Below are 142,984 nucleotides of genomic sequence, written 5' to 3' on the forward strand. Positions count from 1 at the left end.
GAGCAATAAAATATATGAGTAGAAAACAGCTGATGTTGCCTCTCAGCTGATAGGGATTCATTCAATCACATTTGTTTGCATATCTCTTTCAATAGTCGTGGAAAAGTTAAAAAGGAGGCACATAGGCACCAACATGACAGAAACTCGTCCTACTGCTAATAAAACAACTGCAAACACAGATATGCAGTCAGAGATGTGTCCTCACCTTAGCTGAGACTGTGGATAAAAAAAGACATTTGAGATATTATGAAAGGCTAGATTAAACAGAAACATGGAGAGGTGTGGCTTTTCACCACAGCGGGGAATTTCTCACATCATGGTCAGGTGGAGGATTGGAGGAAAAAACAGTGAGCCAAAGGGAGGAGCCAATTGTAGCAGCTACAGTAAGGTTCCCTCCATGATGATGATTTACCTTTGTTTTTGTAAGAGCACTATATCTTAAAAGCAGATGTGTAATTGGAAAACAACGTGCATTTATGAAATGTCCAGCTCATGCTGGAGGAAATGGGAGTGTCATGCTGTTCTTCAGCTGCATGATGGGAAACAAACATGAGTTTAACAGGGGGGATAAGAATGCTCATAAATAATTACATCTTCTAAAGATTAAATTAACTTTCAAGGTCAAAAGTCCAGTCTTTTAGGATCTGCAGAAGTGCATCAACCATTATATATCTATAATGTACTGTATATCTACAAATATAAATATCTGTTAATATGTCCAAAGCTTTAAGAAGAGCTCTGCCTTCTCTGTCCTCCTTCTCACATTTCTCTGCTGACTCTTCTCTTTGTGTTTCTCTTTTCTCTTGTGTAATGAGAAACACCAGGAAGTTCTGTTTTTTTTTCTTCTTTTAAAGTAAGGTAGCAATAACTGTGGGTGGGTATGGTGGGCTGTGAGAGCTAGCATGGAGGAGGTTGGATTTGGGACAGTGGAACTAACTATCCCACCTTCCTGGGGTGTTGTGGGCCTAAATAGACATAACACTGCTCTGTGTGAAGACCGCTGTGGCTCTGTTGGTAGAGTCGGCCATCTCTCTACTGGAAGGTTGGGAGTTCGACCCCCAGCTCCACATGTCCAAGGTGTCCTTAGGCAAGACACTTAACCCTAAGTTGCTACTGTCACTTTGTTGCCGGTGTATGAATGTGTAAGAATAGGATTAGTTAATTGTGATGGTCACTTTACAAAGCAACCACCTGTGGAATCACCTGTGGAGTCAAACGCTGCTTTGAGCAGTCTGATGATAGAAAAGTGCTTCACATGCTTAAGTCCATTTACCATTTCTAGTATGGATAAATATGGAGGGTTAGACAGTATCTGTGTTGCCACTACCTGGACATGACTGAAACCTGGGTCTGTTAAAGGGGCTGTTTTAGTTTTGGTGGATACTGAGGGTTATGTGGTGGATAATGTACCTTATCAGCAGGATAAGTTGCATCATAAAGAGGTTTTTTTTTATTGTTATTGATTGGTTGGTTCTGTGTTTTCTGTTTTAATTTATACATGTATGTTATAACTTGTTTGTGAGTTTGGGATCCAGACCTGGTACAAATGTTCTTATAGGTACAGTACATGGATCAAATTCAGGTCTGGTCTGGTCCGGATTGTTTAAGGTACCTTTTGAAAGGTTTCTTTAGAAAATGTTCAGTAGATTTTCAGTAATCATGCAAAAAGGCACATATAACATGTTCTCCTCAGTGGAGGTAATAACCTACCAGATTTAGTATTTGAATTCTTATTAGTGTTAAGACAGATTGTCTTTGAGGAAAACAAACTTGAAAGCCAGGATACAATCTCTGCAAGCTTGGCTCTAACAGCTCTCAGCTTGGTATCTGTAGACAAAATAAACTCACAAAGACATATTCATGACATTTTTAGATATTTTCAATACAGTACCTCTGACAGAAAGCAGAATATCACTAACCCTGTCGGATAAAGTTACTCATTTTCATTTTGGAGAGGAGAGAAAACCTTTCTGAGCAGCGACTTTAAAATTCTTCCACTTTCATTAAAGACCCGTCCCTCCCTGGGTCCAGTGGAGGTCTCCCTGTCAAAATCACCTGTCAGCCCTTGGTGTGCTCAGAACTTGACAGCATCCATTAGCAGCCAACAAACATGGTGATCAGAGTAAAAGCTCTACTGGAAACAAGTAGGGGGTGGTATGGCATGAAATATGTGCTGACGGTGATTCAGGCTTTTTAAAAGGATATTTGTAAAGCTGCAGCCAACAAAAACTGGCCGTTTGTCCTGTTTTCCTTCTTTTATTCTGATACTATTTATTGTTTATTTAATCCCAGTCTGTATCACTTTGGAATACAAACAATGCCTTTTATTTATAGAGCACTTAAATCGAAGTTTAAAAAGTGCTTCATGAAGACAGCAAAATAAAAAACAGACATTCATAAAATCATCAGACTTTAAAGGAAAACAGATGTCTACTGTACTCAGTTAAGTCCAACAATCCTAAATATTTAAAAAAAATAAAAATAAAATGCACTGAAAAGAAAATAATTGAATGACTTAAGCAAAAACAGGAAAGGAAATACAATAAAAGTGAGCGCTGAGGGTTCCCCTTACACCTGCTTCTGGTGTTTCCTGGAAGAGCTTATTTCAATGCAGCTAATGCTGCTGATACTGCTTCAACACTAAATAAGTCGACATCAATAACAAGCTGAAGTGCCGTGCCGAAAAGTACATGCAAATATGTTCCTGCACATGAAAATAGGATCTGTTAGGACTGGACTTACAGTAAATCTCTGCACAGATCTGACCTCCAGCTCATCTAAAAATGCGAAACATCTCATTAGAAGCTGCTGTATTGTAATTATTGAGCATGGTGAGAGGGAGAGGAGGAGAAGAGGGGAGGAGAGACAGCAATTCTGCATGTATAGATCCAGTAGATTTATGTTTCCCTGTCTGTCCTTTGCTTTTCAGTGGGTGACATGTGCATGAGTGCAAACATCGGCCTCTCAGTGTCTGTCTGATCTAAAAAACCCTAAGACCGACTTTCAAGGTGCTCTGACATGCACTTTATTATAAGGAGTGAGGTGACAGGAGGGCTGCGGGAGCTTATGGCTCTGTGTTTTTGGTCTTGGAGTTGTGTTAATGAGAGGAAAATATTTACTGGAAAGGCTATGCATCTTTGAGCAGCAGCACAGTGAACACAAAGCATGTTTGGTAAAGTTTTATGAAAGAAAAGTGGGTGATGCTGGACAATGCAAACTTTATCAGGTCCTGCAGATCCTTACTGTTTAATAGAGAACTTATTATCGTCCAATCTGTGTGACTGTACTGCACTCTAGTGGTCAAGAACTGTTAATGATTTTTCAGATGAAGGAGCAGAAGTGGTTAGGTTTGTGAAACATTGTTATCCCTCTTGCAACTTGAAAAACTTTAAAAGGCAGTTGAGGCAACACTCCTCTCAGAAGTATTGCAAACTCATATGGATTATTAAATTAGAGACACAGTTGTTACACGATGTACTGTCTAGTCTTCCTCTATACTACTTTATTTGCACTCATATAGATGCTCTTCTTCTTGTCTTTTTACAGCTGCAACATTGAATCCCCCCACTGGACATCATAAAGGATTATGTTATCTCATCTTTGTCATAAATATCCTTTATATTATCTTCTATCAACACTGACCATGAAGCATTTATCTATAACATTTGGTTTCCCAAATGTTTAAAAACACTGTCAAAGTGGATATTTTTTTCAGAATGTGTCCAGTTGAAAAATATTACTTGAAAAAAAACAAAACAAGTCAATGATTATATTCTCAAATAATTTAAATGAAGGTATGAGGCTATTTGTTCGTATTGTTTCATTCCTTTTGCAGAGAAAAAAATATTATTATCATTTAGCCAAAGCAATTATTAATTAGACATTTTACGACACTATTACAGCAGAAATAAAATAATAATCCAAGCAGTTTGTCTCACACACACACACACACACACACACACACACACACACACACACACACACACACACACACACACACACACACACACACACACACACACACACATCCGTATATGTTACCGCTGGTTGTTGAAGGGTTAATGAAACATCTTTACGACAGTCGTCACTACAGTTTTCACGTCATACGACTTTTTTGGAGGCTTATTCAAAATGGAGTAGAGCTTAGAGTTAGCTGTATGTTAGGTGTCTCAGCTTTAACCAAAACCTTTTATCCTTTGAAAATAAATCCAAGTAAAAGAAGTGAGCTCAGAATGACGGACGAGAAGAAGAGCGGCTCTCTGGGTTTCTTTTCGAGCTACGACGATTTAAGCGACAGCAGCGACTCCGAAGAGGAGGAGGAGAGTCGACAGAAGAAAGCGGGGACAGACGCTTCAGGAAGCGGAGCTCAGGCATCCAAACACGGGACCAAACGAACAGCCGGCGGGGCTCCTTTACCCAGACCGGAGGAGCTGTTCGGCTCCGTGTCAAAACCCGCTTTCCTCTACAACCCCCTGAACAAGGAGCTGGACTGGGACCACCTGACAGTCAAACCTCCGGAGGAGGTAAATCAGCCTGTGCTCTCATGTCATGTGGACTGTGGTGTCATTTCAGCAACAAATAATCACGATGAGTTGAGTCGTCGTCCCTCAATCGGAAGGTTGAGGGTTCGATCCCCAGCTCCTGCGAGCAACATGTCCGATGTGTCCTTGGGCAAGACACTTAACCCCAAATTGCTCCCCCTGCTGCGTCTGGGGTGTATGAATGGATAGTTACTGGATGGGCCCATCAGTGTGAATGGGTAGGTGTGATCTGCGGTGTAAGAAGCGACTAGAAACGCGATATACAAGCTCAAGTCCATTTACCATTTGATTAGGGGTGGAAAGATTAAGCGGAAAATCGTGATAAATCGAGTCAAAGGTGTCACGGTTCATATCAGTAATCTCAATAATGCAGAGAAAGCTTTAGAAGTGAAGGAAAAAACTGTGTGTAGATATGTAGATGCATTATTACATTGTGTACAATTCCCTTTTACAGGAAAAGGAGCAGATTTTGCCTTTGCAGCAAATGTACAGCTCTAGTCCCCGTCCACTCGTGAATCTGCAACCTAAAGTGCATAATCAAAAGATTAAAATAAAATAAATGACATTTGTGATAACAGAGGGCTGAACACAGTTGAAGCAAGCACAGTTTGAACAAAGTTATCAAAGCAGTGCCAAGACAGCACAGAGGAGACGTTTAAGATACTTACAAGACAGATCATGGAGGCAGGCAGCAGAGATGACCATGTCACATCGAACATACGTATCACATCTGACTGAGATTAATGTGTGCAGTTAAAGTTTTCAGGTGCGCCTGATGCAGCAGCACGATGAGAAGCTTCAGTCACCTCCCCACGTTGAGAGAAAAAAAAACACACTGACTAGCAGGTTTGCAGCCGCTAAAGGAAATCTGCTGTCTATATGTGCTGTTTGTTCTTTCAGTGCTACTGGAAGCAGACAGCTTTCCAAGGGATGAATGAACGATCCATCCATCCAAATGTGAATATGACTACAGTGACGAGCACAAACCAAACCACAAGCCTGACTAGCAAAGTCACAGTGTTGTTACTATTTTTCGGTGACAGACTTGAAGCGTGTTTTTAAAAAGAGGCTCTCATCTCATGTTAGATGTCTACTCAAACTTTCTTTTCAAGCCTTAACTTTGGGACTTTGTCTTAAGTCTGTTTTCCTCTTTCTGTTTTGTTTTTTTCCTTGAAGCCTGCCAGAGAGTTCAAGCCCTGGAAGACAAACGCCGTACCTCCACCTGCGAGCTACGCTGCAGAGCCAGAGAAGAAGAAGGGACCGCCGCCGGGCATGGACATGGCCATAAAGTGGTCCAATGTGTACGAGGACAACGGGGAAGATGCACCGCAGGCTTTCACAGGCAACGCCCGATTCTTACCCACAGAGGAGCAGCTCTCTGACTCGGGTTAGTTCTGCTACACAATGACAAACAAGACCTTACTTACGTATGTTTGCAAAACCGAAGAAAAACCTAGATAAGTGTGTTTTTTAGTTTTGGTCATACCTGAAGAGTTTTAGAGTTTCTGCCCTTTGCTGCATGAAGCCCATTTTTATTAATAGGCTGATGTGTTCCTACCGTCATCAAAGGAAATCTAACACAACATGCTACATACTGAACAAAACGCTAACTTTAATAAACACAAACAAATGCAGTTTTGACATCCTGAAAATATCGCAGACAAAGCAAAAGAGTTGGACGCTATAATGAGAATATTTGCCTTTATATCAATGCTGCGTGTTATCCAACGGAAAGACACCGTCCACAATAGAGTGGAGAACAACAGAAGCCGTTTAATTACGTGCACAAAGATCGTAGTGTGCAGACACACTATGCACCGTGCAGCAGTAAGTAACAGTATAGGAAGTTATAGAGACTCAGCCCTCCCATTGGCTGCGGCGTTCTCCCTTCAGCTCCCTCTCTTCCAGGGGTCTGCCAGGAGAAACTCAGGGTGAGAAATGTTGAGAGTCTCGGGAGATTTTTGCAAGCGTGAAAACAAACTGGCTTTCTTGTTTTAAAATCCCCTGATCTTCCCCTGGAAATCTCTCCAACACAACACGCCACATTACGTTACACGATGCCTTCCCCTTCACCCTCACATGCATCAGTGGCATGTCCATCGTTCCCAAAGTACAGCTACAATCCTGTCATCCTGCAGGAGTCCAAAATGGTTTAAAGTAAACCGTTGAGATAAATCTGTCAACCAATCACAGTGCTCGGGGTTTGTGTGTGTCTTTGGTTTTTTTAACGTGCTTAAGATTAGATGATTTTGGGGGTTTTTAAGCATTTAAAAGATAAAGCCCCACACCCTACTCTAGCTCAGCCACAATGTGTCAGTCGCTCTGAATCTTTGTTTGAAGCGCACTCTTTTTTAAGAATGCGTTACACATTAGTCTCCTCAGATCATCCTTGTACGAGCAAAAAACCCTCCAGCCTGTCGCTGAGAAATTAAAAGTTATTATTTTCCTCTTCCCCACCAAATCCTAATATCCACCTCCGTGCCTCTGCACAGACGAGGACACAGAGAAGGGAGACCTGTCTGCGAAGAAACGTCACGTGGAGACTTTCCAGCAGAAGGAGAAGAGGAAGAGAGACCTGGGACAAGCTACCTCTGACAAGAACTTCGTCGAGGAGGAGAAGAGGATCCTCAGGCAGAACCCCGAGTGAGACCTGCATCAATAGAGCCGTTTCTAATTTCAATATTTCATTTCAGACGAGAGCATTCACGGGTACGAGCACAACGATCAAGTAGCTGTGAGCTGCAATCACAAGCAGGCATTGTACCTGTGCGTTGACATTATTTGTTGTAGTGTAATATTTTAGCTGTCAGTCACAAGTCTGAAGACAATTCAACTTTCTGTCAGCCCAGAGGAAACACGTTTGAGCCAAGACGTTGGATTCTTGTAAATCCCTGCAGATTATTCTTCAAAGTTAGAGGAGCGTTCAGGGATTTTTAATCTCACAGTCGTAGCCATCTTTTCCCACCAGCTCTCTTCCGAGGGCAAATCGGTCGTGGACATCATTAAAGAAAAATATTTCTAACATTTTCTGGGCGTTAAAAACAGTTTAGCTGACACAACCTTCAGTCATCTTATACACAATAGTACTGAAGTCATTACAAGCAAAGCTTCTCCAATCAAAAGCTGTGACACAAGTGAGATAGAGCTGGGGCCGTGCCAAGTGAGAGAGCGAATAAAGACAAATAAACGGTTAAGAACAAATCCAAGAAAAAGCACGTTCTTTTGTGGTTGAGAGCTGCGATGTTGCAGCGAGGTGCTAGGCTCAGTCCAAGCCGCCACCCTTCTACCTGCTGTCCTTTAGGCTCTACTCCTTATTACACCTCCAGCTCGTCACATCCAGAGAGAAACCAGGCCGTTCTCAAACTCAGGATGTCAAAATACAGGCAGCTGATCTCCACACACAAGGTACCATTTAGTGTCTGTCGCAGGCAAACGAAGAGCAGATGACAGATACAGAGATACCGAGGCTTGAAGTTACACACTTTGACGTTGAGCCTGGAGACTTAATGAAAATACCAACATAAAAAGAAACCAACCATACTGTCTCTACTTCTAGTTATCATGCTGTTCTTTGCTGTTAGAATCTTTGTGTCCTTGTGTTCTGTCTCTTTTATTTTGATGTGTGGAAAAAAGTGTCGGGCGTCTTTTTGTGTCCCAGTAAGAACATCAGAGTTCATAATGTCTGGGATCACCTTGGTTTGACTTTGATGTTAAAGACAGCGAGGTGAAATAAGACTTTTCATTCATTCATTTTATCTTGAGAAATAGATGAATAGTTTAATCCTCCTTGATTGCTTTAGTCCTCTGGACTTTAAAAAAAAGACGATAGTTTATCAAATGTTGTCAGAATGTTTCCCAGACTGCTCAACAAACATCGACAGACGCTAAACACACTGTCAGTCACGCTCTATGCTAATGAAGTCCTGTATTTTTAGAATCAGAAAAAAAAGTGCACAGTAGCAACAACATGAACAAACTAAGAAGAGGCTTTCAAAGAGGAAGCAATAAGGAGTGATGTGAATTTATGACGTCTGGAAATTCCAGCTTTACGTTTACCTTAAACTTCCACACATTGCTAGAAGGGAAAAATGAATGAATCCATACCAGGTCCTTCCTGTCATATCTCCTGGCCCCCCCCCCCCCCCCCCCCCCCCACACTTTTGGGATCCCCGTCATAACTAACTAACTAGATGAAGACTAAAACTACAAGACGTCATACGAACGCACATCTAACTTAAAATCTCGTTTTTTTTTTTTTTTATGAACTGAGCAAAAATAACGTTGACGTTGTAATGTTGTTGTTAAACCAAATATCTAATCACCACAGAGGGAATGATGTTTGTTTGTGTGCTCATGATGCTGTGGCGTTTTTTAAAAAAAAATCTCTGAATCTGTCCAAAGTACATTTGTAGAAGTTGCCTGTGTTTCCACCTTTTGGGCACCAGATGGCGCCCTCTACCCACACAGCACTTTGACTTTGTGAATCTTCCAATCAGGGTCTGTATGTGTGTAAAGTTTTTTTGTTTTTGTTTAATGAGTGTGTTTTGAGCTTCAGTGAAAGTGTGTCTCTTCTCAGTCCTCTTGAGATACTTGATGCATGAAGACTGTCTCTTCAGCCGCGTGCACCTCGTATCACAACGGACTTTATACTCGTGTTAAATGAAACTTGTCACGTTTGGTATCTTCATGATGTTTGAAACATTGTTAGGTTGTTTGGACCTTTTTGTTTCTGTTCATTCGGTGTAAAGATTGACGGTTTTATAGTTTGTTTTTTATTGTTATATTATTCATCATAAACTAATTAGGCAATAAAAGGCATTTTTCTCCTGTCAGTATCTCAACTGTTGCATATTTAATACTCTTTAAAGTTGTCTTTCTGTCTGTTTTCTGGGGATTAAATCATTCAATAACACGATGGACTCTCTTCAGAAGATGACTTGTATGTGTTGCATGTTATCACTCGGAGCATTTAAACGTGTTGATAGCTGTTTCCAGAGTTTATGCTCTTGTAGATCAAGTGATTTAGTTTCAGAATGAGTCGTGCACCACGAATTTCTCTTAAACCTTTAATCTGACGTAGGTCAATGCTTACAATGCTTGTAGTTCTTCTGGCTGTCAGCAGCAGAGTTGTCTATATGGGTCTCAACAAGCTTTGTCACTCTCTACAGTGTCAAGTGTTGACCAGCGCACCACACCCACACAGTTTCTTCAGATTCAGATTCTTTATTGTCCCAAAAGGGGAAATGTGTTTTGTAGCAGAAACACAAGGACACAATCCCAGCAAAATCTTATTTAAGACAAAGTTAGAATTCAGACAATGCACGAAAAATATAAAACAGTAAAAACATTGCAATTAAATTAGCCAAGAGCTCAAACCAAAATGGGATTTCTTACTAAGTCATCAAAGTGCAAGAAGAGCAACGTCAGGGCTAATCTTTTCCACCAGTGGAAAACTGCATATGAGTGATCAACACCATCAATGTGTCTGTCTCTATAGTTTAAAACATACATGAGAAAGATATCGGCCAATTTATCAGTATTAGATTTTTTTTTTTTCTCTCCTAAATATCAATTCCACATTAGTTCCCACTTTTTTACCCCCAGACTTTGTTGTTCTGACTGGAGGGGACGTCCAGGTGACTATTCAAGGTCCTTACTTGACTTTTCTAACATCACATGGATGTAGTGTTCCTGTAAAGTGGAAAACATCACATTAACCAAAAAGCACACTAATAATAAAAGTAAGTATTTCCAAATCTATTATTTACATTTCCAAGGCCGCTGGAGCACATAATGGTTTTCCAAGCACTGGAAATTAAGTAAGTTTTCCGCTTTGAAACAGCTTGGTGATCAGAGGAATTCCTGGCCTATCTGTCATTGTGGCTTGACATGAAATAGTGGTAAATATGCCTCTGATAAAATTCCAGCCTCCAGGTATGTGCCTGGCCTTGTCTGAAATGTGTACCTGTTCCCGCACAGCGGCAGGAGACTGATTTTATCAGCCATATTTATGAACAAATGACTCTCTCTCTCTCTCTCTCCCTGCCTCCACGCGGACTGTTTGAGCTACGATCAGCGAGGTCGTATCCATCACTGTTCCGAGATGATTCATCCTGCCGTCAAATTTCCCAGAAAATAGATGTTTTGCAATTATTATTTCTTAGAAAAGTAAAATTCCAGCAAAGTTTTCTTTTGTGTGGTTTGGGTTGTTTATCTCTTAGATGAATCGACATCAGCCTCTTTGCTCCATTGAGCTTATGTTACCAGAGGGGAAAACATCTGCCACCCTTATCTTTATTCATTTAAAGAGAATATACTGTATCATGTTACACCTCAACGAAAACATGTGAAGGTCTTAAGTATTTTGACTTACTAACCGAATTGCAGGGTTTCAATTACTTAGTACCGTTTCTCGCCATGAAAAGTGTCAGTCACAGCAAACCGTTTACCGCTGTGACACATTAACTGGAAGGTCAAGACCTCCTCATGAACATTGAGTATTCAGAGAGCTTTACTGAGCGGGCTGCCTACTCTGACATACTGTATATGACATGTTCACAGTCAGCACAATGTGGCAGCCTGCATACATTTAGTTGTGGCTGTTGTTTGATGCTGCAGGGGATAAACAGCCAATACAATGAGTATGCTTATCTATATGTCATTAAAAGGCAACAAAAGTCGACTGGTTTGCTTGGTACAAACATACCAACATGCATCATCATTATGAGACCCATGCTAACCTGCTGCTGTTTAGCAAGTCTGGGTTTAAAGGGGACATATTGTGAAACATTTTCACAGTGTTTTTGAACATATATTTGGGAAACCTGAGTGTCTACCGTTCGACAAAATGTGAAATAAACCCATCCAGTGCTTTGTTTGTGAACTACATGAGTCTTACAACACAAAGAAAAAAACTCAGTTTCCAATGTGCTCTTCTTGTGATGTCACAGCGGGATTCTGGTGAAAAAAAACAAAACAAAAATAACCCTCCCAGCCTCGAGCAAAATGTTTGAGCTGTCAACAAACTGTCATCAAATCGATTTAACCGTTGTTTGTTTTTTAACACACCTTAAAAAAAGAAGAAACCAGCATCCTACACTTTAACAGTGTAGGATGCTGGTATCTTGCTGATTTGTTGCCTTCTCTAAACTCTGCTGTCATCCTGATTTTTATTTTATTTTTAAAGCAAACAGTTTCTTTTCACACCAGCAGCTGTGCTGAAGGCGTTAAACAGATATTAGAAAAGAAAAACGATACCATATACGGTCAATCTTAAACTTTACATAAGAAGATAATAAGCATGTTTCTACCTTCTCACGTCTCGTGTTTGAATTGGTGTAATAAAATAAGTAGGGATGAAAATGACTTTGTGAGTCAGAGGACACCAGGGTCAATAAACCACAGATTCTTCTCTCTTGGTCTCATATTGAGCGTGGAGTCAAATTTTCCAAATGATGTCGAGACTGTAACTTAATATTGTAATTTACTGTAACACTGTGGGACTGGTGGCCACTGAATGCATCAGGATATTTCCAAACTCTCCTCCTCACTTTTGTGTCAAAAAAATCCCTCTGTCCTGTTCTCACCAGAAAAATCCATACACACTTTTATCAAGACCAGAGGCTAGACCAATTAGAGTCAGATAGAAAGACAGGTTGGTGATTATAGCTAATGAAGACGATTCAAACTGAACATAGAAGAGTAAATTTCTTAAATACATCTGAAAGAAATCAGTCACTTATATAATTTAAAAACAGAAAATAGCCGACCAAAAGACATGGTACAAAAGAACAGTACAGTATTATAACATTTCCCCTTGGTAGAGCTATAACTCTGTATAACTAACATTAATAAATCAATTTTGAAAAGTAGATTTTTGTCCTCAGGTATTTTTTTGTTGGATGTGTCCTTTCTTACTTCCTGGATGATGAATAACTTGCCATATGTTAGCCTGCCTGCTGCAATGGAAACTTTAGGGAGCTGTTATATAATTTACTTTCACTCAGGAGCTCCTACCACAAAAATGCCATCAAGACAAAAAAAAAAAAAACACCTCATTTTAAACATGGACCTTGAAGTGTGGCTCAGTTTTCAGTGCAGACGTCTTGTTGTTGGAGACATGTTTAATCCAGTTTAGTAACACTCTTCCAGTTCAGATATTGAGCCTCATGTTAAACTGCATTGGTAGTGAAGTTTTCGTGTGAATATAACAGTGTTTTTATAAATCTGAGCATTGCCAGCCTGATGGCATTATTGATGCAGCAGAGAGACGTTGCGTTCTTTAGAGATGATAGAAAACAGTAGCAGGAGACAAGAAGGGCCTAGTCTGACCTCCTGTCATAATAAACATGTCAGGGTTCGTCTGTCAAATAATGATATGCAACAGACTCTGAGGCTGCGTGTGTCTGAAAAGGAGAAGTCAGCCGGTGCGGTCAGCTAACCTGACTCCATGGTCACTAATGGGGGAAGATGTTATCTTTGTGTACTCTGTTATCTCCACCCTTGTCCTGTGGTTTTAGTGATCAGACTTAAGTGGGTGCAGTGAGCTGTGTGCTGCGTGCTCAAATGGAACAGATCCTCAAGATTTTGTTGTGTCGGGCTTACAAGACTTACTGTGTTTGAACACTTTCAGATAATTCCGATTTGTCTGAGCTGAGGCAGTGAGTCCAGTGATCGTTGAATCAAACCACCGATCTTGGAAATAGTTAAATGGTAAGGCAAGGCAAGTTTATTTATATAGCACATCTCAATAACAAGGCAATTCAAAGTGCTTTACACAAGACATCAAAAGCATCATGACAGAAGAAAGAAAAGATACATTTTTAAAAAATCCAGTATTGCTTATTCAGAACGATGTATAAGTTCTTAAAATCGTCTTGGTCTGTTGAACGAATGACTACCATAGGTAATCAGCTCAGTGTGCTCAGATTAAGTGGCTTGCCCAAGGACACATCGGTCATGTGGCTGCAGGAGCTGGGCATCAAATCCACGACCTTCTGGTTGAGAGACGGCTGACTCTACCACTGAGCCTTCAGCATCTGGAAAACATGCAATGTGTGAGGAGTCGTTATCATTTCTCCTCTCCTTGATTGATCCCATCAAAAGCAATATAAGTAAGCCTTTAACCAAAGTATATGACAGATTAATCAGTAATTATAGTCAATAACTATTGGCCCAATCCCATTATATTTGTATTATCCCCATAAAGCCATTCTTAACCCTTAGCTCAGTGAGATTTTCCTCTATCTATTTACGGCTTGATTCAAAGAGCATTTGAGTCTGCTGCGTTAGTAAGTTATTCAGAGAGTGACTTCAGAATGGAGTTTAGAAATCCCACGGAAACCAAGAATGAATAAAATATCATTTTCCTGACTTAGACCGCTCAATTGAACTTCCATGAGTCACTGTTTCTGCTTTAAAGGACCACATTATTCCAGATGTTAAAGCCAAGACTGCCTTATTTGGCGTTTATTTTGCTATGTATCCTTTCATAGATGTTTAGCCAGCACACAGAATATTTAGCGTAAACCTGTCACAGTCAGGTCACATGAGATAAGAGCTTATCTGCATTCTGAACATGAGGAAATGATGTTTGTTCACTTTCCTTTTATTGTACTTTGATATCATGTGCAGATTTTCTGTTGGTTTCCTATTAATGATTTTATGCTAATGCAACCTGGACAAGCTTTTTTATGTTTCTTATTCATGACTGAATGCCTTCTGCCACCGGAAAAAAACTTCTCTGTGTTTATCATTGAATACTTTTTAAATGTAGAAAATCTGTATGACAGCTACATTTTTACTCATCAGACTCTCACACCTGGAGGTCTAAACCAATTAAATATTTCCTCCTAATTAATCGAAATACATTTTAATGGAATCCTAAGAGGAGCAATTTTTCAACATTTCGAACCCATAGCTTAATGAAAATATGAAAAAGTATGTCAGAGAGAACATGCCTAATTTTGAAAACCAGCAAATGCATTTCTCCACACGACGTGTTTAACTCAAACTGTGTGCAGGCAAACTCTTTACATAAACACATTGTCCAAAGGATTGTTGGTCAAAGTATGTAAAAAGCCTGTTTTCTTTTATTACAAACTAGAATTAGGTATAGGCAGACATATTTCTCTTTTTTCAAAGTTGATTTAGAGCTAGGTCAGTAAACAGAGTCAGAAATAAGGGAGTGTGGAGAATGACATGTTGGAAAAGATTCAAACCCAGGTCTCATCCATACATGGTGCACATGCACTAACCACTACACTACCAGTGTCCGGGACATACCTCTCTTGGCATATTGCATTTAAGACACATTTATTTGGATTTTTTCCAGAACACTTAAAAGTATGTAAGTATATCCAAAGAAGTTCTTGACCTATGGAAATGTTAAAATTTCCAAAGACCTCTAGTTCGAAGCTTCAAGGATAAATTGTTCCATCTTAACATCTTAACAAAACTCTGACAAATCACTGCCTTTAGTAGAAATGTAAAAGTTCATTTTTAGTTTTTTTGTCTGCAGTAGTAAAATAAAAAAAGTGAATGGCTATGACAATAATGTGATTCTCTGGTACGTGAAGTTGCAGGCACTTGCGAACACGGCTCTGACAGGGATCACCCAGCCTAATTTATACCCTGAGAAAGGCTTGTGTCCCAGGACATAAATTTAGTTGCGGTGTGCAACGAGAAAAGGGGAAGGCCCATAAACCAGCCGGGACACTGAGAGAGGGAGCCGGAGACACAGAGGGAAAGAACAATGGGCAGCCATCAGGAGGAGAGCCCCAACAGCTGCGAAGCCCTGCATCCCAACACACACTCACATGCACACACAAACGTGCACCTCACACACAGACATGCGCTCCCTTTACTTTTCATTCTCTGTCACACATGCACACACACAATTTTCCTCCTCAAACACTCTCCGGTCGAGCCATCTGAAAGGGGGCCAGTTAAGCAGATGTTCTGCCACTATACTTTCACAAAAGGCACAAGTGACTGGGGGGGGGAGAGAGAAAGAAAAGAGAATAATACTTCCTGGGTTTTTTTTTTCTGCTGTTGAGTCAGCATGCAGAGCAGCACTGGACAAATGCTTACTTTGCATTCATTTAAAGCTTAGTTTAGTCATTACATGTATGTTTTGCTCCCTTGCTCCAATTTGGCTTTGTAGAGTGCAGACACTGACGCTGCATGTGTAACCATGTGTCTGGTGAGGAAGACCTCATCAAGGTGAGAGAAAGCAACCTGAGGTCAAAGTGAACAAACGAGTGACCCTGATGTAAAGTATGTTGTACGACACAGATCCCCTATCAGCACAATCTGAAACAATCCCACATATTTGTATTGATTGACTAGTGACGTTAATTAGCATGCCTGTTAACTTGTTGCTAGCTGGCTTACATCCATTACGTCCATGTGGACAAAAACAAAGAGATAAAATAAACATTTAATAAACTCAGAAAGCATTGCATCCTTATTTACAAAGTAACAACAGCTGATACAATATCAATAGATACATCAATTTTCAATCATTTAGTAATAATGTTAATTGTCAATTTAAAGTTAAAGTGTATATGAGCCAACATGTAAAAAAATACACCAATCATGACTTCAGTCATGTGATTACCTTTTTGTTCACTTTTATTTATATTTTTTAAACCAGGAGTGCTTAACCAAAAAAGTGAGCAGATTTCCTTATGTTTCTACGAAATGTCATGTTTTCATTTTTCAAGTCAAGGAAAATGATTTTCTTTTTTAAGACTCAACATTTCCATCTGATTCTTTTCAAAGCACCCAGTTACACAGATAAAGCACAAGTAGCTCAACATTTAGTGTATCATCTGGATAAATGTGCTCATGATCACCTCCTGTTATACAACCTATACTTCTCTACTGCCATACGTACATATACATCATCACCACTTGTAGTGCTCAGCTGCTATCACAAGAAACGATCACATTTTCAGGAATGCCAGACATTTCCAGCATGAAAACTGTCTTAATAGTTGTTATTTTTCAAAAAAGACAGAAGCTCATTGCCTGCAGTGAACGTGTTGAGCAGCTGGAACACTTTGGTCTGGTCCAAATGTTTGTGTCCTTTCCAGACGCACGTGACACCCTCTCCTCTTTGTTTTTTTTCTTCTTCTCTTTGGGCACACAAAAACACACACTATGCAGCTTGCAGGTTTTGACCTGTAAATAACTGCCCAGACAGGGTCTAGTCAGTCAGATGTGTAGGCAGAGCGAGGCGTCAGTGCCTACACGGCTCCTGCAGAGCAATAACAGATGCTTATCATGTTTTACTGAGGGTGGTGGAAGCGAAGAGGGAGGGTAAATGCGGGGCCCTGTGTATGAATGGCTCTGACAATAAATGCCCTCAATCATGTGTTGTACCTCAGAAAAGAGAGGCACATGCCAGGAGAGTTACAATGAAGTCAAAGAGTGTGTATGTGTGTGTTTTAAAGACAGGCAGAGAGCGCATGTGCACTCTCACACCCACTGCAGCTTTTCAGCAGCTCATCCTCTTGCACATTCCTTCCAAGCAGAGGCAACAGCAAACAAATAGCTGAAGGTTCAAGGTTGAAGTATGTTTCATTCCTTTCTCCGCTGCTCTTAAAGTCTCGGGCAACTCTGCAAGAGGGTCAAAGAGGAGAGGATTACACAAGATACACTTCAGATAAAAGTGTCAGTCCGATAATCTGCTCTGATCCATCATGTGGCCTGGGCCGCACTTTTAGGCTGATGCTGCCTTTAGAGGTTAAAAAAAATTGCCTTTGTGTGTGTAATAATGAAGATGAAAGTGTAAAAAGACAAATTCCCCGTGACACACACAATCTTGCTCATTTGTAAAGGCTAAGAGATGATTCAGGGCTGCAAAGTTGTCACCATCCTTCTTGCGGTTTCTTGCTGAGACTAACTTTTCTCTTCTTTTTTCTCTCTGCAGAGGAGTAAAAGCTCATTTTCCCCCCCTGAGATGTGACGTTGTTTTTCCTGTTGTTTGCTGAAATGCTCCCACAGCTAGTGAAGGTGGCAATTTTACATCCTGCCTCTCTTACAGAGATTAATTCACATTTCAGGGACAAGTATGGAATTTCAATCGAGAAGTTTTTCATCATCACCATCATGAGGCCGAGCCGACCAGGTTGAAAATTGCTCAGCAATTCCCCAATGTAAGAAAGGGGAATTGATTTATTGTATTGTTTCATTGAAAATGAAAAACTCAGCAACCTGAACAGACTGATCAATCAACACATTTGATAACCAATTCAGTAAGCCCTGTGTCAGACAAGAGCTCTAGGCCTTATTAGTCTGGTGGACTACTTCAGCTTCATATTTTATGAAGACACTGAAAGAGTATAAGCTATAAGAACATAATAAATCATGAAGCTAATTGAGTAAAAAAAAAAAAATTGTTTAGGTCATTGTTTATTATCCACAGTCTAGAAGTGCTGTGGCCTAGAGGCCTAGGTAAATGTGAATTTGTTGTAGTTTTTTCTGAATAATTGATACACATGGTCGGTGAACTTTGAGTCAAGAAAAAATTCTAGATATCTGCGCTGCAAACGCGAGGAGAAGGTGAGGTGAGGCGCTAGAGAGAGAGAGAGAGAGAGAGAGAGAGAGAGAGAGAGAGAGAGAGAGAGAGAGAGAGAGCGAGAGAGAGAGAGAGAGAGAGAGAGCGAGCGAGAGAGAGAGAGCGAGAGCGAGAGCGAGAGCGAGAGCGAGAGAGAGAGGCAAAGTGTGTGTGCGTGTTTGTGTGTATGCAGGGAGCGGAGAGAGAGAGAGAGAGAGAGAGAGAGAGAGAGAGAGAGAGACACACACACACAGACAGACGTGGTGCAGTTACGCAGAGTGATCCAGGAGTGAGGCGACAGAGCGGAGGTGACAGCGGAGAATGGAGAGGAGCCCGTCCGCCCGGCGAGCTTTGACCGCGGCGAACGAGGAGAACCTACTCGGCCCCTTCCTTCTGGAGCCAGCGTGCTGAAAGAAACCAGGGGGAATTACTAGGGGGGCAAAGGAAAGGAATGGCTGATCCTCTGCGGAGGACTTTACTAGCGAAACTCCGGGGGAAGAAATCCAAGAAAGGAGCGACTGTCGGCGGTGGATACGGCTCTGCGGCGAATGGGGGCCGAGAAGGTAAAGAAAAAGTTTTGCAAGCGCAGCGAGACTCCGACGAGGCTCGCCCGGTAGTTTTGCTCACCAGGCTGGATTGCACGACAGAGAGAATGAGTACGTACGAGAATTATGTTGACGGGGCGATTGTGCAGACAGGGGGGGTTGTGATAGTCCGGGAGAGCCGGCCAGAGTCGGAGTTGGCCAGCGCGCGTCCCCAGGAGCGAAGCAGCGGGGGCAGGGTTCGGGTTAATGAGGAGCTCCTGGGGGTCTCACTTCAAAGAGACGTGCAGTTTGGGGGACATGAGCCGAGGCAGGGACATAGGAGTCACAAGAGGCCAAGAGCCGGTGGCAAAATCACGTTATCGACCGAGGTCCCGCTTGGAGGACCACATGTCCAGAGAAAACACTTCATCACGGTGCAGCGGCAGTGCAGCGTCGGGGACTCCATCGGGTTCGGGGACAATTCAAATCACGTTTCGCATCGAGCGAGGGTAGAAACGCAAAGCTCGGTGAGCAAACCAACAGAGGGACGGGTTACTACTGCAGAGACAGAGCCAGGAGACAGAAAGGGACTCACTCGGCAAATGGCAGGGACTGTACTGGCTGTTGCTGAATGCAACGCAAACTGGACTTGTGACAACAGCCACACTTTGGAGACAAACTCGCCGGTTTGCGCGGCACTCATTCAGCCGCAGTGCGCGTCCAGGAGCGCGGAAGAAAGAATGTTGATCAGAGATGTTGAGAGTTATGGGCCTGAGTATTCCCGGGGCATGAGAGGGCCTGCAGGCAGTGTACAGAGCCCGACCTTCTTCCCTACAGAGTTAGAAATCTGCGACATTAACGTGGCATCACTGTGCGCCACAGAGGCGTCCCTCAGATACACTTTGGATAGTGAAGATGATGATTACTACGATAATGAAATTCTGCCCTTCTATGAAACGATCAGAGCGAAAAGTGGTCGAGCAGAGGCCACAGAGCCGCCAGGTCAGGATAAGGATGACAGTAACAGCGCCCAGGAAACAGACAGGCTGAGAAACCAGCTGAAAGAAGCATATTACCTTCTCATCAATGCTATGAATGATATCAACCTGGATGTCCAGCAGATGAGCGGTGCTTTAACCGAGCAGCAGGCGACCTCCTCATGTAGTAGCCACTCCAGGGATAGTTTGTGCTCCAGATTGTCTGCCAAAAACATGGACAGCGACTCCTGGTCCTCGGGAGGAGACCACAGCCCTCAGCAAGTGTCTGACACTGACTCACTGCTGCTCTGCCTGAGCAGGAACCTGGAGTCAGGCCTCAAAGGCAGGCTGAATTGTAAAAGTATGTTGAACCTTTCCTTGACTAAGGAAAGACCGATGTTAGCTCGCTCTGCTAGTGACAGAGCTATCAGGTATTCAGGTGGGCCCTCGCTCTGTAATCAGACCCCAGATGAAACAGGGGCCGCAGAGAAAAAGGAAAAAGTTGCAGGAGTAAGCGAGCTGTCAGAACCTCAGGGGCTTTACTGCGCCATCAGCAGCGATGAGCTGCTGCAAGATCCGGGAGGTGATGAAGACCGCGGGGGGCAGCTCAACGAGAGCAGCGGCTCGGTCAACAGCCTCACTGGATCTTCAGACAGCAATCAGGGTCTCGACAACAAGCAGGAAGTCCGAGCACAGGGCGCCAACTCTGCCAACAAGGGGCCGGGGGTCACTGTCAACAAGATGCAAGAATGGATGCACAAGGGGCGGTTGTTGTCCTCGGAGATGAAGCAGCGAATCGAGGGCTCGTCTTCGCCCCGCGGAGGGAGCCACAATCAGGATCCCGGGGTTAAATCTGTCAAGGCAAAGTCACCTACGACCAAGAGGCCAAGGCAACAGCAGCAGCACCCAGGTAGGAAGGCTAAACGGTGGAGGTCTCAACTCCCGTGGATCCTCTAAAAATCAAAGACCTGTCACCCTTCTTCCTCCCGTCTGATTGTTGTCATCCTCCTCCGATCATAGTAAACTCCGTCTGGTGGCGGTCCACCCTGCACTCCTCCTCTTCTGGATGCAAAGCAAAGGGACGAGACTCCTCAGACCTCTTTGCTTTCCTTTTTCAGCCGGTGGTGGGCTCTGTTCCTTCACACTAATTTAGGTGCATTTTAACACTTGATTACTAGCACATCAGACCGTAGGTCGGATCACTCACAGTTCAGTACCAACTAACTCACTCTCTCTGACAGCTGCGGTGGTGGTTTTCATGGTGTTGTTGTTGTTGGTGGTGGGTTCGTGTGTTTGTGTGTGAATGAGCTTTAATCAAGCTGAAATGTTTAAAGGACTTTTTTTTGTGATTGTGCTTTTAAGATCTGTTCGTATTGAGGTGCAAAACAGGAAAACATCTGTATCATGAAACCCCTGTAAGACACAGTTACACAGTTGAGGGGTAAGCCTGAGACTGCTGCTGCAGGGTAGGTGTCAGACACAGTGATATTATACAGCAAAGAATCTCAATGAGTGATACATGTGACTGAAAAGAAAGCAAAATGTAAATTTTTGAATCGTTAAACACAACTTACACGTGTGAAACAAAGAGATACCGCTTTGTCCACAGGGGTCGCCAAAAACAACACAATCCAGAAGTTACTCAGGAGCTTTAAGACGTAGATGTTTCATTTGTTTTATGTATAGTTCATGTTGTGGGACATTAATGACACCACCTGCTCCTGCTTTGCCTTTTTTTGTCACGTTTAGATTTCAATATTTCTTCAAACGTTTCCTTCTCATTCATAACAACGTGAAGGTACTTGATTCTTAAGTAGACCTTGGACAATAAGTCGAATTATTTATCTACAAGTCAATTGGAAGAAAAGATCAAAAATCAACTACTTGCTCTGGACCTTTTTAAAGCAAAAAATGTCAAAAATGTTCTGGTTCCGGCTTCTTTAAGGGAAGAATGTTAAAATGTTTCGATCCAGTAGATTTTGCATTTGAGCACCAGCATTAAAAGAAAAAGCTTTTAGGTGACGGCTCCAACCCCGCTCCACTCACACAGAGGAAGTTATGAAGAAGAACGCACCATAACCAAGCACCTTATAAACACAAGCGGCAGACAAAATTGTCCTTTGCTTGAGCTGCGATTGCTTGAGCGTGATCTAAAGAGTAGACCGTGTCATTGTTCTTTTACCTCGTCTTTGACTAAAACAGCTTTTATACGTTAGGCCGTCCCGTCCATGTTAACAGGATGTGAACACGGCTCCGAGAACAGTACATCGAGCGCGACTCAATGTTGTCTTCTAGCAATGTTTGATCTTGTTTTGATTTTCCAGGGAGCCTATATTATATAATCTTGCTGGGGACAACATATTAAATTGATGTTTTTGGCTGACGCTGGTATATTTACAGATTTTTTTTTTAAAAATATGCATTGTCCCTGTAAAATAAAAACATTAAACAAACTTAAGACTGATTATCAAATTAAAGGTTTCAGTCCTTTTGCTGAGCTCAAAATAATCTCAGCCACAGGATCTATATCCTCACTTATTGTTCACACTTTCAATTCCATTTACATTAATTGATTATTTGCAAACCACTGCCATGATGTTTATCACAGTATATAACATTTTTAGTCCATTAGGTTCAAAGTTGAATGTGCGTTTTTTGTCAATTTGCTGCTAACTTGTACAACAGCTGGAAACTGTCAATAAGGAGAACTTTATATTGACATTTGTTGCAGAGGCTTTTAACTCTACCGGTAAAAGCTTTGTTTGTGTTCCGGTTTATGTATGTGTTAGTGATTGCTAGCGTGCGTGAATGTCAGCGTGTGTGTCGTTCTGACAGTGTTTCCCAGAGTAAATAGATGACACTCCACGTGCACAGGCTGCTGTTGACGGTCAGTGTTGCTGCGCTGCTAGAAATAGAGTGTGATCTCCTGAGCTGAAGGTCCTCTCTGTGTTTAACTTCTAGCCTCTGTTGGCTCGTAGTGCTCCAACTTTTTACATCTCTTCCTCTTTCCTCTTGTTAAAATGAAGACAGGACTCTTCTTGGTTTCCAAAGGTTTTTTTTTTTTCCCCTCCCCGATTCTTCAATTTTTCCCCATTTTGCCCAGCTTTCCCTTCTCTGTCCCCACTGAACTTTTCCACAGCTGTGGCCAGAGGAATCCAAAGCAGGAGAGAAGCCACTGCACCCTCTCTCTCTCTCTCTCTCTCTCTCTCTCTTTTCTCTGTGTGTTTGCGTGTGTGTGTGTGTGTGTGTGTGTGTGTGTGTGTGTGTGTGTTTCTGAATGTGTGTATAAGGGGGGGTTGGGCTGTCATGTTGCCTTCCTCCCCAGTCGTTTGCCCTGGACAGCTCCATGGCAACTTGCATTTTAAAGAGATTTGGGATCGAATATTTAGGATGCCATTCCTGTTGTTTAACTTGTTTGCGTTGTGTCTCTTAATTCCTCGCCATGAATGAACAAAATGAAGGGCGATTAAGTATTTATTAAGGTCAGCCCTGGGCTTATCTTGCCCCTGTGGGCCTCTCAGCGCCCCACAAAGAGCTGTTAAAAAAAAAAGAAAAGACAAGCTCTCAAAAGCCGCAGTGAATTGCTTGTCTTGGCTTGAAACTCTTCATTGAGTTTCTTAATTCATGCAAATATTTTTACACGTTGGTCTTTCTAAAAATAATACTTCCTGTTCCTCCCCTGAGTGTTAGTCAGAAATTAAACCCCAGTATGAGGTCACAGGACAATAAAGTTGGCCTGATTGGACTAGAGCTAATTTATTCCTGTCCTGACTTGTACTTTAATTACTGTGTAAAAAACATGTCCATTATCTCCCAGCTGAGTGTCACTCCCTACATTACATGAAGCTGTGGACACGCATGTTTGTATTTGCTGCTGGAGGATTTATAGTTGTGTTGTGTTGTGTTGTTGCAGCAGCAGAGGTTTGGGTTGCCGGCAGGCAGCACACAGGCATCATGTTTTGGCCAGAGCTGAACTCTGGAGTGGTGTGTCAGTCAAAGCTGAAACTGAGAGCAAGCCAGAGACACCTGAAACTGATAGTCTGAAAGCCACACCTGGAAGGCAGATGCTTTTATTTATTTAAATCTTTTGTGTGGTTCAATCTATAAAATCCCTTGTTGGATTTTAATATTGACAATAATAATAATGGTAATATTGTAATATTGACACTTTGAGTCAGATAAGCTTTTGCCAAAAAAAGGAGGATTTAGCTTTTCCTGTCTCCCCACTAACAGTCATTAAAAGAGTTTAAAAGTTTGAAAATGTGTTAATTTAGTCAAATTGAAGATGATTAGAAGATTAATACCACCCTCGTATCTGTCATGGTACTTTCACACATGCAAAGCACTCCTGAAACGTCCTGAAACTTTCGTGGTGAAAATTGCTGCATTTGTGAACACACAGCCGAATATTTGACTCTGACTTTAGCCAGCCTCTTTCCTGGCTGTCTCTCATGAATTCAGAGTGAGCCAATGAGAGAACGCTGTAGGAAATATTCAGGACACTTCACCATGCACAAGTAAAAGGGATGGTGACATTTATATTCTTGCGATTGACACACAAGGGCTGTACGTGGTGATCGGTGCGTTCTCTGTGCATGTAACAGAACTGCTTCAGTGTGTTTTCTGAAGTTTGCTGCTCTTTTTTTATTCGTATTCTTTGTGGGCTTTTTGTTCCTTTTTATTGTAGAGATAGGACAGTGGATAGCGTCTGAAATCAGGGAGAGAGAGTGGAGTATGGCAAGTGGGAAAAGGATTCAAACCTCGGTCACCCGCTTGGAGTACATGAGATACACACACTTACCACTGCGCTACCGGCACCCTGTTCTCCACTCTTTTGGTAATACAGTGAATATAATGGACTACAAGTAGCATTGATTTAAAAGCAAAAAAAGACTCTCCCATGAAGCTCTTTTTATATATCGTCTAAACTCTCCGTTAGAGTTTCTGATCCACTAGCTTCCTTTTAACTCGACTTCTTTGGACATATTGAAAATACAATATGGGAAACCACCAGTTAAACTTATGTTAGAAAGCAGACGCGGTACCCTCTTGAGAGACCTTTGCTGGCTCTTTAACCCTCATGTTTTCAGATTTTGGGCTAAGCTGAGCAAAGCTGCTTCACATTTATTGTGCAGATGTAAAACGACAGATTGGTCCTCTCATCTTAAATTGAATATCACATCCAACATGAAACACATTAGCCTACAGGAAGTATTGCTTAACTCCGAACTCATTAATTTCTGCTTGCTTAGCACTCGGGGTGCAGGTGTAACATAATTCTCCTCGAGCGCTGTCAAGTCATGTCAGGACGATGCAGTGTGTGGTGGGTGCCAGAATCCCTTGTTACTGGGCTGCAGAGATGTTTTGTTTCACATAAACACACTGCTGATGGTGGAGGTCCAATCACTTGTCTCGTCTGCTGCGTCTGTATGCTGGGACAGATTTATTGAGGATGTTCACTGTAAAGACAGATCAGGTTCATTCATACCAGGAGGGTTTATGGGATATGAGTCACATGCAGGTGTCTGCAGCTTGATTGGCAATTCTGCATGATGGATTATCAGTGAAACAAAGTGGACTGTGTTTATTAGGTGGAAGCGTTTTATCAGGAGCTGCTGGACACTGTCGTTGAAGGACTTCTCATGACTTGTCGTCTTTTAACAGATTTTTTCGATCAAATTGGGTGAAGCTATGAGTCCATGTGTCTTTCCTTTATTGAGCTTGCATAGTCCTCCTTCAGCATTCTGATCAGTTTTGCACGGTCTCAATTGTACCGACACATTGAGACAAGACTGAAGTTCCGCTGAAAGAGCTGCAACACTGAAAAGACTTTGGGTTTGAAGCCAACAAACTGAGGAGGAAGTTATCTTAGCGGTAGCAGACTTCGCTGCCAGGACGCCTCAGCGGGTTGCAAGTGTTGACATGTGATGCAACGCCGGACGATCTCAGCTCTGCTCTGAGGCGGAAAAAAAAAGAAGAAGAAAAAAAAAAATCTACATTGAGGATCCTTATTAGCATTTGAATGGGTGTCAACAGGAATGTATGGCACACAGCAAACGATTCCCCGTGAAGGCGGGGGAGTCTTGAAACTCTGTATACACAACAAAAGTGTTGTCTGCATGAAGGAGAAAACTGGCTGGTGTGTGTTTAGCTCCTGTGAAAAGAGGAGAAAAAGGAAACTCAAGAAATAAAAGAAGAGTGTATGGGAAAGTGGATCAAGTTTTGTCTTAGAGGAGAAAAAAGATTCAGTCATTCAGAAGATTAAGACATGAATATAATTGGGTTTACTGTCAGGATAACGAGGCCCAGGTTCACACCAGCTCATCAAGGAAATACTTTTTCTTTTTTTTTTTTTAAGTTTGCATTCCTTTCAGCAGCTCAGAAAAACCAACATCGCTCCTCCTCCCCGTCCTTCTCTGTCTTTTACTTTATTTTCTCACACCGACGTGCACCCTTGTATTATGAGCCATCTGTTGCCTTCAGGTCAGGAGTCTGACTTTTAACGGGGCCTGAACACATCATCTTCATACCATCGCTGCACACGGGGAGACGGGGCAGTGTTAGCTTCTTCATGAAACTATGAACTCCTAATTCTGAAGAGTTTAGAACTGCAGAAGCTTGATGGAGGAGAGGGGAACATGTCTTCAAGACTTTCAACCAGTCTTTGGATCAAGCCTCAAATTTAGAAAATCTAGTTAAGAGGTTTTATCGAATTTGCCCGTGAAGCTACCCATGGCAAAGATCATTGCTCAAACAGATAAAACAAAGAATTTGATTTTTTTTAAAACTCTTTTAGTTGCTGATGGTTTCACCTTCAGATAAGCTGCAGTTTTCATTTTCAAACAATGAGAGCAGAGTGGTTTGATCTGTTTGATTTCAAAATGTCAAATTCCTGGAAACATACAAATCACTGTTTTTTTTTAAAATTTCTTTGTGGGCTTTTTGTGCCTCTTATTGTCGAGACAGCACAGTGGATAGAGTCACAGCCACAGGTCGCAGTTGAACCTGGGGCAACCCAGGAGGACTTCAGCCTCTAGCACACTAAAATAGCACCTTAAATCACAATTTTTTAACACCCAGTCCAAAAGGCTAGCTTCTTGATTTTCAGTAAAGCTGGATCCTTCATGTATTTCTCATCGAAAGCAGTTAAAGAGAGAAACTGTGATGTGAGACGTTGAGAGGACTGGACAGAGTGGTAACAGTCATTTGACACCAGTGGCTCAAATCTCATTCTGTACATTAAGTGAAACTGGTGTCCTGCTGTAGCTTTGTGTGTGTGTGTGTGTGTGTGTGTGTGTGTGTGTGTGTGTGTGTGTGTGTGTGTGTGTGTGTGTTGCTTCTCCTGTGCGACAGTAGAAGGAGTCACGGCGAGGCTGTAAATCTGAAGCTGTGGTCTGGAATGCGGCTCGTGTCAGAACACGCTTCCTCTTCCAGTTATGAAAGACCCCTTAAAGAAGATGTGGCATGCTGACAACAACGCCATGCTCACAAACGTCTCACCTTGCTTTTGTCTCGCTTTACCTGACCGACCATTGGCAGCAGAGGGTTCAGGTTTTGTCCTGATCTTTAATGAATTCCTTCTTTGGACGATTTATTTCTCTTCTCCCCACTGGAACTGTGTGGCAGCATGAGATTGCTGTATGGACAAACAAAGGTTCTAAACCACTCAGATATGAATCTGTAGTTTTGCCTCTGTTGCTCTGTGACTTTAATTTCTCCTTTTAATTTCAGTGAACGCTCATTTGATGCATCATGTGTAAAATAGAGTTCCCTGAGCTGGGTTACCTAAAAGATCTCAGTTTTACCCAACACACCAAGGTCAAAGCTGGCAGTAGGGTGCAATATTATACATGTTCAACAATAAGTAACAACAACATCATCTATTTGAATCTTTTCTTGAAAAATTAGAGGCAGAGTTTAAAGAGTCAAAAAGACTTCCAGGCTAAAACAGGCCTGGCCTCTTACAGCAGCTTATAACAACATGGCAGCTAGTACCAGACTCCATACGTTTCAGCTTCAGTTAGAATATGACACATGTTTAACTACTTCAGCTATACACGCTTGCTAGCTCAAGACAAACAAATTATATTCTTGCAAAAAAACCCAAAAAACCCAAAGTGACTTAAATTGAATACAGCTAAAACTAACTTTTCAAGGATTTACTTGATATTAATATTAAGAACACCTCAAAAGTGTTCTCTTCTCTTGCCACTGAAAGGTGTTTTATATCCTCTGCAGTTTCTTATATAACCAGCTGGAACACAGAGGACCGGCATCTCCAACAGAAGCAATTTCATCCCACTTTAAATCGTTCCTGTCATATTTCCCATGTGGGGAGAAAGTTAAGAAAGTGAGCGCAGACATAAAGTTTGGGGCTTGTTTTGTTGTGTTGAGGGAGAACAAGTTGTATATAGGCCTATTGGATTTTTACAGAAGGAAGCAATTATTGAGAGTCAGCAGTTGCTGGATAAAGTCGCCTTGTAGATCTCAGGACTTAAGATAGAGGCTGTTTGGAGAGGCTGGTATGACTTCCAGGGAAAGTAAATCCCAGCGAAGCCCCGCGCTCGCTCTGCGCCGCTTTCAGGGCTTTGTCAATAAAATCAACCAAGCAAAGAAAATACCTTTGTCCAGATCTACTGAGTACAAGTTATGTAATTCAAACCATGTGATTTCTTTTCTATACCTCACTTCACTTCTCTTTGACCGGTCTGGATTAATAGAAAGAGAGAAAAAAAACAGTTTTATTCCAAGTCATTCACATGTTTGTGATAGTCACACTGGATGTTTGATTTGGATTTAGTCAAGTGAAAATATTCCACTGGTCTGTAATTTTGTGGATGCAGCCTGGCGTGCATGAAAATGCATTTCCTTTCGGAGAGCAGAAGTTGTCATTATAGCATGTGGAGGGGCTCGTCTGAGAGCTGCACAGGATCAAAACAGTCGTTTTGCACCAGCCTGCTGTACAAGTTAGAGCAAGACCCTGCCTTCAGCGCCTCATACGTACACCAACACACACTCACATACTCACGCTCACAGGCTGCTTTTCTCTCTGTGCATCTGCTCAGCAACTAAAATGATTTAGTGCCTTTTATTTTCTCATTCCACAGTCAAAAGCTGAGCAGAGACTTTTGAACGCTTTCATTCGGACATTAAAGCACCACGTAACCATTTCTTAGACTTCTATTCACTGCACATGTATTTCGCCACTGGCTGCACTTATTGTCGCCCTCTCTCTCTCTCTCACACACACACACACACACACACACACACACACACACATTCTCTGCTCTATTTTCACAGCTGTAACGCCAGCGGTTTCTCGCTGTTTTTCAACGCGATGGAAGATATGTGCGCTCTATCCCTCCATCTCCCTGTGATCTCTTTTGAATTCAAAGCCCACAGAGTCCCAAGGCGTCACTGAGGAGAGAAGGGGGGGGGGGGGGGGGGGGGGGGGGGGGGGGGATTTGTGGTGGCGTGATTAAAAGTTTGACTCTGGTCATAAAAAACACAATTACAATAGTTTATCCAAAAGTCAAGAATCAAACCACGATACTTTGAGACAAAGCTAAGAGGTGGATTTCTTTGGGGGGTTTTTTTGCTGACATTAAAAGGCAGAGAAGAAGAAGAAGAAAAGGTCGAGAGAGGAGCGGAAAATGCTATAAAACCTTGAGGCATCTTTCAGTGTTTCACACCTGCTCTTTTCTTGATACAGATGTTTTCTCCAACTTGGCAGGACATGAATAGTTTGACATGAAACTTGATTCAATAATTGTGGAAATTAACATCAAAGTGATCATTTGCGGCTTTTTAATTCCAACCAAATGATTTTCTCTTTTTATGTCTACTGGCATGAAATAGTAACTCTCACCCTCTCTCTTCTCCCATCGCTCACCCAGCTTTCATTGAGACTCTTCAGATCCCCTGTACCAATGGCAGGGAGGTGGGCCGGGCCTGTGAGTCTCCATCATGGCGACAACCGCTCACCACCATCACCGTCTCCAAAAAACGCAACTGGCTGCAGCAGAGCTCCCTGGGGAGGACTCACTGCTCCAAGGATGAGCAGCAGGGCATGCTGGGAGCTGAGGAGGAGGGTGTCCAGGGCTTCTATCAGCCACCACCTCCCCCCAGTCCTTCTCCAGACCATCTGAGACCCTCAGGGGGAAACACAGCACGGGCGGTCCGCCTGCACCTGCCTCAGGTTGGCCGTGATGCCTCTGTTTTAAATATGTCTGTTTTATCCTTCTTAAATACAAGTTAAAGATCTACAAGATGCAGGAAGTTAGTGATGTCAAATGTTTCCCTGTAACATCACAGTTTGTCTTGTTAAACAAAATGTAATGTGTACATATGTTTGTTCATGTTAGTGATCGTAGCAGGTAGAGCTTTGGAAGTTGCCAGGTTGGCTTCTTCCCCCATTTCCCCATGTTTTTTTTTGTTTTTTTTTGTCAACTTTGTTTATTGAATTTTAACATAAAAAAACAGCAGTTTCAGTCATACATTCAATAACGTATTGCTATTGTGTTTAAGAGCAAACAACAAACAAACACCCCACCCCCCACCCCGGCACATACCCCCTCCAAAATAAAAAGTTGGTCCAGAAGGCAAAATGAATAATCAGACCACAGGAATATGACACGTCCCCCATTTCCTGTTTTAACGCTAAGCTAGTTTGCTTTGCTGGGAGAAACTAGCATTGACTAAAACTGGAAGAAGTTAAACGACAGTAAAACTTTCCCCAGGGACACAATTAGTTGGGTTCTGCAAATCTACTATTTAAAGAATTATCACATTTAAAGATGTACAAAAGATGCCGCTCATCTGGAGTTAAGACTGAAGTCAGATCTGCAAAAACAGGACAAAAACCTGCGACACATGTGAACACACCAAACCTGTTTTTAACCACAATTTAAGTCAAGATAAGTGTTTAAAGTCCTTCATTTAGGTTGATAAATGATGAACTGGCATCTTTTGTAGTTTCAGAAGTTAACTCTAAAATGTGTACTTTTTCCTTTTCCCTCAAAGTTTCACCCTGAACGTTGCCTCTTGTCTCGACTTAGGTCAGCGTCAGTCAGGCCAAGGTGTCCCCTCACTCTCGCAGCGTGGATCCAGCTGAGGAGAACGACGCTGACGACGAAGGAGAGATCTGGTACAACCCGATCCCCGAAGATGAAGAGCAAGATACGTCTCATCGATCCACCGTTCAGCTGCTGGTTCCCCCTCGAGTAGATCCCCAGAGGAGACCCAGCAGAGGGGCAGATGTGGGTCACTGCGGCAGGAACCTGGGGGTCGGCGCAGGCAGCGCGGGGCTGGAGCCGCTCGGGGAGAGCCTCTGTGGAGGTGGAGGAGGAACGGGAGATGGGAGTCAGGGGAATGCTGCACATTCCACAGAGGCACCACATCTGCACAGACAGATGCTCGCGTGCAAACCTCAGGAGGAGGGGGGGCCTTCCACCAGCAGAGCCACAGGTAAGTCGTAAAAAAAAAAAAAAAACACCTACGCGCCTCCTCACATTCTCCTTTTCCTCATTTCTGCCTTTTTTCCCCCCAACTTCCTCATGCACTCTCCCTCAGGTATCTTTAAGGCCAATGCTCAAGGCCATTGTGTGTCTGTCGTTTGTCTTTCAGTCAGTCACTCTGAACAGAGTTTTGTGGTTGTCGACACCTTGGGCGCTAATTACAGCTGTTGTTATAATTGTTCCCAATTAAAAGGATCAAGAGGCTTATTTAGCTGCAAGTAATTCCTGGCTGCCTGAAGCTCGACTCTCTCGTGTGAATTAAGAAAATGCTTTCACAATGTTTTAGTGGCTTTTCCTCATACCCTACATTTACACAATAACGAATCAAGGAAATTATACGGGAGGTAAATTCAGAGCAGGATCCGAAGGCAACCAGCAGAGACCTCTTTAAGATCTCCAACCATGTCCAGTTACCTCTGGATCAAGAAAGGTTTAGAAATCTGCAACAGCCGAACACACAGGACAAGGTGTCATGAAAAGGTGAAAAGCTAAATGATATAATAAAAAAAAAAACAATAATACAAACGATGTGACAAGTCCAGTAAGGGTTAGAAAAGGTCCAAACAAATAAACAAGCAATCCAAACATAATGCAGTGACGAGTTCAACTCTGTGTTTAATTTACAGATCAGGTAGTACAATCCGTCAACATCTTTCCACCTATACACATACCAGACCTCTTGTGTTTCAGTATGTCTGTCTATGCCTCTTGGAGGATTTAACCAGCTCGAGTGTTAAGTTTCGCTTTAGTTTCTGCTCAGCTGAAAAACAAGATCCTGCCGGGCTTCAAACGTTGTAGCACTCGGAGCTCAGTTTTTAGTTGTTTTGTTCTGCTTGATTGGAGCGGGCAGAAGCTGTAGCCGCCCAATCATATCACTCCATATCAGTGTCCCTCATTAGGTCAACTCAAACAGACACTAACCAGGAGGAATTTAGACCCGGCAATCATCCCTCACAGGGAAGAATATCCATTTAGTTTTGACTGCAGCTCGCGGAGACGGCCGGCTTGTGACCTTCTGCTGCTTCTTTCAGTTGAATAAACGTCTTCTTGTCTTAAAAACTCTCATTAAATCTGCACCTCTGATGTGTGTGGACACAAAAACACATAATTGCCTGTAAAAGGACTTTTAAGCACCCTGTCTTGTACCCTATAAAGTCTCCTTTTTATTCACTTTTGTGCTCGGAAACTGTTGACAAGTTGAGTCTATAGCGACGGCGTAATGATGACAGCCAGCACACGGCTCCCTGTCTGTTAATAAGCCCGGTCTGCTTCTTCCTAACTTCCGACTTTTTGTTCCCTCTGATGTGGCAACATGGTAGTTTCAACCAATTGGCACATCTCGAGCTGAGCCTATAATTACAACTTTTGACAACACTTTTCTGTGGCACGCAACAGCCATTTCACGTCGGAGGAGCACAAAGCGAGGCTGTGCTGTTTGTGTGCGCAGGCTGAAATCTAATACTGGAGCTTTAGTGTTCACAAACATGGCTTTACTGCAGGAATGAAGTCTGGAAAAATGTTTCTTTCACCCTGAAATACTACAGTTGAAAAGTTTAAATCACAGAGCATTGAGAGAGGAGGACGACATCTGACTTTGAAAACCATGTAAAGTCAAGAAACTATCTTTGAAAACTAATGTACAGACTGGCGGCTGGATAACTCCTTCATCCTCATTTACTGGACACAAACTCGCCTCTCTGTAAAAACACTCAGCAAAACTCTCCGACCTGAGAGACTTTCTCCTGTGAGATTAGGATTAAACCAGTCCTGAATGAGTCCACCAGCCCAGAATAGGATCTAATCATAGCGCACAAAGCTAATTAAATGGAGTCTATCCCAGCCTACACCTTCTGATAGATCTACTTGCAGTGCTGATGACATTTGCTGGTGTCGTGAGGGCCCTCCTCGCTGAGTTAGCAGATGAGAGAACATAATTGGAGGCTGAAGTTGCTTGTTCAGCTCTTGTGAACAAAAAGGCCTTTTTAATTTTCCCTGCACTCTCTCTCTCTCTCTCTCTCTCTCTCTCTCTCTCTCTCTCTCTCTCTCTCTCGCCCTTTCCAGGAGTTATTCATTTTTCCATCAGCTTGTCTCTGCTCAAAGAGCTCATTTACATCCTGTAATAAGTTTCTGTAATGGGAGCAGGTCTGTGGTGGTGTGGGCTCACTGGTGCTCTGACTGGGTGCTGTGAAAGTGAGAAGCAGTACTAGAGGTGTCCCCCCCCCCTCTCTGTTCCCCTCCCTCCCTCCCTCCGGATGTGCCCTCCTCCCTGCTGCCTGTTGACTTTGCAGCTGATTCCTGCGGGTTTGGCGACGCCATCCCACACTTCACTGCAACAAAAAGAGAGTTATGAGCCCGGCTATGTGTCATCAAAGAGCAAACACTGAGCATTACTGGTTGTTTGCGTGGGTGTTGTGGTGCAGTAGAGACATTTGTTTAGAGTACAAGAAAAGGTGGGATGTGTATGGTTTGTTTTTTACACCTTACTTGTGGTGGTTGCTGTTAACTCCGCTTGTATTGGCTGCAGAGTGAAACCGCAATCCTTCTTTACTATCATTGGCCGGGAGCGTCAGAGCATGGTGGGCTGGAGTGGAAACAACAACAAAAAGGAAACAACCTGCTGTGCATTTCCTCCCCCCTGAATTGGGAATCACAAGAGGCCTCACGCAAATGTTTTATTATAAAAGTGTTTTGTGATTTTCTTAAACTGCAAACAGTCCAAAAAAAGTTGAAAAAAAAAAAATCTGCTGATCCCACTGTAATCCTGTTCTGCTTGAAGTTTGGATTGTCGAGTGAACAGGACAAAAAAAAAAATGGACTGAGCCTGTAAAGTGATTTTTTTCGTCTTCTGATTACTCAAAACGTTTTTACATCTATGCATTCACATCCATTGACACACTGAAGGCAGAGGCGTTTTTGTAAAGTGTCCATCAGTATTAACCAATCCCATTCATACACATTCATACACTGCTGATTAAGCAGTGGGAGCAACTTGGGGCCAAGTGTCTTAGCCCAAGGAAACATCTGACATGAGGCTGTAGGAGCTGGAGATCAAACCCTCCAGTTGAGTCAGAAGACCGACTCTACCAACTGAGCCACACGCCTCATGTTCTTCTCTGATACCATGAGTACATCGAATTTAAAACCTGTCAACTATAACGTCAGATTCTGTTGCTCATCCACCATCTTGGTGTGTCCTTTTTATGTCATGTCCCGCCCCCTGTGACAGCCCCGAGAGGGAACAACTTCCCACTGTGAGGGATGTTTGTGAGCAATTAACTCAGGAAGATTTCCACGGGCAGGCTGTCAGAGTCGTCTAAAGACTTGGCAGAATTGGATGTGTGAAAACGTCTGATCACGCTTGTGTTTAATTGTCCACATTTCCAGGAGACACAGCACCTGATAGGAAATGTAGACTTTTGATGTGAACTCTTGTCTTCTTCAGCAGATTTTGGACGATTTTGAGCCCATACAGATTGCACTTTATCTGAAGGGCCAACCATTCAACAGGCCTTTCTTTGATTAAGTCCCAATAAGAGTGTCTGCTGACTTAATGAAGCAGTGCAGATGTTGACGACTCTCTGTGACTATAGCTCTCCTCTGTCCGGCTGGCTGGTTCTTTTTCCCTCACCGGATACACTCCAGACTCCTCGTGTGCTGCCTATTGACTGACTTTTTGTCCATCTGAATGCCCTATTTGTATGGAGAATAATGATTGATGGACTTTGGGGTGGTGAGCACGCTGTGTTCCCAATCTCTTGTTCCCTTTTAGCGCCTGTTTGGGGAATCTGACTTGGCCGGCGCTCAGGACGGGATCAGAGCTATTTCTGGGGGTTGTTTTGGTCACGCTGGCTGCTGTGTTTGAGCATTGGCTCTGGCTGCTAAAGTTACATGAGTGCTCAGGCCTCCACGTTGAGACCTGGAATCTAATCTTGGCTGGTGATTGCACGGTTGGTTCTGGAGGAAGTCAACAACTCAGAGGAGCTATGTTGTCGGAGCAGCACTTCAAAAACCAGAGCAGATTCCTTAGCTTAGTGCAAGATGTGAAGTTCAGGTCACGTAGTTTCTCATGGCTCCTTCTTTCTGCTCTGTTTTCCCATTTCATCACAAGAGATGCTGAGGAAAAGGGTTCTGCTCTCTGTTTTGACGAGTGAAGACTTTTATCTGTGTACACATATATATAATCCGTCCTAAACTGGTCATGCATGCTTAGGTGGTCTCATATCTGACTTGATCCTGACCAGGCGTTTGGTGACAGATTTTCTTGGTTTATTCACCACCCTTTAAGCATTATTACTCGAACTGCTACTAACTCAGGCTTTCATTTAAAATGTACCAAAACATAACAATTTCCTCGAGTCGACGTAAAGTCTTTGTGGAAACTGTTTTTTTTTTTTTTTTTTTTAATAAACAGTCAGGACAGGACAAGGACATAAAAAGGCAGATAATGGTTGTGATTTCTCAACAGCGTTCTGGTAAAGATTTGCTAACATGTACTTTCATATTGACTCCACAACAGGATAAGATTGGTGTGCCAGTCTGTGATTTCACATTGCATCACGGCGTAGCAGCTGCATGACATGTAAACAAACAGCAGGAGCTCCACATACACAAACACACACACACACACACACACACACACACACACACACACACACTGCACTGCTCTCCCCTGCTGGCTCTGCTGATCCTGCCTCGCCCCTGTAACGGCTCTGAGATTTCTTATCTGGCCTTAAGCTTCTTACTATTTTTGCCTAATTTGTTAAGTGACTCTTGTTGCACCGAAACACCAATTTAAAACTGATTCTGAGACGTCACTGGCGAAAATGTCCCGCCGTGAAATGGAGGTCTGAATATGGCCAATGATGCCACGTGAAAGTTAGACAGTCAGGCGCCATCACATCATTGTTTCCTCTGGTGATGTAATAAAGTCAATGCAGACCCACATCATCTCTAATGGTTAGCAAGAGGCAGCTGCACTTGTCCAAATGTATGAAACGAGGTATGAAAATGAGCCTCTGTGTACATTTTAATTATACGTTTATGTTCTCAGTAACTACTTTCAACTGCTCTTCAATGCAGCATCCTGTTCACTTTGTCAATGATGGCCCCATTGGGAAGTAAAAGCATGATAACGCTGGGTATGCTGTCGGACATGGCTGCTCGTGTTTAATGAGGATTGCCAATCACAAGTTGACACATATTTTAGAAAAGAAGGATGATTGATTATGCTTTTATCTGCTTCTTAACGGCCTTTGCAAACAATTCCTAACAGTGTCGTTTGGTAAGCAGTCGTGGTATTATCTTAAAAAAGGCTATTCTGTTGTACAATCCGTACTTGCTATTTCTTCACTGTATCGGGCAGCACAAATGCCATGGTTGGTTTTGTAATAAAAACGATTACTTCACCAGCGCTCCTCACATACAGTAGCTGTTTGTTCCTTGTCATTTGGATTGGTGCAGCAGGGTTGCAGGCTGTCTAGAATTAGCGCCCACTCTGCCGTTTGAGTTACAGCAGAGCAGGAATGCCTGCAGTGGTAGGAGAGCTCAGCCACATGAGGGCTGCTCTGGCAGGGGGCCATGTTGTGCTAGTGAGAAGGCCCTGTATGCTTGGATATATTAGCAGGGGTTTTGTAACCATTGTAATGAAACGGCCGGGGCTCCCGCGGCCCCTGAAAGGCCTTCCAGCTCCGAATGATTTGGAGCCAAATAGGAAAGGAAGCAGTGCAGGGTTTGGCCCCGGTCGCTGAGTAGAAGAACTACAGGACAAGTATTCCATTCACTGGTTTTATTTACACTGCTCTTGTTTTTCTTGCACACCCTCGTTCTGTCTGTCTTTTACATTTAACACATGCGTTTGGCAGGTATGCTTCTTCAGACACACACACACACACACACACACACACACACACACACACACACACACACACACAGTGAAATGAATGCAAGTGCTTTTACAGGGACAGCAGATTGTTATCTCGCTCCAAGGCCTATCAGAGTATCCTCAGTGTCTGTCTGTCTCTCTCTCTCTCTCCCTGTCAGATATACACACACACACACACACACACACACACACATTGTTGCAGCCCCGGCGCCTATTGTTGTGTCACTGAGGACGTTTCACATTATCCCACTATTTGCCTCAATGACATTTTGGCTCAGGGTAGGCAGAGGATCTTAGAAAGAAATATCAGGCATGTTTGATAATGATCAGACCGTCCGTCCCCTTCCTCCTCCTCCTCCTCTTGCACCTGTCTGGTGCCGGCATTGTGAAAAGCCCTCGTCATAAATTCCTGGGCTTTGTGGAGAGGTGTCAGCGATCGGGTGCCTGAGGAGGGCTGTGGGGTCACAAAGGGTGTGTGTGTGTGTTTGTCTTTATGGATGCGTTTTTACATGCACTCTCTCTTTGTGTCACAGTAATATGGTGAGTGCATGTGCGTGTTTAAAACGTGTTGGGGGGTTTGGACATAGTTTCTCAGCTCAGGTGTCACCCGGAGAAATACAGACCTTTTTGCTCTTTGACCCCGGAACACGGCCCTGGAGGGTTGAGTGTCAAACCATCGCCCCTGAACCTCAGCGAGTGAGGTGTCACGTTTCTCTGTTGGCTGCTGCCACAAGGCCAAAGACCACAGAGGACACAGCTGCATGCATGTGTGTGTGTGTGTGTGTGTGTGTGTGTGTGTGTGTGTGTGTGTGGGCGTGTGAAGCAACAGTCATTAACGTTGGCAGTTCTGCCTTTCAGGGCTGCTGGACGTTGCCCCAGTTCATGTTGATTAACAAATAAATGGATCAATAGCTCTCACTCTTCGAGGCCCCGCACGTGAGAGGAGAATATTTGAGAGTATGAGACGAGTCATGTGAACAACTATTGACACAAGAACTTACCTTTCACTCAATCTTTTGATACTTTAGTTTATATATTTAACTCATGCGTGATGGTTTCGGTATGTTTGGTAAGACCTGGAAAAAAAACACAATACACAGAAAAATGTTGCAAAACCCCTGAAACTCTTCATTTGTGTTCACCAGATCCCAATGTTATGGCATCATATTGAACCCTGGCATTCTCTATAATACTTACTTAGTCTTTCATGAATCCATGCAGCACAATATTCCCTGAGACGTTCAGAAAAATATATTAGCAACACTGGAAATCAAATCAAAAAAGAACTGAATGTGAAAAGAAGAACTTGTTTCTTGTCTGTTTTTCGATACAGCTTGTTCAGTACAGCTTCTTACTATGTAGCCGAGTCCACACAGCCGTGACAAATGGATCTCAATATGATGTTCTACTTGAGGTTCCTATCTGTTAAAATGAACTTTTTGCTTGCAACATGTGGTCGACTGTTGCCAAGTGTTTGCTTATGATGGATGTTTGTTTGGTCTCTGCTGGTCCAGTGGCTCAGCTCCTGCAGCATCACGTCCGATGTGTCCTCGTGTGTGCTCCCAGTGTGTGCGGGAATGAGTGTGAATTGATTGAGCTAATATTATTGTAGTTCCGCCTGCACTTCCTTTTTGTTGCAAAATTTAGCAATGAAAAAAATAACCGAGATTAGACACGAAAAGGGAGTTCAAATATATTTCTTGTTCAAATAGGTTTTTGGTGAAAACCTAGTTTCAGATCTAAACAGGCCTCTCTGTGTACCTGACCCCTCCCCCAGATGTTGTTTGGGGGAGTTTGCACCTCTGATGCCCTCCACCCATGTTCTCCCTCTCAGAGCGCCTCTGTGTCTATTACTGGGAGGAAGCTGTGACAGGGAAAGCTACTCAGCCGGCGGGAAAAGGGGGCTAAACATGGTTTGGTCAGGAATGTGAGAGAACAGCCGTGTTCATTTGTACATTCACCAGCCGGCTTGCCAGCCTTCCACTCGACCATCCAGACCTCTGAGTGCCTGGACAAGGGCCGCCTTTGTCCCCAATCTGCCGGCTACACCCTGCCCTGCTCCTGCCCCCCATCTTACCCTTCTCTCCATCCTGTTGCGCCTCCTCTGCCTCCCTCTTTTCACCGGCGAGCTCTCGCCCCAGAATAGCACAGCAGGTCCCCTCTGAAAATAGAGCTGGTAATGTTGGCAGGGTCAGGGTCTCTCTCTCTCCTCCTTCCTCTGTATCTCTTTCTCTCTTTCGCTCCGTTTCTCTCTCTCTCTCTCTCTCTCTCTCTCTCTCTCTCTCTCTCTCTCTCTTACAAAATTGGTCTTTTGTTCAAGACATTTATTCAGAGAAAGTAATTAGCTCCTGAATAAGAAGCATCTCTCAAAATACGTCATGGCGTGAATATGTTACGAGTTCCGACTTCGTGTGTTGTTTACGGTCTGGACCAGGTCTAAATGTGTCCTGAGAGGACAAACACAAAGGAAGTTCATAAACTGTGTTTTTTTTTTTTCAAGCATCCATGGAGTGCAATCGTCTCACTGAAGTGTTGTAAAAGCAGGTTAGCAGTGAAGGAAATCTTGTTAAAAGAGCGTTCTTGTTCCATCAACTCTGAAGTGTAACGTCTATGTCTGCAGCTGCTGAAGTGTCCATTGACTGTTTTTGGCGCAACCTCAGATTCAGTGCCCTCACTCACTGGCACTTATTTCTGCCAAGATTTGATAGTTAACCTCCCCTTCTCTACTGTATGTATGAATATTATTAATATAATTAATATTTGTATATTTATTTAAGGAAATATCACCAGACAAAAAAAAAAGAATGTCAAGGACTCCTGGACAGATTAGTTTATCCTCCACCATTGTTGTTGACAAAGCCGCTATCAGAAGCCCCGCCCCTTCTTGATATTGATTGGTTTGGTGAGGGAGAAGTGACATTGAAGAGCGCCGAAGTGTTCCAAAAGTTGATCTGTTATCAACTGAGAGCGCCATGAACGTAGTGAAAGAATAAGATCTGACACTGAGCTTGTGATTGCCCTCGCAGGCGGCAGGCGCCGAAGATAAAATAATATTGTATGGAAAAAAAGGCAGCCTGTTCAAAAAGAAGACATACCTAAAGCCACACCTACATCCTGCAGTCTAAACAGGGGTGGGTGGTGGCCTCTTCTTTAGACCTCTGGACCCTAACATTTCACCTCGCAGACGTCTAGTTAGGCGAGAACTTCCTCCACGGTCCAATCCAAATGGATATCTTTCACCTTAAATAATGACAGAGTTACTCTCCCTCTGCCCTGTCGAGTTTTTAGACGAATCCTTCCCTTCTTATAGACAAATGTTATTCCTGGAGCTGAAGCAAAGATCAGTCCACTTCCAAATCTCTGCTGTTTTATCGAATGAAACGTACACACCTCATGGGTTCTCTTTGGAAACATTAAACGTGAGATATCTTCGCCACATCAGCAACTTTTATTCCTTGTAAATGTTAATTATCCAAATCCCTGTCTAGGTTTACTTATATACTGTGTAAGTATATTTTATAGCACCCAGGTGTTTATGAAGCAGTGGCTCCTAAATGAATCTGGATTGCTGGGTTGCTCGTAAACCTAATGACTTGATGATGTGCCATGAAAGTGTAAATTATGGCTCATGCACACTTTGCCTTTGGTTTTAGTCTTCTCTTTCCTGTTTGCTTTCTCTGGACTTCTAAAAAGATACGTGTTATATTGGGAGCAAGGTGGCTTGTTCTGTGGAACCAACATTTATAATGATTTGAAGAACTTGTGACTGTTGCTATCCATTTGTTTTTCATTTAAAAAGCCCAAACTGCAATGTGTCAAAGTAAAATAGTGAGAATTCAAATTACACCAGGCCTCTGATCTTTTTGTCTTTTGTCCTTGTCATTTCCTCTGCAGACGTTCCTGACTTGCCCAATGCCGTCAGCTCTCCTCCATCGAGTCCAAACCCGGCGAAGAAAAGCAGCTCTATCAACTGGTCCTTCCCAGACAAGATTAAGTCCCCACGCACTGTGAGGAAGATCTCCATGAAGATGAAGAAGCTTCCGGAGCTTAGCCGGAAACTCAGCGTTAAGGGGACTCCGAGTAGTACTAACAGCAACAATGGAGGAAGCAGCCATTTGGAGCCCAGGGCCCATTCGCCAAAAAACAACGGGTGTGGCTTGGAGTCTTCGGGCCCTTTGAGATTAGCCGCCCCTGGGGCTGGGCAGGCCAGCCGTAATGTGATCTCCCGCTACCATTTGGACAGCAGCGTATCCACACAGCACAGCTTCAACAAGAAGAAAAATAATGGCAGCTCAAAGTCGGCCAGCAAAGGCGGCTACCTCAGCGATGGGGACTCACCAGAGCTGGTGGCCAAATCTGGGAAGCACGGCTCTTCAGAGGGGAAGGGGGGAAAGGGAAAGGAGATGGAGGGAGGAGGTGCAGGCTCCAAACTCAACGGCACAGAGTTGGACATTGATGCTTTTCGCCATTACAGTTTCACAGAACAGCCAAAGTGCAGCCAGTTCATCTCCGGACTAATGAGCTTGCACTTTTACGGTGCAGAGGACCTCAAACCTCCACGAATTGACTCTCGTGACGTCTACTGCGCCATCCAAGTGGACTCTGTTAATAAAGCGCGGACCGCACTCCTAACGTGTCGGACTTCCTTCTTAGATATGGACCACACCTTTAACATTGAGCTGGAGAACGCCCAACACCTGAAGCTTGTGGTGTTCAGCTGGGAGCCCACACCGAGGAGAAATCGTGTCTGCTGCCACGGCACGGTGGTTCTCCCTGCACTCTTCCGGGTGACACGTTGCCACCAGCTAGCGGTGAAGCTGGAGCCACGCGGGTTGATCTACGTCAAGCTGAGCCTGATGGAGCAGTGGCAGAACTCACTTGACGGTGGGCTGGGCGGAGACAGGGAGCCGCAGGTGTTTGGCGTGGAGGCGTGGCGGGTGGTGGAGAGAGAGAACACGGGACAGATGGTGCCGCTGCTTATAAGCAAGTGCATTAATGAGATCGAGAAGAGAGGCTGCCAGGTGAGTCCATGTTCGGTCAAGTCTTTCTCTAACTGACCTGTGTTCATAGACTGTAACGTCAAAGTAACGTCTTTGTTTGAAAACAAATGAAACAATTCAAAAGTGCTTTCCACCTAATACTTTATTGGTTGATAAAGGAAGCCTGATGTATGCAAATAGATTAACATAGCCTCTTGTCTTGCCAATTTATATCTTAGTAAATTTTACCTTGTGAGTTATTTTCTCAATTATTAATAGTTGAAAGTTTGTCTTAATAAAAATGTTGGTAGTCTTTTGATACCATTTACTGTCAAAGATAATCAGAGTTCTGCCTCAGGGCTTGGCTGTCTGTGATTGACAAACTGCTCCCATCTAGACTCTCCTTTCCCAGGGATTAGTTGCCATTTTTATACATTTTTGAATCAATATTTTAGACTGAAAAAGTTTGAGGTAATGACTTGCTGTCTCAAACTCAACCATTTTCACTTCCCAATTAAATAAAACTAAAGAGCAAAAAACCATGACATTTTACATTGTTTCAGGTCTATGAACTATACATATTAAGACTTATATTAACTGTACATATTGATGAAAGCCATTCAACAATATGACATGCATTGGAAACAGATTAGTCATTTTAGAAGATGCCCGTTGGACACAATTATATCATGCATTTTTGTATGAGAGCAAAAGAATAGAGAGAGAAAATAATCCCACATTCACAGCCTCCATTGAGCTCAATATGCCGTGAGACGAGTGCTCGCCCTGCAGCCAGTCAGAGTGCTGGATGAGTGGCGTGAGCTGAATGGACAGAAGAGATGCCCCTGCCTTCCTCAGGCAACAGGCTCTTTTATTCCCCAGACGAGAAAGATTAAGAGCCTGGCGTGGCGGTGACGAAGGTGGAGTGGAGTGTTCCCCTAGATCATGTTTTCAGCTCTCGTTTTCCCCCTCCTCCCCCCATTCTCCACATTTCATGTGCTCTTTGAAGCCCAAACAGAGGAGAGAGAGAGGCGGCCGAGTTTCTCCTAATTAGAGCAGAGACAGAGGCCGTAAAAGTGTCTGGACACTGTTCCTGACTGATCACTGTAGGGGGGCATGCCAGGGGCAGCGGGTGCCTGGGGGCCAACATGCAAACATTAGGGCCTCTCCAAGGAGCCTGTCTGTCAAATCAGACCCCGGCCTGGATCACTGTGTCACTAACGGGAGTCACAACAGAAACCTGAAAGTAGTTTATATGATTTCTAAGATAGCTAATGAAATCATTTGCTTGAAAGTTTTGCTCTTGTTGCTTTTTAAAGTAGACAGTGATCTGTGTATCACAGCTGGTGCACAAGATAAGGGAACCAAGCTATGATTTATTTATATTGATTATTACTTTGCTTAATCAATCCATTTAAATCCATTAGATTGCTTGGTCATGTCAGTTTTCCACCGACCCATCAATGGCTAAGATAAGCCAAGAAATGAAATGTTTAATAAATTATTTATGATTAAAAAAAGTCCTCTATTTGTCCCAGAGCCCCGATATGACCTATGTGACGTGTTTATTTTCTCCTGAGCGCGGGTCTTCAACCAGAAAAATCACATTTACTATGATATGAACCAGAGAAATGCAGCAAGTTTGCACATACGACAGCTTGATTCAGAGCATATTAGGAACATTCAGGCCACTCGCAAAAAAAATGACATCTGAGTACATGAGGTCGTCAGTTGAATATTTAATGTTTAGCCCCATCTTCCCTTTTGGAGGAGCTGTATCAAATCTACATCACATTAATTTGACAAAGGACCGTTCTTATTTGAAATTTAAAAGAAGGAAATAGCAGAGGAGGAAGACGAGACTTTCATAAATACACTTACCAGATGTTAAACTGATGCCGTCTAGACTGAACCGTGGACAAACTCACTTTACACAGACCAGCTATAACTCTCACTTTACCAATAACCTCCAATCTGTGGGCTCCGACTTCATGTGTTTATGTAATTTAGCGCCCTTTTTTCTTGCCATATTGTGATTCCTATCTGTTTCTTTCTGTCCATGTCTGCCTCAGTCTCTCCTTCTATCTTTGTTTTTTTACTCTTTCCTTGTCTCCTGTCCCTTGTTCACTTGCCTCGTTTTCCCCTCCAGTCATTCATGGCAGAGCTGCAGAGCGTGGACTTTGCACAGGGTATCAGTCCGAGATCAAGTGTAAGGGCACCTCCAGGTAGAAAGCCCACTAGAGTAAGGACCCGCTTGATACCAAATCCCAGAAGAATTTGAAGGTTGTGTCACCAAAGAACGCAGGGCCAGACGTGCAGCGGTGTTCCTTACAAATGATTATGTGCATGTTTGATGGAGTCTCTCTTTCAGAGACTCTTAGAAACGAGTGTCCTGAGGGCTTCTCTTTTAGCTTTTAAGACTGGATGATTGTGGGTGTTTTGAAAAGACTGCACACAATGTCTATGTTGTGAGCACTCTGTACCCATTAAGAGAGATGTCTCTCAAAGGATTCCATCCCAGTAACCTACATAATGATAAAACATCACCGTAAAGGATGCACACAGATTCTGTGGCATGTGTCGACAAAGTTGACGTTTTGGAAGATGTCCGCCTTTTTCAGCCTTTAAATCTGTCACATTTCTGGCCTCATGTGTGATTTTCGGGGCTTTCAAACAAAGGTCTCTGTTATGTTAATAATTCTAAATGGCTCCTTTCAAACATTAGAAATATATTGCTGCAGTAATGCGTGCGACTAAGAGCTATTCAAAACAAATTCCTTCTTTCAGTCAGGCTGAAAACATGTTTATTTGTCCTCTAAAAGCAGGCCTCATAGAATGAGTGTATGTGTGACTTCAGGGCCTTTTGATGCCAGCCTCAGTTGGACACTAGAGGAACTACAGGTTTATACACTTGAGCAATAGTTCCGGACGATGCCGCTTGATCTTACCTGTAATAACAAACACACCAAAAGGGCATGAATGGCGTGTTTTAGTAGGAGGCGTTGACTTCCATCTTTGTTATGTTTTCTTGTACTTTTTGTGCGCAGAGTTCGAGGATTGCAATTATTTATTTAGTTTCATTATATATAGCATAGAATTTGTTTACTTTTTCCCCTCTCTGTTTGTTCCTTGGGTTTTGAACATTGATGCTTAAGGGAACTTTGATGGACATCTTTCAGACTTTTGAGTGCCGACATCCTTTTTCCCTTTGTTACAATCGTTGTCTTTGTTTCAGTGAATTCTCCTACCGTATATTTATACTGTTATTTGGGAAATCATTACTGTGTGCCAGGAAAGCATTGTGTCATCAAGGTGAAAACAGATCATTTCCACACTAGTGATTATAGGAAAGGTGAGTCACGTTCAGAGGAAGTTAACAACCTGTTGGACTGACTTTGGCCGAACACTCAAGGGCATTAGCGCGGTCAAATGCACTTCTTTTTCTTGCCTTTCTTCTCTTGTGATGTTTCTTTAAGCTAATCCCTGACTCTAAAAAAACTGATCCCATCACTGGTCCTACAGTCAACGAGCATCCACATTCCTGATGAGGGAACTCTTTTGGTTTTTCCCGGTCATTGTGTCAGCCTCTTTCTGCATATAGATCTTGGCTGCTGCTGCCTGTTGTGTTGCCCAGCAGCCAGAGAGCACAAGTGCAAGCCCTCTTTTTGCTAACAGCTGTTCCCCGCCTGCATTCGGCTCTCCCCCCAAAAGAGACTCTCTTTTTTTTTCTCAATGGACTTGTTGTTCATTGTGCCTAGTGACTTGTGTTTACTCTTACACAAAGCCAAATCCCTGCCTAATCTGTGCTCCTCTCTCCCTCTCGCGTGAGGTTTAGAAAACTACTCGAAGAAGGAGGAGAGCTCACATGTACTTGGTCTGGTGGGGAGACATAAAAGAGCTCCTACACTGGAGCCCAAAAGGCCAGAAGTGTGTGTAGGCTATGCATGTGTGAGTGCACTACTGTGTTTGTGTAGAACCGGACCCAGCCCACTATTCACAGCCCACTGACTTAACACGTTACCAGGGCAACGACACCAGTTGGTCTGCTATGCCACATACCAGACAGACACATGTAGGAGAAATTATGGTATGTCTGAAGCCAGGACTAATCCCAACATAACAAGGAGAAAACTGGTGCCAAGTTTCAGCTATCATATGTCTCAAGGGAACTGTTCAGAGCTCCTGTCGGTCACACTAAGGAGGCTTACATAAAGACATTCAAGCTTTTTTTCTTTTTGCTTTGATTTTTAATGCTGAGCTGTCAGCTGGGTTTTACAGCTCATTGTTTTATCCATCCGGTCATGTATGTGTTAAAGTTTTTAGTTTGTCAAAACACACATTTTACTGGCAATACCTGTCTATAGGACTACAGATGAAAAGTAGCTACTGCGCTACTTGTGTCATATTTATATAAACACATATTTCTGATGTGTTGATTATTATCTAAATTCAATAACTTCACCAAATTAAATTTCAAAGAAAGACTGTGCTTAATATATATATAAATATATATAGCATCGCTAGGACCTTGTCACTACAGAGGGTTTGTTTTTATGGTTATCCTACCGAGCCTCACTTGTGCCACTTAACCACGATTTTTAACCACAAAAAATATATATATTTCAAATCGTTTTATCCCTAGATAATGAAATGATTGCTAAAACAAGAAAGTGCTATTTCTTTATATTTATTGGCTTTTAAAAGTTCCTGTGACCTCAGATTATGTTTTGATTTGATTCAGTTGCTTTACAACTACTACTACTATCTGCTTGAATCCTCTTTGCGTTGCTCCATGTTGGGCCTCTTTTTGACCTGGTTACATTAAAATACACAATATATAAAATGTGCCAGTCATTTTGAGTTGTTATTTTGTTGAGATGGGTAGGTTTAAGATATGATAAGAGTTGTTTTTGGCTTCTGTCCAGCTCATTGTTTGAGTGCAGACGTTGAGCTTGATCGATAGGGTTGTAAAAATGTCTGCCTATCTGTCAAATCTTATGTTTACTTGACCTACTTGTGTTTCTTTGTCTGTGTGTGTGTGTGTGTGTATCCAGGTGGTGGGTCTGTACCGACTGTGTGGATCCGCAGCTGTAAAGAAGGAGCTGCGTGAGGCGTTTGAGAGGGACAGCGAAGCCGTGGAGCTGTGTGAAAACACCTACCCTGACGTTAATGTCATCACAGGTAAAGTGATCGCCGGTAACAAAAGATCCCCACAAAGCTCAGGGTCAGCACACACACTTAGTGTAATGAAGAATCAGTTAATTATCTCGATGGATTTTCCAAAGAGCCTCGGTGTTCCTCTCGTCTCAGGATACTCTGCATGCGAAATACTACTCTCAGCTGCACTGCATCAGGCAATGACATCAAACAAGCATGTGCAATATACAAAACTACAGAAACACTGAGATTTCCCATGAAACAGGAAGAACAGTTTAAAATACAACCAGAGTCTTGATCAGGTCTTAAAATATATCTTGTATCCAACATCAATCACGCCATTTTTTAATTTCAAGATTATACAAATTAGTCTATAAAAAGTCAGAAACTTGCGAAAGGCTTTTATTCCATTATCGTTATGAAACTTCATTGAGACAGATTTGTTTTTCCTGATGAAGGTCTAGCACCGAAACATCGCCTTAAATGTTTCTTTGCAGGTAAGACAATGAGTCTGAGTTTACCTTCAAACTTACTAGAGACTAACATTACTTAGAGACAAGGACTTAGTTCATGTTTGTATAAAGAAGGAGGGGACTGTTTTATCTTAAATCAGGGTAAGCTGGAGGACTTGAGTGGTTGTTTTGGGATGAAGAGAAGAAGACAAAGCCTTCTTGATTAAGAGGATGAAGCCTTGCAGCGCAATAACATTAATAATAAAACAAACCGGTTATTACTCAAGTCTGACTTTATTATTGATCCAGTGTTTGGCTCTTTATACGTGTCTGAACTGGTGTGTCCGCTGCAGATAGGTCAGCACATGTGTGTGTCTACGCCGTGTGTGTGTGTGTGTGTGTGTGTGTGAGTGTGTGAGTCTGCTGTTTGTAGTAAACGCATTCCAGCAGTCAACCAGCGGTACGGGCCAGGGCCTGAGGGGAGGGCCCACACATACACACATAACAGCACACACACCACGCAGTACATTCAGGTCATTCTTCCTGCCTCAGGTTTGTGGTTGAGACATGCTCTGTACTGTCCCTTCCAGGTCACATTTCAAGCCCCCCTGGGGCCTCTTTACAGAAAAAAAACCCCTCCAGACTGTACGTCCTATCTTCAGTTTTAAAGATAGGAGCCACCTTGTATCCCTTAAAGAAGCATTTTTCACCTCATGGCTGTGTCATAGCCAATCATATACCTTGAACGCTGCTTCTGGGGTTCTGGAGATGTAGCGTATTTCTTTTTTGATCCTGTCAAGTACTTGCATTACATGTGTGTTGCTCCCTTAGGGTTACTTTGAACTGGCTATACGGCACGACTAAATGTGAAACTCTTTACAAGATGTAGTTTTCCGGCCTCTTGGCACCTCACTTATCTAATTGTGTCCCTTTGCAAAAGTACAGGATGCCTGTTTAGACTTATTTAGACTTTAGTGTAGGACAGTTCTCGTGCCTTACATTCCTATGGGCAGGATTTGTTCCTCAATGTAGCAGGGAAACATGTTCCTTTGGAGCCAATATTTCATCTCATACTGAGATAAGTTTGGTATGTGTGTGTAAAAAGGTCTGGTCTGGTTATTTATAGCCTGTGAAGTGTGAAACTTGTTTGATTGTCCCACAGGCCGTTTCTGCAAAGTCGATGTCTCATACTTGAAGCCAGTAATTTAAGTGCCACTCACATTCCTGTGAGATGTCGCCCCTTTCCGCTCTGCAAAATTAAAAATGGAAACGGTGACTTACAGCACATCTCCCAAGCGTCTCCATCTCACAGAAACAGCCGTGTCATTGGACTGAGTAATGACACCAGCAGAGCCACATATGAGGGGGGGAGGAGGAGGAGGTGGAGGGGGAAAAGCTGGAGAAAATCACTTGGTCATGATTTTTTTTTTTCTCCCACAAAAAGAGGAAGACCACGGAAACCACTGGGCATTGTAGGAGCTGCTGTTGGTTTTGGGAAGAGGCCCGTATAGGCGTCATCCTATCATGCCTGCTTTGATCCGCATGCATTTGCATGGCAGGGCAAAGAACACAGTTAACAGTTGAGCGGGTCAGAAAAAAAGAGCCAGCACCAGCATGGCTTGTTGGTTTTTCTCTCGCTGCCTAAATTTGCTCCACCAAGCGAGTTGCAGATGGGCCAGCGTGAGCGGGGGGGGGGGGGGGCTAAGGGAGGACGATGTGGGGTTTTTGGCGAGTGGTGAAAATGTCCTTCTGGGATATAATCATAGGTTTACTTTACTAGGTTACTTTTTTGTGTACATGTTGATGTTTAACTTCTTCATATTTCAATGTGCTTCAGTTTAATAGATACATGTATTAAAATGCCCCCTATGTTTTGCTTTAAAATATAAAGTGTTGGGTTACAATCTCTGCAGCGTGGACTCAGACTAGAGGCTAATAAGCAAACAGCTAATGGATGAGCTCTGAGGGCTGGCGTGTCACACGGCTAATTTAAAAGAGGACTTAGTGAAAGGGATTATCCAGGGATCAGAGTTCAATCCAAAGCTTGCAAAACAAGCTCAGCCCTCCGTTGTTTCAAATCGCAAACCATTTCTCAAGCCACATTTTAATCAAGAGGTGCCGTGAATCTTCAGCAGCTTTTCCTTCACTTGTTACTCCGTTAGATGAGCTGTTCATCTGATGCTGACGCGTCAGGGGAGAAAAAAAAGAGTGTTTTAGGTTCCCCCTTTGTTCTGTCTCAGCATTGAATGTGTTTATTTTTTAGTTTACATTGATTGTATCAAAAATTGAAAAAGCCTAAAGTTTGCCTCGTCCATTCTGTCACTGAGGCTGAGGACTGAGATGGATTACAAAAGAGACAATCGAGCACCCAAGTGCATTTTGTAATGTGTTCAGATGGGGGGGGGGTTCTTTCACATTTTGAAACAGACATGGCGAGCAGATTGAGCCTGTTTCCAGTCTTTATGTTTTGCTAAGCTAACCAGCTGTGCAGACATGAGGGTGCTGATTTTCTCACCTAACTTTAAATATAAAGCTAACATGCAAATGAAACAACATTTTCAAAGTGCTATTTCTTTTTCTCTACGACGTCGTTAAATCATGTCCTCTGAATATTAAGATTATCGACAACATCCACTGTAAACAGAGACACTCGTCAGCTTTTTCTGTTTTGTAATTTTTTTTTATCTGAAATGTCTCCCAAAGAATTCAAGCTTTTTTTTAACACATGTCCCATCCACTCTACAGTATGAAGGAATAAAGCAAGACGTTCATTCAGCTGCACTTTACTACACTACGTCTATGTGAGCACCTGCTGTTTGTCATTGCTTTTAGAAAAGTCATCCACTTAGGTGGTGATATTTCTATATTGAGGCTTATAATCATTGTGATGATGTTTCTCAGTAGTCATCGATGTCAACATCCAGTCTTTGTGACGAGGAAGGCTCCAGCCAGTAGTTTGGAAGTGAAGGTCACTCGGTAAAAGCCTGTTGGGCTGTTTGGCAGCCTTGTAGGTGCCTTTAATCACATCAGCACAAATAGGCTTTAAGTATAAACTGAGAGCAACCTGAAAATGTTTACCACCTGAGCTTAAGATCACAAATTATTTACAGATCCTCCTGGCTGGATGAACAGAAACAATCAACAGTCTGGCGTTAAAGCACATTGTTGCGACCTTGGCTATTAATTAAGCCGTCAGCTGTTTTCTCCTTTGAGTGGGCACAAAGGTCCTAAAGTGATCCAGTGATGCTAGACTGGTTCAGATACCCGTCCTCTGTCCTCACAGTGTGTCCGAGGCCCACAGCGGTTATTGATCCTAGTTTGTGGTCTTTAATTTGCCTCTACTGACTCGTCTTTTCCATCGCCTGCCTCTCTCCGCCTTGCCCCCCCTCCCCCCCCCCACCCACACACCCCGAGCAGTACTCCAGTGAAGACATGGAAAGTCATTAACAAGTGCCCCCTTTGTTGCCGAACAAACACAGATGGTATTTGGCTCACGCATGGGGGATTAGCTGAACCCTGGGCCGGCCGGGGAAGCAGGCAACCACTTTACAAAGAGCAGCGTGAGTGACGGAATATTTCTTAAACTGTCATCAGGAATATAATGTTGAAGTCTCTGTGATGTTAGCACATATTACAAAAGAGCACCAATGTTTCCACAGAGAGGAATGGGGTTTTCTCATTTGGGTTTTTTTTTTTTAAGGGGGGGTTGATGTGGAAAAGTTGACCTAAAGAAACCAAAACACACTGTGTGTAAAAGCCACACAGTGCCACCAGACAAGGCAGCAACACACACATCTCCTCTGGCCCCCCCTAGTGCTGTGGGGGAGTGCATGACAGCAGTAGGGGAGAACAAACCCCCGTTTGTTCTCCGGGGCGAGGCGTTGACTGCAGCACTGACAAGAGGAGTGACCTTCCGCTTTGTTTGAACAAGAGGTCAAAGGTAGAGCCGTGCCCCAGTGCATTGTGTGCCTTGTAGTGTTTGGTGGCTCATTTGGAGCTGTGAGTTTGAATTGATTAGATGGAGAAAAAAAGAAAACATTTACATCAAAATACTTGTAGCTGCTGTTGTCTGTGGCTTCAATTGTCTCGTGTTTTGAAGCTTTGTTTTCAGGGAGCAGAGGTGGCAGAAGTAAACATTCGACACAGTCTGGAACAGTAAAAAGTACTGATTCAAGCTTCCAGATGAAGTAGTGAAAAGGTAGAGGAATGGAAATACACTCACAGTGTTACAGTCCAAATGTTCCCCTGTGAAGGACTATCCCACTGACTGCTTCTGTTCGAATCTCACTGACCCTTATTCAAAATGAAACTTTCAACTAAAAATCATTCGGACTTTAAGTAGAAAAAACAAAAATAGATTGAAATGAATGAACACGTTGCATCTTTGATAACTGTCTCATTACTCCGGGATGGTTTCCAGTGTCGGCTGGTTTACTTTGATCCATCTCTCCCTGAACGACAGACATCAGATATTCTTCATGTCTTGTGTCATTGTTTGTTCCTGCGACTGTTAAAGTACTCGTACATGGTCTCGGTGTCAAGATCACTATTTGAAGGTCTCCGACTTGTCTTGGAATCAAAAACAATTTAACTAGGTCTCGATGTCAGACTGGGTGGTCTTAAATCAAGACCATCACTTATCGACTAGTTTTCCAACTCATTACTGTCGTTTATTCATAATTAGATTTTTTTCCCCCTGGTTACAGCCACAACCGTCTCAGTGTGACACGCCCACAGCACTAAAGATAACAATTTTTCGGTGATATTCATGGTCTTGGTCTTGACTCGCTCTCTCCCTGCCTTAATCTGGGTCTTGACTCAGTCTAGATCTCTAAATGTCTTGGTCTCGTCTCTGTATTGGAGTACATCCTGGTCTCTGTGATCTTGAATACAACACAGTTTCCTGCAACCGACCGGCATCTGAGAATATATGTTGCCTGTGCACGGGGTTCCCCTGTTGGTCATTAAGATTGTTCTTATCATTTTTAGCATAGTCCTTCTGTTACATAAACAAACACTCATGAATATATGAAATAGTCTTTTTTATGTCCCGCCCATGATGTATTAAAGTTGCTCTTGATGTCTGGAAGAAGACGATGCAACTGTAACAAAAAAAATGTGAAAAGGTTTTAATGTAATGATCATTAAAGAATACAAGTTTGTGTAGATACTGGATATGTGACGTTGTTCTCTGCTGGTGTGAAGCCAGATAGTTTAAAAGTGAGAGAGCAGACACTCGGCGTGTGCTCGTTGTCAACTTGGCTGTGAAGGAAAGTGAAGCACCTGCAGGGGAAGCACACCTGTTCACCCCTGAGCCCATGACCTTGTCTATGTATGTGTGTGTTTCACTGAGCATGTGTCGTGTGTGTATATTTATGTGGGTGGGTGTGTACATGTGTGTGAGCAAGCACCAACCGGGGCAAAGACACCTAAGTAAACACGAGCACTGACTCATAGCAGGCTAATGATTTACCTGAATGGCTGCGTTCTCCTCGCTTCAGACAAACACAAGCACAAATACGACAGACTGACATCTTGTTTTTAATTACTGAGATGGAGAAAGAAAATTCAGATGGATCTGAAGTCGTCATACATCGCACACGAGGGCATAGAGAGGATGTTTTGTCCCGCGGTGCGACGCTAACGTTTAACAGTCCCGCTCTTATTGTGTCTGGATGATCTGCCTCGCAGCACAGGGAAGGTCAGAGGGTCCACCATGCTTCAGTTTCCACTTTAAGAGACAAAGAAACAAGTGGGAGCGCTCGGCTTCATGTCTGCATGCTCGTTTTACAGACAGAAAAAAAAAAACACTGATTTGCAGAGATAAGGATGAAGATACTTTTTTTTTGCTTTCAGGCACTCTGTTTTTCCTGTGATGAAACAAGCAGATTATTATTATCACTGTAAAGATTGACAACAGGAAGCCGGAGGACGTCCCCAGAGCGTTTCCGTGTAATCTGTTTTGGAAATCAGGACGTCTAGAGGAGCGTTAAAGGAGAGTGAATGCATCTTGTGTTTGAGTGTCTTTATCGCATTCTGCTCATACCAGATTTAATACTTAACTCGATGAGATCAGAGAAACAAAATGCAAACGTGCCGCTACAGATCCGCCACGCAGGCCAGCAGGCCACATCAATTTGCAGGAACGTTTGATGAAGTTTCCTTTTCATGTTGGCTTGACGTTCTGTTGAAGTTGTCAGCCTGCTGACTTTCAGCTGTCATTGTGTTGCTCTACCTGAGAGGGCGAGGCCTGCAAAGTTCACCCGAGAGCGTGCTGCGTTACTGATGTTGTTTTTCTTCAGAAAGTCACTGACTGCCAAAAGGGAATGCACAACATCTCTGTGCATCATTGTGTGTGTTTCTGTGTGTGTGTGTGTCAGAACAAGTCAAACTGTTGGGGTTGGGATCTTAAAGCAAGAGGAGAAAGATTCAGTGTTTTTTTTAGACGTTGGCTCTGATTCAAATAGTACTGTATGTTATCATTTTTGTGGGAACACATTCACAGTAAACAAACATTAGACTTCCCCGACAAACCCCTTTTTGAGTCTCCTGTGACCTCACATTTAAAGAACTGTATGCAGCGTATCTTTAGTACAAAAGCAGAGTTTTTTGATATTGTAATCCTCAAACCCAAAACAATTTCCTCTACTTACTAATGAAGTAGTTTTGTGCCAACAGATGTTACAACAGGTGTTACTTACTGGACCTATTTTCTGTCTTCTATATTTGACCTTTTTTTTAAAATTGTGTTTCATATATTGGTTATTGCTTCTCATATTTTATTTTATTTCAATACTTGTTTTTTTAGCCTTGTTTTTTCTTTCGCACCAGTACACCACTACAAATTCCTCATATGTGTAAATGTGCTTGGCAAGAGAAAATGATTGTGATTGTGATAAGATGTATTGTGATTGATGAGCCTTTTGATCAGGACATGCAGTCCCTGCAGTTTACAGTAGATCCTTCTGTTGGAGCTTTTGTTTGTGCAGACTCTTAATGCTAATCTGAAGCTTTGTCGTGTAACACTGAACTGACACAGATCCTTCTTTTGCTCTTTAATCCTGTATCCAAAGCTCTTTTGCCCATGTAGCCGTTACAAAAGAAAAAAGCAGAAAATGTAAGTGTCATCCCCTCAAAAACACATTTTTGTTCTTTCAATTTACTCTCCAGAGATTATCGGGGCGGTGGACCCACAATGAAGGTCAGAAATAGACTATCCATAGAGGATCTTCAAGCCTCAGGGTCCTTTAGAGAGCGACACGGATACTTACTGGGATTTAGAAGTCAGCGTGTTAAATTGTGCCCTCTGTTCTCCTCACTTGGGCTAACGGGATGACGGAGGATTTACAGTGAATCGTATTGTCGTTTGCTGTAAATAGAAAGCAACAGGAAAGACACCTCATCGGAGATACTCCAGTCATGCAGCGCTGATATAGTCGGAGCTCCTATTTAAAGCATCCTAATGAGTGTCACAAACGAAAGCTCAAGGGATTGTTTCCCCTATTTTGGGAACATCTATTAACGGGAAGATGGTTGACATGGATCTAAATCTGCTTACATAAACATACTGACAGTGAGCTCTCTGTTAGTAATATATGTGGCGATGTTCATTTATCTTACATGTTCTGACACTTGACACCATGATTCTTTGAGAGAGCCTCTCCAAACAGAATATATTCACCTCATTCAAACAGCTTACACACGCTGTTGTGATGGTGTCACGCTGCGTTCAAGGTGTCAAGTCGTTGCAAACAAAATGAATCTTAATTTCCCCTTTGAACACTTTGAGGTCAAGCCGTAATTCTGGATGTAAAAACATATTTAGTTAGCCTTTAGCGATAGTTGACACTGGAACAACAACTTCCTACATTACATGATTTCATGATTCATAAGTTAAGGTCCAGAGTTTTTTTTAATGTTCAAAACACCTGTCCAAGCTACAAGCTACATTAACATTTCAGAATGAATTTGTACTTCTCGTTTTATGACAAATTAAGGAAATACCATTTTAGTGACGTGGTTGAAAGCTCGATGTAAGGCCTTTAATAGCTTCATAGTTTCCTGGTTGTTTATTGGTTATTGGTGATTCGCATATGTCGTAATGTTCCTTCAGATTTGAACTAGACACTGTCTTTTCAGTTACTTCTTAATCAGAAAGCAGTGCTATAGAAGGGATTAATCATGTTCCCATTGAGAGAGGAGAAGCGCTGCCACTTGTATTTGGTCAAATATGTTCATACTCAACATTTCACCTGATAGATGACCACAAAACATGGCAGACAAAAAAAGGATAAGAAAATGTACACATTTCCACGGCTCTGCACTTCAATGTTTCAATACAAGAGTACAATAAAAACACAGATATATAAATGTCCTGTCAAAGATCCACATTTCCAACGAGCCAACAACTCCCCCCAAAAGGAAAAAATGCCTCAATTCTAAATCTAAATATTCACATTTCAATCCTGAATGGATTAGCAGCGTGATACATTATAACGGTTGTGACAAAAACCAATACAGGAAGAATCTCAGAACATCACATCCACAATACTCAGCATGAATATTCATATTCCACTGCGGCGTGGTTGCATCATGGTGTTTGTGCCAAGAAATAAATGAAGAAAGAATAGGCTCAGCCTGCAGAAGATGATCCGCGTGCTAAGCATGTAAATATGAAACATAGTTACCACCCAATCATCCATCCACGCCTTCAGGATCTCTGTCTTCTCACTCTTCCTCTGTGCTGCATCTTTTAAAGAAGGATGCATTTTATAGAAAAGACTGTGACTCTGCTTTAGCACTCTGACTCTTTACTTTCAGCAGCCCAGGTTTTAAAGTATCTGACTGACGGCTTGTTTTGTATCCACTCTATGAAATGTAACAATGCAATTTTTTTTTTTTTTTTACAATTGCACACAAACACACTCGCATTCATCTTGTAAAGATTTGAGATAAATATAAGATACAATCAAATACTCCTCCACAATGTATCTTTTCCTCTCAGGTGTGAACAGTGCATTCGTTTGGAGATTGACCAATAGCTTTAATGACACATCCTCCAGCTGTCTCTGAAAACTGATCCAGGCTCGTGCAGAGGGAACAGAGAGCAGACTCTCACCACAAAGAGCTGTCACCGTGCCAACAGCCTCTCTTATTCCCGTATATATTCATTCTTTTTTCTTCGCCTTTGATGAGGAGACATGCCAGTGATATTTCAGGAGCTTAGTGGGGAAAGACAGCGTGGGTTTCATGTTTTCCCGTCGCTTTTGTCTGAAGCGCAGGAGGCTGAAGTCACAGGTGTGATTGTGCCGTCAGACATCAGACGCCCCCGCCCCCTTTAACACTGTTGGCTACAGGATCACGCCCGTCTCTAATCAGGCATTTTGGTAGACGCCACAGGATCACCCAGGGAAACAATGGGTGCTCAATTTGCAGCCAAGAGACTGGGCCAGCTTCTCTTATTTAAAAGACAGTGAAATAAAGCGTTAGAGAGTTATACATGCCAACCAAGAAACCTGATAGGAACGGCGTGGAGTACTGAGTACAACACTTCTTCTGTTCTGAACACTAGACATGAACAAAGTGCATGGTCATTATTTCAATTGATCCATCACACTAATGTTACTATAGACTCACTGTTGTTTTATCTATCTGTATTATGGTGTGTATTAAACATGAGGTCAGTCCCAGTGATATCACCCCATTGGCTTCTGAACAGGCACTGTGAAGCCCAAAGATGGCGGTTGCCATATTGGAAATGGTGACTCCATTTAAACTTTTACACTGAGTGGAGGAGCAATCAAAGAGTTAGAGCTGAGACAAACATCAACAGCCACCAGGTGCCCACCTGTCAGCCAGCTCAGCCGTCGTCACATCGTCGTCGTATAAACATATTTGACCTTTCTCAGTAAACTAAAGAACTGCTTCTCCATTGTCCTTCTAACTTTCAGGAGTACTAAAGGACTATCTTCGTGAGCTGCCCTACCCGCTGATCACCAAGCCGCTGTACGAAGCCGTGTTGGAGTCCATGGCAACGAGGCCTCTGCGGATCGGAGCTTCAGGCTGCGAGAACGACCTGTCCGACTCTGAACACACGGTCAGCCTGCTGGACAACCTGCCGGACGTGGAGAGGGTGAGACATGCAAACCGTCATCTCACAGTTGAACATATAATCACAGACGCGGTTTTTGAAGGATTATTTGTTCTCTAGATAAATAGGACTGACAGCAGCATTTTGTTACGGGACTCTTGCAGACTCACTGATCCTTATATTAATATTTTATCTGTGTGTGTGTGTGTGTGTTTGTGCCTCAGATGACACTGCGGCGGCTTCTCGACCACCTGAAGTTGGTAGCGTCTTACCAGGAAGCGAACAAGATGACGTGTCAGAACCTGGCGGTGTGTTTTGGTCCAGTGCTGCTAAGCCAGCGCCAGGAGGCGTCGTGCCACACAAACCGAGTATTCATCGACTCGGAGGAGCTGGCCAGCGCGCTGCACTTTAAAAAACACATCGAGGTCCTGCACTACCTGCTGCAGCTCTGGCCAGGTGAGCCACTGTTTGAGTACTAACAGTCAGCAGGTCAGCCTTTAATCAATGTCTTTAATAACAGGAGCCCATCTCAAGCTGAAACAACAGCAAAAACTGCAGTGTTCATTTTTTTAAATTATTTTTCTCTTTTCTGAATGTCATATTGATTTTGTAAATTTTTATTTTTAGGGCTTTTCACACATGCACAAAACTCCAGGGGCCGTATTCACAAAGTACTTAGAGTTGCTCCATTAAAAGTAGTCAAGTTGACGTTCATATCTCATCTCGCTCATAATGATGGTGCTTCAGTCTCTTCTCACACTGTAAACATTTGTCATCATAGCTTCCGAATCTGTTTCTTTGTCCTCGATCTTGGACGTATAAAACAGTAAAGTCAGCCCCTCACGGTTTAAGTGGCGGACTGTACTGAAATATCCTTGAAATCTTTAGAAATGCATGTGTGAAAGGGCTTTCAAAGCTGAGGTTAGAAGTAATCTGTGTTAAATGTGGTGTAAATATATAAAGCCTATAGTCCTTTATGTTGAGTGGCTTGTACAAATCAGTGCCAGCTCTGTGGTTCAGCTCCACAAAGTGCTTCAAGGGCAGGCTCGCTTTGATCCTTGAGGTTATCCGCCACTGGCACGACTTCAGCTCCCATCGCCACGGGCAACCATCTGTTGGCTTCCTCAAAGATAAAACTCTCCACAGACTGCTCCACAGTGAGACGCTGAACCAATCCGAGCTCAGGAAATAAACCCCAATGTAAACCACACTTTTGAAGGTGTGGCCTTCTTTCTTACCATCAAAAACCAAACCAAGGACAGAGAGCAGACAGATACCCAGCACCAGCTCCTCTCACCACAGGTCACCAGTCTGCCTGCACAGCTGCTCTCTGCCAGCTGCAGCTGTCTGCTCAGTGTGAGGGACGAGCGAGCCCGCTGATTAATCAGCACTGAGGAAAAAGAGCTGCAGGGGGTAAAACGTGAATCAGCCACAGACGCTCATTTCATATCTTTAACCTTGAGCGCTTGGTTTTTTAACATTTGGTGTGTAATCTGTCTCTGATCAACCTGTGAGGAAGTGAGTGATGTCTGTGGTGCAGTTACTCTCAGTCAAGATTTGACAAATATAACAAGTAATGATAAATTACATTCTACGATACCTCATTTTTAGGGCACTTTGCACACAAATTTAGATCTATTGCAAGTCTTGGACTCAGCCTCCAATACAGTACGATGCAGTAATTGGTATTGACAATTACGCTGGTGATTCATCACTCAGATACCACACTTACTAACCACTCACAGTGCTAGAGTTTTTCAACCAAAGATGTGTTGATTTTTGGCAGGGTGTTTTATTAGTCAACTCTCCAACTATAATAATCAGTAAGCATGTCGAAACGTCCCAACACAAAACTCACATGCATCGTCCAAGATGAAAATACTTCACCTTCCCTGGATCTGTTACTTTAACTCTTTCAATCTGGAGGACTGACTCTGTGTCTCGTCTTTAAATTGGAATGCGTCGTGAACCAGTTTTTGGGTAAACTAAAGTGAAGCAGCCTCCACCCTTTACATAGACTCTGGGAAGAAAGACACGGAGAGGAAACTGAAACAGCTCTCATTGGTTAAAAGCTAGTTCAATATTTGCAGGTATCCAAGAGTTTAAGAGTGGAATTTCAAAGATAAACCAAAAAGTTCAAAGTTAATATTCTTTCAGGAGACAGAACACACATGCAGAGAGTACAGAAAGGCGGAGGGGTCAAGTGGTCGGAAGAAAATGGTTTTAATTATCATCAGTTGTTGCCGGCACTTGTCCTGCACTCCTGCCTGCAGCTGATGTCACAGGGCTAGTGCCTATAATGACCTGTAATAGCCTTGACAGAGCCTCCTGTCCACGTTCAAGCCTTTGTTTACACCCTCAACGACGTCTCCATTCGTCCTGCTTCCCCGCCTCAGAGCCCAGGACCAGTGGATTGTAATTAAAGACATTCCAGGTTTAACCTTAGCCCTCAGCCCCTGAAGCTTCACCCTAAAATTTCACAATCATTACTGAATACTTTCAGCCGCCTCTTCACGCCCTTAACGCACACATACCTGAGCCTCCAGGGCATCATCGCTCAAGCCTGAAAGTGTGCACGTCTTCTGGCAATGGGAGGCGTGAGCGAGCATGAGCATATGTGTGCTGGAGAGGCTGAGTTGGGGGTGTTAAGTGTGAATTATGTATTTTGCCAAGAGTCTGTGTGAGCAGATGGTTAGACAGACAGAGTGACAGGAAGGAGAGCAGTATGTGGGTGCATGTTGTGTCTGGGCACGTGTTTTTATCTTGTACGTTGAGAGCAGGGATGACAGTTCATCATCCGACAGCTTTTCTGTGTTCAAGAAAAATCAGCACTTTACTCATTGTGTCAAAAGCTGCAGTGTTTGTGTCTGTTTTCTGTCTTTACGTCCTCTGCTGACAGCTAATGACTTAATCATACCACCCGTGAATCACGTCTGAGATGTAAATAACACGTTGCTGCTGAAAAGAGAGATAATTTCAGTTTGTTTTAGGTGATAATAGCCTGAGTCTGTAGCCTCTGCAAGGCAACAATTTCCCATCAATCCAGCATCAGCAGCTTCCACTTATAAATGAGACTGAGGCCAAGTGGTTCATATGTCATGTTTTTTCTACTTCAATGGTACGTTGTAACTTTTAGGAAAAAAAAATAAAGACTTGATCCACAGTGCGTGCTCTGAACAATTCTCCTTTGAACGACTTTTGATTTATAATCAGCGTGGAGACATATCTCAGAGTTGTGCCACATTAAAGAGAGACCACTTGCAAGAAATCATCCATAAAGCATCATTGTATTGTTGCTATTCTTTCCTAATTCGGAAAATCTACCTCTGGTTGTAACTTGGCTAAGCTAAGCTAACCAGCTGCTTGTTTACAGGAGACACATGATACAGTGATCAATCTGATTTTCCGAGCTTTTAGCAGGAACGTGAACAAGTGTATTTTTCATAATGTCCACACCAGGCCCTGTGTACTTGAAATAACTCTGCCTTTCTGTTGTCTGCTCCTTCAGTTATAGATCCCTACAGCCAGTCCTCCTCCCAGCCTCCTGCACCCTCCTCCAACCTGCAGTCGGCTCCTCCATTGCGGCGGAGAAAGGAGCGTCCCCAGGTACTGAACCTCTCTGAAGCGGAGATGGCAGGCGTCCTGCGTCCCAAACCAGGACGCCTGGACAGCCCGAGCAACCGCTACGCCGGCGACTGGAGCGGTTGTGGAGAGCGCTACTTCCCGTCGGACATGCTTCCTCCTCCGGGCAAAGAGGAGGCGGACTATGACGACGTGCCCTCTGAGGACACAGAGGCAGCTGAGGAGGGGCAGGTAAAGACTGAGGACACAGAAGAAGATAAAGAACAACGCTCTACAAGCCCTGAGTCTGATCCCTCTGAGCTAGAGCAACCCCCTAAAGAGAAAGAGGTGTTGGTGGATGAGGAGAAAGAGGAGAAGAAAGAGGAGGAGGAGAAGCAAGAAGAGAGTGATAGTTCGGGCAATGGGCAGCTGTTTGAGGACGAGGGGGAGGAGGAGAAGATTTGTGAACACATCCTCCACCCTCGTCTGCCCAAAGAGCACACGTACCAGGCCTACATGAAGATCCAGGACATCAGCCCCGTGCTGAGCAACAGGGTCAACCTGAGAGACCTGCAGGAGAGCATCGACACTCTGATCGGAAACCTGGAGAGAGAGCTCAACAAGAACAAGCTTAACGTGGGATACTGACTCCACTTAAACACTCTGAACGGGCCGGACAAAGTGTGGTGAAGACGTTCTTTACCGGTAAAGGTCCTGGAGGATACGCCTACAGTGTTTCCATTGAGATATTGTGCTGTCAACATGGCAGCGTGCTTTAGTGCTGCTGTCAAAATCTAAAAGACAAGATGAAAAGAAATGTATCGAGGCACTTCTGACATTAGTACCTTATCCACTGACATTCCATAACTTTTGTATTTTCTTTGCATTTTGTTGACTGTCTAACTTTATGTTCTCATCGCCGCAGTCCGGTTCTGTGTTCCATGTTGTTGTTGTTGTTGCTTCTCTTCTTATTAGAAGAACCCATTGACCCCTCAGGGGTTTTAAAGGTGCCTTAATTGTTTGAAGGTGGTTCGTCAAAGGAAAATCCACCCTTAAATAAAATGTATCCCCTCATAGGATCTTAGTATCATTGGCTACCAAAAAGGCAAGCATTATTATGGTATGAGGAGTTTTTTTATTTTATTATTATTTTGGAAAAATCTTGGACAGAGCAGGAAATTTAATATTTAATAATTGAAAAATACAAATAAAGTATTAAACATTTATTTAAAAAAGGTTTGATGGAAAAGCAGTTTCTTTTTTAGATGACACTGGAACTTCCAGTATTGTAAATTTTAATAGCACAAACCAGGATCATAAAAGAGTAACCATATATATTCTGTTTGAGGGTGGATTTCCTTTTTTTCTACGGCAGCAGACAGCTTTTCTATTGAGGTATGAAACACTAAATGTTGTTCAACAATAATGCACTTAAAAGGCAGGCAGTAGAGTAGATTGCCATTCTAGATCATGCATTTCAAAATATTTGACTGAGTTGATGGAGAAACAGCCACCTCTGAAACCTCTCTGAAAGGTACATTTTAAAGGACAGAGTTTTACTCGCTGCTTCATGCAAGCTACGTCTCGTTTGCCAAATTTGGGGAAATGTGCTTATTGAATTTTGTTTTTGCTGAGATCAAGATGAGAAGATGAATGCCACTCTCATGTCTGTTTGCTAAATAAAGTTGAAGCAAGAGGGGGTTTGGATTAGATTTGTGTAAAGACAGAACAAGCTAGCTTGTCTCTTAAAAAAATAATTTAAAAAAGTAACTGTAATAAGAGAATAATGTCGATGTAAAAGAAACTAATACTGCAGTTCTTCAAGAGGCCACTAGAGGCTGGTTCCTAGAAGTGAGTCAATCCTCATAGACCCTTATGTTAAAAAGTCTAACTTTACAGCTGGCTTTGTTGTTTACAGCCTGGTACAAAAAATGTAGTTGTAAAGACTCAAACGTTTTTGTGTGTACCAGGCTGTATTAGTTTTCGTGGATTGAGACGCCTTCACAGCCGACTCGACTGTCTGCAGTTTTTTAATTTTCTCGTTGGCTTCATTTTGTCTGTTGTAAACACTATAAAGCTAAGCTAACGTGAGGCTGGTATATGTCTTCTCTCCAGCTTGTCTTTTCTGTACAGAAGTTCTTTTTCCCCAAAGTGTCAAACGAAACACCAACCAGTCACCTTTCTGCTCCTCAAAGCTTGTTTATTTTTTTATTTTTGGCGAAACAGTGAAATACTCACAATGTGAAGCACAATTTACAGAAAGGCAGTGGAAACTGTTAGCAAAGGGTACGACTAAGCTAGCTTCCTAAATCGACAGAGGACGTTTTCAGCAATCCAGGGATTCAGAATGATCAGTATTTAACCTATATATGTATATAATTATATAAATGTATTCGGAGTATATTATTTTTACAGCTTCTATTTCAATGGCGTATTTAAATACTTCTGATGACCTCTTAGTGTTGTAGCAATAGTTGCTTTCCCTTCCTTCAAGCTACCTGTACACATGTTTATGTGCTGGACTAATGGTACAACTTTAGCTGTAAAATATATGAGAAAAGAAAATCATGCTCTCGCAGAAAAAGTGATAATGTTATTTTTATCGTATTGTGTATATATTTGACTTTGTGTCGTGTCTCTGGTGGACTAAGCTGTATTCCTAATGTTGTTTTTTTTAAGGTACCGAACGTTGCATGGTCAAAAGCTTTACTGATGTAAACCAGGCTCCTTCTCACCTGCCTTTGTATTTGATATTTATGTGTAAAAAGACTTATTTTGGTATGTGTGCTCATTTGCCCCTCACACTGTTCCCTCATTAGATTGACAACTGCATGTATAATACATTATCAAGATTTTCTCCAGAGGACTTAGAGGCAGGTTGTTTGTTTGACAGAAACTCTTCTAAACTGTATGTAAAAATAAAGAATATCCACATTTGTCTTAGCATGTGGCCATGTCATTCAAATCCCAAAATGTCCATATGAAATCGCTATCAACGTCTTTTTTTTGGATTAAATAGATTTCCATACCTGCAATAGCATCTTTCAAGAATTAAATGTATTTAAACATTTTAAAACAAAAAACAAAAGAGAAACTGGCCTAATCATTTAGTGAACCCAGAGGAGGAGTCAAACTTCTCTATTCAAAAAAGAGACGTTTCATTGGGCGTTAAAAGAATTGACCCTGTAAATCATTTTGAGTTTAGTTGACCTTTATATTTTTATATTTTTCCACTGATTTTACCTCCTATGTGGCACTGTCACTTTAAGACGGTCCGGTGAAAGTGATTTCCAGCAGGGTTCCTTACGAATTGTCTGTCAGCCAGGGTGATACACACACACACACACACACACACACACACACACACTGCCTTTTTTCCAGAGGAGACTACTACATCAAAATGACAGCAGGTTGATCATTTTGTCAAACAATAAGTCTTATGTCTATCTGATAAACCTCTCAGCTCCGACTAGTGAACCTCTCCGTCAGAGATTATTTCAGCAAACGCCCGCAGCTATCCTCTGTTTGTCCTCTATTTCCTTGGGAGAAACCAACTCATGTGAAAAGCTAAGAAAAAAAAAACCAGAACATTGCTTTGTATTGATCCTGAGTAACTGTATGGTCATAATAAAGTATATTATTTTACATTCAGTCGTGGACTGTGCTGATTTTTTTTTTTTTAATTGGTTATTGGATTCAGATATTCTGCCCACTGAGTTTCAATGTCAGAGACATTTCCTTATTTTAAATCCATTTTCCCCGACCCAGTCATGGTGTTAGTTCAATAATCATTTCATCTTCAAGCTGGCAACAAACAGGACAGGGACGTTCCAAAAACCCTTTTGATGCTCATAAACTCAGAACATGAAACCATGTAACTTAGGTCTAAGATCCAACCCATGAGATACCTGGTTCCTCTTAAAAAACAGACATCTGGAAGGACACGATTAAGGAGCCATTTTTATGTACATAGAACTAGAAGAAGAAGTACACTCTGTACATTCTGTTGTTGTGTCATGTTACATAAACAAAGGCTGAAATACTCACAAACAGGATCCTTTGGACATGCACTAATAGATAAATGTCAGCGTGAAGGGGGCTGCACATAAAAGTGAGGCCGGGCAGTTGTGGGTTCTGCTACAGACTGATTTACTGTCCAGTCCTGATCTGATACTTGACTTATGATACTGCACGTCATCGCCACGTTACAAGCTCATGAAATAACCTTCCTAAAAATCATAGACGGTAGTAACTGGACATTAATCATGAGGTCTCAGATTTGCCTGTTTCCATGGATACCTCATCCAAATACTTTGTTTCACTTGTGAATTGAATGACCAAACGACCCCAAATTAGTAAATCATTAGAACTCACTCAACCTAAATCACTGCAACAAGATTTTACAGATGTGACAATGCAGGGGTCTAAAGTACATGTCAATGCAAAACAATAACTGAATGTCAGAATTGTACATTTTTAGTTCCCACTCCAAGTGACAGCAGCCAGCATCTTTCAACTCCTGCACGCACAAAAACAAACCTGCAGTTCATTCATAAAATGCTTTGTGATGACAACGTACACACAACATATTCAATGCTACTCCCCAAAGTTTCTTTGAAAGCTGTTGACAGTTTCGGGTCATGATTATGTAAAATTGAGGAAATCGGATTATGTTTTTTTGTTTGCAGGTTCTTTGCTGTGTTTTGCAAGCAATGTAACTCAGCTCTACTGAGAAAGCAGATAAATAACATAGGGAATTGCCCTTGTTGGCTTGTGGGAATCTCCCAGAACAACTTCCAGCTTCAGGGACATTCCCAGGACGCAGCTGCATTTAGAAGTCCAGTAAAAAGGCTGCACTTTCACCGTGGCTCCTAAAACCAACATAACCAGGAGCACTCGTGAGATGTGTGCAATTAACCTAAACTTGGAACATCGTGTACCGCAGGTAGAGACCAAAACAGACAGCAGAAACTGTTAAATTTCACTTTAACATGAAGTATTTTCCCCGAATGAGACACGGCCCCAGCCGAGAGGTAATACAGTCAACATGAGGAGACACAGCAGCCGCGGGCCTGTCAGCACTAAATGGTTTTTAAGCTTCATTTGATGTCACTTCTGTGGGTTCAGATCGTGTTTTTATGGCTGCCTTAGAACAGGTATGAAAAAGCTTTAGGGTACAGAATGTACACATACCTTCCTGAGCCCTGAAGCGATGCTTTATTTCACCAATGAAGTCGGAGGAAAGAATCTACCTGCTCCAAACCACATTAAAATTCAGAGTGGAATTTCGGGGAGATGGAGCCAAATATTTCTCTGACAGTTTAAAAGTACGACTTTGAGAATAATGCTCCTTTCAGTCTCAAGTTGGTTTGGGTCTTTTACAATGGAAAAAGAGTAAAATTAACTCACAATATTTTTTTCTAAGATTCTAAATTCCAGCTTTTAACTTCTTGAAAAACACCTTTTAAAAATAGAGCCGTGTGTTGAGTCCAAACATTACAAGTTTCTATTTTAGAAGCTCTTCATCCGTGTTTGACTTTCAAAGCAGCTTTATAAGTCCCAATAAAAGCAGGAATGAAACCCTATATGAAGACAGATGTAGACATAATAACACAGAGCCTTGTTTGGATAGTCAGGGTCGCCACTTGATATCAGCATATCTGTCGTAATGAACTCAACTGAACTTTTGTCCACTTCTAAATTTGGGAGGGAAGAGATCTTTAGGTAAACATCCTTGACAGCCACCTGCATGTGAAACCAGACCTTTTCTCCCCTTTTTCTTCTCTCCTCTGTTCTCTTAATCTCTGCTGACCTTTGAGTCAGCCGCACAAACACATGGTCTCTGTTTCAGACCTTTTTCTGGAGTGGTTTTAACCGTGACAATACACAGTTAAAGGTCTTGGTTGGGATTGCATAACTTGTCGAGTGATAAGACATTTAAAATCTGAAATTTAAGTAGACTGTTGTTGGAATTCAATTAAGCTTTTATTTTGTTGAAACAAGACTATCTCAGGTCAGCAGCAAAAATCACACTCAGGGGAAACAAATAGATCTCCAGTCATCCAAAAGCATGTTTTTTTTAATATTAATAATGTATACTTTGGATTAACTGAAACATGTTTTTGCTGGGTCAAATGTGCTCTCTCAGCTCCAGGTTTAATAAGAAAAGGTATCTGAAGTGTGCAGCCAAACACACCAAAGACTCTTTGAGCTTTGACACAGAACTGTGTTGGTTCTGTACAGAAAACATTTGTTCCTATTTTGATTTTGGGTTTTTTTTTTTACACAAAAGCCTTCATGGGGAGGAGCTTTGCAAATGATCATCTGCTATAAATACTATGATGCTTGCACTGGATAACTGTTTTCAGTTTGTGAGCGTATATTGTATCTGTCCCTATCAAACAAACCATCTAAAAAAAATAAAAAAAGATCATTTGCGCTGCCCAGCAGAAGATGGCGTGAACAAACACAGGCGCTTTATTGTTAGCATAATGTATGCTACAATAAACAATGAATTCATGCCGATCCTACACTGTGAAACAATCTTTAGCAAGCAAGTGGTCAAACTCTAAGTTTGCCACTCTTTTTAGCTCTATGTATTTATCTATGGATTTTTTTTCCCCTGTAAATCGTCTTTTCAGTTGTTGACTAATCAAAAAGCTGTAAATTGACAAATATTCTCTTTAAAGCTGGCATCAGGCATTGAATATGTTTCTGTATCTTCAGGAGTCAAAGTGTTTCTAAGTCAGACCCAACACACGACCAACACCTGGTGAGCACGATCAAATAGCCATTATATGCTCATAACAAGGATTACTGTAGTGAACGTCATTATGTACAAATTACAGTCACATTCAGGACGCTCAATCCTTTTCTATGTCTTTCATTGGGACGTGTTCAGAGAGGCCAGTTAATGTTCTCCTACACATACTATACCTCCACTCCTTATGAACATGAGCTAAGCCTTGGTAATTGCTGGGAACTGACCCTGGGTACACATTCCATACATGCAGTGCCCTTCAATAAGAGCACTATCAGACACATTTTACTAAGATCCCAGCCTTTCTGATGTGTTTTTTAGGGGTCTTTTGTGGTCCTTCAACGTCCAGCCCCTGTACTTGGCAGCCCATCTGAGGGCCTCGGGGCAGATCTCTTGACGCACCGCTGACAGATCGGCCTGTTCTGGACCGCAGCGATGATGAGAGAGCGGACCAGAGGAAAGGGGGGACAAGATGAGAAGAGAGCGAAGGTGAAAGTGAAGAATCGAGGGAAGGAGAACACAGGAGAGCGGCGCTTCAGATCCCAAGAGGCCGGGCCTCACACAACGTAGGCCCTCTCCTCCCTGAGTCCTCCCTGCCTGTGCCCTCCTCCGCCTCCATTGCTCTGTCACTCAGGACTAGACTATTTCATTTTAATAAGGCTAATCCCTCCTAGCGGTAAGCTGCTCATCACCTCTCCCCCTCCACCTCCTTCAGACCAGAGCAATCTCCTTTCAGCGTGAGGACAGGATGAGGGAGAGGGTTCGGCCCGCTTGATAGGAGAGAAAAATGTGAAAGGTGAGACTGAAAAGAGGCCTCGACAGCAGCTGTGGTCGGCGCTCAAAGAGAAGATTTGGGCCTCTGTGGTTTGATAAAGCTGCAGGTGGTTCACTTTTTGTAGGGATTCCTCCTCCATCCAAATCGTAACATCATGCTGATAGGAGGTGCTGTGATAACGTTGTTCTGCGCACAGGAAGCGGAGTGACACAGTCAGTGTTTAAGTGTTTGCCTCCTGTCAGCAGAGCACTCTCCACCTGTCAGCAGAAAACTGAGTTTACCTGCTGCTTCACACATCTAACACACTTCTTATTGAACAAAAAGAAAACAGAAAGTGATCAAACTTGAGTGCAGTAAGTTAGTTATTGAGCTACAGTATGTCATAGTGCAAGCAACTTTTTTGTTGCCTCTTGCTCTCTTGCTTTGCAATACATTCAGACTAAGAACTAGAACTAGTTACTAACTAAAACAAGTCACATTTTGGTTGTGAATTATACGACACGTGTAGTTTCTGAACGGATGTAGAGCGCATAGACAACTTGAAACCTTTGTGAAAATGTCACCAGGTTGAAAACGTTCATGTTGCCTCATCAGTTCAAGGCACATAAAGAAAGTAGTGAGTGAGTGGTCTTACATATAGGAAAAGCCTGAAGGCTTTCTGATAGGCTGATGGTTTAGATGACAGATCTTACTTTAAGGCTTCCTGCTCTGAGTTGAACACCAACATATTGCATGTCATGTTCATTGTGAGCGATGGCTGATGATTCAGTGTCAGAAACATGAAAACCTCTGGTAATAATGGGCTGACTATTACAACACCAAGAGCCTGTTTTGATCTAGATCAGGCAGGTGTGCATACGTTACTCATTTGTGCATATATTTTTGTAATTATGTGAAAATGCTCAGGTGCAAACTTACTCTTTTGATAAATGCTGTTACTTATTATTTATGGAGAATTTTATTGGTTAATGCATGGTCATGCATTTTAGCACAAACATGTATGCCTCCTGTCTCTGAGCTGTGACTGGCATTTCACTATACGACCTATATTTGGCGGCTACTGAGCAAATATGTGCAAAAAATCAGCAACCGAAACTTTTTACTTAAAATGCAAGAGCAAACGTTTGCGTACATTCAAAGTGTTCTTGTTGATCATGAGCGTAGGTTGTGCTGTGCAGAAGTTCAACCTCACAGAGCTGCTAACACGTGTGTTGGTGTCGTTAAAGACGATTTTGTTGAATCCATTCTCTCACGGTGGATGGATGATTCACAGTTCAAGAAGATGTCGTCAAGGATGAAAAGGCAAAAGTAGAGCGCTGTCAGTTAGTGGAGTTTTTTTTACATTTTTTTTTAGTGAATCTCAGTTTGAGTTACAGATTAACTCAGAGTAATGATAAGCTGTTACTAAAAAAACACTGTTTACGGCCACACACACACACACACACACACCTACACAAACAAACACACACACACACACACTTTGAGAGGGACTGGTAAAATGACAAGAATCCAAACAGTCGAGAGCTTTGAAATTAGAAAATGAAAAGGAGTCAAGAGGAAACATTCCTCGGTAGTGCCCCGGTCACCTGATCTGTTATGAGGTCAAAGGTCGACTAATGAAACTTGCCACCAGGCCTCTCAGAGAGTTTAAAGAGAAACAGCTTTACGGTTTACAGCGATGAAGCAACGTCTGACGATTTAGCTGGGGAGGGCTTTGAAGTAGGATGATGATGGAATTAGAAACATTTCTGAAGTTTTCTTAATGAACAAATCAAACTGGGCTGGAAGGGAAACCATAAGAAACATGTCTGATGAGTATTTGTTCACCGCATTGTCATGAAACACCTTTTGTCTCGTGACATGGTCACGTGTTTGAATGTCTGCAGCTGAATGACTATGTGTCAAATGTGTAGGGTTCTCCCATGTCGGGAAATTTAGGATGGTGGACCCTCACTCCTCTTCACCCCACCCCAGCAGGAGCAGCTAAGAGGCCTACCAGAACAATGCCAGTGGAATGGCTTAATTCGCCAGTCCAGATTTACTGCTCCTCCTGCACAGCACCTGCTCACATTGTTTCCCAGGATGTGGTCGAAAAACATTCAAGTATCGGTGATAAAAACGGGACTGCAGACACCCCCCTTAGTTAGAGATCGTTTGAGAAATCTCCTGGATTTAGATGAAGAAATCAACTGAGGAAAATCCGACATCATGAATAGCATTGATGCCTGGGGGGGGGGGGGGGGGGGTCACTGGGTTTATTGTTGTGGCATCTTACACTGAGAGAGTGTAAAAGAGGAGCAGAGCTGAACCTGCTAAACTCTCCTCTTTCACACTGAGTTGAGAAGTTATTTCATAACACTTTACATCAAGACATGGTCTAAACTCGTTTTTATTTTATTTACATTCATGCACAAATCGAAAATATTTGGGAATAGTGGAAAATAAATGTTATGAACAGGCAGAGATCCCTAAAAGAACCAGACTCATGACAGGATGTCCTTCTGCAGGCAACATTTAGCTCTAAATCTTTCAATACTTTACAGTGTTTACATTGTATGCAAGCAACCTCAACTGCATAACATTCTTCTGCATCAGCTATCACAATAATAACTAACCAGAGAGGGTGAAGACATTCCCCGTGTGTGTGTGTGTGTGTGTGTGTGTGTGTGTGTGTGTGTGTGTGTGTGTGTGTGTGTGTGTGTGTGTGTGTGTGTGTGTGTGTGTGTGAGTCGGTTGGCAGAAGGCACATTCCTGAGCTGGCCTGGGAGAAAGTGAGAGGCTCCGCAGAGGATAGAGACTGCAAAACAGAATTCCCAGAGAGGTTTGAGGAGGGGACGACCGGGGAGCAGAGGCCCCTTTTGTCACCCGTGCCTTGTTGGTGCCTTAGGGGCCATATGGACGCCTGCCTCTGTGCATCTCACAGGAGCCTATTCTTCATCCGTCTCCCACCCCCCACCCCCTCCCGGCTCAGTGACAGGACCGTCCACGTGAATAAGTCATGGCCGGAGTGAAGCCGGCTCACTTCTGTTGAGGGAAAGAAAGTTTATTTTTTATTTTTTATCTCTTACCTTCGCTGATCCTTCCCCTCTTTATAAAAATATAACATTTTTTGATATTGTCCATCCTTTCACAATCCTTTCTTTCTCTTTCTTTTCAAGGCACATCAGACACAGTGTGCAAACCTGGCAGTAGACAGCTGCCCCTGTATAATGCAGCGACCCCCCCCCCCCCCTCTTCCTCTGTTCTAGCAGGGCACCGGCTGTCAGTTGGGACTAAAGGTCTGCCGGGCTGCTCTTGACCTGAGGTGGACCCAGAACTCTGAGATGTGCTTTTTTTTTTTTATTCTCGTGAAGGAGCAAAAGCCTGAGCTCGCCTAAAGGGAATTTCCTCTTGAAGTTCTATAAACCTGTACAAAGATTTCCAGACGTTTTTTTTGACCAGCCATTTATTTCAAGGAGGTGACATACTTTGTGTTTGGTCTTGAATCTGGAGGAGTTTTCAACCAAAAGATAAACATCATGAAATCAAGACGTGTAAAATGACTTCCTGCCAAGGTCACATCATTGATATTCCAAAGCCGATCCTCAGGGAGCCGTGTTGAAGAGGGCACTAATGGATGATATTACCCAGTAATCAGATCTCAGATGAGTGGATATAAAAAATCTGTCACTGACCCTGAAACAGTCTGATGATAATGAAAGAATCAATTTACAAGAATTAACCTCAGAAGTAACTAAACGAACACGTTTGTTTTATTAGTGTTAGTGTTTTATTGTTTGTCTTTGTGAACTTTTTGAAATGTCTGAAATGTCACGGAACTTTCCAGTTAATGATCAGGGAACTCAAACGTCATGCTTTGCTGTTTCACATTTGTATCGCTCTGCTCTGTGTGTGAAATATATATAGGTGAAATAAAATTTGAAAAAGATTCATTCATTGTATTTCGGATGTATCTTGCCAAAGGCCGAGGTCTTTTAGGACGCTCTCCTCCAGCGTCAGGTACAAGTTGTAGTCTTTTAGGTCCTCCTCTTCCTCCTCCTCCAGGGTTTTTCGTTTGGGCATCTGTGGATCCTGCAGATGAAAAAAAGTGAAGAACAAGAATAATAAGCAAAATGACAGCAAGTGAAATGAATGTGTACTTTGATTAGACACTTTCTACTCTTTAAAGCTGAATTATTGAGGTCAAATCCAGGAAATGTTTCGTAAAACTTTCAATCTCAGCCTCTTCTTACTTTTTCTTGTTTTTTTTGTTTTGTCTTGTTCATTAATGCAAATATTGAGAATACATGTCAAGAACATTCCTAATTTGGATCAGACTACATTTTTTCAGGCTTTTGGAAAGGCTTAAAAGAATTGCAAATTTGCTCAGATAAATAACGCTTCATTGAATGTAACAGTTCTCTTACCAGAGAACAAATAGTTCAATAATGATCTTGTGTTATCACTTTTAATATTGTCAAAAATACACACAGACAATCATGTGTCCACACATATTCAATATCTGAGGCTTCTTGTCCTTGTAAAGTGACAAACAGAGATTGGAAATGAAGCTTAGTTTAGAGCTTATGTGAGAAATAAATGACCTCAAATGAAGAGAAATGTTCTTCAGTGTCCTCCAGTTTAACTTTAACCACTGACAAAATATGTGTCTAAAGTTAGAAGATGTGCTGCAATGCTCTGGCCGTCAATAATGAAACCTTAGCCAGCAGACCAGGATCACATGATGATGTGAATCAATTATAGATGAGGAGGCACAGGGCGAAGAAAAAAAAACATGGAAAGAGATGATACAGAGACAGAGGACTGGCCTCTGTTTGAGCTCTTGGACTGCTGCAATGTCGACACGAGCTGGTTTATTCTTTCTTTAGACAGAAAGTGAAGCTCACCATTTTCTTCTTCAGCTCTTCAGTTTCCTTCTTCTCTTTTGCCCAAAGCTCCTTCCTCCACATTAAATCCTTCAGTCTGTTTTCCTCCTGCTCAAAGTATTTCTTCATATTTAAAAGCTGCACAGGAAAGAGAAGATTAGCAGTTTACTGCTGTTTACTGTTTACTCACATTAAAAAAAGTCAAAAAATAATAACACAAACTGCTGGAGCAACGTTACGCAAAGAACTTTGTTCAAGTTTACTGGCGTCATATGGGTGCACTAAACCACAGTAAAGTTCAACCGGGTATATCGAAGTCCCATTTTGTTATGCTTAACCGTTTATCCATTATCACAGAAGATAAAAACTGATTAACAGGAAACTTAAAGTCTTGAGTGAGTACTGAAGATGTAGTTGGAGTGTCTCACCTCGTTCCTGGCGGGAGCGTAGAGCGTCTTTGGGATTCTGAAAACATGGACCACTGCGAGGTCATCAGTCGCAGCCAGGAAGTGCTGCTTGGCTTCACAAACAAAATAAAACAACTTGAACAGAAATCCAGGACATGACAGGAGGAATCTTACAACAAAGGACTAACCACCAACCGAGTCCAAATTGATTGTAAAATGTAGAAAAGCTCCTAGTATAACAGACGCAGACTGTTTCTTTATTCCAGAGTGACAAAAGGTTTGAACAGTTTGAAGTCCACAAAACGCAGCCGTGCAGCTCTCACAGTACGAGCTTTAAGGTCACTTCACCCGAACATAACGTTTATTTACCGCCGTTTTGTCTGCTCTGTGTCTAAACGTGACACTTGAGTTTTATTGATTTTAAAACATTTTATCTGATTGTTTTTAAGAGTAAAACATTACATTGTGTTTCTTGTCTCAAATTCTTTTACATCCAAAGGCACAGTCTTTGATTCTTAGCTTGACAGTTTTGGACAAACGTTTGTATCCTGTTGCAAAGGTGCTTTACCAATAAATAAACTCATATATATGAACAAGTCTTATACTGAAGCAGTTAACAGACTCACTGTCTTTTATTGTCATTAAAGTAAACACATTGTTAAAATGACCTTAAGATTCATCATTATTATTGAGCAGATTCTTTTATCTGCAAGATGAAAGAAAGATGAAAACTTGTGTTTGGATGCTGCAGTGCTGCTTTCGTTACTTTAGGTTGTCATTGGATACAATAGATTCTTCAATTTGACTCAGCTGTGTGACACAAAAGAAACACAGCGTTGTAGATAGACTCTAACATGGGCACCACAGAGGTAAGAACTCACAGGTGGCGGCGCTCCAGAGCTTCATGCAGTTGATCTTAGCTTTGCTGGCATGAGCATTAACCTGCACAGGTGCTCCGGTCTTTTCCAGTAGGTTCCACACCTCAATGCTGCCATCTTCTCTGCCAATGAAGAAAACAGCTGGTCGGGACAGAGACCAGCATCCCGCAGTGTACACCTGCTCAGTGCTTGGCGACTGGACAACGGGGCCATCCTGGATTTTGTAGTTCACAACAAGTTGATCAAATGCAACAAATCCGGTCTAGTATCATTTGGAACTGGCAGTTAAAATGTGACAGATCTTTACCATGACTCCCTCTCTCCAGACAGCAAAGTTCCAGGCTCCCACTGTCAGGATGATGTCTTTGAAGAAAGGAGAGCGCTGCACCGTGTTCACGAACCAGTGATGGATGCTGTAGCAGTGAAGGGGTTTGTTACCTGGCAGAGACGAGACACAGGAAGAGAGAGTGCTGATATCTCACTTCTTCAGAATCAACAGGAAGTCCAAATGCATCAGAAACACTTTACAGTCTGTGTGGTTGTCAAGTTATGTATTAATCAGTAGAGTTGACAACATGACTACACATTATTACTTATCATGTAATCGCTTACAGTCAATGGCTTTTCTGGATTAAGACTTACAGGATACTATGACTGCTGTGCATTAAATAAAAAGTGCCAAACACTGTGCTTCAAATACCAAGAGAGTTGTTTAGAAAACTCACAGTTTGGCTGTTCAGAGTCGTCTTTTCCCAGTTTCCAGTCAGCGTAAACAATCTCCCCGTCCTGACAGTAAAATGATGCAGATACTTGACTGAATGTACCGTCTATAGTGATGTTAAAGAAGCATTTAAGATGTGCTGGTTAAGTATCACTTGAACGACTGTTTGATTTATTATTTATATTTCGAATGAGGAAGCATGAAGGTTTTGTATTGCTTTGTTTTCATGCTGAGAGAATTTACCTCTGTCCCAACATAGAACTTAGTGTTGACGTCCTCCAGGGCTGCGAGTGTTTTGGCTGAAGGCACTCGGAGCTGACTGTAGTCCGGGATGACCTCTGAGCTGTCACCATTTTCATAACCTTCTTCTCTCGGGGTAAACCGAGAAGGAGTAGAGAAGGGACAAAAAATAAGGTTGAATTAAGTTTAACCCAAGGAATCTCTTCAAAGACCAGCTTTCTTTATGTGAAATAAAAAATACACTCAGCTCGGGCCTGGCTTTCACACAACTATTTGTTTTTTTTTCTTTTTTTAGAAAGAATCCCCAAACATATATGCTAACTTTAGGAAAATCCAGCATAAAGAAAGAACAGCAGTTAAAACATCGACTTTTAAAGTTAAGGGAAATAGAAAGGTGACATATGTGCAGCCTGCTCTGTAATCTGACCATGAAGCAGACGACAGAAGGACAAAAGAGAAGGAAGGGTGGGGAGGAGAGCAGCTGAGGTGATAGGAGGGGAGTGAGAAAGTCAGAGGGTGGAGGTGAGATGAAGGATTGTGGCATGAATGGGGGGGGGGGTAAAGGAGAGGGGTGGAGATAGGCCGTATACTGCTAGTGATGGAAGAGGCCTTTTCCATCACAAAAGCTCAACTGTCTGTCAGGGACAGTACAGGACTGTCCGTTCACACCCGCTTATCAGCCGGCCGCTCCCAATCAAGTCTCAGCTTCACTCTGTTAGATTAGCTGGTGAAGGTCAGATCCCATTACCCAATCACACGTCTTCCAAATCCACTTTCCCCCGGTTAAGATGTGTGTAAAGATATGAGACAGATGATACGGCTTCCCTTTCAGCGGCTTTCTCCGCTGCTTAACTGTTTTATAATCCCCTCAAAGAATATGTTGAAAATCATTCAGTAATGTTTTGGGTCAAAGAGGATCTACTTTTAATGAAATGGCAGAGGACACACGGGAAAAGGATGGATGAGGAGATCAAATCAATATGAGTCAAACAAGTGTCACTGAAGGGTTAATTCAGACTTTAATTACACTCTGCCTGAGGGCTGTTGAGGAAAGCTGCAGATTTATTGCCCTAGTTAGTGAACATTTTAATACAACAACCTCCAGCCACTAAAGCTTTGTTTCTGGTGGCAGACCTTCATGCGGACAAAGACAGGTCTCTTCTTGACCAGTCAGGACACACACGATCATCCTGTGGCCCTCGAGGAGCCGGAGCGGCATATTGCAAAGAGCTGACAGTCAGCAAGGTTAATGCTCTGCAACTATGAGGGCCTTGTTTTGGAAGTATCACTTAATAAAGTGCTATGAAACCGGAGGAGAGCGGAGCGAGACAGAAAATGAGAGTCCCAGAGGGGCTGGCTGAACCCTGCCCTGTGCTCAGCCACGCAAAGCACAATTGATGAGTTCAACATCCCTCCAATCACAGCCCTGCAGTCAGAAACACTTTAATATGACTAGTATTGAGGCCAGAGGTAAAAAAAAAGGCAAAAAAATAATGCACTTGAGTCATCACAGTGCAGTCTGTGCTCAGGCCCTAATTGTTGAGCTGGAGACGGGGATAATATGTCTAGTTTTAGACAAAGATGGCTAATGTAGGAGATGAATCTCAGCAGGTTTTAAAGGAAAACTGTACAAGATGTAGGGAATCATAGACAAGAATTACACCTATGACTTGTTTACTTTAACATTTCTATCAACAGTGATTTACATAATTCCCCCCTTGGGGATCAATACAGTCAAAAAATCTTCTTTTCTTTCTTCTTCTTGTTTGAAAAGTAAGTTCTTTAAAGCTGGGGAAATCAGGACTTTACATGTGACCTTCATCTCATTGTTAAACCGATGTAAACCTGGGACATTACTTTGGACTTGCTCCTTTGAGACAGTTTGATTCTTTATTTAAATATTCGACTGTTGGGCGAGTGAGGCGATAAAACAAAGACATGCTGCTCATTTGATTGTCTGAATGGAGGAAAAATGGAGATTGGGTGCAACAGAAAAAAAAACGTGGAAATAAACCTGTATTCTTATTATACTCGTCACAGGTGTAGGGTTCCAGGCTGAACTTCAAAGGAGCATATTCTCCACTGGTATCCATCTTTGGCAGAGAAATCTGAAACACAGAAGAAGACATACAGAGACTGAACGTTACTGTAAACGAAATAAAAAGAACAGAACTTAAAAGTAACAGTATTTAGTTATTGAGCTAACTTATAATGTCTCTGCATATATCATCTTTTTACTGAGTATTATTTCTTTCAAGTTCAGTACCCTGAACAAAGGTTTCCATGTCCGATCCAGGTGTTTGAAGGTTTCAGGGACACAGAAGGCTGACAGGCTCTTCTGATTGGCTTTCTTGCCTGATGTTGAATGGCTCGTCAGTTTTCTTGCTCGAACGTCCCAGAACATAATAGAGCTTTGAAAGGAGAGGAAGAAACAGAGACAAATAAATATGAACTCCCGATCAACAAACAGAAACACACAGAGACCAGTGTAAACAGAAAATCACATGCTGGTTTGTTCCAGATTCTCACAGATGCAGAAATAAATCAGTGGACTTCATTAACAACTCTGCAAAGTCTCTCTTGTGTCAGACACTCACGCGTATCAGGCCTGTGAACTCACTCACACGTCTGTCTGTCTGTGAATCATGCTGATGAGGACTATTTTTGTCGAATCCAGAATGAAACACAGAGTCATGTGGGGACTGTACGAGAGCTGCTAACACTGTTCCCTTGTTGACTGCATAGCTCCTAAATATCTGAGTGTACATTTTGTTCTGCACAAGGATGACACGTCGGTTTCATCTGATGCTCTAAAAATCCATGAAGAGGCTCAGTGACGCTGGATTTTGCCATTTGTACCAACATGATGCTGAGAAGCGACCAAGGACAATAACTTGAGTAAACAAGAACAATGTTTAGGTACTTTATAATATAACATCGGATCATTATAAGCAAAGAAAAAACAGGGTGCAGCTTTATTATAGGTATCCAGTTATTTATTAACGAATGAAGTTCAACCCTTCCAGTCTGGCTTGATAGGCAGTTATTTATCTAAGGTTTTAACCCTACTACTGAATACAGAAGGTTTTATTCTAAACTGAACCTGCTGAGTACGTTCTTTAACTTGGGTAACATTTTGAACATACTGTTATGACTTTAACTTTTAATGGAGTATGTTTTTGGGTCAGCTACTTAAAGATATCAGACAGGACACACTCTCTCTCACACACACACCTACACACACAGAATGTAAGAAGATGGGGGTGTTAACAACAGAGCAACGTGAGAGAAACTGAAGACTGATGTTTGCATCCGGCAGTGGACCGTAATGTGAATCGTCACACAAGTGGGCTTATGAACAAACACGCAGACAAGACACACTCTGTCATATCACTTTGTGCTATGAGCTAACTGAACGGTTTCTTCCTACCAGTCAGGGGAGCAGGTGACAACCTGAACACAGAGGTTACTCTTGTTCTCCACTGCTAAGCCTGTCTTGGTCACCTAATCAGAGAGAGAGAGAGAGAGAGAGAGAGATAGAGAGAGAGAGAGAAGTAAACAATAAGGTTCCTAAAGACACATGGAGATTTATGAGCTTACGGGGTGCACTATGATGATTGCCTTATTGCACTAATCAAGATGAGTGTCAGTTGTTCAATCAATCAATCAATCAATCAATCAATCAATCAATCAATCAATCAATCAAAGTTTATTTCTATAGCACATTTGAGCAAAGTGCTGTACAGGCAAAAAGGCACACTATAAAAGACAATAAAGCAATACAAATACAATAAATAGGAGCATGAATAGTTGTTGGAAATGATTTATAACAACTGGCTTTAAAGACCAGAGGGATAGGCACCAACAAGAAACCACAAATATTATATATTCATTGTTTCATGACACAGAATATTCAACAGACGACTTTTTATTTCTTTATTAGCACGTTATTGAGCACGTTTCAAACGCTCTGCCCCTCAGATCTGCTTACCTCAAAGGTTGGTGGCAGCCACTGGACATCAGTAATTGGTGCTTTATGGCTGCTCTCTATGGACGACACTGCACAGTAGCACACAGCAGGAGTCTTCTTGTCTTTGTTGTCATCTAGGTCCTGGTGGACAAAGACAAAGCGTATACAGTGAGCTCTACCATCGCAATTTAAACTCAAAGACTTCATTCAGGCAATAACCAGAAACATTACAAAATAGGTTTGCATTAAAGAATATGAAAACTCCATCTGAAATAAACTCTGAAGACTAGGCCATCAACCACAAAGGTCTTAAAAGCAGAATGGGTAATGCCCCAATCACCAAAATAAAAAAACTAAAAATTAACAAAGTCAGGACTTCAGCAGCACTGATTGTAAAATTGGATTGTACCCCAGGCACGCAATTAAATTCTTCCTTTATCTGATAAGTGAGCAACAGGTGCAGGTTTAGTACTCAATATGGAAATAAAGCCCTTTAGCGGATACAACCGCTTTTGTTTACGCTGCAAACACAAGGCAGGGCAGTGATCGGATTTGCTGGTGCGTTATCTGGTGGAAGATGGAGTGTGTGTGTAACAGCTGGAGCTGTGTGCTGATGATGTTGACTCTGGGGAATGAAAAGCAAACAAGGAAAGAGAGAGAATAGAGCGAGGTAGGATCGTTGGAAAGGGGAAAGCAAAAGAGTAGGAAGTAGTGAGGACAGGGATGGAGACAGCTGTTTTACTGTTGAGGCAATAAATGCAGAGAGCAAATAGAGGCTGGACAATAGATATGGGGTGTATGTGTCTGTTTAAACACAACCGCTGAGAGGAAGATATCAGTGGAGGTCGGGCTTTAAGGAAACACCACTGGCTGTATATTTGGTGCTGGTGGGGTTATAACAAGCTTCAGTAGGTTTAGTGTTCTTGCTGTGTTGTGGGTTTGAACCCGGGCCCTGTTTGTTGTCACGTATCATTACCTCTGTCCTCTGCACGCTTTTCTTTATTGATGTCACGAACATATTTGTCAACTATGAAGTTAAAGTGGAAAAAAGAACTCCTCTTTGAACTTCATGTTTTTGTGATGTGTTTTTCAGTCAGTTGATCTCTACTGTCTGATCCGGGTGTTTATGAGCTGCTTCTGTTCCGCAGTCGGCTCGTGTCACGATGTAAACTTCCTTTGAGATTTACTTGTGGCATTAGTATGTTTATGGAACTAGTTTTGACAGCTGTGTTCGGCTTGAAAGGGACCATATTAGACCACCGCGTTCTCATCTAATGAAAGGGTGAGGAAGAGGAGAGAACCCGGGAGCAAACATATCATCATCTCTCTCTCTGTCACACAGCAGCACAGAGGAGTCCAGCCTGTCGTTTACAGCAAGCGTACAGCATGCTTTAAGAAACTCACGACCCGTACTTGAATAAATCAAGCTGACGTCATCACCAGCCAAAGAGCTGTGGTAACTGATCCCACATGTAAAACACTAGCGGAGATACAGAACACCAAGTATTATTGTATCAACAATATGCACATTAGAGATAGGATATGGGTACTCACGAATGTGTCAGTGTTGATGGAGGATTTTTTACCACCGGCCTGTGTTCCCTGTAAGTCAGTGACGTGTGCAGAAATGTCCCACAACACAACCTGAGACAACAGCAACACAACCAACAGTACATCAGAAACCAAAGATCGACATCCGAGCTGAGTTCAAACAGAATTAAACGTGTTAAAAAAAACTCCAAATAAATCTCGACTTTAACGCTGATTACAAACAGAATGGGAATAAAAACAATTCATGGGAAACATAAATGAGAATTTTTGGATAATTCCCACTTTCGTTGTTATCAAAGGGGTAAGGCTGCGGCACAAACATTACTCTAAGGCTGACGAGTCATCAGAACAGAGTTTAAAGTCAGCACCTGGCCATTTATGCAGCCGCCAACAACAATATTTGGATCAGAGGGGCAGAACTCAAAGGAAAATATGTCATCTGGGCACTCCAGCAGCAACTGTAAAAAACACAGAAAACCCACATAAACAGCACAGAAATATGAGGTTTCAAAGGAGACATTCCTTGGTGTTGGATACTTCTCTTCCAGGGCATTTATTTTTTCTAAACTCTCCATGAAACTTTTAGCTTATAATCCACAAAACCAAACACATACTGGATCTCCTTTTATCAGACGTAAGGGATAAAGATCCAGGAGGAGCATGGCGGAGTTTTAAACAAGCAAACAAATTAAGCTACACAGCTCCTTGTTACACTGTTTAAAAACATTGAATTCCATTATGTCTCTTTTCCTTCACACCGGAAGTCTTCGCACTTTGCTTATTTTTTGCTCCAGCAGACAGTGAAACCGAGCATGACACATGCTGCAGTGAACGGATACGTCGTACAGAACTCATATTACTTATGAGTCAGTTTCATTGATTGGCAGCACGGGTCAAATCAATAGAGCTTCTCAAATTTAGCTAACGTAAATAATGGCTTTGATTGACAGCACTAAGCAAATCTGTTTTCCAACCATGTCTCATGGAAATACAGAACAAGAAAGCAGAGGACAGATGAGTAAGATATGAATGAGAGAAAGGACAATGTGATGCTACACTCCCCAGCATACCTCAGAGAGGAGCACTCAGATGTTTCATACCTGGGGGCCACCTGTTTCTGAGAAACTGTAGAAGACAATGAGCGAAGGTGGGACATCAACATTTGACTCATTCAACTCTTCCTGCTTCTTTTTCTCTTTCAAAGCCACAGCAATGATACCTAGCAAATCAAAAACACATCATACAATGCATCAAATACAAAGCAGCAGAGAGTCAACGTGTGTGCAGAGGCGTTTGTGCTTGGCCTTGCTCTGATATCACTTTAAATAACGCACACTCACACTGATGTTTTGGCTCTGATAAAAAAAATAAAATATATATATATATACATATATATATATATATATATACATACATACATACATACATACATACATACATACACACACACACACACAGAGAGAAAGAGAGCCCTACCTACTGTGAACAAAGATGGAGGGAAACTAGGTCCAGCATGAGCAGGGTATCAAAATCATGGGTGCACCTTTATCTTGGTCTGTTGGCTGCTGTGCGCTAGCTAGCTAGCTAGCTCGGTATGTGGAAAAGTTGCATACAGGCTAACAAGTCTAACTGTCTTCAGTGGATAATGTTAGCCATGTCAGCTTATTCACCCAGATTCATTATGAGCTTACTTTATGAACTTACTACTTTTAACTTGTATTATAAAGACACAAATGACTGATGCTCGTAGTTTATTTAACGTAGCCTGTTGTTGCTATGTTACTGCTGGAGCTCTATGATCTCAGGGCGTTTGTTAATTTCTTAGCCAGCCCAATTACTTCACAAGCTATCCTGATCCATCAAACTATAATGTACTATAAAAATGGTGTTTTTATAACCAACATAACGGATGTAAACAGTACAAAGGTGTATACATTATGTGACGTCTTTCTTCAATCAACTTCAGACTGTGAGCACAATGTAAGCAACAGGACCAAGACAGTTCCCTGCATATTCACTTCATGGCTCCCTGTTCCATTCAAAACATGTTTTATTAAAACTACTCACCACACATCTGTCATTGACATTGAGATTCTGGGAATAAAACTATGCTTGTACATGTTAAACATTCTGCTATTACAGAAATTTAAAACAGCAATTTGTTAAAAACTTTGCATCCCTCATTTCACACAAGGTATCATTATTGACTTAACTTGACTGACATTTAAACTACCTTTAATATGTGCTCACATCAGTAATCTGATCTAAATCATGGACTTTTTAAACTGAGAGAAAACTTGTACCAGTGCCCTGACTGTCATGTTGTACTTTACCGTAGATGGTAGGATGCCAGTTAACGCAGCTGATTTTCTTGTTCTTTGTGTGCGTCTGATCTGATAAGGCCTTAAAAAGCATCAGACTTTCGGAAACCTGCCCGTAAAAATCACTGTCGTCAGTCCCTGCACCCAGAGCCTTCCAGTCATCAATGAACACATTCATGATCTGGGTCTGCTGCAATGCGTGTAAAAGCCTGCAAAAAAAAAAACCAAGACAGTTGTCAGGTGAAATGAATATGAGCAATAACTATAATCTGTGAACAGTTTCATTTTCATACTCGTATAATCCTATTATCTATTATTTTGCATGTGCAATGTGGTGTGTGTAAAAGATGACAATGTATCTTATTTATCTTGTAAATGAAACTAGAACACCACACAGTATAACACAATGGAGAGGTTAGATTTTTCATCAGTTACCTAAAACTATTGTAATACATAATTACATGTATGTAATGCCAAACAGTGGCAATAACTGAGGTGTTTCACTACCATGAGGTTGATTCAGTAATGTATGGGTTTGCACTGACTTTACCACTTTTACCTTGGAGTCACTGAGTTGATAAAATTCTTCAGACTCTTACACATAAGGACACTCTCTCTTTCTTCATCACTCTGCTCTCTTGGCATGAATTGGGTGGAGATATTCTTCAGAACCTTCCTGTAAAGTTGGAACAGTGAGTTAAACAATACGTGTGTGGGTTTGGAGTTCCAATTCAACTGAGAACAAATAGCATGCTAGAATTCTAGACTATCCAATGCAGCTTTCACCAGTTTGGCAGGTGGAAGTCAAACCTGTAAGTGCTTCCCCACCTGCAGAACAAATCCATTTCATGTGCACTAATTCACTTGGCATACCACTGTGTCTGAGCACTGCTGCTCCGCAGCTTGGGAACAGCCTGTACCCCGCAGTCCCTCTGCATCTGCTTGATACTGAATCTGCTATCTTTATAGGAAGAACACTCCAAGAAGGCATCTTTTGCATCTGCAGTATTACGGTCTGAAAAACAGACTGGAGCTCCAAACTTCCTCCTCACTCTGGAGATCTTGAAACACAGCTGATGACAAAAAAAGAGAGATTTTAAAAGGTATCATTGAAGCACAAGTGAGATGAGGAAAACAGTTGAGTTATGAATCTCCACTTTGAATTCAAACACTTGAGTACCTTTTCTCTGGTCTCTTTAACAGATTCTTTCTCTATTTCCGGCTCACTGCCTTGAGGTATCCATGTCCTTGGTTCTGGGGTTTTATTGACTTCATTCTCAGACACCTCGGGTGTCTCAGACTCTGGAGGCTGCAGCAAAGAAAGCGAATCACAAGATGTACAGTATAAAGAACAGAAAGCTCCTTAAAATGGTTTTTATTCAAACCAGAAATCTTCACACATTCTCACACGTTCCTTAAAGTATTAGTGATTACGCTTTGCAATAAAAGGAGAGAAAAATATAGAACACTTTTCTGATTAAAGTCTAAATAGTGATCAATGGCAATTTTAAAAAAAAAACCCAAAAAAACCTATCTTGGTCCCATAACTAGAACTGTTCACTGCTTACATTGAGGATTCTCTCCTTGGCTTCTGGAGTCAGAACCAGGTAGAAGCACTGATCATAGGTGAAGTCTCTGTCAAAAACCAGCAAGAGCTCATCCTCTGGGTAGTCCTGTCAGATAAAAGACTTTAGAATATATGACAGTCTGTGAAAATCCATGGTCAAGTTTCTTTAAAATAATGACTGTGGTGAGTCTGTGAGTAACCTTTATTCCTCAGGGATTTTGTTTTGATAGTGAATGATGCAGTAAGATGTGGATTTCAGATATGAAGGCTGATGGTTTGAGGTTCAACAAGGGAGATAAAGACAGATAACCACAGACTGATCATCAAAGAACAGATGTGTCTGTGTGGATCACAGAGGGTGCTCTGTGGTCTCATTAGAGTAATGAAGAGTAGTAGAAGTAGCATGAAAGCGTACGACATCAGAGAGATGGAAACTGTTGTTTTAATCCATATCAGAGACAGAGCATGGACAAGGTTAAACAGGTCTGTTCCAGAAGCCTTTAACTCTGGGCCTGTGTATCCTCACTGTGTCTTTGGAGGTGTTGTCTGAGTGATCTGTATGACAATGGATCAGCTCACCAGCACGATCTGCTTCACAGGGCTGAAATCGGACACTGCTGCTCTCATCTTCATGTCCTGTATGATATCGTCTTTTTTCAGAAGCTTGTAAGGGCTCTCCCCTGTGACGTCCTCATCGGCACGGCAGCCAAAGAGCTCCTGGGTGGCAGATGTCAGGACCAAGGGGAAAATATCCTCAGGGTGATCTTTAGGGAGAGAGGTCACGATCAATACAGGCGGATTCAATCTTTCAAATCTGGACGTAAACCATCGACTTTGTAGCAAACAACTCCATCAGATGAACAATCACAGCTCTGTGAATCTATTGGTGTTTCAGCAAAGTACTCAAAGATAGCAACAATGGTTTGTAAATTGGAGGAGTTTAAAAGAGAAACCTCTCTGAAGTTGATGCTATTGGTCTTTGTCATTATTGGAAAACAGTCGAGTCAGCATGATGTTGACAAAAAAACAAGTAAAATGGTAAATGGCTTGAATTGAAATAGCTCTTTTGATCAACTCATGAATTTAAAGCACTTCTACTTTAAATTTGACAGGGCAAGATGGCGCTCTCCTATGTGTCCTTTTGTTTGTTCATTGTGCTTCTTATGTCCTTGTGTGGTTGTACTGTTTTACCTCTTCCACATGCTTTCCAATGTGTTTCCTTTTTTTTTTTTTTTTTTTACTACAAATGGCAATAAACTAAAGTGAACTGAAGTCAGACATTGAAGAGAGAGGTTGCAGTGTAAACAAGGTCAAACAGTGTGAGGTCCCTAAAGGCAAAGCTCCATGACAATCTGAAATCAGGCAGGGAAAAACAAAACTACAATACAATTACTGAGCTATATGTATCTGCTAATAAACAGTGGGAGAACGATAAGAGTTACACAAACTTCTGTAAAAGGATGTCAGTGAACACGACCGAAAGAAATAACACAGGATTTCACTGCAGCGAGCGGTAACATATGAAACAGTGCTGAAAACAGAGACGCTAACTTGATGAAAGGAAATGTTTAGATAACACACCGCTACGATCCATGACCTCCCTCCCTGTTCAGATGACACTCACGCAGTGCTCTGAAGTCAGCATCGCCTACGGACGTTGACACAGATTTGTGCCCCTTCTTTTGGGATCAAACACAGAACAGCCCCTCTGATCCTTCACCTGCCCCCTCCCTACTGGGCGGACCACCACCACACTATATCTCTGAATGAAATGCAGTCCTTGTGAGAAGCCCAGGTGGATGACGCTGCTCTGCTGTATTTTCAGGAACACACTGGTTGATCAATAATGCATGAATCAATAATGCAAGACTTCAACTGCTCAGTTACAGACATCTTTCCAGTATTTGTACTATATAACTACAGAGCTGCTCCTAAACAATCTATGCAGTGTTCTCATCCAAGGGAACCCTACAGTAAACAGAGCCCAGCATAATGATAGTTTTCATCCTGCTTGAGGTCTCTCTCTTCAAAGTCTGTCCACAAGGTTGCTGAGGGGACGCTGGAATGCTTAAGTACAGCTTAAGTAACCACTTCCCAGCTGGGTGTGTCAACCTTCCCCACTCGCACCACTTAGGCCTCACGCCAGATCATTGTAGTGGAAACTCACACCCCTCATTTCACACTGTTGAGCGTTAACTTTGGCATTTGTATTCATGGGAAATATTTGCTTGAGAGACAAAGAGAGTGTGATGATGTTCCATAAAGCTAAAGAATGTAATTAAACTGCTCTGGCAGACTGCGCTGCAGAGATATTTTAAACTTGTCTGCCGTCTTTCCTGTTGCATAATCCACTCAAGGCTTTTTATATTTCCATGAATACTGTAGTTAAAGTCTATTTTTATTTCAGTTTCTACTAGTTACAAATTTAGGCATCGACAAAAAGCAATTATTAGTTTACAGAATAACCTATGACTAGCAAGTCCTTGAGCAATCAACACAGGAGTTAAAATAAACGGCATTCAACGCCGGCTCTCAAACAGACACAAATCCTGTATTAATTCGTTGTTCATTCACAGACGTTGGCCTTGGCTGGTTTCAGGTTATTTTTAGGGTCGGAACTCTTGAAACCCTTTCTATTAAGCCAATAACCTGATGTATAGGGGGTGCTGGTGACCTGAATTTGACCAAAAGCATGTTGACAGTAAACTGGAACATGACCATTGGGACTGCAGCAGCTGAGCAGAAAGCATGCCTGAAGGCTATGCAACTTTATACTGAAGGTCTCATCAGATGAAAGCATGTCATCTCTTCAAAGACATCACTGGTGATCTGTTTCAGTCAGGCCTGTTACATCCCTACTTCTAAGTGAAAGTTACTTGTGATATAGTGGTCCTACTTTAGCCAAGAGAGTGATGAACTATAAATGATAATAAATGATATTCAGGTTTGTTTTTTGTTTTTTTTACACTTTTTTAAAGATAAGATCTAAATAACAAACAGTCTTTGTGTACTCTCTTCTTCATCATAAACATGGACACATTTCCTATATTGTGTAAAATGTTCTCTTACCGGGCTTTTCTGAAGGTTCAGGGGAATCAGCCTTTTTATCTGAGCAGAAAGTCACAATTAGTTTGATTTGCATTGTCTCTTTATTTGATCTTTCATTTATAAACATGCGTTTGTATATACAATAAAACTAAGAAGTACGTGGACACCCACCTTTGCTTTTTCCCTTCTTGCCTGAACTGCTTTTTGCACTTGCTGTTTTCTTAGGTGGCATCGTTGCTCTCAGGATTACTCCACTAGTAATGAGAAAAAAAAAAGATGGTTAATTTCAGTTTCTCCAAAACAACATATGGTGGGACATTTCTCCTCTCGAAACAGCCAAACATACATGTGTATGTTCAACTTTCCCCCATTCTGACACATGCAAACAGCAGTAGTGCCCCAGTCTTTATCAATGCATGTGGCGACATCTTGTGGAGGATAAGAGTTAACATAATAATTATGTTCCGGTAGGAGAATATAATCTCCAGTTATGCAAAATTATGTCTAAAATGTATTATGTCTCATACTTTTTTTAAAAGGCCTTCTTATGATTTCCCTTTTTTAAAAAAATAATTATTATGCCTTTTTAAATATGTATACACTTTTTCTTTCCTGAGAAGTCACTTGCTTAAATGTAAACGTTTACTTTTTGCAGTGGTCGCCTCTCTCTTATGTAATATTAAATTACTGAAGACATAAAGGTGAGCAGACGTTTTCTGTTCTAGTTATTTTTCGTTGTTCTCTCTTTTTGTTTTTTTTTACTACATTCACTTGATGTGAGCAACTAGCCAGATGTTTTAATTTTACTTAAAGTTGCACCATGTATCAATCAATCAAACTTCATTTGTAAAGCACTTTTCATACAATGATGTATCACAAAGTGTTTTTACATCATAATAAATCAAACAGCATCAACACACTCTCTCTCCCACACCACAATTTAAAAAGTAAGATAAAATAACTATATGAAAACTGAAGGACCGAGGAAAGGAGATGAGTTCATTCTCAATGAGGAAATGGTTGGTAGTGACATTTGAAAGTTAAAGTGAAACAATTGGATGCTAAATCTTCTGAACGGAATAGAACTGTATAAAAAGGAAGAAATGTGACCCATGATAACTACAGTGTTATACGGCCCACATGTTCCTCTAAGGATAGTTTCTCTACAGCCTTATGACAGTCTTGCATTTTTCATCTTCAAGTAGTACCATGACATGTACTGAACGAAAGTGGTGAGTTGTTATAAATAACGCCACGTTATCATGTTGTAATCAACGTTTAAATAAACTAAAATGAAACTAAACATTTAGACAGAGGCTTTACACAAGTTATCTGCACCGGAAAAGTCACAACAGGATCATTTACGTGCTAGGTGGCTAAACTAGTGCGGTCAAAGAAATGGTTAAGGAAAGTAGATTAAACAGCTCTCTGTATAAAGTTTATTTTTTACATGGTACGTGCTGCCCTTTGTCCCAAAGAAATAAATCAGAATTGAAGCATTAAGCGTCATCAAAACACAGATTAAGTAAAGTTTTACCAGTAGTTAAACCACAGTAGTTAGCTCGAAATCCGTTCATCGGTTGGAAATGTTTGGTTGCTAATAGTAACGGAAGACAGTTGATGGACAGATCAGCGAGCCAATCGGGTTCCATGTTTAAGATAACTTCATAGGCATTGGAAGACGCTACCTGAGTCGTTCAAAACACAGGTTGACGGCTCACCCTTAACACGGAACACTCCGGAAGTTTTATCTAGAAAAATAACTTTCTGACTTGACTCTACCCGTCATAAACAACCAATGTAAGTACATAATGGATTATTACTAAAACCAGTTGGACCCGACGCAGACGAGAAGCAGACAGCAGGTGGATTTAATTATTTGTTCATATACCGGGCAGGTACACCAGTTGGGTAAGTTGTCCCTTTGCTTTTCTGTAGTTTCTTTCAGCACGTTCTTTTTTTTTTGCTTTGACAGAAAGAAAAAAAAGCTTTAGTCTCAGTTAAATATTTGATCGATCGAGGCTATGGTTGAAGCTGGTCAGGTGTCGACACGTGAGCTGCTGTTTATTATTCAACAATGCTCAGGTACACCTGACTTTATTTCCTTCCTGCAGGATCAGATTGTTGCTGGTTGGTTAAGCTTAGCTTTTTTTAAAGTCAATGTCACCATTAATTAAGGGAACAAGCAATAACAAACAAGGGCCAGTAAGCCATAACATTTCTTGGAAGTAGTTAAAGTGCACAGGTAGTACATTACTACAACACTACAGTGAATCCTATATTTGAAGGCTTATGTGTTCTGCATTGTTTAGGTCGTCCTTGTGTACTGGATATAGTGAGAAGTTTTAGTTGGCTGATCCTTTTCTGTTTACAGGTTGTATGATGAAAATATTTTAAATATGACAGCAGCCCTAACAGGGAAGTCCAAAACTAAAACATTCAGTTAAGTTCTCAAAAATGTTGATTCTAAAACAACAAAAATCTATATTGCTTTCATTTTTAAATGTGATTTTATTGCTTTTACAACAACACAGTTTAAACTTTCCATACCTAAACCTGTTGTCTGTTTTGCTTTATTGTTGCCACCAAGGCTAGATTTAGATTTTTCAGTAAAAAAAAAAAAAAAAAAGTAATTTATGGTGTGTTTTTTCCTCACTTAGTGTTGTTGAGATGCAATGCTTAAACCACACATGTTTGTTTGACTGCAGGTATGGAGGATTCCAGTGACTTCTATGATGAGTATGAGACAAATTATAACTCTCCCTGGGCAGACCACCAACATCAGTGTCCAGACGATCAGGAACATGTGAATTGTCTCAGAAGGAAGATCAAATATTTCTTCATGAATCCCTGTGAGAAGTACCATGCTCGTGGCCGGAAACCATGGAAACTCGCTCTGCAGATAATCAAGATTGCCATTATTACTATCCAGGTATTTATCTTTGACATGACCTGAATATGTGTTAATATTGTTATTTTACTAAATTGATGACAATTTTCTTTTCACCCTTCTTCTCAGTTAGTGTCTTTTGGGCTGAGCAACCAGATGGTTGTCACATTTAAAGAAGAAAATCTGATGACATTCAAGCACCTCTTCTTGAAAGATTATGTTGATGGAGGCAGCGATACGTATGCTGTTTACAGACAGGACGATGTTTATGATCACATCGATTACGTCATTGAGAAGGTATTCAATTTCCTCATTCTTTATCCAAAGGTTCACGCTTCCTTTTGTGCCTGTTTATTTTGAGCTGCAGTAGATTTGTTTTCCTTTTGTGTGACTGTAAATCATTGTTAGGATATCACCAAAGCCCTTAACAAGTTCCCATGACAAGATATAGCATGTCATGGGATTGAACTTTGTCCATATCCTTATAAATCTTTCCTTCTCTTTCATGTTTTTTCACCACAGATGTAGAATGACTTTCAATTTAGTCAGCCATTATTAACCAAATGCAGACGCCAAGGGCTGTGCAATAAATGTATGGAGTATCAATTATTAAAGAAAATATATGATTTGATCAAACTAATGTATTCATAGAAAGGCAGTTGTCACATCTGAACACGACATATTACAGTCATCTAAAGCAAGAGTTCCCAAACATTTGAGCTCAGGACCTGAGTTTGTTAGAGACGGGGGAGCCACACCGTCCCTCTTTAAGTAGTTTATTGTAAAAAGGACTACAAGCAGAACAGAGTATTCTACATGTATAAACAAAATACAACACTTTCATTGTCCTCTCGGGGGATATTTGACATTTGTTGCCACAGCTTTGCACATAGCTTAAAGTCAATACTGTTAAATAGTTAATCGACAGTTTAAGGGTAAACTGCTGGATGGTTCCAGTAAGCTTAATATAAAGGATAAATGGTTTCAATTGGTTTAAAGGTCGAATTGTTTGAACTGTGACTAGATAGCTTAAATAAATAGATACATGGTTTAAATAGAACACCATTATTGATAGTATGATGAACTTGTTTGAAAAGTGAATGTCTACAGTGTCTGAGGCTAATGTGGTAATCTTAAATTATTGGATTCATGGTCGACTGGGTTATTCAAACGCATGGCTAATGTAAATGGCTGCAATGCTCAGGTTAGAGTAACTGATTCATTTGGAGAATATGAAGCTAATGCAAAGCCAAAGTGTTGGGCAAATAATTGTCAAGTTAAAACAAATGGATAAATGTTTGAAACAGTCTGCTTTATTTAAAGGGATAGTTGTTTTATGCTGACCAAACAATCTAAAATGTTGAACGCTGAATACAGTCAGTAGCGTTATTTATTATAACATTACAAGTGGGACATAATCTTGTCTTAAAAAAAATCTAACAGGTCTGTTGAATCCTTTTCAAACTTGAATTTTTTATTTTTTTTTTGGTGTATTTCTAGTATGGTCATCTGCACAACATCACAGTGGGCAATCATGAGTATGAGAAAAAGGGCGCTTTCTACACCCCTCTGTCAGTGTGTCAGCAGTTTTACCTGAACGGTTCCATCTTTCCCGGCAATGAGACCTTTGAGATAGATGCCCAAGTGGTGACGGGTATGTCTGAGTAAACAAAGACAGAAAACATGAGACTGATTTTATTGTATTTTTTTTCAAGAAATGGACTTTGCTTATTCAATATTGTTTTCTGCTAACTTCCAGAGTGCCTCGAAGTGTCTCCGATGTATCGCCCTTCATTACGGGAGGGATATCCAAACTTTGAATTGCATTTCAAAAGGTTAATGTTATTTTCCTAACTTGACTTTGTATTTTATGTGACAAGTTAACCCTTTCAGTTAATGCATCTGATCTGTCTTCCAGGATGCTCAATGTAAAAATCACATTTGTTCTCAAGGCCATAAATCTACAGACAGTGAGACACCGAGAGCTACCAGACTGCTACGACTTTACTGTTATTGTGAGTCACTTGACTTCTCTCCATTACCCAGTAAACACAAGTAGAGCACATCAGACTTTGTCATTAAAGATGTGTGATTACTTTATTGCTGGCTGCCGTTCCTTATGAGACTGCACCTGTTAAATTAAAAATATAAAATGAGTCTGTTCATTTAATGAATCTACTTGAGAACACATTTTGGCAGTCCAGAACTGAACCTTTTTCACAGTCTGCATTTTACTTGAGGGCCTCACAAGTGAAGGTGTAGCTGTCCGGTTCTGTTGTTAGGTTGTCTCTCTTCAATATGGCTTTCTTGTCAACAGATCACTTTCGACAACCAAGTTCACAGCGGCAGGATAAAGGTCAACCTGGAAAATGATGTAGACATCAATGAATGCCGAGACTGGAAAGTAACCGGAGCATGTGAGTCTGCTGAGCTGAATTGAGCGTGCATAAATGAATGGTCTGCACGGCTGCTCTCGGAAGTTTACGACTTTGCTGCACAATAAAACTTAAGAAGATGTTAGTCCTTTTCGGATGACAGAAACTTTAATTTCTCTGTGCTCCCAGCTGCCAGAAACATAAACCTGACCGTGGTGTTTGACTGCCTCATCATTGTAACCTGTATCACCTCCTTCGCCCTCTGCACACGCTCAGTGATCAATGGCTTTCAGCTGCAGTTTGTAAGTAGGCAGAACTAAATATTTTGTGGAGGTATAAGAAAAATGTACATTTGTCTGCTCAATGTGGTTCTTAAATGCATGGAAGCAGCAGAACAAGACCCAGACCAATAACTCACTGAGATGTGTACAATTTCTCTGTGTTTGAAACAGGAGTACACATTGTACTGCAGGAAGAATTGTGGCAAAGAAGTCCCTTTGTCAGATAAGCTGGAGTTTTTAAATGGTTGGTACATCCTGATCATCGTGAGCGACATGTTGTCCATCATCGGCTCCATTCTCAAGATAGAGATCCAGACGAAGGTAATGGGAACTGAAATGTGACTGAGCGTAATCCCTCAAATCTGTAATGACCAAAGGTGAGTTTTTTTTTAATTTCAGGTCCTCACAAGTTATGATATCTGCAGTATCTTCCTCGGAACTGGCACCATGTTTGTCTGGATCGGGGTCATCCGCTACATGGGTTACTTCAGGAAATATAATGTAAGTCCAGTTTGTTAATCCAATACAAAAACAATGTGACATGGGGTGCAGTACTTCAAGAATACCATTGTATCATTTTGACTCTTTTTAGCTTCCCGTTTGAATTGATGTAAAATACAGGCTTCACCTCTCACAAAATATTTTTTTCTGTTGACTAAGTTTCAAAGACGTTCAACATTTAACTTGCATTACACGTTTAGGTCATTTGAAATCTGATTTCCCGGATTATTCTCGTGCATGAGGATTGTGTGTGTTCACAGGGTCCAGTTCTTCTTCTGTATATATTCGGACCTGTTGTTTCCATTAAAATGACCAAATATAAAATGTTTTGTGATCTTAACGTTTTCTTTGTCCAACCTGTACAGTTTGATAACCCTGTTTGTATTGTAAGACAAAGTTCTTCATGTTTCTATGAAGGATTACAGGGTTCAAGCCATTAAAGGACCTGATTTGGCCGCTGATTGGATCGGTCTGACTTGGATTTCATGAAGAATGTTTTTTGGTCTGTTTTCAGATTCTCATCCTGACACTCAGAGCAGCTTTCCCAAATGTAATCCGGTTCATCTGCTGTGCTGGAATCATCTACCTCAGTTACTGTTTTTGTGGTTGGATCGTCCTCGGCCCGTATCACGAGAAGGTGAGTCATGTTTTGTATTCCTTTTTCTTAAGTTAGTCATTAAGAACAGACAGTAGTATAACTTGTTTTTTTCCATTTACCTTTTGGTTTAGTTCCGAACGTTGAACACGGTGTCTGAGTGTCTGTTCTCCCTGATCAACGGAGACGACATGTATCCCACCTTTAAGAACATGAGGCAGAAGAGCAGCCTGGTGTGGGTTTTCAGCAGAGTCTATCTCTACAGCTTTGTCTCGCTCTTCATCTACATGATCCTCAGCCTCTTCATCACAATCATCACAGACACCTACGACACCATCAAGGTAACACTAACCTTTCTTTGAGGTGGAAATATGATTATAGTATTTTAAATCATTTACATCTTGTGCTTCAGAGAAATAAGTGAGCTTAAGCTAGAGCTTGAGTAAAGTCCTGAATTCAACATGAAACGTGTTCCAAAATATAGGGAGCACATTTTAAAACAAAAACAGCATGCAGTGTTGCATATTACAGAATACTGTATACTCTAATGACTGAATCTTTAATATGAGCAATGCTTAATGTTAAAGCTGATAAAATGATACATTTTAATAGTTTCTGGTTTCTAATGTTTTTTAATAAACAAAAATCAAATATTTACCTTTTGTTATGGCACAATGTGTCTCACTCTTTGTAAACGCTCACTTCCTTCTCTGTATCGTGTAGCAGCAGCAACAGAGTGGAACCCCGACGTCTGAGCTGCAGAGGTTCTTGTCGGTGTGTAATGATCTGCCAAACTCCGGGTTGTACCGACTCAACAAGAACAAAGGCTGCTTCTTAGACTGCTTCATCAACAGGTTGGTCTTAACTGTCTGGAAGTCTGAAGTCATTAGTGTCCTGGCATCTTGTGCTTGTATGTAATATCAGACATGAGGGGTGCATTGTACAGTCACTTGATAAGCTGGAGCTGTAAGCCGAGACGTTTTAAGATCTAAGCCGAGTCTTTTTCTCGTTTCAGGTTCAGAAGTCTTGAAGAGAGTCTAACTTCAGAGGCGTAGCAGGCGGTGTCGAGGTGTTGAAAGCAGATAACTGTGCATTCTGACACTGATGAGCACTTTATACATATTAAATGGGAGAGGCCTGAAAATCATTTTAACATTTGTTCTGAACGTAACTTGATTTTTAGTTTTTCTGTGCTGAAAAAACAAACAAACCCAAAACCTTGGTTTTAAAATGATGCGTTGAGATGGAGAGCACTTTTGTAAATACACACAGACTGTATATACACCAGTAAATATTAAATCTGTCATTGAACATGTAAATGATGTCTTTTTCCGATGCCTTTGTTGTACAATGTAGGAAATAAATTGAAACAAATGTAATGTAAATTCAGGTGATTTTTTTTATTTCTCCTGTTAGAAGAAACTCCCAATAAAAAAAGACTAAAAAAACAATTCTTTTTCTCACACCAGTTTTTCTCTTGTAAAATATTGTGATTAGAAAATAGCAACACGTCCAATTCATAAAGGACTCCTTGGTCTTTAAGTCTGAAACATCAGATATCAAATACTAGAAAGTGTCTGTGAATTTTAAATTCCTCAGAAAACATTTGGTGAGTGAAGATCAATTCAATCTGAGATATACTGATTCGAGACACTAAAACATCATCCAACATGAGCACAACAGCACCTTTAATCTTCCACTATTAATGACAGCTTCATTGACTGTTGTTCATCATAACCTTCAGTTGGGCATCTTGCAAGTGAAGTACTTTGAGTCCAAACACAAACTACTTCATCACTAAGAGTGGCTTGATGCAAGCCTCCAGAATAGACAGGTGTCACTGGTAAAGTATTAAAACAGGCAGCTTAGAGCACCACCAAAATGTAACAACATAGTCAGTTTTCTAAAAATAAGCATCAAAATCCAAAATTTCCCCCGATTGAACATCCATAATGACCAGTTCTCTGCATTTTCATTCTTGAATTCCTTCTAGTGTTCCTTTGCAATCTTTGAAGTCATGCAGGGATGTTGTCCCAACAGCCCGAGAAGGCAGGAATCAAGAGTTCAAAAACTCTTGACAGCTTGGTTACTTATCCTGAAGCTTTGAAAACAAAATCCTATGGAGTCAGTCTGGTTTAGTTTGAGTGACACCAGGGGGCGCCAAAACTCTCTGCTCCTCCATCCTGTTGGACTGGGAATGCAGGATCAGACTGAAAAAATCCTCATCGGGAACAGTTGAACCTTTATTTGCAGAAGGCGGAGCGGCACACCTCTGGTCGTTCAGCCTGGAACCCTGACGCATCGTAAAGAAACACAAGAGTCAGATGAGTAGATGCTTATCAAGAGCTGTTCAAGTTTGGCATTTGTAACTGTGTGCATAACTGATTCATTTATTTTTTATTACAGCATTGAATAGTTTGGGAACTAAAAAACACATCTGAAACAAACATTTGGATTGGATGGGGTATAGATCCTTTTTTACATTTATGACACAATCTGAGCCTGTCAACTAAATCTTATTGATTAATCTAGATTTTCTTAATCAACAGAAATGTGTTGATCAAGCATGAAGCAGGTACATGGTCGGGGGAAAAGCCAATTATTTCCCATAATGCATTTAGCTTCTGCAGTCAGGAAGGAGCAGCTGTGGCCCCTCTATGAACTGTCATAGCATGATCCCATGAGATTAAAACTATTGGGGTTAAATGTGATACAATAGTGTGTGTCACGTAAAAATAAATGTTACACAAACAATGATTTAAACCTCTTAATGCAATATGCTTAATGTCCCTTTCTCTTACTTGGCACTTGACTAGCATGTCGAAGAAGACGTCATCCCCCTCAGGCTGCTCAGCACTTGCCTCCAGGCGACTGTAGAGGGAGGTTGTGTGCGTATGTGGACTGGAGATTTGGGCTGGAAGGAGAAATTGATCAAGTCATCAGCAGTAATACTAAGGGAGATGACAAAGCCTGGCCCTGCCATGCATTTCATTACCTTGGGGGTGGAGCTGGTCTGTGCTGGAGGTGGAGGGTGTACGAGGCTGGTTGGAGGCGCTGAGTCGTAAGCCAGGAAAATGGCTCAAGCTCACTCTTTGGTCGTCCAGACGACGGGCCTGGGAGCTGGCCAGCAGCTCCAGGAAATGACCAGGATCCTGCAATGGTGTTGCGCACTCCAAAATAGCTAAAAAACACAAAATACTCATCATCCATCGAACTTTCATTTTATGAACTGTGGAGCATCACGTCCAGCGTAAATGTCCTCTTTTGAGCATCAAACACAGAGGTGGTACATAAAATGTTTTCTTTCATCAATCTTGGAGCAAGCCATTATAATAAGTATAATCATAAGAAAATGTGTCCAAATAATTCACAAACCCTTCATTAGTTGTAGTTTTTAAAGACAATGGAAATGTATAATGGTTATGGAGGATTGAATCGCTCCAATAAGTACACCAGTGGTCACAGATCCTTCCGTGTGTAAATTGATTTCACAAAATGTCAAAGTGAAGACTTGAATAAACACGTACTTCACATACCTGGCAGTATTTCACATCAATAAAACATCTGGATCCCCACAACTTAAACTTGAAAAAAAAACAACCCTTGGGCCAATCAGCAGTGAGTTTACTCCAAACGTTTTAGAAAATCAGAAATGGACAAATGTATGATATTGGTAATATATATATATATATATATATATATATATATATATACGCCGTACACACACACACACACACACACATATATATACCAGACAAGAAGGAAAGGCATGAGACAGACAACACAAAGCATAAATCACAAATGTTTGACATGGAAAAAAAGGACACATTAGTGGACATGCTGCATTCACACCATAGATGGCATTAACCTCCTTCTACTGAAAACTGAGAGGCCACCACAGCAAGGTGTCCTTTAGCAATTGTTTCATTTCTTGCATGTTTTTTTCTCTCTCATATTTCTCCATGAAAGATCAAGGTTGTAGTTGCTGCACATGGTGTGAACACAGACGGGAACACAGGGGCCTGACTCACATTTCCTCTCAGCTATAGGAGGGGTGGAGGAGGGAGAGGAGTGGGCAGGGAGATTGCTCTGGCCATCCAGTAGGGAGCACCTTTGGTCGTCCATTCTGTTGCCCTGGAAACGAGACAGCAGGTCGAAAAAGCCGTCTTCTCCGATAGTGTCCCGTGATCCAGGCTACAGTGTTTAAAAAAAAAAAAGAGAACCAATTAATTAAAACAGATCATTAAGGTTATCAAGAGAGCTGGGAGGCTTTTAATGGAAAAACTAATAAAAAAAAACAACAAAAAACAACGTACACAGCCTCAGTTTGTTACTCTAAAACTCTTCAGTTACAGATCCAATGCTTGTTTTAATAGCTGCAATAGTTGCAGCATGTTTCTTGTAAGGCAAAGGAGCCTTGCAGCTACTAAAATGATACTGGATTAATTCTATGGATGTGTGACTTTAGAGCAGTGAACAATAAAACATTATCATCCTCCCTATAAACACCCATTAGTGGTCAACAATTGTGTGCAAGCTGTAGTGACAACTTCCCGCCACTAGCTAAAGCTGTAGCAGCCATTGACTAATGCTGAAGGCTGGTAGGGCTGACGCTGCTAACGCTGCTAAGGCTAGCCACAATCTGCAAACCAAGCAACATTGTGTAACCGCTGACAATTTCAAATAAATTGGGCTCAATGGACTCTGAAGTAAACACTTTTTGGAAGATGGTGAAGGAACATTGCAATAAAGTAATGAAAATAAAGAAAAGAATGTTGACCGTTTTCTGAATGTTTCCCTTCAGACTAGTTGGTTAAATTGAATCCAATTTGCTTTGAAACAACTTTAATATTGTTGCCTCCGAACATCCTTAATTAAATCCAGAACTTTTGGCTCTTTTTGGTCATCGTCAAGCCATAAATAAATAATAATGGGATTCCACAAGCTTCACAAATAGGAGAATAACACCTGAGCTGTATCTTTTACAGTTTAGATATACTGCAGTAAGATTCTGTCACAGTCTCCTCCTTTGTACTGATGGTAACCCAAAGATGCACATACGTTTGTGTTTCCTGGATTTAATGAGGAAGAAAGACTGTATACTGCACTTAGAATGACCTTAGAAGACACTGGGGCTTCGAGCTCAGGAGGCGAGTCCTCCGTATGGTTCTCATGCTGGTCTTTGGGAGGGGATTTGATGCTTTTCTGCTTCTTGCTTTTCAACCGATGGAAGAGGAAGAGTTTAGTCGAAGCTTTGATTGTGTTGGATTTAGAGGACCCAGGAAAAGAATCATCCTCCCAGTCCTGTACATTCAAGGACAGAAACACTTTCAGTTAGAAATGTCACTGCTAGTATAACATACAGCTGACTTTTTTTCTAGACTTTTAGAGGGAGAGAGTGGGGCATGACATACTACATCAACGAGCATCAGGAGTCATACATGTGACCAGTGCGACATGCACTCTACCCTCTGTACATGTAGCCCCTGCTATACTAACTAAACTATGCTGGTGCCTAAATACATAGCTGATTGAATTCACATTTCATTTTTAAATGGTTTCAAAATACATTCTTTCTACTCAATTTATGAAAACTGTGCCCACAGTTGAATATGCATCACTTTTAACGACTGTCACTGTTAGAACAGTAATCTGAAATAACCAAAAGAATTTCCTGTTGAATTAATGACAAATAAAAAATAAAATAACTTCAGTTTCATTTACACATAAAGTAATAGCAGCTTCATTTCTATGTCAATAAATACTTGTTTTTTTAGAAGTCTTAGAGGTTTAAAACAACAAAGGCAGTGCAAAGTTCACGTTGTTAGTGTTTGTGAGCTAGGTTTAGACATACTTGCTGTGCAGATGGATCTCCTGTTTGATTTTTGTCAGGACTTTGCCTCAGTTCAAGGTTCTCTCCAGACTTCACAGCTGGAAAAAAAAAAAAAAACATTAAACAGTGTGTCCACATGTTACAACATTTCTAGATTTCACTTTCCCACCAGCAGGAGGAAAACTGATTCCAAAGGAGGAGCCTCGTGCCCTGCATTCTAATAATAAAACATTGTGTGCCTCTTAAAGGTCTAAACAAACATGTACTGGCTTGCAGGCTTCTTCTTCCCCGCATTTGATGGGTCATTGCAAACCCCAGTGGAAAAGTCTGACACTATTAAAACTATGTATTGCTTAACGTATGGGTTGTTCTTAAGCACACAGCATTAAATAGAAAATGGGTCTTAATTTGGAGACTTGAAAAACTATTTTCTTTGCACAGCAGTTTAAATCTCAAAATGTGTGTATAAAGACATTAACAATCATTCAACTGTGTTCCCTGGTAAACAGGCGCCTTCATATTTAATTACAAAGATTTTAAAGTTCAATGGCCACATGTTCCCAAATGGATCGAGTTGAGTGAAGGACATTTTTTTAAGGAGCAGGTTTACCTGGGAGATTTGGGAAACTATGGCAGATTGCTGGCAGAGCGGAACTGTTCATGTTTGTGTTACGGAAAACATTTGGATGAATGTTGGAGTTGGACTTGAGGCCTACGACCAGCCGCAGGTCAGACAAGTTCATCCTGGCTGTCACCTCCCCACTTTTGTCTCCAGTCTGTCAAAAAGGACAACAACACATTTTATGAATAAAGCTTGAAATGACAAAGACGACACATACAATTTGAAACTGATTTTGTAGTTTCTACATCCAAAAAAGTTGAGATTTCCAGCACACATTCATACATGTGCTGCATACAAAAAAATCCCTTATTTCCTGCTGTTTCTTATAGTACCACTAGAGGGGGGTGTGGACTGATGGCAGCTGGTGATGAGTGGACCCTGAGGGAGGAGGTGAACCTAAACAGTCACCTCTTTGGCAATTTCCAGATGTTTCTCAGCAAAGTGCATGGCTTGCTCATGATTCCCCAGGGCGGTGTGGGCATTTCCTAGACTCCAGTACGCTCTTCCTTCACCGACTCTACAGAGAGACGGGGGAGGAGAGAAACAGGCTTGAGCAACTTCAGCTGAGATTATGCAAGAAATGGGAAGGGCAGTCATCATACTATCATTCAGTAAAATCCCCAAAACAAAAACAGAGCGTCATTTCACAACAGCAGCTGATATGTAAGATTCATCATAGCCCAGTCTAAAGCCTCAAAGAAAACAAAAACTCTCCACTGTGTCATACATGGGAACCATATTGAAAACCTTCCACATGAAATATGATTCATCGAATTCAGGGCTGGCAGACTTTACATGTTAATGTTTTTGATGTTAAGTAACTTTTAAATGTATTTTGAGACTGTAAGGGTTTAATGTTATCACAACATGTTTTGGTCAGTTTGCAGATTTATGCAAAATTAGACTTTCTTGATTGTGTTTTTAGATGTTGTCTGAGTAACCTTTAACTCCTTTCCTTGACTTTTTAGTTTCTTTGAAGTTCACTACAGCTTCATGGGTGTTGGCAGTCCCACCATTAAATCGGTGCAGGTAATTAGTTCATGGACCACCCACATACACTCTGTGCATGCTCATTATACTTCAAAGGCAGTTTGGTGGACAGCTGACAACAAATGGCTTCTTTTCTGGTACCTGTCGTTGAGGTCCTGAGCGATGACCAGATGTTTGAGGTGGTAATCGATGGCTCTCTCATAGTCCTGCAGTAGCGTGTACGTGTTGCCTAAACTGTAGCAAGCCTGAGCCTCCACCGCTTTGTCCTTCAAAAGCCGGGCCAGCTGCAGAGTCCTCCTGAGGGCGAAAAACAGAAGAGGAGGACAGTGAAAGAATGTGCAGGGTGGGAGCAGGAGAACGATAGTGATCTGCTGTTTTCTTTGTTGCTTTTTTTTTTTCCTCAGAGGACAGCTGTAACGTTAAATTACTCAAGTAAAAGATGTAACTACTTTTTAATGTAAATAATGTGTGCTCCACAAAATTGCACTTAAATGTTTCACTTTAAATCAAGTCCTTGGGTTTATTGTAACAGAGTTGTCAGCATATTTTATTACAGGTTTGTATTCTTCCTGAACATTACACAGACTGACATTAAATCTGCGAAACAGAGAGGTGACTGTCAACAAAAACTCAGAATCTGATGGTGTGATGAATTTATTTCACAGTGGTGATCAATGAAGTGTAATCAGAGTTCTTTGCTTTAGGTTTGAGTGTTTTTGTGCATTTGTAGTTTAAAAAAAACAAACATTCTCACAACTAAACTTAAAGTAATTTACAGAAAAAGCAAGAACACAGAAAAAAAGCATGTTCAGGATCAATGTTGCACTTGTTGTTTGTACCGTTTTGGGGTGGGCGCTTATAAGCTTCTGCTTCGGCCCACTCCTTTTGAGCAGAATTACAACTGCTCAAATAAACTAAACTAAACTTGCTAAAAAGAAAATATCAGCACTCTATGTGTGTTCAAGCGTAGTGAGACCACCAATAACCATCACGAGGTAAGAACGGGCTCCAAGCATCACTTGCTTACTCACTTGTAATGACCAGCAGCAACTTCAAATTGACTCAGGAAAATGTGAGCATTGCCAAGGTTACAGTGGGCCCTCCTCTCAGCAGACTTATCTCCAAACTCTTTAGCGATGAGCAGCCGCTGCCAAACATGAAGGATCACATTAAGATTAGGATTAACAGGAGATTTTTTTTGGAGGTAATCAAAACAAACACAGCCTTTGGAATCATGGCATCTGACAAACAGATATGGTTGTAATCCTTCGATACCTCTGAAGAAATGTGTCAGATATGTTGTTATCTTGTTAATTGTCTTTCACAGCCTTCAATACAACTCTGAGGCTACACGAGGTGGTGTCCTTGACTTTCTGTGCAAGTTTGCAACCTACCTTTTCATGTGCAGCCACGGCAGTTTCAAAGTCACCCAGCAGATAGTAAGTGTTGCCAAGGTTGCCGTAGGTACGCCCCTGTGCGGCCCGATCGCCTAATTCCTTCACCATGCACAGGTTGGCTCTTTTTAAAACAACAAAGAACAAAGTTAGACATTTCAACATGTCGTGCTGCTTCAAAACAAGGTCACTTTTTTAATTGCTTATTAAAAGGATTACTCTTAAGCTCCAAACAAAACGGCCCAGAACAGTCAGCGAGTCGTCGCAGCTCAGCTCAAACAAATCAGCTTCACCGTTATTAAACAGCTGGGCCAATAATCGTGTACACGTAATCATACATCAATTCGCTTATTTTGAGTGCAGCAGCTTAGTCTTCACACCTCCTGACATCCTGTGGCTCTCAAAGAGAAAGACTGGTTGTCAATTTTATTTCATTAGTTGTATTCCCCTGAAGAGACCTCTGCAGATAATCTGGCTCAAACCTTTTTAAAAATCGAGCTAAAGGATCAATTGTTGGTCATCTTCAATGATTTTGAAAATCCTCCACCCTATTAAAAAACTCGGCCTATTGAGGGGAACATTACTGTCGACCTTTGGTTACAATACTCACACCTATGCTAATGCAAAAAAGAACAGTCAGAGGTAAACAAAAAAAAAACAAAAAAAACCTACTCGTAGTACTTCGCAGCTTTCCTCAGGGCTGCCCTGGCCTCCTCCGAGAACTCTCCTGGCTCGGCTCCACTCCAGCAGATGTTTTTGCCCTTGGCGTGGTAAACGTTCCCGAAATTATACAGTGCACGAGCTTGCCCAACCTACAGCAGATTTGAACAGACGGAAACCAGAGTGACCAGTGCTATAATTACATACTTAAAATACACTGACACCAGAACAGCTTGTTTGCATGCGGCTGACAAACTATTCCAGATTTCGGTCCGCCGACACTCCGCAGTCATCGCGCATACCAAAACTGCCCTGTGGTTGCAGGGCAAGTCCTGTGCTATGACGGAAAACTAATTTGGATCCATTTATTCTAATAAAAGCAATACAGCCTTTGAGTTACTAACAAACAGGCTGGAGGAATATTTCACTTCAACAACTGGCTGGTAAAACATCCCTTCGATAGAGACTCACCTTATCGTAAATGGCTCTGGTGATGTCCAAATGTCTTTGGCAACAAACAACAGCTTCATCATACCGTCCTAAAAGTTTTAATGTGTTCCCGAGGTTGCCACTGGCTTTTGCCTCACCGAGCTCATCTCCAATAGTTCTAGGATTTCAAATGAGAAAAAAAAACCACACATCAGGAAATCATTAGACTGCAATATTAGCAGATTACTGGAGTGTATTAGTACAAAAACACAAGAGGGAAGAAAGTAATAAAAGCTGCAAGCAGCAAGAGTCAAGACTAGCAATTAAATCATTGAGGGGGAAATTGTTATTAAAAAGTTGAAGCATTTGTTCAGACTAAAAAACTAACAAAGATCCCACCAGCAGGAAACAGGAGAGTTGTTCTCTTTATATGAAACAGGTTTGAAAATAGGATCATTCAGATTAATGTGGTGAGTCTGTTCACCTGGTCAGTGTGAGGTCATGGCGATGGTACTCCAAGGCTTTCTGATACTCCTGGAGGTGAAAGTAGGCGTTGCCCAGCTGGCTGTAGATGGCACTCAGGATTTGGAGGTCCTCAGTCCCAACCTGGATGGCAGACTCGAAGAAAGACACGCCAGCACGATAGTCTCCAGCTTTACAGAGCCGCTCACCCTCCAGAGCAAGGTCCAGACAAGATGACTCCATCCTGAGAAGAAAGGGGGACGAAGATGAGAGGTGAGCTTTCAGTCCACAAGTTAAGATAAAGATGAAATCAAGTCCAATCTTTTAGTGCTTTTTCTAAAGTACAGACACTAACCAATATATTAAACATGGAAGGATGAGCGTGTTTGAATCCTTTGATAGATTTAGTCTAGGTTAGTCTAAGCTAGTGATTTAACACGTTTCTCCTTCCAGGAGTCCAAAGAGAAACGTTTAAAATATGTTCCATGAGAAATTTAACTAAAAATCAAGATTCTTGTCTTCTGTGATTTTCAACAGATTCATAACTTCCAAAAGTGCTAATGCTAGCTCTTTAACTCAGTAGAAGGCCGAGTGAAGCAGCAAGAATCTCAGCCCGTCTCACAGATGACTGGAGAAGATCCCGAAGTATGGGCTCATTCAAAAACAGACTTTAGACACCAAAAATCAAAATCAAACCAAAGATTTCCAGTCCGAGTCACAATGCAGACAGAGCTGTAAACAAAGACCAGGAAATTATCTTCATGTACAGCATGGTGGACTATAACCATTCTGTGTTTAATCCTTAAAAACATACAATTAGAGCCCGAGAATGAATGATTAAACAATCTACACGTGAAACTCTCTGGAGGGAACCAATCCAAGCAGGGGACAGAAACAGAGTCAGGACCCTTTGAAGCACGGGACGAGAACTAGACATCAAGAATAGAAGGCAGCATTTCCTGTCTGTGGGAAACATGAAAGCGCTAAAATAACCCTGGAACTAAACTGTGCGTCTTATTTTACAACCATGAACACAAAGTCAGCTCAGATGTGTCTGTGGTAAGGACGACCATAACTTCCACACTCTCCTCGTTGAATTGTGTGATCGCTTCGTTTCACGTTACATCAAAATAAAAAGGTCTTTGCCAGCAAGTTGGGATTAGACATCCTGCTCTCTGAAGGGTTGTGTGAGTCCTCTCAGCCGTAATACTGGGTCACTCGGGGGATGAAAAGTCAGCTCAGAACAGACAGACAGCATCTCCTCCCACTCTGTCTGCTGAACCCCAAACAAACTCTAACAACCCTTTAGGAAATTGATCGGGAGAGTTAAGCTCTGCAGCTCGCAGCAAAGACAAACTATGTTTCATTTGCTGCATGACTTGTTTACCCATGATCCTATTCATGGACTGAATTACTGATTACATGATGTGAGTGAGTAAATGACGGACCAATCCAAACAAACCTTGAATGTTTTTAATTATGAAGCCTTGTGCACACTGGATTGCACACAGTGGGGGTGCAGAAGGAGCACTGAGGGAATGCTACTCACAAAATCATGCTAGTTTTTAAACATTACCAACCCCGCCTTTAAGTGTGATGAGACTGAACTACCAACAGTGACATAGTTATAAATCTTATTGATTGTTGTTCTTCTGTTTGGCTCTGTCCTTCACCTTCTTCCTGCAGTTTTTGAGACTGGCAGGCAGTTCATCACGAGTCTGGTTGTGTTCGAGGTTTCTGCGTCGTAAAAGAAAGATTTTCTTTGCTGCTGTAACTTTGTTAAACGTTGATTAGAGCTCATGGTGGATTAATGTTGGGTCTTTGTGGATGATAAGACGAAGAGTCAAAGTGTCTTGAGACGTGTGAGGAATTGAACGCGACACAAATAAAGACTGATTGGTTGAAAAACACGATAAAGCTCTGGCACAGCTGAAACGGCCAAATTAGTTCGAGTAAACGTTTCATCATCCGTACGGGAAACTTTGTAACAAAGCAGCTGTCATCATCTATCGCTGTTCCATTCACAAAATGAGATTTGAACAGGTTTGATCACAGACATTGGGGATACACATCGAGGCTATGTTTGTGGATCTCTCACAAAACAGGAACATTTCACCGGATATTCTGTTTAGACCCTCTTTAAAAAGATTTTTTTTTTTTTAAAAAAGAACAATCTCAGGTTTGTAGACAGCTGCGAGACCAAACCAGCAAATGCCAAGTCATCCTCTAGTGTACGGGCAGCATTAACTTGCAGCTTAAGCTCCCTCCCCTCCATTCATCCGTAGTATTTGCACACGCCTCAGAGGAGAGTAGTTAATGTCAGCTGGACAGCAGGGACCCTCAGAGACAACTTCAAGCTCCTCCTCAGACTCTAGAAACTTCTATTCCAGGTTTCTTTCCTCGCATCAAAATCACAAACGTGCTTCCACTTCCACTTATTCCTTGGACAGGAAACAGACACCTCACTTCATGTAGAACATATAGATAGATGCTGATCAATCAATTTAAAGCCCTCCTGAGAAGAAATAAACTGCTTCTTCTCTTAGGTTAACATGCTAGCTGGCATCTAACAGAACAATTCATGAGCTGGAGTTAATGTGAAGTGACACCCCAGTGTTCCCGCTCACATACCTGCTGCCTTTCCCCATTCTGATGCACTTGAGACAGTTTGACACGACCGACATTTCAAGCTTCTCGAGCACTCTCTGGAGCAAACGCAGCTCTCTCCGAACAACACGCGTTACCTTCTCTATCTTCACATTCATAAACATAATGCGGCCGGCCGCAGTGTCCCCCTGGCCTCGTGAAAAATAAAGAAAACATGGCTTCGTCAGGATCGGCTGCTGCTCCTCCCCGGAGCGCTCCGCACACTTGTGGTAACAGCAAAGAAGAAAAAAAAAAAAAAAAAAAAGGACTTAATCCGCTCAGAGTTCACATTGACCTTTACAATCCGGCCAAGAGGCCTTTAGTTAAGGTGAGTGCAGATTAACTTGTTACTATGCAGAAATGAACAGACAGACAGAGAGAGAGTGTTTGGCTCGGTTGCCATGTCTAGCTGATTGCCTTTTTCCTTCACTGCTTAGCATTTGCTAACCTGCATCTCTAAGCACCTTGATGATGTGTGTCACTTCCAATTAGGCCAGACCTCAGAGGTAATTATAGCCTCTTTAAGTGGCTCTAGTGAACCTTAAGGCTATTTGCTCCACACTCCATGAAATAATCATTCAGTGGCAGGCTGCCAGGACGGGAAGGAATTCTACTCTTAACCCCTGAAATATAATGAACCCCCGTACGGATCCTTATGCAAATGAGATGGGTTATTCATTGTGTGATTTCTATTATTTTCTCAGTCATCTTCTGGGGCAGATCCCACAGAGACAGCATAATAATGCATCAGAAAAGGAAGCAAGACCTTCATTTATACCACAGTCGTTCCTTCCCCTCTTAAAGGTTTCTGGGATTTTTTTAGTTGTGGCCGATCCGTCTGGACCGATGCTTCAAGAGAGGAAAAAAATATGTTGCATCACATTGGTTTTAGCGAAAGGATCAGAATAAGGCATGTGAGCGAAGTTTGACAAAAGCCAGAAACATCATTACAGAGGCGCAGAATCAGTGACATCACCATTTCTCAAATGTTTACTATTCTTATTTTGAGCCTCCTCTTTAGCCCAGGAGGCCTCGTCCCGGCAGCAGAGGCCAGGATCTCCAGTTAAAAAAGCTCCACAAACCCTCCGTGAGGTGATCGGGCATTACTAGCACCCAGCCACCACCATATCGAACTGCGTCGTCCCCACAACCACCGCCGTCTTCATTCATGCACGGCCAGCTCCGACATCCACCTGAACTGCAAAGAAGGCGAGGAATACAGAGGAGAAATCTTTCCTGCACCTGATCACATCTCCCCCTATCCAATGTTTATTTGTTAACATCTTTTGTAAAGAGTCTCAATGTAACATTTGTTATGAAGCAGCGCTACACAAATAATGATAAGACTGCTGTTTTATTGCAATCATGCCTTAATTTGTTTGATTGTTGGTAAATATATACTCTTATCTCTATCAACTTAAAAGCCTGATTTAATTGGTCTTTTTTGCAGCTGTTAGAGTTTGTCCTAGTTGAAAAAAGAATGAAAAGAAAAAGGTAGACTTTCATTTGTTGTCTTCTTTGGAAAAGTTACAGACGTTATTCCACAACTCGACCAGCTGGTTATCAGACTGTGTCAATAACCTGCAGGATCGTCAGTTAGCCGTCACTGGATGTGGAAAGTGGAATTCAAAGGGAGAGGGAGTGAGAGGGGAAAGTGCCAGTTTCGCACTGACTTGATGAGGCTTGTCCTTAATACCAACCATTACAATGGGATGATGCAATGTATGGCACAAACAACAACAACACAGCCTGCAAAGTGCAATCCCAAAGCATGCTCCCAGACTTGGTTCAGGCGAGCCGTGAGAAAAACCACGGAGCCAAAGAAGTGACAGGTTCACTGATACTATCTGTGGACACACACATCTGCAAAGTGTGTGTCGAAGTATCTACGAAAAACAAAGATCTCACACACACTTCTGGGACTTTGAAACGGAAAGAAACAACAATGAATTTGACTGAAAGATGTAACTGATTATATTCCTTTAAGAAATGTAAAAAAAATTAATGGAGAAAGAAACCATCTCAGCCATCGCCAATACCACAGAATTTATAGTAAAATCTGTTTATTTTTTACTTTTCTTACCAAATTAAAGCCAAAGTTGAAAAAAAATCTAAATAATTAGTAAAGTTAAATAAACAAGCTTAAATCCAGATATTAAGACAGCCAATAAGAAGTTCAGAAATAAACTGATTAAAGCTTTTCAAGTTGACTTTTTTTACACTATCAATAGATTTTTTTCTGTGGATGGACTAAATGCTAACTTGAACCATAGTCTCAGCTCTTATCTGTAAACAGGCGACTCTCTTTTCAGAGTTTAGGTATTGCAGGTCATTTATCACAATAAATAAAGCAAAGATGTAACCGTCTGTAAAGTTATGGACAATATAGAAAGAACATTTTGAGGATTTGCACTATCTTAAAACATATAGGTGAAGTGTCTTTGAGTTATAGGCCTGTACATGGTTTGACTCAAAAGTAACTTCGAGAATTCATTTGGCAAATGGGAAGTTTGCAAGTTTAGTAAGGGAAATCATTGTTTGTTGCACCGACTGTGTTAACGTTTATTTAAACTGATAGTATGCAGTGATTTAAAATTCTGAAATTATAGGAAAACAAAGCATCACCATGAATGTGTTACAGGAGACATTTGACGCTGAAGATAGAGCTCTGGTGCATCCTGTCCTGATGGCAGCGCAGAGAAAACGCTTGTCAAAGTGGACAAACAGGATCGTGAGCTAACGCTGCCGCAGAGCGAGCCACGTGACACCGAGCGAGCTTCATGTGAAAACAAGTCATTAGAGGCTGAAGCCCCGATGACTCCACACACTAACACACACTGTAGTTTGAACGATGCCATGCCTGAAAGTGTTTGTACATTTGGACTACTTGGCAAAGACGAAAATGTTTAAAATACAACACTAATTTTCTAACATAATGGATTGTTTAAAGCCTACAAGATTTATTTCACTTTAAGTTTATTTCACTTTATCTAGAAGAGGAAGAAGAAACATTCAGGGCCACGTTGGTTCACTACAGTATTCGGTTGATGTCATCCACTGTTCGATGCAGCGTGCCAAAACAAACACTCACTCGCATTGTCGGCCTACTTTTGTTAAGAAACAAAGCACAAAAGATTTATCCTACCCGAGCCGAATGTCTCCAGTCATTTAAAAAGAGAAAGTTTGAACAGACCGGGTTACGTTTGATCTACTCTGCCAACCGCTCGCTGTTGGGATCACGTGCCCTCTGTGAGCTTTTTGTTTTGATCTCTTCTGCACGTAGCGCCGCGCTGGGCCGTGCTGGACTCGTTTGCCTCCCTGACAGCTTCAATGAGTCTATTATCCTATGACCTCATTCACTGGCTGAAGTGTTTTCACCCAAATAACTCTCGCTGACTGTGGGATTTTTAGTGGATTGCATCACTCTTTGCCAACTCTAGACAGTGTAGTCTGCAGAGATGCGCAGGGAGCAGCTGTTTCTGGTGCAGAGACCACGATGTCTGGCAACAACAGCACCGCGTTCAAAGTCACTGTAGCTGTGTGTTGAACATACTTTAAACCAACCTGCAATGCAGCACTAGACGACACGTTTTACAACAAAGTGATGTGTAAGCAGGCCAGTTGCTAGGAATTCTGGGCCCCCTGAAAGAAAATCGGTGTGGGCCCCTCTACCCCATTTCTTGCCACTTTTTTTTTTTAACAACTGTCTATTATGTTGTTTTTCTTCATTTTTCTGTTTTTCAGTGTTCTTGACGGTGCCTGGTGAAATACACCCAATTTCTTTTCTTTTTTTTTTTACGATTAACCCCTCAACAAGTCAGAGTTTTAGAACGTAAATTATATATTATTAGTTGTCCCATTTGCAACACCTTATTACACCTCTGATTGCACATAAATTTCAATTAAACTGTTGCAGAACTAACCTCGTCTTGGAATTCACAAAATCTAAATGGACTTCTTAGTACCATAGCTCTAAGCAGACAGCTTTACTTTGCCAGGCAAAAAATACGTTTAAACTATTCAAAAGTCTGTGTCAACTGTCCATATTTCTAAATGATCTTTTTACTTTGTTGTTGTCAGCTATGATGGTGTCTTTTATTTTACATTGATATAACAAGCAACAACAGTGTAAGGCCATGTAAAAACAAGACCGACGTTAAAATCCTTTCATCACAAGTAGCCAGAACTGAGCGACTTCTTCATCTCTTTTTGTTTCCAACAAAGTCAAACACCAAGACGCTTCATTTTACACCAGAAACAGAACGCAGCAAATGTGTACGATTACGAAGCTTGAACCAGAAACTGTTACCAGCAACTATTGTGCTGCAGAAATGAAACAATGATTCTGTTACCAGGATGTTTTGGATTGTTTCTATTGATCTACTTCATTAATCATCCAATGCATCCAACTGAAGAGACAGAGAGCAGACACACTTCTCATCTGCCTTTGATCAAAATAAAACCAACTGTAGTGTAATCACACCGAATGAATCACATCTTTGCGTTGATGTGATTTGCCGTCTTGAGGATTTCAGCAGATTTCTGTTTGCTTCAATTAAGCAGCCTGAAATTAATACAACACCGTATACACACATTCAACATCATGTATGTATGTACCATAGTCATTTTCAATTTATAACAATGAAAGGATGAGAACCATGACCATCAGTGGTCCCCCCTCAAACCAAATCTTTGTTGGCCTTGCAATGATGTTCCAATAAATTTGACCTGAAAGTGTTTATAAAACAATGATTATTATAGTTTAGAAAATGAGAGATTTAAAGGTCTTTCAAGGATGCTAAATCTGCTCTGTATCACAGCTATGTAGTCAGTTATTTCATCTGTTCATAATAAATAGGGCCCATTGAACGTGGCATCCCAAACCTAAACCATTTCAGTACAGATACACCCAACCAGACTCTAAAATTAACTGATGCTCTCTAAAGTGATAACCATCTTTATTTTTGAAGAAAGCTTAAGAGAAACCGCGATTCGGGACTCAGCCTAATCCTGCATGGCATGAGAGGTCACAGGCAAATTATAAATGAAAAACTGTGCTGCAACACCATCACTGCAGGATATACTCTGTAATTATATAGAGGTTAAAGGAGCATTACAAACAAACTGCAGAGTAAGTCAATAAGCAATAAAACAGACAGACACTGATCAAAGTGGAAGTTCTGCATTTGAAGCATTACTTAGAGTAAAAGTTCAAAAGTATTAACACGAAATGGCTACACTTAAAAGCCATCATTAAAGAGAAAGGTCCATCTCAAAATAGCTGACTTTTTAAAAAAAAAAAGTATCTGAAGGTTCTTCACTTAGTGCAGCTTGAAGAGTTGAAGGTAGTACCTCCATTTACTGCAGGTTTCATTCAACCATAAAAACTACACTTTAATTAAATAAATTGGCGTAAAGTATTGCATTTGCACAGTTAACTGGAGTTTATAAAAGGATAGAAAAACTCAGACTCTGATAAAGTTAGGTTTATCTGCTAAGTTTTCAACCAATAAAAAGGGAGTGCAGAAAAGCCCCTTCAATGAACTAAGAAAATGAACTTTTTGTGAACTACCTGATTTTAAAGGAAAAATAGGGAAGCTGTCATTATCTTCAGGTCTCGGTATGACTATTACACACAACCCTGGTGAGTGTTTGGGAAACTGTGAACCAGAAAAGCTGGAAATGAGTCGTTTTAGGAGGAACATGTCATCACATGCACGCTGTCTGTCTGACTGTACGGCGGTTAAATACGATACACTGTGACATTACAGTTACTGTTATATGAAGACGTGATAAATGTACAAAGACCAAAATAATGCAAACTTTCAAAGTCGAGAAAAAAATGGAGTAAGGAAGCAGGGCTGTTAGCAAAACTTTTTAAAGTTACTTTTCCCTCGCCACTTACCTCAAACCGAAGAGCTTGAATGCATCACCAACAGAGTTTTGGGCTAAGAAAACACTGTCAGCAAACAGCAACCTTTCAAACTAATCCTTTTAACCCGTTGTTTACTCTTCGTTGTTTGTACCTCCAGATGGGAGGAAGATGTGTCCGTCTGTCTCGTGATGCAGAAGAAGCCCCTCCTCGCGCTGCAAAAAATCTGCCTCCAATTAGGATTCCACGGCTGTTACCTTCAGGTACCGTCGGAAAAATTCACATCACTTTATATGCTAAAATAATCGACCGACTCTTGATTGGATCAAGGCAACTCGATGAAGATTAAAAAATAACCTGCACAATTCGACATGAAATGCGAAGTTTAGTTGCGGAAGAAAGTGTAGGGGTTGCCATTCATAGATTGCATATATTTGCACATCATATTTTACACCGCAACAAGTACCAAAGTGATTTAAAAGGCCAATCCCGTAGTCACGTTTAGGTCTCGTACTCCCCCTGCCGCACCAAGTAGTTATTTACTTTGTATTTGTCACAAGGCTACATACGATCCTAAATAAATGAAATGTTTAAAAATATTCAAATAACTTTAAAAACACCGGGCTTAAAGCAGCGGAACTTTTCGTGAAACATCCTGGGATTTCATACAATTCATACAATGTTGAAATTGTCACCTTGAGCAAATATGTCGTCCAAAAGCTTCCAACAGACTATATGAGATGTTATTTTAAGCCTAAACTATAGCCTATTAAAACTCCCTTTTGATATCATGTAACATAGGCATGCTGCACCCCAATAATTAATATATAATCGTCTTTCAACCACACATACTGCCTTAACTTGACCAATACTTCTCATCCAAACTGGGTTTTTAAGAACACTAAACCCTCAATCAGGGTCTGGATTCATGGTGAGTGTTCAGAAATATGATTTAAAAAAAAGATGAGGTGTTTAACCCTTATTTCCTCAGGCCATTCATATCTCTGTTGATATCACATTTAATACACTTTTAAAAGCAATCAAAGACATTTGGCGAGTAAATGACCACCAGTGTAACATAACAGCAAAACCACAGCTTCTTCCACAATGTTTCTGAGTGGTATTTTAATCTTTTTAAAGACATCAGTCAAACCTGCTGTTCTTCCTGTCAGTAGTGCGTTCTCTGCTGCCCCTGAAGGAGTTTCCACTGTCCTTTAAATGAAGACAGACTGCTGCGTCTATCTCTACCTGTGGGGTTTGCTCTGTCTCGGCTCTGTTTCACCTGATGAATAGCTCTGTGGGTTTTGTCATTGCTGCAAACTGCAAACTTCTCTGCGGATGTTTGATCAGTCTATTTTACAGAGGGCAAGTTTTTGTCTATAGGTGGGTGTGACAAACACAATGCTGTGTGTTTATTGACGATCAGGGATGACTTGTTGTATCACCACTTCTCTCCCTTGTGTTAGTCTGCGATGTCTAATAGCTCCACCATGTTGACAAAAAAACACTTTGGATAACTATAACATAGCTTTTAAAGCCTTCATGAGCTGTTTGCACTAGTCTCTGGCCTCAGTGTTATTTGGCACAGTGTCTGCCCTGTGGTGAAGGGTCCTAATAAACTTTGATTTTCTCTGGTTCACTGGACATCTGTGTACAGCTGCCTCTAGTCAAGTGAGCTCAATGACCACTTGTTTGTGTTTGTGCTTCCTTGCAAATATTTGCATCCCCTTAAAGAGGGATTTTGCCTTTTTTTTTAACCACTCAGCACTTTGTGTGTGATTGCAGCATTTTAATCAGCTTGGTTGACTGATATAATGTTCCTTTTAAACAATTATCGGTACATGTAACAAACAGTTTAATAGATGTATTCATTATTCTGTTTGCTATAACACTTTTTGATGAACTGAGTGAATTCTGTGAAATGATTTAAAGATGTGTGCATTTTACCTGGGTTTTTTTTGTCCCCACAACAGTCACACATTCAAAGATCCTCTATTAAGAAAGATGACTGTTGGGAAAAATAAAAACCCTTAATCATGAAGCTTTCATGAGCAGATATTTGGCATTTTTTCTTTATAAACAACTTGAAATTAAGGATTTAATTTTATTTTGATTCACAGAACATTTCACATCTATAGCCTAATAGCCTAAGCTTTACAAAAAAAACTGCTATAAACAACTGTTTGCATAAGTAGGCCTATAAAAGATTTATTCATCAGTTTAAATATTTGAAGCCTTTTTCATAATGAGTTTAGCTTTGGCGGCTTTGACTGCAGCACTATGCAGCTGAGAGGTAATTTGAGGGCCAGTGAAAGCAGAAAGCATTTCTGTCATTAGCAGAAATTATTATGAGCCTCCGGCAAGCAGACAGAGAAGCAGTTTATTGGCCCACCTACTCACTTTATAAATCAAACAAGAACAGACTCTAAACTGTGGTGTATCGAGAAGGACCAGGACAGGAGCGGAAAGGAGAAGGCCCACTGGGGAAATCAGACAGGAAGAAGGGGTTGTGAGCAGGTGACAGCTCCATCAGGGCCTGGCGTTTCTTACGGTCACGCCTCTGGTAGCGGAAGTTAAAGGGAGGTCGCAGTGCTACAAGGCCTCCAATCTCCTCAGAAGAAGAGTCAAAAGGACCACCGGCAAGAGGCTGCTTTTTCTGGTTAACTAGATCTTCAGGAGACTCACTGGACGAAGAGCTGAGAGGGTTGGAGGGGTTAACCACAACAGCGGCCTCAGAGGGCACAGGGAGAAAGGGGGTGGGGTCAAATGGCTGTGGTCCAACAATAAGGGGCACTATGGGATCAGAGGGAACAGGCTCCGGATCAATGATCGGGTCATCGATCACAGACGGGAAGGTCGGGATCACAGGGTTGAGGGGGAGGTCATGACCCTGAGGCTGAACTGGTCTGAGGAAGTCCACATTCTGCAGACGAAGAGACAAAAGTCAGACAAAGTCATATTTTACAAACTCCCTCTCATGAGTGCCAAAAAGATTAAACCTGTCAAGCAGTATTTCATGACAAACAGCAGCTCTGAAAAGTGGGATGACAACATAATTATAGCACAGAAACCAGACAACTTTAAACCTCAGACATACATTAAAACACACACAAGCACAGCATACATTTAAACAGCAGACATGACGGTGTAATCACATGGACAGTGGCATTCTTTCACAAAGGTGAATCCACCCTTTAAAAAGCTTCTGTAGCATTCAAACAACCAGCACATAAAACATTAATCATCTAAGTCAAGCAGGGTAACGAGAATGAATGTATATTTAGATTGCATTCTTTCTAGCAGCCAGCAGGGGGAGACTCCACTAATTTCATTAAAATAATAAGAAGTCTATATTACAGTTACCCTCCTTCTAACCTCTATTTTTCAGACCTGTATAAATATCTTTCCTGCAAGTTTATACTCTCAATCACTGCTTCAAATCTTTTTCAATTTTGAAATTATCCCATTTAAAGTAAAACAGAAGATAACTGTTGAGAATGCTTGAAATGGTGAATTGGTTTGAGTTTGTATAGTGCTTATCTTACAAGTCAAAGCGCTTTTACACCACAAATCACACCTACCCTTTCACACCCTCATGGCAGAGGTTGCTATGTAAAGTGACCATCAGAAGTAACTAATCCCATTCATACACATGCATACGCCGCCGCCAACGAAGCAGCAGCTTCTTGTCCAAGGACACTATCAGACATGTTTCGGCAGGAGCTGGCGATAGAACCCTCGACCCTCCGGTCCAGAGATGGAGGGTAATGTTTTACTATTTTATGTACCTGTACTTTGAACATCTCACAGGACACCTGAACTTCAGGATGGACATTGAAGTCACCATACACAGATCCTGTACAGAAACCTGCAGTCTGGGAGAGGAAAGTGAGACGTTTTAGCTTCTGTTTTTTCCCCTCATGTTAAAATGCCAAAAAAAAAAGAAGCAGTAGGTAATAACAGAGATGGTCAAAAACATATCTATAAATAACAAAAACAATAAAGGATGTGAGGAAGTGTCAGGCTTCTTTAATATAAAAACACTTACTGTGGACAAAATGGCTTCGTCATGTCATCAGTGAAAGTAAACAGGCTGTCTGACTGTTATTTCATACTTTTTAACACTGATTAGCATAATAACATTGTCAGACTGTCAGTGTGGAAATACATTTTCCATATTAATGGAGCATTATCTGACGTGTTTATGTATCAAATGAATATGACATTGACTCCTGTTTACATTTGAAATTCAAAGTAATAAACCAATAAACATTTTTCGACTAATGTAGGCGTCGTGTTTATTGTGTTGCCAGACTTTGAATGTGTCGACTCTCTGGACTCTGGATGTCGGGTACCTCTGTGTCAGACGCGAGTGTCAGGCGGTTGCAGGTTCCTCTCTCAGTCACACCCTCTGGACACTCTTGGACTGTGTACTCCACAAAGCTGCCTTTTACTGGCACCACCTATAAAAATAAGATGGCCAGAAAGGGGCCAAATTGCGGGTATAAATACAAACTTATAGGAGGATACAGAGACTTTTACACTGGCTGAAATGCAATAGCTATCATTTTGGTTTAAGAGCACAACAAATGCCACCTTAGGTGAATTACACGTAAAGAGGAGCAATATAGAGTACTGGCTTTTGTCCCAGAGCGAACCTTCCATTTCTCATTTGCTTTTCAGACAAAAGGCTGGCCAGACAGTATAAGGGCCAAAACACCCACAGTAATACTTCAGGATAGTGAATCATTACGGTTATTGTGTAGCAGGTAAAATTCTCATCTGGCACACACAATCACAAAAGGTGCACTGTGTTTTCTGCTCATGTACACCCAGAGAGATTGGTGCTCCTGAGTTCATTTCCAATACCCACAACATTTGACGGATTGTTGTTCAATTAAATCAGCCCTGCAGCTTTGTCAGTCCAATAAAAGGTAATGGATGTTCATCCAGTCTTACCTGGGCTGAAGCTCTGGTGATCTTCCTCACTCCGAGCCCGGCCCCCATCGTGGACTGTCTCTTATAGGAGGCCAGAGTGAGTTGTGCTGCGTTCATGGCCTGTTGGCTGTCTACAGGTAGCAGGAGGGGGCAAGTTGGACAGGTCTGCTGGAGCTTCTCTGGGGGGTCTTCAAGAACAAGACAAAGATGATATATGGAGGATAATAAACATTTGTCAGTTGTTTTGTTCTTCTTCCACTTCTTTGTAATGAACTTCCCTTTCACTGTATCTGTAGCTGAAACAGACTAACCAAACAGATATGTTCAACGGTTTCTTGGAGACAATTTCAAAATTCAATATTAAAACAAAAATCCTTGTGACATGCCATCCTATGATTTAGTGGATGACATGAAAAGGTGCTTTATATCACACACAACATTTTTTTTTAACAATTTGATTTTTTAATACACGGCTGCTTTTTCACGTTAACTGTTCATGTTCACGTTCAGCAGTTTAGTCAGATTTTACCTTATTGTAGCGGATGTAAAGGATTATTGACACTTTTGTTGTCCAGCCCCCCAAAAGCGACCCCAACCACATGGTGCTTACAGGTATACGATATCCTTAAAACCACGTTTATCAATCATTATTGGCTTTTTAAAAAACTTTTTGTTACTGTATAAGTTTTGTAACACACAAACTATGATTTATTTTCATTATTGGTTGCACAGGAAAAAAATATACAGCCTGGTAATTCCTATAATTCAAGCTTTGAACAAAACACTACAGAGTCATTATTGTTTAAAAAACAACCTTAAAATGACATCTTTCATGGCCGACAATTTGATTTGACATAGAAGGAGATGCACACGTGTAACTAATTACAGTAATTAAGGCTGAGCTGCATTTCTTTGTGCCAGTTAGCCATCACTAATGTTATTAGTTACACCTGTTTAAGACTAAATGAAATGTCTGCAGAGCAGGAGAGGGAACTCCTCTCTGATATAGATTTTCTTTCCTTTTCTTTCTACAGATCTTTGTGTTTAAATACATTTAACTTAAAAAACAGCTTTTATGAAATTCAGCAAAAAAGGAGGGTCCACTTTCTCTAATATGACATCTCCAGATATTATTTTATTTAATTTTTTTCATTAGTTTGGATCGTCTTCTCATTATGTATTTAATATATAAGATATACGAATACAATCCTTTGAGGGCCTTTTGTGTCAGCCAGTGTTGATTAAACTGCCAATCTGTAAAATAAAGACCATACTTGATAAATATGTAATCATTACCTGGGACCAGAGTGCATTCGTAGCTGTACAGGTACGAGTATCCCTGGGGTGTGTGGAGGATGGTGGTGTTACAGTTGCCAGAGATTTGCTAAAAAGGATAATTTAATCACAGAGAAGTTATGACAGAGGATTCACTAAGACACAAAGATTTCTGACTTGCGGCGTCAGTCACAAAAAATTAATATAATGACTTAACCAAAGTTTCAGACTTTTGGGAGTAAAGGACATGACTTTTCTACGGAGAGACCTTTGCTTTCAAGATTTAAAGCACTTCCTATGTTATATTTTGAACATCTTATTCTATATAAAAGATCTAAAAATGACATTGTACATTTATTTTTTTCACTGTAACTGTTGAGTACATCACCCTGAAAGAAGTTAAACTTGTAAACGGTAATGCATTTTCTTTGGCAGTAAGGGTAATTATATTCATTTTTCACGACTGACATTGACAGGTTTTTGCCAAAAGGGTGAAGGAAATGGCATAAATATTATCAACTGTAGCAGTGCTTCAGAGGTTACATAAGATTCTGTGACTTTGCTCTTTTGCAGTGTTGAGAATGTCGAGTCCTCACATGTACGGTGCGAATACAAAAACCTGAATTATTTGGGAAAGTGTGTGTGTCCTACCGTTTCCATGAATGGCCTGACGTCACAGCGTTTCCATGGTTTTGGGCTGCCAATGTGACACTTGGTCTCCAGGACATCCAGGTCCAGATAATACACATTACCCGCTGGGCCCTGACATGCACAGAGCAAACAAACATAATAAGAGAGATAAACAGAGCTTGGGGCTCAGAATCTCCAACGGTATGTTTTCAGTTCACTGACCCTATAAACCACACATCTTCCTTCATGGGTTCCTTTTTAGTCATTCAGGTGCTCTGTGTGTAATTCATCTTAAACAGCTGGACCATGCTGATTGAAGTGATAGCACTGAGAATAAATACCAACACGAAGCAGGTGTAATGTAAGCCTTTTCAGGTCATGAGGTTGAACTGAGCCCCTTAAAACCTAAAGTATCCCACAGTGTAGCTACAATAGCCTTCAGCTGACAGCATGAAGCTTATAAAAGCTGCTGTGTAAGGGCTGTCCCACTGCTGCTGGACTGAAATGACCTGAACTTTATCAACAGTCGCTTCAGCCCTAAAGGTCTTTTTTTCCACAAGCATTGACAGAAGCGAGAGCTGTTTCCCATTTAATGACATACATGTTTGAACTTCAGTGCGTTTACTACGTCATGTTTGGCCAACAGTGATAACAAAACTGAACTAACAAAAGTATTTATTGTAGTTTTTGACTTAAGCGGTTTCACACATGTTGCTATTTTTTGTATATATGTATACTGTACATCGGTTGAATGTTGTGCTTGATTAATTTCTAAAATGTTAGAGCCAGTTTAAATTTTGGGTATAAAAAGGGGAATTCAGTTATTATGTTCATATAGAATACCAACAAGACAAAGAGCCGAAGCATACTCCAAAGCTGTGCAGTGACTATTTGACCAAGAAAAAGGAATCTGTGAGATGGATTTCACAAAAGTGCCATCCAAAGCAACTCTGTGGGAAGAGCTAGAAACAATTTGGAATTCAATAAAAGTGATTATAGAAAAGCTGCTATCAAGGCCAAAGGAGACCATACAAAATGTAAAAATCATTGGTTATTATTGTGAAAAGTGACTATTTTGTTGTTTAAGTTTGTTATTTGCAAAATACATTAGAACAAGATTTTTAGTTTTCAACAGGTTTTAAAAGATTTCAAAAATATTAATTTGTTCTCCTTTTTACTACAGGTGGTCTAATACAATTCTAAAGCACTGTATATTAAGGTTATTAGCATTAACTATTTCACTGAGATTAATTAAGGTTTGAAATGTCCCTGTTTTGTCCCTGTAGCTGCACACTGGACAAACCTCTGCAGTGTCTCACTGTCACAGTGGTTTCTATTTTCATGGTTCAGTGAATGTCATGGCCTTGAACAATCAGACCGTAATACTGTATTTTAAAATAAAAGCACGGTGGAACTCAAATAGTGTTGATATAAATGAATAATAATGGAATTTCAAACGTGATTTAAAATGTGATTCATCACAAGTACTATCAAATTGTAGTGACTAATAGTGATTCAAAATGCTAGCCATAAATATAAACACAAGTGAGACTGCTCATTGTTAAAATGTAAGATGATTATTTTCTAATCATTTTTTAATTGACTGGCCTTGGCTGGTTAATCTTATCAATATGGGACTTTGTTTTGATATTTCAACAAAAACAGAAGGGAAAATAACCCTTCCACTTGTTAAACATGAACAAATCACCCACTGACAGAGTATTACAAACACCACAGGAAGCTTTCCCTCACTGGCTGTTTGTCTCAGTACTGACCTGAGCATGCAGGTGGACATTTGCAATGCGGTTAAGAGCAAACTTGTAGCCATCGGTGCGATCCTCATTGATGTAAGTGGCAGCCAGACGAGAGAGCTTCTCCACTGCTTTGTCATTACAGGGGATTGGGGCAAGTTGAATGGGCGTCAGTGCAAAATCCGTGCAGCACACCCACACAGTGTGAAAGGATATCAGAGAAAATAGCAGCAATACTGTGCAAATGGATTTGTCCATTGTAGCAGAATTTCAGGCTGTAGCTAAAAAGGCAGAGCTGCTTTTAAAGTGAAGTTTGTTCTCTTGTGTTTGCGCTCAGTCTCTGCAGTGACTTTTGGAATCAAAACAGGACGGAGATGTTGAAATGATGCCAAGGACAAAGTTTATTTGATGGCAGCAAGCAGAGATTTGTGAATGAAAGTTCCAGTCATATCTTTAACGTGTGTGTGTGTGTGTGTGTGTTTAGGGTGGGGGTGGGGGAGGGGGGGCTTAATCCCCTGGAAAAATAGTGTGAAGGACAAACGCTTCATTCATAAGACATGCATGTAATGTTCGAATGCAAGCTTAGGTGAGGTGCTATCATGGTTCCTCTACTGGGACGCTTAATCCTGATTTGATCTATGTCACGAAATTAGAGGAGTGATTTTAATGTGAAAGTTATGTTCCTTCTTGTAGCTGTTATTGAAAATGTTCAGCGTGTCATATTAAGTGGCTGTAACATGAGCATCTCACCACAAGGGGTCACTGTGAGTCTGGTGTGCAGGTCTGGAGGGAAATCTGGTTTGTGTAGCAGAAAGAACTGGGTTAATGATTCACAGGAATCCAGTTAATCGGTTTCAGACTAAGACTTACTGTAACCTAACCCTGATAATTGTGTTCTTTGTCTTGACCTTAATAATACAGAACTGACTTAATTAACTTTATCATGTTAAATATCAACTGTTGGTCAAAATTTCTGCTGTTTTTTTTTTTTGAGGTTACAATATTTGTGAGTAAGTGTATTATGTGTGGGGTTAATATTTTAGAGCTGTTTCTGTACTGGTTCTGTTGGTAATGACGTGGTTGAATAATATCTGCAATCATGTATACGGCCACCTGCTAAACCTGCTTTAGATCTCATTTGTTTAACATTCAAGTTGTGATTTTTACAATTGTGAACTCAAAAATCCATGCTGTGGTCAGAGAATTTGTCATTGGGCTAATATGAAGTGTCTTGATATTTGGTGCATGGGGATGAAGGTGGGGCACCTAACCCTTACCCCGTTTTTAAAACATGTCGTCTCCGAACTCTATTCTCACTTCCCGAGTTGCTACTCGGACCTTAAACTGCACAGTAGGCCTAAGCATGACCAATCTGTCTACCCCTATAAGCAGAGGCTACATCATTTAGTTTGTTGTGAAATACATGAATAATGATTAAATTCTCACTGCATCAACTTTGCTTTCTAAGTGCTTGTTAAAGTATGCTGAAGTCAGAGACTGAGAATAACAAATGAACTTTTCCACCCTCATGTCATCCATTGGTTTGTGGACTCCCTAAGGTGAGTGGGAATGACTTAAAGGAGACATCAGGACAGCTACCTCTTCTATTTTTGTAAACAGGTTTCCATGTCAGTGTAATTATATCAAGATAAGAATATCCTGCCCCTTTACCTGAGTAACCCTTGATGGGAGCATAACTTGCAAATGAAATACAATAAGGTATTGAAGAGGATCTCGAACCAATGTTTCAGAACATAAACTCATCTGGACAATATTTACTGAGGTGATAAATCTAAACTAAGAAGTAGATGTTTAGTCATTTTCCCTTCAAGTCCCATATTAGCACATCTGTCTGCAACTCATATAGTCTCCCCCTGCTGGTGATTAGAAATAATGCAGCAATGCAATACTACACATTGAGCTCACATTTTCAACAAGAAGCTTCCTCCACTTCATAGACACATTACCAAATATGGTAACTAAGTAAATGTTTTTCTCACTTAAAATTTAAGGAATGATAACGTGTTGAATTTGGCCTTTCGCTCACCGCTCACACCGTCATGAAGCTCAGCCTCACATAGCTACAAACATAGCCGGGTTTCTTGATGTAATGTCCACAATTCTTATGATTTTCAGGTTTAAACTGTCTGAGCAATCCAGTGGCACAAAGGCCATGCTTATGAGTGAAAACACAGTTTGAATGTTTCAAGCAAGCCCTTTGTCTTTTCCACGGTGGTTACACATTTAAAAAGTTTAAATATATTACTTAAAAATTCAACTGCAATAGATTTTTTAGGAAGGCATCTGTCCGGGGATAATCATTTAACCAATTTCAAATACTCACTGAACCAGGTTCTGCTCTCCACAGAGGCACCAGGAGAGAGAGAGGGGGAGATAGTGGGGAGAGAAACTCACTCAGCAGAACAAATTCAGCTAATATCAGAAAAAAAAAGCTGCCTCAATGTTGTGTGTGTCTTTGTGCATGTGTGTGTTTTTCTACAACAGAATGTGCACTTGTGTTCGTCAGTGTGCACATTTGACCGTGCACAGTCATGAATGCATGCGTCAGTGTTACCGGCAGCTAGTTGTGTTACAGCAGAGAAGCAGAGGGAGTCTGTGGGGGAGAGATAAGAACGGCGAGGCTGCTCCAAGGACCCGCTCCACCAGCATACAACGCCAGACCCAAGTTAGACAAACCTCCTTTGATGTGAGCACAGAGTAATCTCCCCTTCTGCTCACTGTGCGGAGAGATGCCATGCTGTAGTGATGCCCAGGCCCTGATAGGACGGTGCTGCTGCCACCGGGGCCCCCGCTGTTGACTTTGTACATAGATGGGCCTGGGGAGGGAGGAAGGGGAGCAAGGGATTACGTTTTAGCAAACACTGTTTTAAAAGGTTTCATTACATTTACTCTGACATTGACTAAACGTTTTTCTAGGGACGTTTATTAGTGTTGCCTGAATGTTATTTCACAGAATGCCCAACCCTGCCAAGAACACATGTTAGGGAAAAATACAGGCAGCAATCTCCTCCTGTGTCACATCACCTGCCAGCAGGAGAGCAAAATAGAATTGGTGTCTTTACCGCACAGCATTTTAAAGAACATAATAAGGCCATTGCTGGTTCTCCTCTTTACTTTTCTAACCACCTTCTTTCTCGGATTTGTATGTCTCTGTCAGAGTATTTGCATTTTGTCTTTTGTCATTACCTTTTCCATCTCTCACAGATACGTGCAAATGAAAAGAGCACAATTGCAGAAAGGCAGCTGAGCCTTTATCTTTTGCAAATCCTCCTCTTTTATCTCCATCTCACATGCTGAAAATTCACTCAAACTATCTTCACTCCTGTCTTCTCTCTCACCCCTTGTCTCTTGTTTTCTTTTGCAAAAGATGCTGCTGGGATTTCTTTCTTATCTCATTGGTCACAGTCTGCACAGTGAAGGGGAGAGAAAGAGCAGGAAGAGGAGGGATGATTCCTCTGTTACTTAATTGGTTTCAAACTTTCTCCCCTGGAAGACCTGCCTTCCTGCGCTGTTGTGGTCAAAACATGGACATAGATGCTAAAGTCATTACATTTCACTGTAATTGGTCAAGCTCTGAGCTCGTGTTAGCAAAGCTTTCATGGCTGATTGGTATTCTCTGCTGCAGTATAACAAATCCCCGTCATTTTACTTGGATGAAGAAGTCAGCCTTTGACTCTTAATTTCCACGTCATGTATTCATCTCATCTTACTGCAGCCACAGCCAGCAAATGAGAGCAGGACCCCGCACTGATAGAGATGAGATGTTTTTATGACAAAGATGTGGATGAGAAGATGAGAAATAGATATTAAATATAAGTCATTTAATGTGTATTAGTTATCTATACAATCCTTTGTGATGTGGTTCTTAAATAATAAACTAAAGTAATGGACATTAGCCGGCTCTTGTTTAAAAAGCTAACTTCAAGGAGCAGCTATGAACGTTATTTCGTAATTGATGCAGTCTCTTTTTTTAGGGAAAAAGTATCTGTATCTGCAAATCATGGGTTTTTCATAATAAATATGTAAAAACATGTCATATGAGTAGAGTTTTTCATATTTGATTAAAGACAAAATATAAGTGTTTGGATTTGGATTGTATATTATTCTTCACAAATCTACAGACTTGTTTGGAATTACTCGATCGTTTGTAATTCTCAATCCATTTTTACCACCTATTCCAGGCTTTGTCATGTTGTTAGCATGCTATTATTTGCATGTCACCAGCTTGACTCACTCAGTACTCTTTGATTGCACTTTGGATGTTGCGATATGTGTTTGTGTGGTTTGTTTATGTGTTGTCATAAATTTAAACTGTATACACACTGATGCTTTTTTACAATTAAAGCTCCTTTCCATTTGCAGTTGAAGTCTTACTAGAGGATCTCCTGGGGATGTGTGGGGTTTCTCTCCGCAAACAGGCGGCATTTTACTTCACAGGTTCCCATTTTGCAGCTGTTTATATTCCCATCTGACATTTTGGCAGATGCAGGCAAAAAAGGACCTTGCTCATTGTCCAAATGAAGTTGTTAAAAGCAATCAAAACTCAACCAAATGAACCGTAATGTGCTGTAAACTAAACAATACAGTAGAGCTCCCTATAACTCACCTGTTCCAACAACAAATCCATTTGGGCTTGAACTTAAGCTGATGAAGATTATTACTTTGAGTTTATCACTCCTATAACACTGCAGTGCAATTTTGAGTGTGTGAGAATCAAATAGCTACGAGGGCACCAAGAGATACAGATGCACTGCCAGCTAGTTACAGGAGAAGATGCTGTAAGCACGATGCATCACTTTGACTCACAGACAAAATACAGAGGAACATAAGCGTGTGTGTGTGTGTGTGTGTGTGTGTGTGTGTGTGTGTGTGTTATAGAAAGCCAGAGCAAGAACGATGAAGCACAGTATGACAGACGGGCACAATCACTGCATGTGAGTGAAGTGCCAAGTGTGGTCCTCCAAAACTGAAGCCCCCCTGCTATATTGCCCACTCCTCCTTTTACGTCGTCAGCCAAGTCTTCAGATGTATCATGACCGGTCATCTGCTACCCAAAAGCCATCTTGAATTTAGAGCCAGCTTGGCTAACAAATAAAATATATCTGGCAGTAATATTGTGTGCATTGAAAAGTGTCCCAACTCATTCTGGCTACTTATGTGTCTGGCATGTATATATTAATGTTGGATATACGCAAGTGTGCTTACATGAATTTTGTTGGATGAATTAAGTAGCCTCGTGGTTGGAAAAGAAAATTGATCGCTGTAGTTCCTTTAAACTGCGTTCTTTCTAATGGCCAGCAGGGGGAGACTATACTGATTCATTTAATTGTTTGAAAGGAGAGCAGGAAGAGTGATGCCACTTTACAGAAAGGTTGTCCAAAATGTTCTATACTTTTCAATACTATGAGTTTTCAAACTGATGGTCCGTAGTTTGGAAAAGTATACAGGCTTTCAAAAGAAAACAGGTCTTCAGTCGTTTTTTTAACAAAAGCTGACATGAGCGAAAGAGACATCTGTGTCGAAACGGAAAAAAAATATGTTGTCAATGTATAAACATTGCCAACTTACTGTATTTCTGCAATTTACAAATAGGCAGTGTATCTGAAATATTTGGTGTTGAAAAAAAACCCCAACAACCCAATATTAGATGCATAGGATATCCATTTTTTTGCATTGGAGACAAAACAAGTATCAATGTTTTTAGTTTGAGCAAACATCTTAATGTAATATTGTCTATTGTGACAACCCTTCAGTTTATTTTCTATATGTATTTGTGGTCTCAGTGGCCAGTTTTTTAAGTCCTCTTCAATACAATGAGATGTTTATTTTGGAAATGAGTCTTTCATTGAAGTGTAAAATTCACAATAAAGCAGGATGACGTTGGGTTTGGTATGACCAGCTGCCAGATGACACAATACGTTTCCATCACTCTGGTCGAATATGTTTAGAAAAATAGATTAAAAAGAAAACAGAAACGAGATGGGGGAAGGGGGACACCATCCACTTATTTCATGGTTTTACAGCCTTTGAGCAGGTGGATGCCTGGGCCCTATGTATCCATGTGTGTCTGTGTGAGATCATGTGTTTCATGTGTAAGAGAGGTTAGGGAGAAGTCACGAGTCAATGCATGACCTTGTCTAACTGGCTGGGTAAAAAAACTCACGGCAGCTCAAACTTTTTTCAGCCCTAAAGCCTATTTATACAACCATACAGGCCTCTTTGAAGTCTGCACTTAAAAGCACCACTAACTCACCCTGGAGGAAGAGCCCGCTACACAGACGAGGCTCCTGATGTCTCAGCCTGTGTGTGTGTGTGTGTGTGTGTGTGTGTGTGTGTGTGTGTGTGTTCACCGTCCCTGCTCAGTTTTATGATGACTAACCATTTTTTAACTTTCATATTTCGACACTTTACACCTCTCATCCCTTTTATGTCCATCTGCTCCGACGTCTGGCCTACAGTCTTTGTTTTTGGGCAAGGTGCTTTAATTAGCTTTCACACATTTAAATTCTTGAATAATTTTGAACATAAAAAACTGAATAGTCTATACCGCTTTTTTTAATTTGTCAGATTGTTGATGTACTGTTCCTGTGTCCTTTCTGTCAACACAACGCTGATCTGCTAGCCTACATTGTATCTTAGACTTTATATACAACAGACTTGGGATGTCCTTGGCAGCAAGCCATTTCAATTATCTTTCGCATTCACTTTCTCTGGAGTAATCTTTGAATCTTACTGCTCTCCACCTCAGTCTCAGCCTGGTCTTTGAAAATCACTTAGCTTTTTTTCTCTCTCTCTCTTTAATGTCCATCAAATATTGAATCTGTTTGCAATTTTCAGTCAGTCCTGCTGCTTTAATATTCGGCGACATTAGATTTTGAAAAATATCTGTTTTGTGCTTCTTTTTTGTCTGACTGATATGACACAGCAGTGAGTCAGCTTATTCAAGAATAATGAGAACATGCCAAATATTCTTTGTGGGTTGTTTGCAACATACAGTGAAATAACAGTAAGATGGACATTTATGGGCAAAATGAAACAGACCCACAAGCATTTCACCACAGAAAGTTCTTTATGGCAATATTTTAATTACTACATTACCTTTTGTTGTGTGAAAGGGGCCTGTGAGGAATGCAGTACACTTTGAACACACTGTATGCAATTGTTCAGTTTCTAATTACAACCAACTGGTGAAAATTCACTAAAGAAAGCAATGAACCCTGAAACATCTGGGATGAAATAAAGTGAAAAATTGTAAAGTGTGTTTCAAATATTTCCCCTTTTTCTTTTTAATGTATTTCGTAATGCAGCTGCACATACAAAATGTGTGATTTGCATGCATTATGCAAACATTTAGGCCTTACTGCATTTTCCTATTATTATTCCTTGGACCTTGATCCTCTTTCTCTTACTTACATACATCAGTCAGTGGCTCATCTCTTTTTGATCTTTGACTGCTCATTAGGAACCCTGGTATTGTGTGGCAAATTGCATTAGACACTCCTGTATTGGAACATAATTTATCTGCCATACTAGACACGAGAGGTTAAGATATTGAATCATAGCTTTAAATATTTTATGGCAAAAGCCTGAAGAAGGATGAAATAAAGTTTGACGAACACATAAACTATTTTAGTCCGAAACAGAACACTTAAGTTCTCATGTTTATATCTGGGTGGAAACTACAAGTACTTGAAGCATGTGATGGATGCAATGTCTTCTCTTTTTTTTTTACAGTGACCCTCACCGGCTCTAACAGCTTTAAGTCATCTCCTAGAAGATTAGCTGGTCCAAATAGCATTCTTTACATCCAACAGCGATATACACTGACAGTATGTGTCACTAAAGCAAGATTTGGATGTTAAACCATTTTGAATAACACATTTCCCAGCTGGTGCTCTGGTATCATGTTGCTTAATCATTTTCATGAGCTAAAGATCAAGTCAATCATATTTTTGAGATATGAAAAAAAGAAACACCTAAGACGTCACAAACGTTCACCAACGCTGGCACCAATTACTTGCACTTCACCTTTCCTCTCCTGCAGATGGTTTGATCCAGATTTGATGTTTGAATGAAGACGGCTGGTGAGGGTGAAATAAAGATGAAGAACCTGACACCACTCCCACACAGTCTGTCTCTTCGTCTGACTACCCCTCTTTGCTTGGCTGCTTCTGACCAACTATCTGCCTGATTGCGCTCTCTCTCTCTCTCTCTCTCTCTCTCTCTCTCTCTCTCTCTCTCTCTCTCTCTCTCTCTCTCTATCTCTCTCTCTCTCTCTCTCACCCATCAGATCAGTGTTGCTCACAGCCAGTGAGAGAGGAGGTGTGAAAAGCTCATGCAGAGAGAGCAACCCTAGGAAATGCCAGCCAAAGAGTGAGTGAAACACGGAAAGTATGTCAGCTTGTGTGTGTGTGTGTGTACAGATAAGTGTGTGTTACATGTCATTCACTCTCTCTCTCTCTCTCTCTCTCTTCGACTTTTCTACCTGTCTGATTCTCCTCGCTTGAATGATTCTCAGCCTGACATGTTTATAATGCATGGTTTGAACTATAGCTTTGGCTTTAGTCAAAATAGGGCTGCTAATAATACGCTGCAACTTCCATGAAAATGCATACACTCTCTCTCACACACTCACTCACTTATTCACACACATGCCAGTCCACATAGTGTTTTAGAGCCAAACATGAAATCTGTTTTAAGACGAGTATGCTCATCTGCCGTGATATCACTCAAGTGGATGTCCAAAGTCAGGATGCACGTGAAATGCATGCAGGGAACAAGAGCATGTTCCACTTTAATCATAGATGTTTCAACACTTAAATGCTGGAGGAGACGAAACGGAGAGCTGTGTCCTCTGAATGGTATTAATAAGAGAAACACTCCTCACACAACCTGGAGACACACACACACACACACACATACACTTCAGTGGCCTCTGAGAGGAACAGTTCTGCAGCTTTATCAACCCTGAAATGGGAAGTGGTTTGTGGTATTAAAAGGGAGTACGTGACTGTGGCAAGTAAGCAGAGGCATGTTGGGTGTCGGTCAGGAGGAAGAGAGAGAAAGAGAAGGTGTGTCTTGCAAACAAAGTCCTCCTGATTAATCCCAATAACCTGGCTCTGTTGCAGAGACGCAGCCCAGCGATTCCTCGTATCATCACCTTGTGCTCTCTATAGCCTATTATGTACAAGCTCACTTTATTTTGCAAATAGTTTCAACTTCAATTAAAGTAAACAGAGTTCATGTATCTTGACTGAAGTTCGGGAGTAGAACCACGCCCAAACTTTACCTCCAATCATCTGACAAGCCTACTTACACTAAGCCATCCTACTCTACACCATTTGTCTCAGTTCTTCAATGACCCTTCCTCCCTTCCCTATTTCTCATCTATTCAACCTCCCTCCTCTTCCCCCTGTCTCCTCTCTCTAATTCTAGGTACAGTTTGGGGCAGTAATGAGCTCAGGCAGAACTAGGCTTGAGACAGTTCCCCCACTCAGAGTCTCCCTCTGCCCTGCAGTCAGTTCATCCTTCCAGACCGGCACATAAAAAAACCTCCTCCTCCATCATAATCATTCGCATACATTCATCTATCTCGCCAATAATATGATCTATCATTAAATACTGTATCTTAAACGTACACGTCTGTGGCATTGTCGTTGCAAGTGAAACTGTGAGTGTTTCTTCCCTCTCTTGGTTTGGTGGATGATACTTAACTCATGAGTCTCTGCTGTCTCTGCTGTCCATGAGATGAAAGGCCAATGATCCGCTGATTGGAGCCATTTAGCAGCTGTGGATGTTTCTGTGCAAAGTCAATTGAAAATGGATGTTATATAACAGCTTATGTATGAGCATATAGAGCTCATCCCAATATAACACAACAGACTAACACAACAAGTTATGCCCCAAAAAATTCTAAAACTCTCTCTTATCACATCCCAAAATGTTGTTTTAACAGAGACCCATTCTGTTCAAACAATACAAGGACTCATAATGAACTGCACCTGCTTGTCTTTTCATTTCTCTTTTTCTTCAGAGAGCTGTCAAAGTAATAGGGACTAGTGACAATGAGTGTGGATGAAATACATACAGATGGTCTGACTTAGATCCCTGCACAACAAAAGCCACACTGACATTACCTGCAGAAGAACAAAGATCACACTTAAGGATTTTATATTGCTAAAATTTCGACACTGAAAACATCAGCTTTTGAAAAAAGATTTGCGAAATTTCCACTCCACTACTGCTGCAACTTCAGTGATGTTGCACATGTCCATCATCACTGATGCATTCAAAAGTAGAAAGGATGCAGTAAACCTACTATCCATGCATCAGAGGGACGCTCCTTATTGGTTGCCAGACAAAGACTAAACCCAAAATAGCAGTCAGAAGATTGGCTGAATCTGGTGGGGAAAGGTTTCCTTGATAGTTTGAAAAAAGAGGGACATACAGTAACTAGGCCACATGTAGGGTCAACATCAGGACACATATCAGCTAATTATTTTCCACAAATACTTATTTGAAGAGGGATGCAAAGTGTCTGCAGCAGTTTGGACCATCAAAGTGTGACCACAGGTGAAGACTTGTGGCTGCTGCTTCGTTTACAGCATCGTAATGAGCTGCAGCCATTATGCCTCTGCATGCATAATTATTATGTGTGAATAATGTGAGTGAACTGTGCGGGTACCTCCCACTGTGGGTCCCTGTGTCGCCCGTTCCCTGCGCTCTCACATCTGGCCAGAGCTTTGAAGTGCCAGGTGTGCCATCTACATGCAACACACACAAACACAAACAAAACACAGCCACTATGTTTTTCGAATCAGAGCGAGACGCCGCTCTTTGTTGCTAAGTACAAAGAACATACACATTGTTGTTTCCGTGTTTAGGGACTGTTTTTTTTATTCCGCATAATCAGATCCAGGTTACCGAGGCTTTAATGTACAAAAGGAAAAAGAAGGTTTCAAACCCACACGGTTGTCAGGCGTAAGTCATCTGGGATGAGCGTCGACTTGACGGGAGTCTCTACTCGTGTGATAGACCTGATCTATCATGACTCCCCTCCCTCCCATGGTACAGTTGAATCATATTTCCCATGAAAAAGGTTGGTTACACACAAATGCACAAACACCCACACACGTGCAAAAATGCCTTAAAATGATGTGCAGGCGAGCCAAAGCCACAGTAGAATAAGTGAAAGAATTACAGAAAAGTCATTCGGTGTGACAATTCCGCACAGGCTGATTTAAATCAGCATGCACGTCTCACCTTTTTTTGTCCTTCCAATGAGCCCCAAAAGTTTGACAAAACTACTCGAATTAACAGAAATATGAGCTCGTTCTCTGGAGTTTTCAAGCTAAAATGTAGTTAATGACATGACTGGTTTGCTAGCTAGTTTCACGGAACATGCTGTCAATGTATATGTACATTAAATTCATTTCAAGTTATGCTATTGGCTTGAAAATCTTGCTAGCTTTATGCAAGCCATATAGCTCGTCACTTTTTCGATACCCTCTATTTAAAAATGATATTAGATCTGTAGCAGAAACTTATCAAACCTCATCTCTTTTATAAGATGTGTGCATAGAAGAGGAATGAATCCATACATCTGTCTGACAGGATTGTCTGAAATGCAAAATAATATTTGTATGTTTTGGCACTGAAATGTCACAAATGTGTTTTTTAAAAACAATACACTGATCAAGAGATTTTATAGAAATTTAATAGCATCATATTGAAGTTTAGCTTCTGGTCCAAATATCTCCTGTTACCAATTTATAAGTATAGAATCTGTTCTGTTTACTTGAGTGGTAAACAATATAGTTGATATAGAAACCTTTGGGATGTTAATGATGTGGTTTAATCATAACATTTGATCTGTGATTTGTGAAAAATTAAAATGCCACTTGACCTTTTTTTTAAGGTTAGTGAAAGTTTTACAGTAAAGCTTGGACAGCCTTCGAGGAGTCCATTACTCGGTCTGAAAACCCAACCACATCCATAGTTTCCAAAGAAGTTCAAAAAGGCTATAAATGAACAAATTAAATTGACATAATAAAATAGTGTCCTTAACTCGTCAACAACGAACAATCTGAATATGTTAACAGCTAAATCAAAACCAAAGTAAAGACACAATTAGCTTTAAAAAAAAGTTCCTACAGTACAATCCTACAGTAAATGAGTTACTTTTTTGTGTATGATCTGCCTCGAGGTCATGTGACAAAGGCTGAATTGTATATAACTTGATGTAACAGTTATATAATATGACGAAGCAGCCTTGATCCTGGAAACACAAACACAAGAAAATACTGGTTTAAAAATAACCACACTTTAATGAGTTTTTTTCATTGCTTAGTGTGTGTGTGTGTGTGTGTGTGTGTGTGTGTGTGTGTAGGTGTGTGTGTGTGTGTGTGTGTGTGTGTGTGTGAGGGCAGGATGGGGCTGCAGCGACAGAGTAATTAAAAGAAACAAGTCTTTGATCTTAATGAGGTTTCTCTGCACTTGTCAGTGAGTGAGGGAATGTGTATGTATGTTACAGGGTGTGTTTGTGTGCATGCGAGTTCATACTTTCTATAAAGAAAATAAAAGCCCCACAAAAATAAACCCCATCCGAAATGAACAGTAAACTCCAATTCTTTGCCAAAACAGCAGGGGGGGGGGAATTTTATCTCTGCCCGCTCTGTTGGCTTCCTGCCTTTTGGTCACACTTCATGTCCATTCTTCAGAATAACAGATTTAGGTCAGTGTGGAAAAAAAGCCACTTCCTCCCTCAGTTTTCTCTCAACCCTGCAACTAATTGACTGGAAGATAATTTGAATTCTGAGCGGTGGCAGCAGGAGTCCACTCCATTCAGCGGTGAGATTGATGCATCTAAACAACACCAACAAACATGGCCCGCAATCACTCCAGAGGGGGTACTCCACTGAGAACATCATTACAGACTCTGTGTTGTCTGTTCAATCAAAGTGGCACCCCCGGCTTTGATAAAAGAGACGGGTGCCGACGAGGGTGGCAGTTTGCTGCTGGATTAGCCGGATCAGACTTCACTGTTGATGAACCAAATAATAATGTGTTTTAGTCTGACTAAAATTAAAGAAAAATGACCAATACATAGACTTAACAGTGAGTAAAGGTTTGATGTGTTCATCCATTCGTTCGTCTGTGTAGCTCTGATCTATCTGAGCTGTGGGTTTCAAGCAGTTATAAACAAACAGATATCAAACAGAATACAATATAATAGAAAATGAACTGCACAACTGCATCAGACAGAATGAAATATAAGGAGCAAGTTACTCAAAAGAAATTCAAGTTCAGTATCATTTATTTTTAGAGGCCTTTATCACATGTCTCTGACAAGGTTTTGAAGAGATGAAGAACAAAGATTTGTCCAGCTCGCTGATCAATAATCAATCAGAGCCCCTTACAGCAGGTAAAAACACGAATCCCAAGACCGAAGATTCTATTAAAGCACTGGACTGAGTATCGTGATTTCACCAGATTGTTTTACCTTGAAGCTTAAAATGTAACACTGTTGGCACCAACACCATTTTTTTCTTCTTTTTTTTAATTTAGATTTGAACATTTTTGTATGATGGGTTATTGTACCTGATTATGCCTTTTACCTAATGAACAGAAATCTGTGGGAGCAACTTATCAATTACAAGACAGCCATCCCGAAGAACTGCTGATTCATAAACAAACCTCATGTCAGCACAGGCGTCACCACGTCATTATGATGGAATTTCCGTACGTATTTAGATTTAAATGTAGACAATTTTGTTTATTTTCTTTTCCTGACTTCAGTCAAAGCTGATACCTCAACGTTTTTAATCAGAAATGTTGGTAAATAGTGAAATGTCAAAAAGTAAATGACTGGCCTTGCTTGTGCTGTGCACATGCGCCATAACAAGCACTAACGGCGGGGCTTTATTTCCAAATTAATAGAGGTCTCCAGGTAATACTACCCTGTGAGAATAGGGCAATAGTAGTATTCTTTGGATCTCTGGTATGTTAGTGAAGCAGTTTAATATTCAGAATGTATGCACACGCAGGCTCACTTTCAAAAACTTGTTAAACATATGAAATTACTATCTGTGATAAATACATGTCAGTGGGTAAATGAGCAAATGTTTCCACCTCTCTGAAATTGTAACCTTTTGGGAGCGCGGTCTGCTTTCTGTTTGCAGGACACACTGGATAGGTGTCTTAATCAAACTGGGGCATCTGGTCCGGGCTGCCTCTGACAGCTCCAGACAGTTTCTCATTACTGAGCTGGCATTTAGCATTTAGTCATTTTAACATTCACTTCCACTCCTGTCTGCTGAGTCAGAGCACAGTCTGTACTCTGCCACTCGAAAACACACCTAAACACCCTCTACAATGGGACATTAACAGGGTTTGAAAACCCTTAATGGATCCGTAAAAGCTGATTATTAGACTGATTAGGAGTGTTGAGGAGAATTACGCATTGATTTATAGAAGGACTGATGAAGTGGTGGAAGGTTTTTGATTGGTTTGTTTAATTTTTGCTTCATTTGTTCAGTTAATTAACTATGCTGGCGGCTTGTGGCTCTGGTTTTAGTATTCATACATACAAACATATATTTTTTGCCTATTACGTCTGTGAAAAATAATATTACATTTTCCTCCCATTGCCCTGCATTCCCAATGCATCAACATCACCAAGTCACTACGAAATGATATATTTCCCGTAAAGCTGAGTAACAGACTTGGCCAGCATAAGGATGATATACAGACTAGTGAAAAGCCAAACAAAAAGTTGGCCACCGCTGAATTTCCCTGAATCGATGGGCTGTCCACAATCAATCAAATCTTGCATATCTCTGTTTCCTGCAGTCATTGTAATCTGGTTTCATGAACAATAGCTGGTGCAAAACGCGGATGAGAAGCTGATTAGAAGCATTCAAAGCTTCCCAGCTCTCTACTTCTCTGATTTGAAAGGCTCCAGGAGTAAAATGATGCTTTGCAGATACAACAATCACAGAGGTCAATGTTAAAAAAAAAAAAGAGCACGAGCATGATTGAAATGTTTGTTCATTTCCTGCTTTGTCCTCCAGCTCTGCTCTGCGTTCCAGTACTCTTTGGATATCACATAACTTTGAAGTGACCATGTATGGATGGCTGGTCGGATAAGTAATGATCTATATTTTCATAATATCTATGATATGGAAGCATTGAATTCAAACTAGATTGCTAGTCGTCTAAATCATCTATTTAATGGACATCATTAATATTTCAGAAGAGCAGTAGAATTTCTGTTTGCATTATAAAAAATGAATGGTACGATACAAGGTACGATGTTAACTGTGAGATAGTGTTTCTTCAAACATGTAAGCCTGAGATAGATTTTCCTCTCAGCTCTTTCCTGCAGCAGTTCATTTCTCCTCTGGCTGACCAGCTGGGATGAAACCCTGCACAGAAAGAACCTGTCCAAGTCACTGCTCTGATCTGTCTCTGCTTCTTAACCTCATGGTGACTCACTGAGGGAACCCATATCTCTTGTTGTGCCGTTGTTGGTAACCCCTGCCTCTCTCAGGTGCAATAATTTGGAAAATCCCGCAGCTCTAAGGCTCTCTACCTGCCGGTAATGGGACTTTAAGATGACTACCACATGCTACCTGTGCTGCACACCCTGCTGCTCCACAACACACTATCAGCAGATTATCCCCCGGCGCATAGTGAATCCTTATCTTTACGCTGCACTCGGGATTATTTCACCCAGTGTTTTAGAGGATTCAGTGTTACAGAAGTCTCGGTGATGTAATGAAAGCCCGGCCCTTTTAAACAACAACTCTCAAGGCAAAAATATTGACTGTTTGAAATGTTGCTATTTAAGAACTATGAAAAAAATGTAAGTTGTTGAAATGAAAGAGATCAGATTTTTACTGAATTATACATTGATGTTTCAACAACACAACACAGTTTTGTGTAGTTCTACCTTGAATAGCCCTACCACTCATAATGACTGTTATTGTCAGTGTATCTTTGAAGTGTAAAAGCTTTTTCTGCACTTTGTCTTTGAGCTAAAGTCAGTGAGGAAATTTTCCTTTTCATCCCACAATTTGTAAACACTTCATTTACAATTTAACATTTATCAAGATATGTGTATTAGATTTCAAAGACTTTCCCCTAAACAATTTTTCATCTCTAAGTTGTTTTACTGCCGTTAAGATCATTTTCATATAGTAATGTTTAAGGTAGTTGTTTCCGAAGGTTTGAGGAAGACAGATTCAAGTTTACTGAAAGACAAAGATCTCATCTTACTGCCGTTTCTGTTGTTGTTCAAACTAATTTCCACATAATTAGCCTGCATGCTCTACTGTTTAACCTTACACCTTCTTAGTCTTTGACATTATATTCAAATGTTGCAAATCCATTGATTGGTCATTGCATTCATTTATAAATAAATAAGATTTAATTAGTCAGGATGACTTCAGATGTCATTATAGAACTGACAGAATGTTGTAAGCTTCATTTTTTTAAAGCAAGAAAAGACAACAGACAGCTGCAATACTGCAGATACATTTCTTTTGTAGCAGAGCATATGACTCAGAAAAAACTGGCACAACACAACCAGCCAGAGCCAAGAAATTCCCCCGCCAAGGCAGTACATCAGCTTCCAAAGGTGACGCACAAACCACCTGTACATTTCCACAACAGGAATATTTAACCACACGCATACTGAGTCGATCCACTATGCATAATCTGGGCAGAAAAATGTGTGTATTTACCAAATTCTGTGTGCACATGTGCATTCTTGTGTGTATAGCTGTGTGCGCTGCACAGAGGGATGTTTGACTCCCAATAGATGTCATTATTTTCCACAAGCTCTCATCCCAGCGTGACTGCAGAGGTATTTTGTATTATTCTCTCTGTTTTATTTTGTGTGCGTGAGTGTGTGGCACTTCGAGTGAAAGAGGGAGGTGGGCACGTTTTTGCGTGCGCCACAAGTATGGATGTGTTTGAATCTTTCAAAAAGTTCCAGACACATTCTCATGCTTTCTGGTTTGTTAACAAAAAAAAAAAACAGGAATCCTCGTTTCCTACCAAAGGAAATCCAGAAATTAGCTTCAGTGCATCAAGTGTCAGAATGTCAAGGGGTTAGGTTCAAGTCACTGGCACCATTACCTCCTTTTGAATTAGGAGCAGGCTTTTGAATTTTTCCTGTGCGGTGTGACTGTCTGTCAGGCAGGCAGAGGGCTCATGTGTTGGACGGCTGAATGGGTTTCAATCCGTGAGGGAAAACATGACACGATCAGTTTCATCAGAATACAGAACCTGCAGAAGGTGTTAAAAGTGCTTTTGTGAACACTGCACCTGGATGAAAGCAGCCGAGCGATGCTGTGAGTCTGATCAGCACCGCGGACAGCTCCCTGCTCACTGCACCGTGACTTGATCTCATTTCTTACCAATCAAGAATCAAAGAGAAGTTTAATTAATCTGAAGTCATCACAGGGAAACTATCCTCCACACAAGATCCAATCTGCTGCAGGATGCCTGCTCCTGAAATGATGTTCACATAACAAGGTGAGGCAGCTTAGGTTATTGTCAGCTCGAGTGCCAAAACTGTCTCTGCAACAGCAGGATGGAGGCTAAGTCCAGACTATAGTGTGTTCAGCAGAGACAGTCCAACACTGCACTGTCACAACTGTATTAATAACAAACAATGACGGTCTCCAAAAGTGTTTGCATAGAAATGTACATTTTTCACTTTATTTATATATACAAATATAATTATATTTATATTATATAAAAGTACTAAAGAAAATAAATGTATTACTATTTATGTTCTGGCCTTTGTCCATATCAGTTTATTACATTTTTTGTATACTGTGTGTGTTTTTTTTCGTGACTTTATTCTCCTTTTTCTAAGTGAATAAACTGCATTTTCTTTACATGTTTCTCAGACAAAATGTCCGGATGTGAAAAGTCGAAACATTTCTAAATCTGGAGACAACTGCTTTCACTGGATTAACTGGGATCTATTGCCAGCAATAATCATGCCAGAGGAGCAACAGTGAATAACCTTTTCAGGTGGTGGGTTTATGCCACAGGAGCGTTCCTCAGGTTTAGTCCTTGCCAGGAGCCTCATAAGGGCTGCTTGCCTTATAGGTCACAGAGACTGGGCTTGAACCGAGGCCGAAACTATTCTACCAGAATGTCACAAGTTCCCCGAGCACTCAATGATCCCTCACACATCTTTGAATTTCTTATCCACATCAGGTAACCACTGACAAAGTGGAAGCATCTACAGACAGTCTCGTAAACTTTAAACACAAGCAACACGCTACGTCGTAAACAGCTCTGCTCAGCTCATTAGGAAATATGAAACAGATGGGATTTGAATATCTTTGTCATTTTTCCATCGTCAAACATTTTTAGACTTTTTTAGTGTTTTCTGTGATCGATGTGGTCTAGTTGGAAGTTGAAACACATTACACATACATTTGAGTGAATGAGAGAAATGCTCCAAATTCTATCCGCCAATTGTTTTAAAAAATGTGTCTTCTGACATTAATACCTAAACATTTCAGTGACAAGATGTCAACTAAAATTCCTAAAATGAAAATGAAGAAGTAACATAGATTACACAAAACAAGCAACAGTCAGAAGAAGAAACCGCATGAGCACGGGTAGGACGACTTACAGTATGAAGTGGCTCAGATGGGAAGGAACACTGAACACTAAATAGAGACTGGTGTAATCAGACACAGGTGAAACTAACCACACAGCTGAAGAGGATCAGGGCAATCGAAGACAGGAAGTAAGACAAGACAAGACACTCTGGGAACAACAGCTAAAACATAAAAGAGAAAACGCTACAGACTGATCTCAGAATAAAACTGTACAAGAGCAAGGCAACATGTTAAACAAGAGATGACACAAAGGGCAAAATAAGACAGGAAACACTAAAGACTAGGGGAATGCCCACACACATAGGAAAGAGAAACACAAGGATACAAGACAACGTTTAAACAGGAAACACTGAAAGATGAACTCTGGAATATAAACAGAAAAACACACAAAGGGAACGCACACGAAATACAATGACACAAGCACGAACGTCAAAGTGAAACAGGAAATTAATCTAAGCACTGAAAAGTAAACGCAACAACAACAAGTTTCTCCGAGTCAAAGTGCTTCATGATCTTTTGTTAGTGTTCGTCTGGATTGTTGGTGGACGGCCTGCCTGAACAAAGAGTGAAGTCTTTTCAAAGTGTCCTGAGACAACGTGAATTGACGCTATGCAAATAAAAAATGATAGATTGATATTTTAGGTGCATAAGTTCAATGATCAGCTCTGCTTCTGTTTTTTTCCTTCCCTGGTGTAATGGACCTCCAGGTCTTCTTCTTCTTCCTCTCTCAGAACTTCTTGTGTATGCTTTTGTTGTACTCTTTCTGTAACTTAATAAGCCTGTTTTCTTTTTATTGGGCTTATAAGGCTTTTTGAATATAGCATTGACTTCCATTTCTCTTTCTTCTTTGGTGAGCAAAAGAATCATTCCACCTCTCTGGCACACTAATGGAAATGTCTGCTTTCATTTCAGATAAAGCTGAATAAAATTTAAATTCATTATGTTCGGCTGCTATTCACTGGCTTCATAATGTTTATGAGGGGAGAAGATGAGCTTGTTCTATAAAAATACGTACATGAGTCCATAACTTTTTTTTTTTTTTTATGGCGTCCCACTTCACCTTCTTTAATATTTCAAATGCAGCGCTGCAATTTGTTTCACATCGACTCGAGAGAGGTCATTTTGGGAGGAGAGAGTGAGGCATGGCGTGCAGCAAAAAAGCAGAGGTCCGAATCGGTCCCTTGGCCACTGCGATGAGGACATCCATAAACACAACACTATCCAGTGCCCCCACATCAGCTTCATGTACATCAACTGGAAGGTACACTAACACCCAAACATGATAACAAAATGTGTTTATTTTCAAATATACAGATGTTGATGGTTAGCTCAAACTGAGGAGATTTTCTCGTTCAACAAGACAAAATATGTTAGTAAATACCCCCCTATGGAAGACAATGCCCCATTAAAGGCGATTGCTTGAAAGTGTCTAATTAGATGAAATGAGTAATAGCAGGTACATTATTAATCATTCTTTTAGCGGGGCAATAAAAAAAAACATTCAAAAAGTTTTCTCTGAAACATGGCTTTATTTGTAGTACATGAGCACTGTGAATGTATGCACAGTTTGTACATTTGCCACCAGGGGGCGCTCGACATAGTCAAGACAAACGAGTGAAATCGAGGCAAAGAATATAGTTACCGACGATGTATCCAAGTATAATTTACATGCAGCACATATAGCAACAGTACGGTGACTTTTAGTTCCCTCGTCCTTCAGTAGCAATCTTTGACGCAACATCCAGCGTTTCCATGGCAATGATAAACATGGCCGGAATAAAAGACACTATAAAAACTATAACATTTCTCTAGCTGTGATAACTG

General features: G+C 41.2%; 6 protein-coding genes across 10 annotated transcripts; 3 read left to right on the forward strand and 3 right to left on the reverse strand.

Moving 5' to 3' along the window:
- The first annotated feature begins 4,076 nt into the window (after positions 1-4,076).
- Positions 4,077-9,373, forward strand: cUnh1orf52 (chromosome Un C1orf52 homolog). Its single transcript, XM_079349840.1, has 3 exons — positions 4,077-4,523; positions 5,718-5,928; positions 7,034-9,373. The coding sequence occupies exons 1-3, from the start codon at positions 4,158-4,160 to the stop codon at positions 7,186-7,188; spliced, it is 732 nt and encodes a 243-aa protein (XP_079205966.1). The 5' UTR covers positions 4,077-4,157; the 3' UTR covers positions 7,189-9,373.
- An 8,965-nt stretch (positions 9,374-18,338) lies between these two features.
- syde2 (synapse defective 1, Rho GTPase, homolog 2 (C. elegans)) lies at positions 18,339-64,887 on the forward strand. 2 transcript variants are annotated; one of them, XM_079350323.1, is made up of 8 exons: positions 18,339-20,516; positions 29,503-29,804; positions 30,664-31,072; positions 40,898-42,024; positions 47,037-47,163; positions 57,542-57,723; positions 57,906-58,137; positions 61,190-64,887. In XM_079350323.1, exons 1-8 carry the CDS (start codon positions 18,557-18,559, stop codon positions 61,888-61,890), a joined length of 5,040 nt encoding a protein of 1,679 aa, XP_079206449.1. In that variant the 5' UTR covers positions 18,339-18,556; the 3' UTR covers positions 61,891-64,887. The 2 variants fall into 2 exon arrangements, with proteins under 2 accessions (XP_079206449.1, XP_079206450.1); XM_079350324.1 differs by having other exon boundaries at positions 18,342-18,668.
- A 7,313-nt stretch (positions 64,888-72,200) lies between these two features.
- On the reverse strand, positions 72,201-89,981 carry dnai3 (dynein axonemal intermediate chain 3). 2 transcript variants are annotated; one of them, XM_079349930.1, is made up of 23 exons: positions 89,883-89,981; positions 88,517-88,599; positions 88,367-88,405; positions 85,877-86,061; positions 85,299-85,403; positions 84,911-85,039; positions 84,604-84,803; positions 84,290-84,406; positions 83,743-83,939; positions 82,510-82,628; positions 81,778-81,867; positions 81,413-81,502; positions 79,880-79,999; positions 79,319-79,392; positions 78,155-78,299; positions 77,903-77,996; positions 75,892-76,016; positions 75,653-75,713; positions 75,235-75,365; positions 74,931-75,141; positions 74,071-74,162; positions 73,664-73,780; positions 72,201-72,848 (listed from the first exon to the last, which is right to left on the reverse strand). In XM_079349930.1, exons 2-23 carry the CDS (start codon positions 88,575-88,577, stop codon positions 72,711-72,713), a joined length of 2,640 nt encoding a protein of 879 aa, XP_079206056.1. In that variant the 5' UTR covers positions 88,578-88,599; positions 89,883-89,981; the 3' UTR covers positions 72,201-72,710. The 2 variants fall into 2 exon arrangements, with proteins under 2 accessions (XP_079206056.1, XP_079206057.1); XM_079349931.1 differs by having other exon boundaries at positions 72,203-72,848; positions 75,892-76,013.
- Positions 89,982-90,026: 45 nt separating this feature from the next.
- On the forward strand, positions 90,027-96,134 carry mcoln3b (mucolipin TRP cation channel 3b). 2 transcript variants are annotated; one of them, XM_079349935.1, is made up of 14 exons: positions 90,027-90,256; positions 91,054-91,277; positions 91,365-91,532; positions 92,736-92,889; positions 92,995-93,070; positions 93,154-93,250; positions 93,553-93,652; positions 93,800-93,912; positions 94,063-94,212; positions 94,291-94,392; positions 94,907-95,029; positions 95,122-95,328; positions 95,711-95,841; positions 96,003-96,134. In XM_079349935.1, exons 2-14 carry the CDS (start codon positions 91,056-91,058, stop codon positions 96,040-96,042), a joined length of 1,683 nt encoding a protein of 560 aa, XP_079206061.1. In that variant the 5' UTR covers positions 90,027-90,256; positions 91,054-91,055; the 3' UTR covers positions 96,043-96,134. The 2 variants fall into 2 exon arrangements, with proteins under 2 accessions (XP_079206061.1, XP_079206060.1); XM_079349934.1 differs by lacking the exon at positions 90,027-90,256 and adding an exon at positions 90,286-90,430.
- Positions 96,135-96,363: 229 nt separating this feature from the next.
- LOC306827854 (G-protein-signaling modulator 2-like) lies at positions 96,364-114,159 on the reverse strand. 2 transcript variants are annotated; one of them, XM_079349933.1, is made up of 15 exons: positions 113,929-114,159; positions 105,400-105,621; positions 104,958-105,093; positions 104,499-104,638; positions 103,827-103,950; positions 103,464-103,579; positions 102,574-102,729; positions 101,851-101,959; positions 101,431-101,596; positions 100,842-100,918; positions 100,106-100,291; positions 99,019-99,181; positions 97,983-98,168; positions 97,789-97,901; positions 96,364-97,280 (listed from the first exon to the last, which is right to left on the reverse strand). In XM_079349933.1, exons 2-15 carry the CDS (start codon positions 105,618-105,620, stop codon positions 97,113-97,115), a joined length of 2,061 nt encoding a protein of 686 aa, XP_079206059.1. In that variant the 5' UTR covers position 105,621; positions 113,929-114,159; the 3' UTR covers positions 96,364-97,112. The 2 variants fall into 2 exon arrangements, with proteins under 2 accessions (XP_079206059.1, XP_079206058.1); XM_079349932.1 differs by lacking the exon at positions 113,929-114,159 and adding an exon at positions 111,169-111,236.
- Positions 114,160-115,938: 1,779 nt separating this feature from the next.
- Positions 115,939-122,847, reverse strand: LOC306827594 (alpha-2-HS-glycoprotein). Its single transcript, XM_079349515.1, has 7 exons — positions 122,514-122,847; positions 120,760-120,870; positions 120,130-120,217; positions 118,855-119,021; positions 118,251-118,358; positions 117,684-117,770; positions 115,939-116,818 (listed from the first exon to the last, which is right to left on the reverse strand). Exons 1-7 carry the CDS (start codon positions 122,745-122,747, stop codon positions 116,321-116,323), a joined length of 1,293 nt encoding a protein of 430 aa, XP_079205641.1. The 5' UTR covers positions 122,748-122,847; the 3' UTR covers positions 115,939-116,320.
- Positions 122,848-142,984: the final 20,137 nt, after the last annotated feature.

This window comes from Symphodus melops (genome assembly GCF_947650265.1).
Source record: "Symphodus melops genome assembly, chromosome: 8".
NCBI lineage: Eukaryota > Metazoa > Chordata > Actinopteri > Labriformes > Labridae > Symphodus > Symphodus melops.

What these genes read in the sequence shown, in the direction of transcription:
- cUnh1orf52 (XM_079349840.1), top strand. Translation starts at nt 4,158, where the DNA reads ATGTTAGGTGTCTCAGCTTTAACCAAAACCTTTTATCCTTTGAAAATA. An exon ending in CAGTCAAACCTCCGGAGGAG is followed by an intron (nt 4,524 to 5,717) that starts GTAAATCAGCCT and finishes TTTTCCTTGAAG; the next exon opens with CCTGCCAGAGAGTTCAAGCC. An exon ending in GGAGCAGCTCTCTGACTCGG is followed by an intron (nt 5,929 to 7,033) that starts GTTAGTTCTGCT and finishes GCCTCTGCACAG; the next exon opens with ACGAGGACACAGAGAAGGGA.
- syde2 (XM_079350323.1), top strand. Translation starts at nt 18,557, where the DNA reads ATGGCTGATCCTCTGCGGAGGACTTTACTAGCGAAACTCCGGGGGAAG. An exon ending in TCGAGAAGAGAGGCTGCCAG is followed by an intron (nt 42,025 to 47,036) that starts GTGAGTCCATGT and finishes GTGTGTATCCAG; the next exon opens with GTGGTGGGTCTGTACCGACT. An exon ending in ACCTGCCGGACGTGGAGAGG is followed by an intron (nt 57,724 to 57,905) that starts GTGAGACATGCA and finishes TTTGTGCCTCAG; the next exon opens with ATGACACTGCGGCGGCTTCT.
- dnai3 (XM_079349930.1), bottom strand. Translation starts at nt 88,577, where the DNA reads ATGCCACCTAAGAAAACAGCAAGTGCAAAAAGCAGTTCAGGCAAGAAG. An exon ending in CATGGAAACCTTTGTTCAGG is followed by an intron (nt 77,997 to 78,154) that starts GTACTGAACTTG and finishes TCTGTGTTTCAG; the next exon opens with ATTTCTCTGCCAAAGATGGA. An exon ending in TCTGGAGAGAGGGAGTCATG is followed by an intron (nt 75,142 to 75,234) that starts GTAAAGATCTGT and finishes TACAAAATCCAG; the next exon opens with GATGGCCCCGTTGTCCAGTC.
- mcoln3b (XM_079349934.1), top strand. Translation starts at nt 90,370, where the DNA reads ATGGTTGAAGCTGGTCAGGTGTCGACACGTGAGCTGCTGTTTATTATT. An exon ending in AGATAGAGATCCAGACGAAG is followed by an intron (nt 94,213 to 94,290) that starts GTAATGGGAACT and finishes TTTTAATTTCAG; the next exon opens with GTCCTCACAAGTTATGATAT. An exon ending in TTAGACTGCTTCATCAACAG is followed by an intron (nt 95,842 to 96,002) that starts GTTGGTCTTAAC and finishes TTCTCGTTTCAG; the next exon opens with GTTCAGAAGTCTTGAAGAGA.
- LOC306827854 (XM_079349932.1), bottom strand. Translation starts at nt 111,191, where the DNA reads ATGACTGGAGACATTCGGCTCGG. An exon ending in CCAGAGCCATTTACGATAAG is followed by an intron (nt 104,639 to 104,957) that starts GTGAGTCTCTAT and finishes AATCTGCTGTAG; the next exon opens with GTTGGGCAAGCTCGTGCACT. An exon ending in AGACCAGCTCCACCCCCAAG is followed by an intron (nt 97,902 to 97,982) that starts GTAATGAAATGC and finishes TTCTCCTTCCAG; the next exon opens with CCCAAATCTCCAGTCCACAT.
- LOC306827594 (XM_079349515.1), bottom strand. Translation starts at nt 122,747, where the DNA reads ATGGACAAATCCATTTGCACAGTATTGCTGCTATTTTCTCTGATATCC. An exon ending in ATGTCCACCTGCATGCTCAG is followed by an intron (nt 120,871 to 122,513) that starts GTCAGTACTGAG and finishes TGTGCATGTCAG; the next exon opens with GGCCCAGCGGGTAATGTGTA. An exon ending in CACTCGCGTCTGACACAGAG is followed by an intron (nt 117,771 to 118,250) that starts GTACCCGACATC and finishes TTCCTCTCCCAG; the next exon opens with ACTGCAGGTTTCTGTACAGG.